The following is a 121896-nucleotide window of genomic DNA, read 5'->3' as shown; positions in this document are numbered from 1 at the left end:
GCAAATCAATCTGAACCCTATACACCCTGAGTTAAGCATCTATACTTTTTAAAAATGTTTTAAACATTAGATAACAGAGAAGTATGTACAAGGCTATAAAACTTGTCAGTTATCATACAGCAGCAAGAAAAAAAACAAAATCAGTATTTTCAGCCAATTTTCTGATTGTTATTGTAGTTATTCATTCTGGGTTGGGGGTGGGGTTTTTTTGGCTTTTGTTTCTTTTTTTTTTAAATCAAGTATTTACTTGATTTAGACATTCATGCATTAATCACTTGAATTTTTTTTTTTCTGAGTGCAACAATAAGGCAACAGTAAAAAAAAGTTATAGAAATTTTGCATATGTGTAAAGGTATTAAGTTTATAAAAGTGCTTCCTAAAAAGACAACCTAATTGCAGTATCAAAATATTACAGAGTGGTGAGAACAACTATTTATTATTTCAATAAATGTTGCTCCATAGAAAAATGTCAATCTGATTTTAGGCTTTTTCCCCTTTTTTGGTGAAGTAAAAGCCTGGAAAAAAATTGGTATGGCTGCACGGGACAAGCAAGGTAAGAAAATATACTTTAGTCTAAACTTAAATAAGAAGGTCCACACTTTTTTGTCAAAACATTAAGCCTCTGTCAAAAATGTATTTTTTTTTTCTTTTTATAGTACAGGATTAAAAGACAAGATGATGCTTACAAGATAAGGAAATAATTTACATGAAAATATCTTCTGACAAAGCTTTTCAATCAAAATATTGTTTGTAACATTCAAACATGACATACAACAACAAAAGAAACAGTGAATGCAAACGAAAAATGTTATATGGATTGCTTTCAAACACATAAATAAATGAAATATTGGTGTAGGCAGTAGGGCTCATGCTGATGGCTAGCAGGAAATAACAGTGTGCAATCTATTTGGAAAAAGCTCTAAAGTAGAAATCACAAGCCCAATTACGGACTGCAGCAAGTTCAGTTATATCACTGCCATCCTCTCCTATCTCCAAAATAAATTCTTGATTAAATCACTCATACCCTAAATTACTCATACCTTTGCTTCAGAGATATGAATAACTATATACAAAAAGTAGTTTTATTTCACCATAGGGATAACATTGTACCTCTCCGCCAATGTCACTTGAAAAACCTTCTATGTCAAAACAATTTGACAGCAGATAAACAATTTAATAAATATGCAATGATCTTATTACAGTCCTTCAGCTAAGCACGTTAACTCATGCTGCTAGTTTTGTGATCACAGTGCATAGAATCCAAATATAAAAGAATGGGGTGGCTTTTAAGGTAATGGTCAATCCCTTGCTTATAATCCAAATATATCCAAAACTTTCATAAGCTCTGTCATGCATCGATCTTTCTTGTGGCAGGAGCAAAACCTTTCCCTGGTACAATGTCCATTGCCGGCAATGGATGCACCAAAACCGCCAAGGAGCTTAGTGTTATTGCACAATATATGAAGACCTGGAATTCTTCCAAAAAGCTTAAAATAAAAATAATGGAATTATTCTGACATTTCTGGACACCTGCATTAATACTGTATGACTAATAAAAGCATGTCAGTTGCATGGACTGAACCAGCGATCAACATGCGCCCAGAATGCACACTAGTAAAAATGCAGTCAAAGGAAGTAGTCTTCATTGCCTATAGGTCACTTCCAGTCAAAGGTTAAAGTTCAAAGACTGAATGATCAAAGTGCTCATTTTCTCAGTAGGACTATCTTCTGCTACGAGGGTCACAAAATGGTGGCATCAACATGTGTCATCTTTAAAATAAAAGAAGAGTATTTATGGAAAACATATAAACATTCTAAGTCCAAACTAGCAAGGTGCTGTACACAGAAACAATTCCTAGCATAGACAGTAACATACAGTGGAAATACACCGATTGAGTAATTCTGCGGTTTTGTTCAATAATGACTCAAGAAAAAAAGAAGAGAAAATCAAACATAAAACTTCCAAAATACACATATTCCATTAAAAGGACAGTAATCACCACATTCGATATTTAGAAAGTCACTCATTAGGAAAATGAAAGACCAAATACGCTTAACATTTTGCCCCCTTAAAGTACAGCTGGTCCACATCAGCTATTAAATTGAGAAATCTTTTTACAAGGAATATATAGCAATAAGAGCCAGCAGAATGGGCTTCTGTTGATGCATTCTCAACCCTTTATACATATACATACACGTATGTATATTCGTTTATTTCTCAAGGATCAACACAAACTATAGCTGACAGAATTATACAAAAGTAATAGGTTACTACTGTAATCCTTAAAATCTTAAACATGAAAATAACTTATCACTACATTTTAGATACTGTGATTGGACAGAACATACTACAGAAAGAAGAGTATTCTATGCCAATCTGTTCTGCATTATGCTCAATATTAGATATTTGTCTGTGAAAGCTCTCCCTTTTAAACTTCCTCTTCCACACATTGACCTGCAGTATATTTGCATCTGGTAACAGTAAATATTAAGCTTTTTAACAGAAAGCAAACTTACTGTTTGGTTATTTTTAATGCACTTACTTGTAACCTTGCACACCTAGAAAACACAGCCTCATAAACAGTATTTTCACTGTTTACAGATTTAGTATGTATAAAGTAGCAGCAAATAAGTCTACATTCTCACTAGAAAACATTATGTCATCAATACTATTACATGTGAAAAAACCTCTTCATTGTGATAGGCGGTAAAGAACAAAAAACTGTACATGTAAAAAAGATTGGACAAGGATGCAAGAGAGAGAGAAAGGGTATTTAAACTGTGTACTAAAACTTTAGGCCACATACCAAAGAGAACACTTTCTAATTAAAAAACCCAAAGAACAAAAGCAGTAAGAAAGTGCTGGTTGCCCTCTTTTTTCACAAAAATCTACCTCCTGACAACACCAAAAACAGGCAACAGCTTTATGGAACAAATTTCAGCTTGGATGTCCAAGAAAGCAGTCTCTGGAAAATCCTCCTGTCTTTAACACAGCACGATCAACCCTCAGATTAAAATTCAGCATGAAATTCAATGTACAGTTGAAGCAGATGTTGGGTAGGGCAGACAATCTAGAAATATTTTTAGGTATCAAAGATCAGAAGTTTTGAACAGGGCTCGCGAGGACATCAGTTTGTAGCAAACAAGGCTCCATAACTCTGCTTATGGAATAAGTTGCTTTGTTGGGGCAGGGATGAAATGAGAGATTAAAAACTCTGTAATAAACTAAATGCACAGACACACACATGTACATGTCAGAATATATCTCAAAGCACCACTTTATCCCTCTGTGCTCATATCAGTTTGCTTTACATCAGTTCCCAATCATGCACTATTTGCTCCCAGCTAAATAAATTCCAGGCACCTACTGGAAAAAAAAAATCCTTCAAAGGCATATGTTTAAAGTGATGACAGCCTCCCTCCTTTCTCTTCAAAACACTGGGATTCAGTTTCACATTAAGGCTAAGCCAGTCCAACAGAAGGGGCAGAACCACTCCGCATCTGCCTCCACATCTTCTTGTATTAGCACTGGCATTTATTTCCCCCAGTGGTTACCCTTGGACAGCTGGTTTTCTTTCTTGATTGGGATTGTTTTTTCTTCCCTAATTTACCCAGCCCAAAGTGGTTCAACCACAAGATTAGGTATGTGACACTTTAGTTGAAGCAGGAGCAGAAAATGAAGATGACAGAATCACCTTTTCCAAGGGCTGGTAAATCTTTTCAGGTGTACACAAGGTTGAAGACAGTTCTTTTCCAGAGAGAGGTGGTTAAAATTAGCAGGCAAGCTACACTTCCTATGTTAGTGTAACCCACCATTTCTTCAAACCCATTAAGAAAACACTGAAAATTTAAAGATCATGCCTTGGCAGTCTTATGTCCACGGAAGAGAAACAAAATTACTTGTAACAGAGAAGGAGCAAGTGACATGCAAAACTTGAAGGAAAAACCCTATAGCATTAAGAAAAATGTTGTCCAATGGACATCTGGCATGTTTTATTTTTTAATGTAATAATTTAATGGTGGGTGGAAAAAGTCCAATGAAATTTTAATCATGACCTCCTTTGTAATTAGTACTTAAAAAGGAAGTTAAAAATCAAATGAAAATATAATGAAGCAAAACAGTATGAGTTATTTAAATGAATTGACTTGTTTTCTCTTGCCTCAGGTTGGTTTTTAGGTTGCTCTGAATTTGGGGAGAGGTAGGATTTTCTGACTTTCAGAAAACCGCCATTACATAGTTACTTTGAAGTAATTATATAACTTGTTCAGTGGACTATAAGCAGCTTGATGGTTTGAGCCCAACTACATAGCAACTTTCAGAGTCAGATAACCCACACTTCTTTTCATACTCATTTTAAGTTTTGCTTGTTTAACTCAAATTAAAATATTATTAATAAGAAATCAAAGTAGTATTTGCAGACTGTTCTCCTTGATAGACTTCAATACTGAATCAAAACGAGACTCTAGTACAAATTCAAAGCAGACAGAACATATTTTAATCACAATATAAAGCCAATAAATGAAGCTTTACTTCTTTCTCTTTAAAAATAACTGGCAAGTGAAAATAAAAATAGTTAATAAAAGCTCTCCAAAAATTGCTGATAAAGAGAAAGCAAAACTAGAAATGGAGAAGCACCAAACACATTACAAAAGTGAGAAAACAGAAAGAGAAGAGAAAATGACTACTGAATAATCTGGTGAAGATGAAAACCCCACCCTTGCAGGCAATAGGATTATTATTCTTGGAGTCAATTTGAAAAACAACATAATGTATAACCACACGATAAAGAGTCCTGAGTTTCTTAAATACCTCTTAATCCCATGACATACAGCACTCCTCTTACTGTAACTGAAGTCACCTTATTTTAGAGATACTATTAGAGTATTATGAGAAAAAGAGTTTCATTCTGTTACATTACCACGTATCAAAACCCCATGGGTCTCGAAGTAATAATAAAAACCTGAGAGTTTCGTAATAAGGCATCCATAGGCTTTTAAGAATCTAAGGGTGATGGCTTTGGCATTTGCCTCTCCAGTCGTTAACTCCCACCATCTCAAAATATCTGGTCTCATTTCACGTAGAAGACAGAACACATCCTGGGGTGGGGAGGCAGTGAAAAACAGAGGATGTCTTATGATGGAGACTTCAGTGAAACGTAGTGCAGGGATCAACTCCTCCTGTACCGCCCTAGCATACAGTATTACCTGCTCTAACATATCCCTTCCCAAAATACATGGGCTTCAAATAACCACCATTTGTACAGTATTTTCCTAGGGAAAATAAAGAAAGTATTGACCAGCAAGAGAGAAGAGAAGAAAAGCATAGCCTGTCTCTACCCCCTCCTTCTTTCCTTCCTCACCAACAGAGTGGATAAGACAAGCACATAAAGACAACCCTAGCCCTAGGAAGAGGATGACAAGTGTTGAGGCAGAAGAAAGAAACGACACAGTATAAAATCAGAAAAAACCACAAAAACAAAACAACACAACACTAGCATTGCAGACACTGTAGTACTATACGTAGCAATTTTAGTACGGTTTTTTGGTTTTTTAATCATGTACATGTAGAACCTTATTACTATATTATTGACTATCAGTTCTTAAGAGCCTTTAAGTCAGCCAACTGTCCCACACTGGAAATGCTGATTAACAGTGCAAATCTATTAAAACACGTAACTGTTTACAAACATATAGGCATCTTTTAATCCCCCTAAAAGCTCTTAAAGCATTACCAACAACAAAAAACCCTGGGTTTAGAGCCAAACCTAGTTTCATTACAGACCTTCCCAACCCCAAACGTAAGATTTGTCATGGACTAATACAGTTTACAAGAACTTTCCTTCAAAGTCAGTCCTACAATTTAAAACATATAGATCTCTGCTGTTTAAATTTCCATCAGGATTTATTAAAATGTGATATGAAAAAAAAAATCACAGCAGAGTATCTCAGAAACAGGATTTTAGTAACTTTCTGAAATATAAATAAAGAGCTTAAGGCTTTGAATACTTTTATCTTGCTTTCCTACATTTTAAGTGCCTTCGACCTGAAAAAACTTCAATATTCCTGGTCCTACTTAAATACTTACCATGGTACCACCATTTTGTTTTCTTTGGATTCTTGTTACATGTTCTTACATAAAATGAGTTATCCGGAGGTCGCCTCTGTAACAGAAGAAAAGACCTACAAATAATCAAACAATCCTCATATTGTAATACATGAGCTATTTAATAAGCTTATGAAAGGCCACCACATGAATGCAGTGAAAATGAGGTTAACAGGCAGGGCTAGACCTTTGTCAAGAAAAATCTCTTAAGGATCCAGGCAACAATTCTTTCTGGAGGTACTCCAAGCAAAAAATTAATGAAAAATACCAAATGGTTTGGACATAGATAGGGGGAGAATAACAAAAAGAAAGAAAACAACCCACAAGAAAGGAACAGCTGTTGTTCAAAAAAACCAAATTAAATTCCTTCGCCGTAGATCCAATTCATATCCATAAGTCTCAGCTTGGAGTGGGTAAAAAAAAATGAACTTAAACATCTATATCTGATCAATACTTCATATTCTTCAGCTTTCTTCATAAATGTCATCACTATGCAAAACCAAAGTCATAGGATACAATACAAAGCCATTTTTGGAGTGTTTTTCTACCACATACACATGACTAGGACCGACTAGGATGTGACATAAATAAGCATGTTTGGATAGCACAGATGTACAAGCTCTGACCACATCTAACTTCCACAGATATTCCACTGCGGAAGAAATGGTCAAGAGTAAAAGGGTAGTCTCTTTACAAAAAAGGTCTAAGGTATCAGTGCCAGTCATCTATGACCAAAAAAGCAGCTCAGCACCATTTACTTTCCTGAAATGAAAATTATCAAGATCACTGAAATAGTTCAGCTGCAAAGCCTTACAAACATCTGCACTAAAGACATGTCAATAGTTATTTTTCATCGCTTTTAGAGACAGAATCCATTTACAAAGAATTGTCCTAAAAGATGATTGAACTTCACAATCAGTACAACTAGAAGGGTTCCATTCACTCCTCGTTTCCAATAATGATGTATGTGCAGGTTACCATGAAAACAGTTACAAAATACTTACTGCACTATTTATTTTGTGGTTCTAGCTTAGTATTTTTTCAGTAGTAGAAATGTAGATACAGTAGTTTTGCCTATTTTTGAATTTGAGAAATTAAAATCTCACTTTGCAAAGTAGAAAATATCAACTTTTACTTATTTTACTCCAACAGTACTAAAAAAGCCCATACCTTTTCTTTGCAGCTGGAAAGCATGCTAATAATGCTAAGACAAACAGATTGCACTGAGAGAGCTGGAGACCAGTCTTCTGTTAGAATGGATAAACAGATATGACCATTGCTATAAACATGAGGATGAACAGGAATATTGTCTCCAGTAAACATGACCTAAAAAAAAGAACAACATAGTTCTAATTTATTGTCCACATTTTAAATAAGACTGTATTGCTTTTGGGAAAACAGTAATATCTTATTTAAGAAGTGGTTCTGCCATTTTCACTTACGCTAAATATTACACTTTACCATGTTAGGTTCATTCATTTTTGGAAGCTATTAATTGAAATGTAAAATAAAACAATGGAAGCCTAAATAGCTAGTGAAGATGAAGTTAAATAAATGGTTAAATGTAGGGTTTTTTCTATGAATAGTTACACAGCACAGAAAAATGCAAAGGTAACAGTGTAAAGACATTAATAAACTTTTTATATCCTGCAGCCTCAGTCTTTCATGTCCTAAGGAATACAGTTGCCTAACCAAAACACTGGATTTTAATGATTTCATAAACCACAATGTTATACACCAGGAAACACAACAAGATTTACAAGTGAGTATTTCTATAACCCTGGACACAATATAAATTAAGTTCTGGACAACTCATCCAGGTTCCAGCATAAAGAGTAAAATGCATCAATCCTATTAACTATAAAATAAAGGACTTGTACAACTGAAGTATGTTACCACATAGAAAATACTTTTAGATCATTATTTCAAATGGAGTATGTTTTTATTTGACATGGACAAATATGGAAGAACAGTATTTAGAGCCTTAGCTCCTCTCTATTGAAAGATAATACCACAGTCAAAAAACAGTTAGAAAAGCAATTTTGACAACTATTGCTCTTACCAAGTTTTTGTCAAACACATAGTTGGCTCAGAACCAATGGAAATGGAGTAAAAGTGAAACCTTTGTAGCAGCATTATCCTCCTGAGCATCTTACCCAACATAACGACTGTCATCTTTTGTGCAATGACATAATAAATCTCTACCACTCATAACCATAATACCCAGAAGTCGTTAAGTGTTTCCTAAGTTATTTGTACACATACATATATCTATATATGTATACAACACATATATATATGTACACAACACTACCTCATCACTGACTACAAGAGGCAACAACTTCATCATATAGAAAACTGAAATTAGAAAGCTTAACCTATTTGCCAAATGGCGGATAGGTTTCTAAGGCAGCAGAAAAACTGGATGCAGAATGATCTTTCATAGGTCTTTAAACAGTTATTTCTTAAGCATTGAAGAGCTTACCTTCATAATCCAGTAATGTATTTCACTTCTAACTAATGCCTTCCTTTTATAGGGAAACCAGAACCAGGCATACCAGGTAAGTAAAAGCATGCACACTGTGATAGACAACATACATTTAAAGGCAGAAAACAACCAAGTGATTAAGCAGCAGAAGTGCAAACTGTCAATTTGCAGTAAGCAGATTTGCAGGAGAGAGAGAATTATGACCCAGAGGTTTGTAATACATAATGAACTTACTGCACAGCAGCATTTTTATAACAGAAATTCTAGCCATCTACAACAATCAAGTATGCAGTACTTAAATTCTTAATTGTTTTCTGCGCTAAAAATCAGTGTACACGTACAGATCTCATTTGCTGTTTTACAATAAATTGCACAGAGACACACACACAGGTTAAGTAATGAGTACAAACAGTACCTACTTGGAACCAAAAAGTGGCTACTCTCCTGTGGGTCACCTGTAAGTAGTTCACTGCAAACCTGACTGCATAAAGAAGTATAGGTGGCCAGTTTGTTCCTTAAAACCTAAGACTGAAAAGTCAGCATTCTAGTTTTTATCATGGTACCTAAAAATATGTAATGTTTTTGGTTTAAGTGTCTCTCACAGCTCTGTGCTTCAGTTTCAACACCAATGAGAAAAGTGTCAGAGATCACTTCTGGAACTTTGAGCTGAAACAAACAGGACAAGAACTAAGGCACTCTTACTCTTCTTCCTTTTTCAGAACAGTGGGGGCGATAGCCAAACACTACTCTTACTAGCCACGTTTTTTTAACGTTCCCCTCAGGTAATGGAGGGATAGATGTAATGGAGGCATGGCTGTACAGAGCTCATTCTGCAGCCTAGTAGTACTGCTGCCCCTTCAGTTCTTTACGTTGCCACGAAAGCAACGCAGTATCTCACACCCCAATTATAACCACTAGGTTTGCAAGCCTCTCATAAAGATGCCATGTATCTACAAGAATCCCTACCACAGCACAGTATTTCCCCAGGTGTATTAATAATGGCAGCAGAGAAGATGCAAGAGACTTAAAAACAAACTAGAAAAAAAAGAAGTTGGCAGCAAAAAGAGAGGGGACAAAAAGGCGGTTTGCTATTTACTCTACTCCTACACTGCAGCGAAAGGGACCTTCCTACTTCACCCTGTGTTGCTCTTTCATATGATACGAATACCAATGTCAAAGAAGCCTCCAGCCTACACTGATCTTTTACCTCCTGTGAAACCAAGTAGACTGTCACGGCACTATACCTCACTGGAGAGTCATTTCTAAAAGAAAAGGCATCTCCACAGTGTGTTTAATACAAATTAAAGTAACTAAACCTCACATTAAGATATGTCAATGATACTAATATTTAGCATGCAGCTATAACCTAAAGGCAGCATTGCAGAAGAAGTAAGAAAGCAGTTACCTGAGGCGAATCAAAAGGATACCGACTACTGAACTTAAAAAGAAGCTGAAATTTCTCCCCTTCATATAGTGTTCCTGGAGCACCTTCCATGTCTACAATCCACCTAAGCAAGGGGGAAAAAATGGTTAGTTGTGTGGACTGACAAATGATAATTTTAGTCTTGCAGCACTGGACTAATCAAATCAATTACCAACCACAGTCAAATCTTCTGAACGCTCCATTACTAACATAACTATCACAAAAGTGAATAACATGTCAAGCCTACATTTGTAAGAAACAAGTTTACATTTGAAAGAAACACGCTTGGTATTTTACACACAAGCATTAATATAGTGCTGCAAATTGTACTTGGAATTATGACTTGAACTCAACACAGACCCATCAGTTCGCAATAAAATGACTGTTAAAGTGAGACAGCAAAGCTGAAACAAAAGACCTGTTCCAAAGTTTAGTCCTACACAAAAACAGGCTTGGAAGGAAACAAACTAGTATGCATTCTTTTTCATGTTGTTTTACTTTTCTGTCAAGGAAATCATCAATACAGTTTATTAAAATAAAATCTGTATCCAAGGGGGAAAAGCAATGCTCCTCTTGTACTCACACCTGTGAAAAACTCAGAAATTAGATGGTATATAACCTGGCAGGTAATGGACCAAAACTGGAAAAGGTAATAGTATAAAAAGGAAAAGGTCACCAAAAATTAAAAACAAAAAAGGGATGCTTTGCAACTGTAATAAAGATAAGACCTCAAATATCACAGTATTCTTTTTCCATTTTTCCTCTGCTTCTGCTCCTTCCACCATAACAACATGGACGTAACTGACAGATGGAGTTGCGGGGGGCTGGGTGTAGGTTTTTTGGTGGTGGTGGTTTTGGTTGTTTTTTTTTTTAATCCAGTCAAAAATAGATGCTTTGCATATTGTTCAACACATACAGCAACACTCTGCTATCTAACTTCTGTCATTTTGGAGTTCTGTTGTTGATCACTTAATGCCATTCTTTGCAGCATCACTTCCCCATTTTTGTCTTTCACCCTTGATTGAGTTTTACACATTTCAGCAATATGGTAAGGTAAAGATTCAACAAAAGACTACAAAAATGCTCAGATAAGATTTACATTAGACTCCAGCGAGGCAGCTGAGATTCTTCAGAACCACAACGTGCACAGAAAACTACATCTCCTCCAGCTGGCAGCCTGATGATCCTATTCCCAACCTCTTCATCCTCCTGTCATATACACTCTCCCCACGTATTTAAGCCATGCACATTTTTAATCTTCCCCTCTATTACACTTTTTTTCTTTTCATTTTGAGAAAAATTGCTTCTCTACTGAACTGCTAACTGTCACACTCTTCAGGAGGAATGCGTCTTCAACAGTAGCATGGTGATGGCTGCACTAGTGTTCCATATTTTAATTTTGTGAAGACTCCTTCAATTTAATCTATCTGCACTCCAGACCACTTACCTCTTCTTATGCCTTCTGCTTTTACATTTATACGCATGCTGCACCAATATTCTTCAGCTTTATTGGTGCTTGTGATCCAGAACTTTCACTTTCAGGTTTTTAAAATAGCTGCATTTACTAAGTAGAAGATAAGTCTGCCTGGACATTGCTCCTTTTATGGTCAAGGAATCACGAGAACCCATCTTTCCTGTGTGCTTTACGGTTTAGCCATCTCAAATTTCTAATCCTTGTGTATTTAAAATAGATGATTGCTTAACATTTCAAATGACCCAGTCACATCATGGGATCCAATTACTTTATTCAACATCTTTCAAAACCAAGCTAGTATTGCTACACAAATCTTTACTGCACCGGGTCAAACTCTAACTTGATTCATGAACTCAGAACATGCTACTTCGCATCAAAAACTCTCCAAAAGGAAAAAAACAGAAAGCTTCTTAAACAGTGACAATTCTAAAATCTAGCATGACAGCAAACAGGAAGATTTTATTTGCAAGGTATTGAAAGGTATAAAAATTGTACATAGCAGAAAAAAATAATGAGGAAGTACTCTGGCAACAGAGACATCCTAAGAAAAATGGAAATCCACAAACAGAAGAAAAAACAGGTTTGGTTTTTTTTTTTTCATTTTCCATCTCTTCCTGTGCTGTAAACTTTTACTTAATAGCTGTTTTTTTGTTTAAATGAGTGAAAAACACTTGCAATATTAGTTTGAGTCCCTTTTTTCAGAAAATCTAAGTATTTTGCTTCCCAAAGAAAACCCAAAGTAAAGCAAGAAACACAAGCTGTAATTCAGCAGTTGTACAGCAGTTTATTATTATTTGTACCAAATTCTGGAAAGTGCTATTTCAATTTGTGTTAGTCATATTCATCTGCACGAACTAGCATAAGAACTAGTTCACAAGAACTAGCGTCATTTAAAAAGCAATAGCAGTGTTTAAACTCAGTATATACAAGGCTCAGAAAAGCCTCATGTAAAGTGGCCCGAGTGCCACCACCTAAAATGCAGATGTGAAGCAACATCAGAAGTCAGCTCTATGTTATGTTTTTAAATTGATCCATCAATCAATAATACAGTCCAGAACATATAGCCTGAGATTTATACTTTTATAAATGTTTACATCTACTAAGAATTTTTTAACTTTTCTCTAAAATTAAACTAAGAAAGTTACCTAAAAGAAATGTCAACAAGTCCAAATCTTTCTAATTTCAGTCAATTAAAAAAATAGTTTAAATACCAGGAACAACACCTGTCCATTTCAATGAACAGAACACAGAATATTTAATCATGTTTCTCTTTCCATTTTGCTTATCACAGAAAAAACTACAGCAAGGAGGAAAGCACAAAGAAATGTACTTAGATAACACTGCTCTTTAAGAAGCTTCCTCCATTTGCTTTAGAGGAAGGTAATGGAAATTAAGAGCTATAAAATATACCCAACACAAATAATGCAGAAATTAATCTAAACCAGCCATTCCATTATTTCAATAAATTTAGAGGGGTTTCAGAGGTTAGTAGCTATGAGAGATTGTTAAATTATTTTATACTAAAAGATGCAGAAGCTTTTATCAATTGACATTGTTAGACAGTAAAATGCCTAATAAAAATTTAATGAATTCACTATCCAGTTCTTGAGAGTGTCCAGCATGTTACTGCAATATGCTCATTAAGTTGAACAATGTTTCACTCTCTAGACTAAAAACAAAAATTCCAAATGTTACATGGAATAAGTGGTAGAAGTGGCATGCAGACGACTTTCCATTACTTACACCTTTCAGCTTGATAGCAAAAATAAAACAGTATATATACTTACTGTGTGATTGAATTTTGTACACTTTTTTCATTTAGAGTCATTCCTGGAGGTGGATCATTTTGCAATGCCAATAGTTCTTTTTGTAATCGTTTCTATAAAGAAATTGTATAGAATATTTGAAATATTAAATAAAGTTCAACAATAAACATGCACACTAAAGTACATTTCATCAATTATTGAAAGGTAAAAGGAGTTTTATTTGAAAATTTAAATACAAAGTGAAACAGATGTGAGAAAGAGGGAAGACTCCTCTCCTAGAAATTAAACTGAAAAGTCAAAGGCAAAAAATGTCACAGGCTTTAAACCTACATTTTTGGTAAAATGCAAAGGCACTTACATTTGCAACACTGCTAAGTGAAGAACTGTTGTGTTATGAAATACATAGAGGTATCCAGGATTTTGTCATATTATAAAGATGTCAATCGGAGGTCTACACCTAACAGTGAACATTTTATATTCCACTGACAGCATCAGATTTAAAATCATGGAGAATTAATTGTAACAGCACAACTCTTCCTCCTCTGAGTAATTTAAGACACTTCTATCTGGCATCTGTGCAAGCCTTTGCCTTGTTCTAAGTCATCCCAAAGGACAGAACACAAAGCTAAAACAAGATGATGTGACTTGCAGAACGCAAACTATTTTATAGTTTTATAGTAACTGCATCTTAGAACCTACAGAGTCATAATATTTAGAAAACTGTTACACCTGTAGCTCAAATAATTCTTACCTATTTTGACAGGGATAAATCAGTATCTGTAACCAGCTGCTTCTGTAACAACTACCAGAACTGTTTCTTACAATCTAAGGAGCAAGGGAAGTAAATGCAACCTCTGTGAAGTGCTATCATTGGCACTGGTTTCAGAGTATATTTGCTCCATATAAACAGTTATGCAATATGGTTTGTCATTTCCAAGCCACCCAGATAACAGAAAGTTGAAGGCTTTCTCATTTCTTACTCTCCTTTTTCCTGCCAACAATTTTAATGTTTACTGCCTACCAGTCCACTTCCATCACCCTCCTAGTGAAAATGACCTTACGTAAGATTTAAGCCTGACCTAGCACTCAAGAGGAATAAATACACATGGTTGGGGGTTTAGTACCTAATTTTGATTCAACATACAATTTTTTTAAAATGTAGGTTTGTCACACATTTGTAGCTGTTTCTTGTTCATTTTCCAATCAACTTTTCTGATACTTAAAAAAATCCACAGGGGGAAATAAAAAGGGTTCATTTGTCAACATAGAAGTGATTCAGTAGTTTATTAATACCTTTGAAATAGGACTACAATAAATTCAGACACACAACTCCTAAAGAAAACGCCCTCATACATTTACAGTTCACATTTTGAAATAACTTTCTGTCTCTATCAAGCAGCCCTGAAAACTTGCTTCGGGCTCCTATTTTGAAAGTTCCTACCTTGAACCCAAATATACACTTTAGAGTCTTATTTGCAAGCAATTAAACAAATGTGTTTTGAAGTGAAATGTTATGTCATAAAAGAATTTAAGGCTGCTATAATTGGTGTACAGATATAAACAAACTGAAAAAACAATGCTATTATTTTTATAAGAAAGCTGTATACATTGCTAGCAGTGAAAAACAGATCAGATTCCTAGTGTTCATCTTTTGCTTTCTGCACAGTTTAAGAAAATTTCAGATTATAAACACCAGTGTTTAACACCACTATTATGAATTAAACTGAAAAAAGAACAAAGTCCCAAAACCATTTTAGAAATCCTTAATTTGAGCAGCAGAGATGTTTTGAAGTCAATTCTCTTTCTGACACTTTCCAAAACCATTATCAGATAAACCGCAATCTTAGTCAGCCTGTGTATGCTTTGACATATAGATCATCATATAGAGAAATATTTAAAAAGTTCAGAGATTAGAACCTTATACAATAAAGGAAAATTCAAACTCTTTCCATTAAAGAGGAGATTTGGAAACAGTAAAAAACGTATGTATATAAGAACAGCAAATAATTCAGTAGATCCATTTACTTATAAATGTAGACCAACTATACAACTCTGTCTTTATAAAAAGGAGCCCAAAATCCTTTTTAAAATTAAATTAAAACCAGCCACACTAAGGTAGCAGTATCTGATCAAACACAGAAATCTGAATAGAGGAAATTTTGTTTGTTTTGTATTCTACCAAAAATTCCAAATTATCAACACTTAAAATATCCTCTCATTTGAAGTTTCGACCTTTGGCTCTTTTCTCCAGCAACTGTCTTTTCAGTCTAATACGGTCTCAGTCACACTTTTATCCATCTCACCAACGCAAAAATATTCTCTCCGACGGCTTTTCAGTTCTCACATGTAGTATTTATGGTTCTTTCTAAAAAAACAGTAACCCCACGGGAAAAAAAAAAATTAAAACATGTACTCGATCAGTAGAGTACCACTGAAGTGCTCTGTTGCTCTGATCTTAAACATTTGCTGGGGCCTGTCCATTAAACACAAATAATACATACAGACAACACATTGCCTCTCATCAGTTGCAATACAAAATATATTAAGATCCAAAAATCGATCCCAGCGAAATAACAGGAGATACTATTTACACTTTGGATCAAAAGTATCATAGTAAACAAAACTGTATTTTTAAAGACAAAAAAGAAATTATCATTTCCAAGTTAGCCAGTTCAAACAAGTAACAACATAAGTTCAGTCTAATCTGTATTTGCAGCTCTCATTGAGAATATCAATAAAAAAATACATCCATGTCATTCCCATATAAAGCTGAAAAAAGCACATTCAATTCAGTAGAAAATGGGTATGTTAGCTGACTATTAATCCAAAGAAACTCAATAACATAAGTCCCCCAGAAAAGCAAGCCTATAACATTGCTAGTGTTGTAATGAAATGAAAACAAGCTTTAGCAAAGAAATTTATCACTTTGAAATAAGGGAATCCACAAAGGAAACCTGACTGTGATTACCTATTATGCACAGAAAACTCCAGTGCAATTCTGATTAACAGTAAGTTCCTAGGCACAACTCCACACTTGAAAGGTAGAGAGAGGATGCAGAGGTCAAGAAAACCACAGCTCTTCCGGACTGGTTCTTCATTCAGAGCGATGTCCCAAACAGAACCAAATATCAGCAAAAGGCGTTACTCCCTTACTGTAACCACTCTATCCCTATGCCTCTCTGAAGCTTTCTCCATTGTACTATGCCCTGACAGATTTCATGTATCTCAACATTGCTCCCCTTCAGGGTAAGGCCAGCGGGGAGGAAAAAAAAAAGAAAAAAAAAAAACAAAAACCAAACAACCAAAAACCCCCACAAATGAAGAGGATCTCACCCCACAATTGCAGGCAATCAGGACAGAAGACCAACAACTGCTATTACACATGGCACAGAATCCTTTTCATTTTTGTTCTCTCCAGCTATACTGACTATCTTGGATAACTATCTCAAAATTAAAGGACAAAAATACTACTTTATAATAAATTCCTAGATTTTTCCAGTCCCCATAATGACAGGAACTCTGTAAGTGTCAACAGCTCAAGGGGAAAAAATGCTTTTAAAGATTTCGTAAGTATTACTCTAGCCACTATAGTTTAAAGATAGAAGCAAGGCAAAGTCCTTACACAAAGAGATTAACTTTTATTGAACTAACTGATACACATTTAAGATGTGATACTTTTAGGAATACAAACCCTTATTTGGGTTTTTTTCCAACTGGAATAATAAAACATACTATCTATTTTACAACTGTCTACTATTCCATTAACCATGCCATACAAGTTAATCATACCTTATCTGACAAACATAGCTGGGCATCTTTAATAGGCTTTCACCAGACATTTTCAAAATTTGGTTTATTCTCTCAAGTATCAACTCAATTATTTCTGTACAAACTAATGAGTAGCTGCCTATAGACCTTTTCCAGAAGATGCCTAGGAGTACTCTACAGCAACTGTAACAAAATTGTAGAGGGCATCATGGCCCACTAACCAGAATTCATTCAAATACTGAGAAATTGTTTTAAGAGAGGGGCTAACTAATATTTAGAAAATTGTCTTTTAATCAACCCCTCTGGTCAATGCATTCCAGTGTTTGGCTACCCTCAAGGTATAAAATGTGTCTTTTGTATCTTATTGGAATACCTCCTGTTTCAATTTGTGTCTGTTGCCCCTTGTCTTCCCACTTTCCCCTGGGCTGGAAAATGGCTCCATTTTCCCCTATCACCCTCCCAAAAAGATTGTTGTAAACATCAGCAAGATCTTCCCTTTGCCTTCTCTTCTTAAGGCTGAAGAAATCCAGTCAGCCTCTCCTTGTACATCATGTAGTTCAGTCCCTAACCGTCTTGGTGGTCATCTGTTGGACTCACTCCAGTACATCAATGTCTGTCTTGTACTGGGGCTCCCTAACAACAGTACTCTAGATGTGGTATCAAGTGCCAGAGAGAAAGGAAGAATCACTTTCCTTGAGCTGCTGGCTACGTGCTTGCACACATAGCCCAATCTGCAGCTAAGGATATTCAGAAAATTTGGAAGATACTCCCCAAAGATATTATGAAGGACTATTTTTTTCTTCCTCTCTCCCTTACCACAATTAAAATAATTTGTCTTATGTTGTGTCTCATTAATACACAAAACTGGATTATCAGGAGCCAGATACAGTTTAAAAAAATAATCAATCTCTTAAATGAAGCCCTTGAAGGCAAAATACATGCAGTTTAATTAGGAAATTGAGCTCCTAATTACCACAGTAATTCAGAAAACATCAAAAGTTTAAATGCAACAACTTGAAATTAATTCCTCTTTGGTGTTTAACAATATTCGTACTAGCTGACCAAAGAGCTTACAAGGAACATTAATTTTCTCAGAGTAACACTAAGTCTAAAGACTACTGTAATATCATGCACAAATCCATAAACATGCACTCTTATCTTCAAGATAATTCAGTTATGTACTTTCAAAAAACCATAACTCTGATATACCAAGCCCACACATGGCACATATAAAAGGCATGCTGCAACTATAAGTTTATGAAATGAAGCATTTGAAAAGAACTGTTTCAGAGGGAGAAAAGCCTTCCTTGTATTGGACAGCCATAAATACAGAAAACTGTTTTTCTGGCACAAAATTCTTGAGAATAAGCAGCAACATGCATAGCAGGACAAAGTATAATGCATTAACACTGTTCAGATGATTTTAACTATCTCATTTGTAGAGGCTTATAAACTTAGGACTTGAAGATACCTCAGGGAAGTCACCTCTCCGACTTCCTAACGTAAGGATGGATCAAAGATTCTTAAAATATCCTTGTAGTTAAAAGCCTTTAACATTTTCCACATCACGGTATCACTTGCTTTTTAGAATTGGAAGAATTTTCTTCACAGTAAGAGATCTAGGTCTGTTGAATAAATTATGTCAAATTACATCTCTTACTCTTCACGGATACAGAAGGGAACTCTTCCTTATTTCAACTTACTTCTCTCCAAATAAAACACATAATTCTTTCAACTTCCCCCTCTCCAAGTCTCATTTTCTAAGCATTTAATTTTTGCTGGTCTCCAGCTGGCTCCTTAAATTTGTACTTTTATACACATATATATGTCTATCTTTATATATAGAAAAAGAATGTTTCATCATGACACTTATATGAATATATCCCAGAGATTTGTTTTTTCTTTGTAGCAGCACAATACTTCTGAGTTACATTCAGTCCCCACTCTTAACCCAGAGTTTCTTCCACACCAGCACTGGTGAGCCTGCTATTCATTCGTACTTGTAAACTAGGCTCTTTCCCCCTCTCCTCCCCCTATTAAATACTTCATAGCTTTCTCTACTGAATTGCATGTTTTCAATGTTAAAGCTTGTTAAAGCTTGTCATACATATTTTGTAAGAACACTTATACCCCAATCATCCAAGCCGCTTTCAGAAAGCATGAAAGCCAATGCAGACTGCCCTCAAAATACCCTTTGGTAGGTCCACTCAGCTTGACAGAACCAAATGCCCTCTCTCAATCAGACACCCAGCTGAAACAGGAGTCATTTTTGACTACAACTGTGTTGCCTTGAGAAGCAGTCTTTGCAGTTAATAAGAAAAAAAAAGAATCCACTGATTTATACCACATTTTTGTTATATGCTTATTCAAATGTCAAACTAACACAAGTCAAAAATATTTGTAGGGTCAGAATACAGCTACTGCTTCTCTTTCACAATAGTTACTGCACAGAAAGAGGAGGAAATCATGTTAGTTCAATGTGATTCTTCTTCTGAAATCCATTTTGGCTACTTTTTATCTAGGTACTCACAAGTTAATTGTCTGTTATCTCCTATGGGTATCAAAGACCATTCGGTCCAGTGATTTCCAGAAGCCACCCTTTCACATTATAGTAGAAGAATAAAAATTGTATTTATCATCTGGAAACTCACTCAAAATAACTGTCAAAGAACTCAGATTGAGTTGCTTAAAAACAAACACGAAAAAAAACACACCACAAAACAAACCAACCAATCCACACCACTGAATCCTAGTGACTGACATAATATCCAATGCCTAAAAGGTACTGAAACTGTCCTTTTTCTTTGGTGTGACTTACTGCCTCATTGTTGTTAATTTAAGTATCTGTTCCATCTATTCTTTTGCTTTCCTTTTCTATTCACAGGCTTATCCCTTTCTTCATCTTTCTAGTGATTTAGAAAAAACTTTCTTAATGCTCTTCAAATGTGCTAATTTAAAACAATGCACCATGGGTAGATTTCACCTTTATAGGCTTATCCCTTTCTTTCATATTGAGCTTTAGCACTAAATACTTATTTTCAGCTTTTCTGTTTTGTACAAAGCCTTTTCAATCCTCAAGTCACTAAATAGCTCCTCATAGAGCCATACTGACTTTTCCTATATTTCCTATGTTTTCTCCATATTGACAGAGCTTGCCATTGTAAATTAGTATTTTCTTCTAAAAACTTATAGCCCTTCAACACTCTTAATTATCACGACTCCTTCTTTATTTACACTATGTTAAGACATGCATATCTAAAGTCAATACCATTATTACTTTTGCTCTTTTTCTTACCTTGAATCAAGAACACCATTTTTTCCTCACATACTCAAGTTGCTTTCAGCCTCTCAACCAGCTCCTTTACGTCAAAATACAAGCTAGTGCAGATACTCCCTCCCACAATAACCTCCAAACAGATGTTTTCTATACATCGATATGCTCTTGGGACCTGTGCTTGCTGTATTGTTCTTCTCAAACCACAAAACCATCTTTCTAATGTTTCTGCTAATCCATTGTAAGATTTCATATAGAATTTTCCTTCCTGCTTGTCCACTTTCTATTTAAAGAGACTGCGAAAGAAAACACAGACTGCCATCATGGAGTTACTTACCTAAGGGGGGACTAAACGAAGGATGCACAGGCAATCTTAATTTGATCTTTTCCTTATTTTTGAGAGAGGATTTTATGCTTAAACATTCTTTTAATGAAACTTCCAAGTAAACCAAAACTAAAAAGTATCCAATTGGAAAAAACATTCCCTATCTAGAGGGAAACAGAACAGCAGAGTAGGATAACACCACAGTCCTTCAATTAAAAGAATAACTATCTGCAAAAGGCAAAGAGCAGTGACATCACCAGTAGTTTACACCAAGTATTTTCAAAAGGTGGAAGTCTTTGAAACCAAGATACTTAATTCACCTATCCCTACAGGAAAGCATTCAGGGATGAAATCAAAGAACACAGCTTAACACTGATCCAAACATCACTTCCAAAAGAAAGTTTATTCCAGTAGTTGAGACATGACTGACATAGCAATGGCTTGTATTCTGTTACTAATTCTGTCAAATAGGATTTGCGCGAGTTATCCTCCACAGATTTTCTGAGGTGTCACACTCATAAGACTTCTCAAAGCATATGGAGCAAAGAACACAAAATTAACTGGGTGTCAGTGGAGTAAAATTCCTGCCGGCTCCCCAGACAGCTCACAACAACCTGTATCATTTCAATCCTGATAGATGGCACTCACTGTCTGTCATGAATCAAGTTAAATATATGTCCAAAGCCAACAGCTTCTAGCACCTCTGCTAAGCAAAAATACACACTCTTCTTTCTCCAAACTGGCACACATCTTACTTGGCCACCTCTGGAACTGGTGTGGTAACATCTCAAATGCCACAGCTGAATTCTCACTGGTGTTGATTCCTGGTGAATCATGTAAAGAAGCAGAAGGCAGGGGAGAAGCATATAAAAAGATACAGTATGTGAAAAGGGGGAGAGGGTAGCAATGCAGGACAGGAGGAGATTTGGAGGTTGGCAACATATGAGTATTTCAGAATGCATCTCCTAGAATCAGATAGTTTTGTTACTGTGCACCACTGAGCTAGATGGTGCACAAATAAACATAAATGTTTATTAACAGATACAAAATTATTTCACTGGTCCCTGTGTCCCTGTCAGCTACCTCAAAGGGCAATAACCTATATTCCTAAAGCATATATGACAATATGACCATCACATTCCCCCAAACCAGGGATCTTTTTTCTGATTCTACCACAAACAGGGATCATACCCATGGACAGACTGGTAGAAAGACTTTAACCACAATCCCCCACAAAGCAAGACTTCATTCAAAGGTATTTTCCTTCCTGGCCATGAAAACTTATCTAGCTCTTGTAGGTATGTGAAAATTACCTTTCTCAATGCCTTTGAAAAGGAGTGTCACAACATCAGGTGTCTATTTCCAGTTCTAAGCCCATTTGACAGAACTTTTACAACAGCTTTGCCCCCTCCCTTGAAAAACCAGAGCCTAGACAGTTAAACAAAGCTATATGCAAACAAAAACCTGTAGAGTAAAAAAGGCACCCTTAGTTATAGGGGTCACTACCAAGTACAAATTATGTACATATAGCTGAGAGCAACTAAGCCAATAAATATGGTTTCAGTTAACGTAGTATACTTCATAATTGGAGTGGGCAAAGAATGCATACATACATTGTTACAACGGCTCTGTTACTTAGCAGTAAAATATTAATGCCAAAAACCAATCAAGTTCAATTCTGTGCCCATACGCCTGGCTTATTATCTATATTCTCAGAGTTGAAAATACAAACTTTATAAAGGTAAATGATACAAAGAAAATAAAATTGCAGAAAGATCAATGCATATATTCAACTGCCTTATCTTTGCAATTATTGAATATTGCACTTTTTGGTGTTTCAAGGAATGCTACATGAGATGTGCAATGTCTTAAATGAGTAATATCTTAAATGGGTAAACTAAACACTGAGCTATCTTAGTCAAATACTTTACCTATGAACAACCGTCAATATAGACTTGAAAGTCTATTTTAGAGACCTTTCTTTTTTTTTTTTAGAGAAAGAAAGGAAGAGAGAGAAAAGCTGAGCTGATTAAACCAAAAGGAGATTCAGTACAAGACAGGATATATTAAGGGCAGTGGTAAGAGTTTGATAGAAGACAGCTGGGAGAAAAGCACTTTTTCTTTACCAGTAGAGCAGAAACCTACCACTAGAGCAAAAAGTGGAAAATGGTGGAGCAGCTTCCTTTCATTTCTGCTGGAGGAAACATTACATCACCACACCTTCTTTTACTACCAACACAAGCTGTGATGGGCGATTGAGCTGGAATGTGGTGGCCTTTTCACCTGGAGTGGTAGAGACTCTACTAGCTATGCTCAGTTAGGCCGCATCATGAGGATATGAAGAAACTGAAAGATGGAAGAGCAACTTCACAAACTAGGAAGCATGGGTGTCCAAAACATCCGCACTTGAATTTTGTTAGAAACCTTCTATTGCTATGCACTTGAATTCCCTTTTCTTTGTTGCGATGATGTAAGAAAGGAATAGCCTTCCAAGGCCAAGCCTTCCTAGACACTGTAAACTCAAATCTTAATCTGGCTTGGAGATCAAAGAGGAAGAAAAATTAACTCGTAAATAGTCAAAAGTTAAAAATTAATCCCGCAGGGGCTCCACTCTTCTATTTTATGCTGGTAAAGCTGCTGCACCCTAGGGAGACCTAACTATTTATTCAGTAACTACTAATGATTCTCTTCCACACCCAAAGATTGAAAGGTACCCAGCAAACTCTGTTAGCACAAAAGTACTGTCAGTCCCATGATGAAGTCCTGGCAAAAAATTTACATTTCACTTATGAGCTACAGGCTGTCACCTCCTCCCCCACTCAAGTTACAAGATGTTTCACAAAAAACATCCTTTCTGTTTTGAAGAAGTTTTTGCATGCAGGAGACAGATTTTTTCAAGCACTCCCTCACTGAATGGAGGCAAACAGTAACCTTGTACCAGAACAGGAGGAGTTGTTAACAGGCTGCAACAACAGTGTTGTTACACCACCACCATGTTGTTTCATAAGCAAAGCTGTTACTAGTCTGCTAGTACAACCTACTAGCCTGAAAGAGTAAGACCAGTAACAACTCTATTTTCAATATTTTGGTTCATCCATTCACACATTTCTTACTGAAAAGTATCTCAAAGCAAAAATATGAAGTTCTAAACACTGGGTAGATAGTCCTGCTTTTCAAACAGAAATCCTCTACAGAAAAAACACCTTTAACAGTCAAGTATTGCTGGAACTGATTGCATGTTACTCGCTGATTAGAAACCTAACTTTATATACCAAAAAGCTCTCAAACAGAAGAGAAACAAGGTAAAGATTAAAAATGGTGACATTCAAGAAAAAATTACCTGCTGCAGTCCATCTTGCTACTTAAGAAATCTAAAGAAAAGATGAAAGAGACAGTTCCTACAAATTAAAAAATCCTTTGCTTCCTAATCAATCATGTCATTCAATAAAGCCCCTGCAGAGTATATACCATTATTTAGGTGAAATCATTTGGCCCAGAATCCCCAACTCACAAGCCATCCAGATACTTAACACAATCCTGGGTGAATTTTTCCTGATCAAAGTTCTTACGGTAAGATTTAATCAAGGCCCAGAGGAGGAAAAAAAGATAATTGAATGGATGTGCCCAATTAAAGCTTCAGCAGGACACATAAAAAACAGCTTCACAAAATACTCTGCCCATAAAAAAAATAATACCAGGATTTGAATTTGAAGAACTGTTTTTCAGTCTTATCTATTTTTGGCTGAATATCAGGTTTTCAATCTGCACTGAGAATGCAGAAGCAGATTAGTCTCCTCCTTCTCATTTCTAATAAAACATGGTAACATCTGGCAACCCAGTTCTAACGTAATTTTCCCAGACCAATCCATACTTTAAGTCCTGAATGTCAGGCATTTTGTACATTTCTCTCTTTTTAAAGAAACTAAAAGTCAATGCATGAATCTTTTAATGAGCTACTGACAAGTAAGTTTCCACCACTAATCTTTTGTTCTTCAGAGCATTTTAAAACTTCATTAGGTTATGGATTGGGGCGGGGGGGGGTGGGGGTGGGGGTGGGAGGATTGTTGATTTCTCAGTTCGATAACAGAGTATTATCTTCACATCTCCAAGATACTCTAAAATATTTGAGTGGAAGGTCAAAGCAACACAGTCCTCTTTCTAAAGGGAATAATATGCCTGACAAACTCACTAAGAGACAAGATCAACCTGAAGTCAGAACTACAGTATAACTAAAGATAAACCAGTAACTACACACACAAAACGCTCTGTACTCCACAGTCTGAAAAGCTTTTTCCCAGATAATAATTTTTTTTTTACAGTGAGCCTGTTATTTTAAAGTAAATTAAGTGAAATCCAGTAATGGAGAATAAAATGAAACTGACAGCTAGTCATCTGCTTCATAAATGGAGTCTTCAAATGTACCAACGCCCAGCACAAGCCTCACACAGTACTAAAAAGTCAAACACAAATTATTTTATCTTTTAAGGACAAGAGTCTGGCATTATTTGAACTGCTTCAGTTAAAGAAATTAATTTAAGATAATAGCAAGGGCTGGCACAATGAGGGCACCCATACATCTACAAGGGGATTTCTTATCCTTATAAAAACCATTCCAAAGGCTGATAACCGAGATAAAATGCTGTATTCTGACAAAAAGCCTTTCAGAAAGAAAAGGGGCAAAATGTTAGAAGCTGCAAATTCTAACAAGATTTAAATACTCATGAAATCTGTATCCCTAAATATGATGGGGAGAGAATTTCTAACTTAGGAAATCTCAATCCATTCAGTTTCCTTCTCCCTTCTCATTATTGGCCACCAATTTCTAATCAAGAAGAAATAAATAAATCTATGTGAACAAGTAGCATCAAATTCTATAAAGCATTTTTTATTCCAGCAGGCTTTTAGAGACAATATTTGCTATACTCTAGTAAACTATTATCAACATTTATTGGCATATATACAGGATTTTTCTCTTGAGGCTGATCAAGCAGTATTTTTAACTAAGTTGAATAAAAAAAGATGACAAACAACTTTGTATTTGTAATCACCCAAGGAGAAACAGTAATTTTTTAATACTGTATATGAAAGGATGACTAGTTAGTATTCCCAATCAGATCATTAATTATCAAAAATAAGGTGTCTCGCAATTGCTGCTCTACCACTATTAACTTCTGCCCTTTCTTCTCTAACACATTAATACTGTACCCAGGGAAGCAAATGATGGGATTCCCTCCCTTCTTCCCCTGCCACCCCAGATTGATACATTTTTTTCATTCCAGTGATCAAGGTCACCTCAGAGGAAAAACAAACAAAACCAAAGAAAAAAAAACCTGCAAAGGCTGGCACAAATTCCAGAACACCTTTTAAAGCCCTCAACTATCAACAGCAGGCAGAAGACAGGTTACCTGATGTTCATTCTATCACAAATTATTGCTTACTGGCTCTTCTTATTTTAAAAGATTTAACCTATTTACTTTATTTTCATTTGTTTTTAATAAATGAAGTTATAACAGGTTTAAATGAATGTGTAATATTGTCTCTTCCTCCCTTCAAAAGGCACAAATGCAACCCACAGTTGACAGTTCTGTCACAGTCCTTCGCTACTCCAAAACCATGCAAGATGCACAAAATTTTTGGCTCCAAGTACTGAGTAAAAGACCTTAATCGTCCTCTTCCCCTCTGCCCCAGTGGGAACTTTAGCCTGCAAACTGCTTGAAAGCTCATCTCTCGGTTGTAAACCAAGGCTACATAAGAGACTTGATAATTATACCAAACACATTTGCACTTACTGAACCCAGCCATAACTATGGCTAAGTTGGAAGGAAGTCGTGCCTTCTCTCTTTCATATTAATAAGGCTAATTTAAGCACATAATCTCTGGGAGTATTCACCAGTACAGCCTATACCTGTATAATATATAGTGAAGATCCTTTAGTCTGAAAGTCTTAGCTCAGTAGAATTTGAGCAAACAATTAAAGAAAGTGCTTGATCACCGAGTTTCGCACATTGTTTGAGCTAAGCTGCTTTAGCTTATTAATTACAAGCTCACAGAGCTTTCCAAGGGAGCAGCTTTACAAGACAACATTCCCTGGCTTTTGCAAATCTATTGTTTTCTTTTCCCCTTCTCAGAGCTCGAATAGCTAGGTCTAAAAGCAAGCACAAGACATTATCAATCTCAGAGCAGAAAATATTTACTATCAACTGGAATAACTATTCTTTGCAGTAAGTATCTGCCTGCTCTTATTTTCCTGATTTAAATCATACACATACTCATGAGATATCAACATTCAATGTGACAGGTTGAAAGCATTCATGATTTTCTGTATTTTAGCTATATAGTTGGTCTATTTGGAAGAAAGATCTGCTGATAACGCTCAGGGACACTGATTTCAGTAAAGTTGTCTACTACGGCTTTCTTTTTCAGAAATGAATTCTTCCATTCTACCTCAAAAACTGTGCAGTTGCTATACAGCAAAGTGTTTCCCAAAGCTCTATTTACACGAACAGATACAAAACCAAGCAAGTGAGACTCCTTAGGGCCTAAAGCTATAACTTTGATTTTATTTATCTTTACTGACTTAAAGACTATCATTTTAAACTTCACTTGATATTCAACTCACTTAAAAAGTTTATTAAAAAAGCCCCAAGATTAAACTAACTCTTGTTGGTAAAATAACTACGAATTTTGTATTTATCTTATTTTACTGTAGCATGGCTATATGCCAAAACTAATACACCACATATCAGTACAGACTGATAACTGAAGGTTACATAAAGGACTAACAGCCTCTTAGTGGACAGGAGAAATGCTTTTTACTCTCCACTCAATTGCTCTCAATTATGGTACTTGCATTTTTCAGTTTAAGAAGTGATTCGAAATTTTATCTTCAAGAGTCTTTCACTATTGGCACCACTAAATACTTCAAGTTGTTACTAACTACCAAAAATTTCATTGTGTTTATGTCCCAGAATTGGTTATATAATTACAGTAAACACATCTTCTTTTTTAGATATTTTACTTGAGATAACACAGATAGCATCCTGTACTATGACGTTTAGCAGTACAGAACACACATGCATCATCGTTGAAGTTCCAGTCGACTATAAGCTTTCCTCACTTAAGGGTGGGTTTGTTGGGGTTTTTTTGGAAGATATATTAAAAAACAGTTTAGAATTTTTCCTGGATAAAGCTGTCAAACAAGTAAAGAGAAAATTATTTCCAAATTATTAAATAAAAAATGCTGCCAATATTGAAGAAAGATTAAGCAATAAGCAATTGTTCTGAGAACAGCTGGAAACACAGAACTTCCACTGAGACTACAAAAGCAGGTAAAGAAGAGAACCAAGGAAGTTTAACCAAAAGTGGGCATATCCAGAGCATAATATTTTCTTATAGTGTAATTACAATGCAATTTTTCCTGAGATTGCAGTGGCTTGTATGCATTTTCCCATTCCCCTACCCCACCAGCTGAAAACATTGGGGTGAAACTTGTGGAAAGCTTTTGTATTGCTACTGGCTCGTGTTTTGTGATAAAAGTGCCTGGTGATCTCAAGCTAATGTGAATTCTGCATTGTCATCTAGCACAATTACTTTATTAAATGCCTGTTTAGACATACATTTTGAAAAAAAATTCTATTGCTGTAACAAGACTTTTCAAGCAGCACTTTTTATTTGGATGTATGCATGTATTTTGATGGCGGCCCACCAACAGGCAGTTTTCAAGGGCAAAAAAAAAATTCCTGATAACACAAACGCATGGTGAAGGCTAACATTCTACACTCTTTAGTAAAGCTGTTTGTGTCATTAATTGCATTAGCTCTGTATTTAATCAGATTTAAATATCTACATGTATAAATCTCATGCGTCTAACTTCAAAGGAAAGACCAGAGGTTATTTTGGTGATAAAAAGCAAACCTAAAACTGTTCTCATAGATGTGTTTGTGAAAGCTGTTTAAATATGTTCAGCCATAATTCAGGGTTTGAAATAACCTGGTATTAAAAACGAAAGGAAGGGAAAGGTAAAATGGTAGTAATTAAAATGTCAGCATTATGGATAAAGCCAATCTTTCGAGTTTAAGATGCAAAAAATTGTTATCTGTGAGTTGAGGGAAAGGCCTTAATTATCTAACACTTTGTACAGCAATGATGTATTTTCCGTACATTTTCCACAGAACTTCCCTGGTTCTATTTTTTACCTGCTTTTCTATTCTTAATGCAAGTTCTGCGTTTAAAGCTGTTCTGAGAACAACTGTTTATTGCTCATTATTTCTTCAGTATTTACCACATTTTTATGTTATCTGTAGCTTTAAGACTTCAGATTACTAAAGATGCTATACCGAATTTTCTAAAGCAAATCCATTCTGTTCACTTGTTCTACACTACTTACAACTTTTCAGAATACTTCTGGTTTTCTTCAGGAGAAGTTGCACAAGTTTGGGCTTTTTCTGGGAAAAATCTTGAAAAAAATGCTTTTCCTTCAAGGTTTGTTCAGGGGTTTTGTTTGGTTGTTTTTTTAAGAAAAAAATATCATTTGCTTAAAGCTATGCAAACCAGGTTTAAATCAATCTAGCAGTGTCAAATTAGCCACCATTTTGGACAACACAGTGGTTAGAAAACAAAACACAGGATCTTGTCAACATGGGCTTCTATTTTTCTAGAAGTATTACAGAAAACTACCATTACAGAATGTCCACACAGACAAAGATCACAATAAATTTAAATTATACACGCAAAGGCTCAAACTCCTAAGTTACTATGCATCAACTGAACCACAGTAGCTCTTCAGGCTGATGTTCATTGCCATTGGCAAAAAAAGGTGATTTGTTATAGATTCAAAACTTTCCTTGTAGGCTGACTTAGAACAGGCTGATCAGATAACTCTAGCTTTAAGCTAATCAGAGAAATTTTGGGGGATCTGTAAAAATATGATGTAATTAACCTAGGGCATCATACCTTGCTGGATAAAATTACAGCAGTTTAAGAACTGACTAAAACTTATTTAATGTACCAATATATCATGCTTATCAGAAATATAAATAATACTGCCATACTGGTACGGTGACAGACTACTTGTACAGTTACAGACTACAATGAGTTGCCCAAACATTTCAGTTATTAAACATTGGGTATTTAAAAACACTGCACATAATCAGAAAAAGAATGTTTCCTTTTTATGTTAGGCAGCTTACATATTAAATGTTAGCACTAATAATAATCCTGAACCAAAAAATACTTAAAAAATTATATGCAATAACTTCCTTTGTAAAATGTTTTTTGCGTTGAAGATTTAAATGTTAATTAGATTTCAGAGCCTTGAAATCTTGCTCACTTGAGAAGGTGGCTACTACTGAGAAATCTACTAATTTTACAGTTCACTTACTGATTTTTTGTTTATGCTTCCTGTTTATTTAAAAAAAATTCCCAGACAATTCCTTTTCCAATTTGCTAAACTACATTACTAAATTAGTAATTTACTAAACTCAGGAAAAAAGAATCAGAACATTATAAACTAGCAACATATAGACAAAAAAACTCCATAAATTTCCTTGAATGTCTCATCAAAAGACAACAGAACACCATTTAAAAAAAAATAGTGTAATCTTACAGCTCATATTTCTAAAACGAAAGCAATTACAACATTATACTTACCATAGACATATTTTCAGGAAGTGAGTACTACCTCCGCACATAACTTATCTTACTTTTAGGCAACACTTGTCATTCATGTATCCTAAACAATCTCATTTGATTTGTAATCATTATTTCTCCTTTACAGGAGAAAGCAACAGGAATGAGGGTGAGGCAAGCTGTAGAAGGTCATTTACTAAGCCAGAGACAGCAACGCAGCACAGGTTTACAAAGTCCCACAGAGTGCCTCCTTCAAGTTTCACAAGTGTCATTTCCCTATAGTTTTCACGCAGTTTTGTAACAGATAGTACTTAATAAATTATTGCCTCTATTTTGCAGTTATGCTTGTGAAAGCTTGAGGAGCATTACAAAAACGCATTTGCCAGATAGAGCTGATAAAACAAAGGCAGATCAGACTATCTGTCTAAACTACTGCTAAATGAAGAACGTTCTGTACAGTACATTCAAGTTCTTGATCCCATTTCATTTCAATGTCTCAGAAAGACACACCATTGGTTTTTTTATACTTCTAAACTTCATGAGCAGAATTTTTACCCCATAAAGTTCAATGTTTTGACGTTTTAACCCTTTTTAGCTATGCTAAATCCAGGCTATCAGGACAATCAAACTAATTTCAGTCAGTTTCTACACTCTCTCAGCTGTTCCATTACTAGTGACAAGAAAATATAAGTTACACTGGAAAAAAAGGAAAACAAGAAAGAGAAAGCAGCAGTTTGAGAAAGAAAACAGATGTGCTAGATCATCGAGATCTAAAAACAAAATGGAAAACTAAAAATTCAAGGAAAAGCAGAACAATTACAAGTGAAATAAGGAAAGACAGGGGCCACTGCCACAAAACGCAGCGATCTTTTCTCCTGCACCAGTCACAATAAATCACCACCCACTCGGAGCAGCACACAGTGAAAGCAATCCATTCTTCCAGAGCAATTTCTGCAGTTACTATTTAAGAACTCTTTCGGAGAAGGTATGAATAAATAATTCAGCTGGAAATACCTGTCAAGCAGCAGGATGTTTCATGCTACTGTACCTACAGCAACCCCATCCAACGAAGTAAAACCAGACACTATCTGTCCACAGGACTAACGCCAGACTACAGTCTCATTTTATGGAGATAAAGAGGACCCCACGGGCACTGGCAGACGGCTTGGGACAAAACTTGCCTGTCCCAGCCCCCCTGTGCCCGAGAATTACAGTGCCGTAACCCCAGAAACGCCCAGGAAGATGGAGTTGTTGGTCGCATCCTTCGACACCGCTCTCACAGTGTCACCGGGGAGGGGGTCTCCCTGAACCCCACCTCCCCCCGCTACGCTGCAGCCACACCGCCGGGGGAGGGGGACGAGCCCGCCACCTCCCACGGCGCCCAGCGAAACCGTGGCCCCCTCAAACCCTGCCGAGGGGAAGAGGGATCCCTTCGCCCTCCCCTCACCTCCCCGAGGAGAGAGAACATCACTGCCAAACCTCTCCTCGAGGCAACTCACCCCCCCTCCCCCGGCACCCGGCACCTTCCACCGCCCTCCTGCCTCCTCCCCCGCCCGCAATCCTGCCCCGCCCGCCCTCACTTGCGGCTCCCTCCCCCCCCCCGCAGCCGGGCCCGGCCTCGCCCCTCACAGCCTGCCCCCGCGGGTCTCAGCTCCATCCCGGCGCTGGGCCGGCAATACCCTGCCTCCTCCTGCCCTCCCCAGCCCCGCCGAGCGGCTGCCGGCCCCCGCGGCCGCGCCAGAGCCGCCGCGCAACCGGCCCCCTCAGCCGCTGCCCCAGCGGTCGCTCCGCCCGCACCCCTCTCCGGAGCGCACCACCACGCACACGCCCGGGGGAACGGCTCCTCCCGGCTCCAAGCCGCCGCCACCACCGCCGCTCGGCCGCCATCGCTCGGCCCCCGCTCCCGCGCTGCCCCGGCTCCGCCGCAGGCTCCTCACCTGCATAGACGCCATGATGGATCCTCCCCCTCCCCTCTGCGCCGCCGGCGCGGGCCCACAGAGACGCAGCGCCGCGCTCCCCTCCCCGCCCTCGCCGGGCGGCCGCGCATGCGCAGAGCGAGGGCGGCGCAGGCGGGCGCTGGGGCGGCTGGCGGGCGTCGGCCTTGGGCTTCCGCCGCCGTCGCCGGCCGCGAGGGCGGCGCCTCGCCGGCTCGTAGAGCGTTATCGCGGGGCTCCCCCGGTGCTGCCCTGCCTCTGCTCGCCCGGCGGCGGCGGAGGGGACCGTGCCGGACTGGGAGCCCCATTGTCTCCCGCGGTGGGTGCGGGCCTCAGGGCCGGCCATCACCGGGGGGCGGGAGGGGGCTGACCCCCCGCCTGGTCTCTGTGTTCGTAAAGGTTTTTAGATCTGCACGTCCAGAGTCTGTGAGGGATTTTGTTAATGCCGGCCGTGCCCTTTTACAGGTTTCTGCGGGTTCCCCTCGCGCCCGGTGCGTCCTGGCGGGAAGGTCGGAGTAGGGATCCGCAGCAGGCCCGGCCCGGCCCTGCTCCTTGGGCTCGGGACCGCGGGGCCGTCGGCTGGTTTGCTGTGGGAGAAGGCCTGCCTGCGACTTGGGGTGATGAACGGTTCTCCTGGTGCGGGGAGGCGTTTCTGCGTGCTTCCCGTGCCACTCTGCCACAGGTCTTCAGATAATCTGCTTTTTCTGCAATGGTGGTGTACATATCCAAATTAGCATGGGTGTATTTTAAATGGGAGCATTTTTGGATTCTACCTTTTCCTTTCCTGGACTGGAATGCCCTCTGTCCTTTGCACTGGATGATTTTGTGGTAACTGTGTAGGTGAGAGTAAACAAGCACCACTCTAGAAGCAACCTACATGCAATCAATAAATGAAGCAACTTGCAGAAACGCTTTTCATAAAGCTTTTACGCTTGCGATGGTATTTCAGACCTAACAGATCCTCAAGATAAACCTACAAAATCTTTTTCCAAAGACAAACCTATAAAACTCATCATCCTAGTGGATATGTAAAACCAAGGATTTAATAGAGATAGTGATTTTATAGCTTGTTATAATCTCCATTTCCCTGCTGATCTTGCTGTAGCTTCAAAAAATTGCAGTACCTTTCTCTGTCCCTTCACACCTATGCTTTCTGATGATGCTAAAGAATCCCCTTGGGTCACTTCTGCTCCATCAGTAGCACCTGATTTTTCCTTCAGAGATGGCCTACCTGATACACATCCAATTAAATTATTGAACAATCATTCTCAGTTTGTATTTACCTTTGAGATCTGCTTCTTTAATTTAAACCTAAAGAAGGGTTGTGCAACTGAAAGCCTGCCTACTTTCTTTAACCATATTACTTAGTGTGATGCAAGATACTATGTCTACCTGCACGCTTTATGTTCCAGTATGTTTTTATGCATCCTCAACTTTGAAAACTGCTAACTGGAGGAAAACAAAAACCCAGCACAAAATGGCATCAGCTTCCAGCTTGTATCCAGCATCAGCAGTGTTGCCAACATTGAAGTGAGCATACAGACTTCAGAGGTTTGCTTAAAGAGAAGAACAGAAGGCAGCAGGAGTTTCCTTGCCCTGTGATGTAGCTGCAGAAGGGAACAAGCCTCTTGGCTTTGTAGGAATTTGCTGATGACAGAATTGAGTATGGGTCAAGTTTTGAGTAGGAGAGGAGACTAGCCTACGAAAAGTAAGGATGGAAAAAGTATTGTGATGTAAACTGAAACCTGTATGTTTTATCCTCTAAATTCAACCTCAGTTCTCAAGTCACAAACTACGGGCTCCTGATGCCGTGCAAGCTGGCATTGCTCTACTGACTTCATTTAAATAACATTTAAGTCAGAAGAGTCTTGCTGTGTGTGTTTTCCCTGGAAGTCAGTATTTATGTAATATATGATTTTGCAACACCATTTAGGTTGTAGAGGATTTATTGGATTAAGTAGACATTTAGATCTGGTAGAGTTTTCTTTTTCCTGCAGTTCTTCAGAACTAACTTAGACTGTTAGATCATTAAGTGGAACATTGCTGTTTCTGTTTTACTAGATGTTGTTGTTTTGCATGATCCAAACATATGTTTACCCTAAAATACATTTCTTAATGCCATATGCCACAAAGATAGCAAGAACATAAAGTTTAAGCAATGGACATGTGTTCGGCTATAAACATGGACATATTGACTATCCGTGTTGATGCAATCACAGTGAGATAAAACTGATCTCAATCCATTATATTCAGTTTCTTAACCCTATTCAAGGTCAGAAGGTACAAAAAGGCATAAGCTTACAAATGCCAGCACGCTTCACAGACCGCAAGGTGGTTTTGCATGGAACAGCTTTGTAGTCTTAAGCTAACTGTAATCAGTACAAATATGACTTCTACTCTGTAATAAATTATCTCTGGACACAAAGCCACCTTAGAAAAAAATCATAGCTTTTAACTGTCCTTATGTGTGAGAAGTCTTTTTTCCTGTCACACACAGCTTTGCAATGTTAAAAATAAAGCACCTACCACATTTTGGACTAAAATATTGCTTACTGAAATAACTTCATCTATGCTGCAAATCCCATTTCTGAGGTTAGCAGGCATGAAAAGCAAAGGGCAGTTTGCCCTTCACATAAACAATAAAGCACAAACAAATTACCACCCACTCTAACTTAACTGGATACGTAAGAAACTAAAGCATTACTCTGCTGCTGAAACTTGTGGTCAGAATCCCCCCATCCCTAAATTCACTTTGAATAGAGTTTATTCTTACAGGACTGCCAAAGGTATCTTGTATTACTGTTGTCACATCCTTGTTTTTTAAAGTGTCATGCAATTGCCTAATATATATGTGCAACATTTTTAGCTCCTCATCATCGTGGGAATAGGGGCAGCTGGAGAATTATCCCTGTGTTCTATTGTTTTTTTTCCCTTTCCCCATGTCTCAGTAACCTGGCTTGCAGAGAGTGCTTTTTAATAAGTGGTGCTGTACAGTGCATAATGCTATAGGGATTCAATCCCTTAAGCACAGTAAGAAAACAAACACTATCAGCAAACTCCCAGAAAGAATTTATATGAATGTCAGTATTTTTTTCCTTAAATACATTTCCATTCTTGATTTTGTGATGGCTCATAGTATTCTTTGTTCTAAGTTATTGAGTAATCTGAGCAATGAAAGGCCCAAAATCCCAGAGTGGGTAGATTTCACAAGGAGATGGTTATATTGTAATTTGCTGTTCATTTGAGCATTGACCTTTACCTATGCAAAAATGTAGAAGAAAACACTTTTGCAGTTAACCCTTCCTAATCTGTTGCAGGTGTAGAGATAGCCAGCACAATAGTTGTTTGGTTTTTAAAAAAGAAAGCTTTAGTATTTGGCTAATGCAGCCTGATCCTGCACCAGTCAACCTAAGTTTTGCCAGAGACTTCAACAATTGGAGTCATAGGTCGCAAATATTCAAAACTTTAGAGGTAAGAAGAATTTCATCTGTTATCTTCATTATTTCAGAAGCTATCTTGCACTGATCTGATCAAACACATGATTATGACTCGCATATTGAAAACATATAAAGCAAATAATGAAAATTGTACCTCCTACTAAAATTTTCTGTAAATTTTCATGAATTTGCTCTAAAAATCCACTTTTCTTCAGTTTGTTGCATTACCTTATGTTTACAGGAAAAATGCAACTAATGTTCAAACTGCATTTATTAAATAATTTTGTGATGTATCTATCCAGTTTCACAAAGGTCAAATATGTTTCTTGATTAGGGTCCCTAAAATTTTATATTCTATTCCCTCCGTTATCCATGTTTTCAAACATTACCAAACATTTTTTTCCTCTGCCCTCCTTTTTTTCTTTCTATATCATTCTTCTACATACTGAACTATCACTGCCTGCTTCTTCACAGTTTCTGCCACTATAACACAGGAGCTTGATTTTTTTTGTCTGTGTCCCCTGTACTTTTTAGCTTTCCATCTTACCTCCTTCTCACACAGAAGTCAACTGTACATCATGTTAACCTCCCCTTGTTACACCAGTGGCATAGCAACCATGATCTGCAGTGCCAGGAGGACCGCATCTCACAAGCATGGAAGATAACATACCTCTCAGAGGAATTGTGCCAGCTTCTCCTTCCACTCCTGCCTGCTGGTTTCAGGAAGGGCACCGAGTTTAAAATGTCTGTGGAACAGAGATCTTCGGATAAACACAAGCTTGATGCACCTGCAAGAAACACTGTCTGCGTCATGCAAGTAGAAGATGTAGAATCAAACCAAGATTATATCGAGACTACAAAAGAACATGCATACATAGCTAAAAATGAAAAATACCCTAAATTTGCAAGATGTCTTTGACCTATTGAGATTTTGTTGTTGTTTTATTCCTTAGCGATAATGTAGCTTTTTCATCAACAGCTTGTTCCATTATTATCTTAGTTCTGGATAGTAACAGGCACATTACCACTTCCATCCCAGAACTTTCAAAGGGATGAATGGAGACTAAGGGAAAGGTTTCACCTTATTCCTGATCTGCTGCAAGTGCAGCATCTGCAGAAGAGGGTCATCCTGTTCACGGCTGTCATATGCTTCCGTTTCTTCTCTTGCACAGGATTTGACAATTTTACAGCCTCTGTGGTGATCTGTGGCTTTCAGCCTATCCACAGCAAGACTGAACTACCAAAATAATTTTCCATCAGATCAGAAAAAGAATTGCTCCTATTCTGCAGACACACATTTGTTACAATTACTGCAGGGTAAGAAGAAGGACACGTGGCCAGGGAAAGCAGTGGAATTGCCTGTTTTAGTAATAGGCTGTAATTACCAATTTGTACTAATTCTCAAGCCATGTTTTTCTGGCACCAGTAATCCTCTAACTCTTATAAATGCTGTAAAGATAAATACCTGTAAAAAAAAAGCTATAAAAAAAATTTTAAAATAATAAGGATTGTATAGGATGTATACTCAATGAAATAGATGAATACATTAAAAAGTGCAAGGTTATGTAATTATTAGTTCTTCCACATCAAAAGCATCCGTTTCTAGAGCCTGGTTGATCTAGGTTGATTACTGTGTCTATCAACTACAAGGGTTCACACTGTGCTCGGTGATAATAAATACCTTTAACATTGAAATGTAGTATTTTTTTTTAACCTGGACTGAAAAGTTAACTTTCCTGCCCCATTAATTTCCTTGTCCATTTTAACTGTCACATAAATGAACAGATTTAGGCAGGTGTTGGGAAACCCTTTCAATGGGAAGAGTAAAAACAAGAAAGGGTGAAAAAAACAAATAGCCACTGCTGCAACTTAACACCTGTGAAAAACAATATACAGCAATAAAACACAGACAGAAGCAACCAATTTTCCACACTTTCTACCATCAATTAAGAAATGCCTTGTAGAGATCATGTTCAATGCAGCTGATGAATATAACGGCCTGATGAATCTTGATGGTGAATCCTCCTTTCTTCAACCTCAAAACCAAAAAGGAATTTCATGTCTTGGGGAACGGAGTTCTGATCTTCCAGATGCACAGACTATTTCATGTTGGAGATCATCAGAGACTTCTTCAGCAGCTTATACATACTCAAATGATGAAAACCCGTAACCCAGCAGGACTTTTCTCACTGCTTACAGGTAGTAAAGAATCCGGAAGTTTTTATGGCTAGATCAGTGGTTTACTTTAAAATTTGAACCATCAAATACAGGACTAGCTTACTAACTAAAAAGGAGTATTATGGGACACCTGAAGTCTTTAAAATATCCTCTTCAAGGCTGCTCAGGAATACCATCCTTTTCTAGTACTTTGTTGTTTCTGAGAGTTGCAGATACTTGTATTCAGAGGAGCACAAAGATATCTAAACACTTCAAATCTATGAAACTCTTCAGAACTATAAAAAAGCCCTTCAATTTTATACATGCAGTTTCACAACCTATTACCCAAATACTAATTATATTAGCAATTTGCTCACCACATAGACATGAAAATTATGATTCTACATATGAATACTTGCTCTGAGAAGTCATAAATCAACAAACACAGGTTTAAAAATTTTCAATTTTGAAATTTATTTAGAACTCAGGGGTTAAACGTGGTACGTTTCCAATTGTGTGATAATAGCATACCCATGTCACTATCACGGAAATTGCACTAATTCCCTCTGCCCCCCTCCCCCTTAGAAATCTGCAGGTTAGTTTTAACAGCCGGTGGTTTTGCAAATAGTGCGCTCTAGGACACTACTGCATTTCCTGAGTGTTCAAAGCTACTGTATGATACATTAAGCTGAAGGAAAAACAACAGAATTATTATTCAGAACTAAACCAGCTATTTTACCTTACTGCTGAAGTACGGAATCATAAAATGCAATGTATTTTAACAGGAGATTGTTTTGGAATGCTTAAAAAGGGGGGAAAAAAAAACGGAAAAAGCACCTTTTTAAAAAAAGACACCCTTTTCTACTTCAATTTCAAATTAAGTAAATTTTAGCTTCAAGTCATTAACCTCAAGACTATTAAAAATGGCCAAAGAACTTAAAACTCGCTCAGACTGAAATGTCGTTGGGACTAAAATATCCATGTCGGTATTCCTTGACCTTTTAGGGTATTCCTAGTGGCTCTAACAAAAGCAGCATAACAGGGTATCTCTGGTTTGTGTCTATCTTTTTAGTGCTCTTGAAAATCAGTTACTAACAGCACTGGCCAGAGTGCTTAAACATAGGATTTCAGAAAATCACCTTGCAATGCACTTCAGCTTTATCGTGCAAAACCCATCTAGTCATAAACATCCCCACATTAAACACAATAAATTGTGCCAAAGTATGTGATGTGAATAAATGTCAGCTAATCTATCAACACATTGACAAATGCCAGCTTGTCTGTCAAGCGTTGTTCAAGCCGAGTAAAATTTCATTTGTCAGAACTGAACTCCTCCATGGGCAGACTGCATAGTCTATGTACATTACTAGTTTTTATCCAGAAAAATCTCTTCAAGGTTTTATTTACGTTGGCAAAAAAAGGTCTGGAGGAGAGTTTCAGCCCTCTAAATTCACCATGAGTTAACACATCAATAAAGAGGTCCCACCATCTGTCGTGGGATTTTTCCATGAAAGACCACAACCACTTCTTGATCAAAACAAAGCTGAAGCAGTGGCAGCTGATGGAAATGCTAACTACATTGTTCTTGCATCATTTTTTATGATGCATTAGATTTATTCTCATTTACAAATGATTTTGGCAGAAGGGTTCTTCAGGCTGCAGCTGAACAAAAAGCAACTTCTTATCGCAAGTTTAATTCTTTTTTTCTTTATGGAAATTTGTTTTGAACAAAGAACTGATAGTATAGGCAACTACCAGCAGGAACTACCAAGAGATGATGTTTTCCACTCTAGTATTATGTCAGTGGCTTGCCAATCCTTTCCCCTAAAATATTTGTAAAAACATTGGAAATACCTATGAAATTTATAAAACAGCTTCTTAAACATCTGCTTAATGCCCTTTCCTTCAAATATGAAAGACCTCCACATTTCAGGGTCTTTTTCTGTGGATACAAGGGAGAGGTCAAGAAGAGGTAAAAGATAGGATAACTGCTATCTTTTCAGTTGCTATGTTACAAAATTTAAATGACTACCCGTCTAAAGATTAAATACAGACTTTACATAACCAATCACAACAATGGAAATAAACCATAACTGAAACAATTTAAAATCCATATCAGGTCAAGTGACAGTACATTAAGAATAACCTTATATGTTATACAGAAGATAATATACACAGATTGTAAGTTATTTTTCCCCTTAAAAGCCACTGTCAGTAGGATCACAGTCTTACTGTACAGACAAGTGACTTGAATATTTGTAATTACTAACGGGGAAAATTTAGGTTATAAAAGAAAAATGTATCAATTACACCTTTACACATGTCTATACTATGATTTAAATTAAAAGCCTTAAGCATTCTCCTACATACTCCACTTTCAACCTAAATGGAATATCGCTGTCAGTATACAAACCTTAGGGAGGGCACTTCTAATCTAGTAAGTATAACTACACTAAAGGACAGCTATCTTACAAAGGAGATTAAGTTCAGATGTTTAGAAACTTTAACAATAAGAGAAAGTTAGAAACCCTAAACAGCTACTTGTATTTAACTATAATTACCTTTTAGAGAGCATTAGACTAAACTCCAGTATTTTCTATGGTCATTGTATTAAAAGAAAGTTCTACCACACCTAAAGGATAAGGCATAGCCATCTACTAATTGGCATATTTGTTTATTTGACTCAGTTTGTGAAAAGGTCCTTATTTGTGTAAGCAGCAAAACAAACTTCAACTGAATGATTGCTATATGCAAGAGGACTGAAGGCAATTGCCTCTGCAGTGAACTTTACAGTTCTCAACAGCACACACGCAACATGCTATCTGAAAAAAGTTACTAACTGAACTACATGTATTAAATACTGAAAAAAGTTTTACATTTTTTTATTATAATTTATTTTATTTAACAATCTAAGAAGTTTGCAGCCATCAGAAGTTCCAGTGCAATTTCAGGTGCAATTGGGAATTCAGGAATCTCCGTAGAGCTGTTAGTATAGCGGACCTTGTAGGTGAAATACATGCATACTTTTGATAGGACATGGGATGGGATCTCTCTAAAATTCACCTCATTTGTTTCATTTTCTGCAAACTGTCCTGTAGGAAAAAAAAAAAAAAAACAAAACACCAAACCAAACGTCAGAATCTCAATTCACTGCAAAATGAAACGTTTTATTACAGTAATACAACACGTTCTTAATAGACTTGCGTAAGTCCCATATTTCTGGGTATTAGATTCTTCAGTGTAAAGCAGGATGTGCCACATTCACAACCCTCAAGAATATTAAGATCCTCTGCATTACAAAATGTTTATTTTGGCTGCAGCCTATTAACAATATTCTGAACAACTACACCAGAAATTTAGGTTTAATTCTGATGCTTGCTTGATAGGTGCTCTAAAACTGTAGTGTATTCAGCTCTAAAGGTCACAGTAACAATGTGTTGTTGTTTTTTTGTTTTTTTTTTTTGGGGGGGGGAGGATCAATCCAAATTTCTAGCTGTCTTATCCAAGAAAAAAGGCGTTTATAGATGTTCTGTATCTGCATATGCATACTTATCAGTAGTCCCTTCTGTGATCCCACTAACTTTGAATTTCTCAGTCAGTTTCAGGCAGATTTCGTAGAAGGTTGAAACCTCAAAGATGCATTAACTTGATAAGCTGTGAAAACAGGCAGGCAGGAGGGATGGGGAAACCCTAATTGTACTGGAGGAAAGGTTACTTACAGTATGAGTTTATCCCTATTAGATATTGAAGAATTTATCCAAAGCTCAAATCTCAAAACACCGGTACATTTGAAATTAGCTCTCTCTAGTGCCTATAAGCATGAATCTTGGATGATATGGAGTCCCACAGCCTTTTTACTGTTATCTTTGTCCCTGTTTTCCTCATCTCTCTGGACTTTCAACTCATTAAGCTGAAAGACAATACAAAAAACACTAACATGTACTCCATATTTATGGGAGACGTAGCAATGTTTGGTTCCCACTGTTTCTATAGGAATTCCCTTCTAACTACAAAGCAGAGCTATTTACTAATGTCTACACACATTCGTGTAGAAATATCTGCATGCACTGAAGCCAATCTGGCTTGAATTGTAGTACACCAAGAGTAGGAAGCAACAGGAGACATGTTAGCATAAAGAACACACTTACACATCAGTGAAATTATCACCTACTGAACTAGACAGCAAGACTACTTTTCCTTGTGAACTCATTTATCTTGCTAGTTTTTATACAAAATATTCTTGAATGCTGACTCCTTTCCAAAGTCAGTTTTCTAGCCCTCTAAGCAGGCTACTTCACCTTTTATTCCTTCACTAGAAAAAATTCAGAGCAGGTCTTCCTGTGACTTCCCTTCCTCTTACATGTCTGGGAGGCTGGCATGGAGTGGATCAGACACAGCAGACCTGCTACATATTTTCTAATGCAACCATTACAATGACATTTAGCAGAACATTAAGCTGAGAATTTTAATTGCTCAGTTTGCCCAACTATTACTAAGTAATTTAAAAATATATTAAGCAAATAGATCTCTCCAGTAATCCCCCTTGCCAGAATTGAAAAGAGAATGTAAGAATGACCATATTCAGACCAGAGCTCCACGTAGCCTACTGCCCACCACTCAAGTGGCCAAAGGCAAACGTAAGGGATGAGGGTACAGAAGAGGGAAAGCACACGTTAACTTCTCCCTGTTTTCTCCTCCCCCCTTTTGGTGTTCAAGAATTAGTTCAGACACTTCTTAAACCAGAGGTAGTCTCATATATTCAGTAGAACATGATGTCCTTCCCTTCTGTAAATTTATCTACCCTCCTCTCAAACTTAAGCTAACTTTTGTCATTAAGCTCAGGAACTCCTTGCCATCTTGGATCTTGTGAACATGTTGTGGCCTAAACCCCAGTAGGCGGCTAAGCAACACACAGCAGCCACTTGCTCACTTCCCCCTGCAGTGGACAAGGGAAGAGGAAAGGAAAAGTAAAAGCAAGAAAACTCGTGGGTTGAGATAAAAAATTCTTTAATAAGCGAAAGACAAGTGGAAGAAGAGAAAGGAAACAAAACAACTGATGCAAAGGTAATCACTCACCACCTCCCATGGGTAGACTGATGCCCAGCCAGTTCCCAAGCAAAAGATGGTTAACCACCCTAACGCCCTCCTCTCCCTTTTTACTTCTGAGCATGACACTATACAGCATGCAGTATCTCTTTGGTTAGTTTGGGTCATATGCCTGGTTGTGTTTCCTCCCAACCTCTTGCACAACTCACTGTCTATTCACTGGGTGGGGGGAAGAGTGAGAAATAGAGAAGGCCTGGACACTGTGCAAACACTGTTCAACAATAGCTAAAACACTGGTGGGTTAGCCACATTGTTTTGGTCACAAACCTAAAACACAGAACCACATGACCTGCTATGAAGAAAATTAACTCCATACCAGCCAGACACAGTACAGAATACTGAAAGTTCCACCATGGAACTGGCAATGAAGAACTACCAACTCTTGTTTGTTTTGAACTTCACAGCTACACATTTCATGTAATACCCTCAAGTTCTTACACCGTGGGAAACTGTAGAAATGACACCATAAGATCGCTAACTGTCCAAAAGCAGGCAGAGTCTAATTATATGTCCGGTAGCACAATACCCCACAGAGGTGGACTGTTCCACTGGAAACAGGAACTAGGCAGGATCTGGAAAAGTTATTATTTATTCCAACTTTCACTCATTGCATGATATAAATTCAAACAGTCCAAAAGTGAAAACAAAGGACGTGAAGATAGTAAGTCTTTTGTACCTACCTGGTCCACTCAACATAGCTTTTATTGTTCCTGATGTTAATGCATGCTCTCTTTTTACAATGAACTCATGGCCATCGGAGGATATTAACTTCACATACATAGCATCTGGGCCCTCACACCCACCGTATGTTTTCTCTTCTCCATCTATAATGGAAAACAGATTAACAGTTTCAGAACACAATGACTGATTCACATCACCAAGAATGCAAGCTGCAGTCTTTTCTATGACTATGTTTGCAGACCGAAGAACCCAAGACAACCAGAAATAAGACAGAAGCATTTTGCATATTTGAAGATGACTTCTCCGAAGCGCTCATCAATTTGTTTTAAAGTAAGAATTTTTGCAAAAGTAGGATTTTTTTTATTAACATCTCTCCTCTCTCATTTCTCCATCACCAAATTCTGACACGATTTCTAAAATCTGCGTAGGGATGAAATTTTCCTTTAGACGTTCTCAAGTGAATTGAAGATGCTACTGCTTCCTTCCATAAGGCTATTGCCATGTTTATCATACTAGTACTTACTAGAAGTTACTTACTAAACACATATCTAATAGTTAAAAATACAGACTGCAAGGAAAAAAGCACTTTTTGAAGCACAGGTAAGAATAAAAGCAGTCAGTATTCCTGTAATGAAGAAATAATATGAAGTAAGATTCATCCTGCCCCACTGCCCAGCCAGACCCAGAACCATACAGCATTAGTGCACACCTGTGTTGTGACATTTGTTGGAAAACAGGGAAAGCGCAAAAGCATTAAACCCAAGGAAATTTGGAAATTCTCCCCACAGCAGTTTTGACTGTGCTTTTTCCGTTTCCCTCCTCCTTTCTGTCTCACTATATGCCTGCTCTCTACTTTGTTCCTCTAGAAGCCCTTATCCCCCTTCCCTTTTTGTTTGTTCATTTATTCTTTCCTAACAGTGCTATCTTTAAAAGTTGAAAAAAACATTACTGTTGCCACCACTGCACTGTTCACTCTGTGCAGTCTTAACAGCTTCCCCATCGTGCACCTGTCTTGTTTAGGCAGCACGCTCTCTGGGGTAGGAACCACTGACTATTTTGTGCCTGTATAGTGCTCAGCACTATAGGATTCCATCGCACTAAGGACGCTGTCTCTGTAGTTGGTCTTTATATGTACCTGTAAACTCTTTAAGTAATAAAGACTGCAAAAATATTAAAATATTTTTTAAAAAATGAGCATTAAAAAACCCCACCCCACTAAATACACAATTCCTATCAAATTAAAACTGGAAAGTTAATGCCTTCTTTCAAATACTGTATTTTCTCAGGGACTAATATAGTAAGCATTGCTAGAATTCCATTAAAAAATACTTGAATTTGACACTGCACATAAAATTTGTTTTTCAGAACAGTATTAATCTTGGCAGAAAGTTAAAAGTCCTGGAAGTTCTTCCAGCTTGGAAAACAGAAGAGATCTGTATGCTTCTAGAAAAGTAATATACTGCCAGTATTTCATGATCGTATGCAGAAATACAGAAGATAAAACAGATACAGACTACAAACTTGACATTTGATTGTTAGTGTTGCTTCTTCTGACAAAACAAAGAATAGAAATTATATTAATTCTATTAGAATAAGTACCTCGCATTGTATCTAGTGTTACAGCAAGTATGACATTCCCCCAATCAATCAAGTTGCTTTTGAAGCAACTGAATTTGAAGTTAAAAGTGAATTACCATGTAGTTATTGCCAATTTTAATAAATACTGCCGGTGCCAAATGTGCTAAAATACATTCAGAAAAAGTATAGGTAAAACCAGAATCTGTCCAATCACGTTTCATTAACCAGTCATTTGTAGAGGCAGATAGGACAGTTTCAGATATTTAGTCAGATCTCACACACACACAATGTAATTTATCAGAAATCAGTCCTTATTATGTTCTCTTAGCCAGAATTCAACAGGCTGACCTTAGTTAACAAACAAACAAAAAATACTTAAAACAGGACATAGTGAAATTTTCTTGTCCACTATCTAAAAGTCGAATGCTATAAAAGCCTAAAGGCATCCTATTTTAGCATGCACGTTTTCAGCACTATGCATATTAAGCAAGTGAGATTTATTGTTAGGTAGATGCACTCTGAACAAGTCTTTTGACAAATGAACAGTCACTTGAGAAAATCCTCCCAAAAAAACATTTGTAGGAAGTTCCATTAACTTTTGAGGCTACAAGAAAAACAGTGACAAGATCAGCATTTAAAGTCTTACAATCCACCTCCTCTACCGATGTAAGAGATAAAATGCTTCACGTTATAGGAAACAAAAAAAACCCCCTCTAAGATTATGAACTTACCCATTCTCTTCTTATAAAAAAAAATTGTTTCTTTTCAACAGCAGCTTTTGCAATAGGAGCGTCTGAAAAAACACAAGTGGCAATGTTTTCAGTCAGAAGTACAATTTCTTAAGTCAGCTTTAGTTATTAGCCGTTATGTTATCATAAACACTCTTCAGAAAAGAATATGATGATACACAGCATGCAATGTTGATGATCATTATGTTTTGAAACTTTGCTGTCCAGAGATCCCTACCATGTTGAAGAATCTCTAAATTTTAGCTTACTTTGTAAAGAAGTTGTTCCCTTAAGCTTTTTAAAGAGCCTAGACTATAAAGCCAGAGTTATTTCAAGAACCTTATGACTTTTATCACTATGGACACAATCCATGCAGTAGTATTGGGGAGGTAAAAAAAGCAAGTTTTGCCACACTACAAAAGGCACTTATTAGACTGAACAGCTTGTCTACAGAAAAAAAAAAAAAAGTCAGAGAACAGTTCACTATGCCGTGAATACAGGAGTGGTTGTCCTGCCATTTAGGGGGACCTAGACAACAGGAGAAAGGGGCCAACAGAAAACCCAAGAAGTTCATCAAAGGGAAATGCAAACCCCTGCACCTAGGGAAGAATTACCCCAGGCACCAGTACAGGCTGGAGGCCAACCAGCTGGAAAGCAGTTTTGTGGAAAGAGACCTGGGGATGCTGGTGGACACCAAGTTGAACATGAGCCAGCAACATGCATTGCAGCAAAGGCAGACAAAAGCACCCTGGGCTGTATTAGGAGGAGTGTTGCCAGCAGGTTGAGGCAGGTGACCCTGCCCCTCCACTCAGCACTAGTGGGACACATCTGGAGTGCTGGGTCCAGTCCTGGGCTCGCCCATACTTGCCAGACTGTATTGAGTCCTGCAAAGGGCCACAAAGATGACCGAGGGCTTGGAGCACCTGTCACATGAGGAGAGGCTGAGAGAACCGGGGTTGTTTAGGTTGGAGAAGAGAAGGCTCAGGGATCAATCTGATCAGTGTGCACTAAATACCCAGCCTCCAACCTGTCCTTCCCAGAAGACTGACAGTTCCTGATGCAGGCACCAATGTCACCTAGATAGTCTACTTCAGACATTGAATGTAGGTATTCACATGGTAAGTTAACCAGGAGCTTCCGTAGCTTATAAATTGACATCCAGCTTGCTGCATACGTATTTCGCCATGTAAATGAATCCAAAGCATTAGAGAAATGGAAACACTTATTTGCAAAACAAATCTGGTATGTTCAGATACAACATATATTTCTTTATGCCAAACTGCATCTCTGCTGTGGAAAAGAAAACTTTGGAAGAGAAATTCCACCCACCCACCTGCTGTCCTAAAACTCCTTTCACATCAACAGCTACTCTCCAAACATTAACCCAGTACAAATCAATGAACTACTGTTTGTGTGCCCACAGGTTGAGGAAAACGGCACCAGTGATTCTGGGTGGTTTCCCAGCCAATATCCAGGGTCGGGGGCAGCAAAGAGACTGTTAAGAATTCTGACAATCCATGTAGTTGTTTCGAAAAGCAACAAGCAACAGCAGAGGCACAAACTGCCATTACTCACTAGAGAAGGACTCCAGAGCAGGAGGTGTGAAAAAACAGAACAGAGACCACTCCCCCCATTCCCTCCCTCCTATGTTGCTGGTAAAAGCTTAGCAAAAAACGTAAGCAAGTTGAGGAAGGAGCTGCAAGATTTGGAGGAAGTTTTACAGAGATCTCTGCATCTCTTCAGAAGATGCAGCTTTTTGCTATTGCCGATAACTTCACTTCTCAACAGCACTTCGGTGCTGATTTGTTCCTTTTTTCGTAACTACAAATAGGAAATAGCCTGAATGTTTCCTCAAGCTTTCACAAGAAGGCACTCTGTTACGTACACCTAATCAGACTACACATGCATAACCAAGTTTTTAGTTGTCTGTGGAGAACTGAGCAAAAAGCATTCTCCACTTGCATTGTTCTTGTCTCTGAAAATTATCCTGACTTTACAGAAATATCTTATAAAATATTTTCCTTCCCCACTGCTATAAGGAACAGCTTCACCTGTACTCTTGCAGATGAAAAGCTCCTGAATATAAGGCACATTCACAAATGCCCTTTGAGAGTTAATTTGTGTACCCTTTAATAGAGATACCTTAATATCGAGTGTTAAATGCCTTCGCCGTTTTCAATAATTCCAGGAACTCATCCAAGGAAATTACATTTGGGTGCTTGAACAGTTGCAGCACAAAACTGATGGGACCTTTTGCCCTATTTCAACAGTTTTTGTAAATGGAAACCAAGCATCTTATTGGAGAGCATCTGTTGCTCAGGAACTGAACAGATACCTTATATTATTACTTCTACTTCACAGAAGACGATCACTTGTGCTACCTCTTTCTCTAGCCACAAAACCGTTCCCTACATTCCAGAAGAGTAGTGAAACCTCTTATGATTTATAAATAATAATAATTAAAAAAACCCACAGAAGAAGTGATCCCATTTTGTGGAGGTACTGGTGACGATAAAATGTGCCTTGGTTTCCAATACAAATAATGTCACTAAATACAGGAATAAAAACAGGCTAGTTAGTGGGAATGCAAATATATTAACACCTCACAAGTTAAAAGCATAACTTGAGGAGGCTAATACACTGAAGCTGGGGAACTGAAAAAATGTCTACACCAAAACATTAGAGCAGTCCCAAAAAACTGCAGTGAGCATTTTCATAAAGTCAAATGAAATATGCTATCATATGATTAGAGAGGAAAAAAATACAATAGTTAACACTTAAAGAAGAAAAAAAAATCTCAGCCTCAGTGGTCTGAATTCAGTTGTATTAAAAAGGAAAACAGGATAAAAATACAGTAAGCATTAGCAGATATAGGACATGCCGGACTAATCCAATACCTAAAAAATGAATCAGTCATTTCCTTGAAAAAAGGAAACTCAAACATGATGAAACCTGGACTCAGTAAATCATCTGAGGTTGAATAAATGTGATAAGAGGGTAATCTTAAAATGAGAAAGAAACTTTCTACAATAATACAATATGACGTTGCAAACATGGAACACTTGGACTAGAAAAGAACTACTAGTTCCTCGCGATGCTGCCAAAAAAGAATAAGTAGATTTAGATGAGACAGAAGTGGAAAGCACTGCAACAAAAGGGGAACAGAGTATCACACACACAAGTGACCAGTCTTGAAAAATGGCATACTAGAAGCCACATGAAATGAAATCATACGAAATGCAAGATTCCTGCACGTAGGGACCGATAAAAGCTTCTTTCATGTACATAGTCAGGGCTTGTTATTTGGGAGTATAGTTTGGCTATACTATTATTTTAATCCTGGCTAACCGGGGAGGTCTTTGTTGACTGGAGTTTAGCAAACGTGATGCCCATCTTCAAGGGCCGGAAGGAGGATTTGAGGAACTACAGGCCTGTCAGTCTGACCTCGGTGCCGGGGAAGATTATAGAGAGGTTCATCTTGAGTGCCATCACATGGCATGTACAGAACAACCAGGCAATCAGGCCCAGTCAGCATGGGCTTATGAAAGGCAGGTCCTGCCTGACTAACCTGATCTCCTTCTAGGACAAAGTGACACGCTTAGTGGATGAGGGAAAGGTTGCGGATATAGTATACCTAGACTTTAGTAAAGCCCTTGACACAGTTTCCCACAGCATTCTCCTGGAGAAACTGACTGCTCATGGCTTGGATGGGCACACTCTTCAATGGGTAAAAAACTGGCTGGATGGCCAGGCCTAAAGTGTTGTGGTGAATGGAGTTAAATCCAGCTGGTGGCCGCTCACAAGTGGTGTTCCTCAGGGCTCAGTATTGGGGCAGCCTTGTTTAATATCTTTATCAATGATCTGGACGAGAGGATTGGGTGCTCCCTCAGCAAGTTTGCAGACGACACCAAGTTGGACGGGAGTGTTGATCTGCTCGAGGGTAGGAAGGCTCTGCAGAGGGATCTGGACAGTCTGGAACGATGGGCCGAGTCTGACTGTGTGAGGTTCGACAAGGCCAAGTGCCGGGTCCTACACTTGGGTCACAACAACCCAATGCAATGCTACAGGCTTGGGGACGAGTTGCTGGAAAGCTGCCTGGCAGAAAAGGACCTGGGGGTGCTGGTTGACAGCCGGCTGAATATGAGCCAGCAGTGTGCCCAGGTGGCCAAGGCGGCCAACAGCATCCTGGCCTGTATCAGAAACAGTGGGGCCAGCAGGAGCAGGGAGGTGATCGTGCCCCTGTACTCGGCGCTGGTGAGGCCGCACCTCGAATCCTGTGTTCAGTTTTGGGCCCCTCACTACAAGAAGGACATTGAGATGCTGGAGCGTGTCCAGAGAAGGGCAACGAAGCTGGTGAGGGGTCTGGAGCACAAGTCTTATGAGGAGCGGTTGAGGGAATTGGGGTTGTTTAGTCTGGAGAAGAGGAGGCTGAGGGGAGACCTTATCGCTCTCTACAACTACCGGAAAGGAGGCTGTAGCGAGGTGGGTGCTGGTCTCTTCTCCCAAGTGACAAATGATGGGACAAGAGGAGATGGCCTCAAGTTGCGCCAGGGGAGGTTTAGATTGGATATCAGGAAAAATTTCTTCACTGAAAGGGTTGTCAAGCACTGGAACAGGCTGCCCAGGGAGGTGGTTGAGTCACCATCCCTGGAGGTATTTAAAAGATGTGTAGATAAGGCGCTTAGGGACATAGTTTCGTGGTGGACTTAGCAGTGTTAGGTTAATGGTTGGACTTGATGATCTTAAAGGTCTTTTCCAAGCTAAATGATTCTAAGGTTCTACAGTCATTTTGTGGTAGAGTATAAACTGATGGAGCTCTGGAGGGGCAAAAAAAAAAAAAAAAAAGAAGGGGGAGCGGGGAAAAGGCAAATGGACATCAAGTATTTCTTTGCAATAGAGATAGGGAAATATGAACATTGTTGCATATAAGCAACAACTTGTCTGGAATACCACACGCAATTCTGAATTCCTGTTTTCAGGAAAAAGAAGTTCTAATTACAAGAACTACAGAAAGGAGCTCCTGATATCACCAAAGAGCCTGTTGTATAAAAGAAAAAGTAGTCTTGCTTACTCAGCTTAGCAACATAGAACTGGAATGAAGATAAATATAACAATTCATTAAAAGGATAAACATCAAAGAGGGAGAAGTATGCCAACATTATTCCTCAGTTTAAGTCTAACAAATGAACATAAACTAAAAAAAGAATAAAAATTACACTGCTATTCCAGTGTCCAAATCTGGTTCCGAATATAGAACAAAACCAACATTCTATTGCCAAAAGTAAAAAATGCAGAAAGCCTACCTGATTTTAAGAAAAAGACATCATACATTCCATTATATGATGCATTTGACATGTAAGCAATGGATACAGTTTGGTTTCACTCAGTTTCTATCCTGATGTAACAATGTGCAATTTCTGAAAAAAACAAAATCTAAAAATATAGTCGTGACTACCATTAGAAGTATAGATTTACTCCTGCCAAAATATGGACAGCAGAGAGAACAGAAAAATCATAGAGTCAATGCAACAAAAGAGGAGAAAAGGAAAGAAAAACAAGAAACGAGGGAAACCTGAAAAACATAAAAAAGCAATAATAACCTGTTAGCATCTATTAGTTCCTCTTATGGATCAAGAAGTGTTCAGTGTGTATGACACTTTATGAATATTAGAGCATACTGCAGTTCAAAACTATTATTTTGTGAAAAGCATCTTCTTCCCAACAACTACACTCAAGTTATCTGAGACAGTATTAACATGATCTTCCGCAAGCCACAGCCTGTTTTTTCAGTCAACTATCTTATTGGTTCATAAGTTTACAGAAAAATAAGTGGGAACAGCAGAAGAAATACACCGAAAAATTGGCACAGAAAACATGCAATATTTGATTTATTTATTTTTGATACAATTTTGATTTAACATCCCCCAAAACCAGAAAAAAATGTACACAGAAAAGAAATTAGACAGATGAAGGACGTAGAAATCGCTGCCACACACAAGTTACTGCTTGTGCTTATAGTAAAAGGAGTGTGGAGGGTAATTTTCAGCACCAAAATATTTTTTTTTTAATTGACAATTGCATGCCCTTAAGTATTAAATAATAGGTTAGGAAGAGGAAAATCAAGTGACCTGGTATTTCTCTTACCAGAAGTTCTTTTCTTACAGCGTATTTTCTAATGCACTATTTATTGCAAAACATGTCACTATGTTTTCCTTCTGTATAATGAAAACAATATAAGTGACAAGATTTGCCAAGACAACATGAAGAAAGAGACTTGGTAAGATTTCTGAAGATGCCTGGCAACTACCTATATTTAATTACTTTTCCACATTTTATAGCTGCCCCTGTTTGACTTCACCAAGACTACACCAATGCAGCAGTAGGGAAGAGAACAATCCAAGTTTTCTGAACGCTCAAACATTTCTCTTTTTTATTATATGTTTCTGATCTGACTATTTCGGACCGCTGCAAAGAGCCACTAATTTTGTACATTCATGATTCCATTTCCCCTTCAAGAAGCTTATGTGGCATTACCAATTAGGTAGCACAGCTCCCTGCCTTTAATATGAAAAAAGCACATATATTAGGTATTACTGTTCTCCTGCCTTGCCTCCTTAAAAAAAAAAAAAGATAAGCAAAAACTGCGTTTGTTAAGAGAAAGATTATGTAAAAAGGATATGCCACTTTTTAATCAATGCAGGAGAATACAACTAAAACCAGCGTTATTTGGCACAGAAACTTTGCAACCAGTTTAAAAAGGAAGCTCTTGCTACAGAAAACATAACATTCTCGTTAGAGAACTGAAAATTTTCACAAGCTGCTAGAATATTTACTCCTATAGTAGGTAGAATATAGCAAAGTATCATAAAACATGGTAATTAACCCACACAAGGCAAGTGTTCTTGATAGCATACTTAAACATCTTATTCTTCTCCTTACAACTCTGAGAAGAAATACTATGATATACTGAGTTTACTTTGATCTCTTTCCTGCTTCTCTTGAGCATCACGTGCAAGAAAAAAACCAAAGCATGTCCATTACCCTCCCACCTCACTCCCAAAGCTGTGTGGTCATCTCCCGAGCTTCCCAGAATTTCCAGAATATAATTTTCTTGTATATCTTGTATGTTGATGAGACCAGAATAGACTTGAAGGACATATGCAAATCTAGCTGAACACATGCAACCCCTCTACGGATTCCAGAACCCCACTGCTTTATTCTGGTTAGCACAAGAAAATTAAATCTACACCAACGTTTCAAGCACTCAGAGTCTTTGATCCCACAGAAAACTCTTTCAAAACTCAGATTCTGGTCTACAGAAACTCAAATGGCTTCCAACTCATTAGCTGCGCAATGCACACATGGCTTTTGTGTGCTTCAGCTGGTGACATTTCTGTATTCTACACTATCAGTTTTTTTAAAAATGTGGGGCAAATAACACAAATGCCTTCAAAATTCCTAGGTTTAGAAGCCAGATGTGACATTTTCTGGGTGTCATCTGTATATTAGTAGGAGTTCATCAGCAAACAAAGGTTGTTGTGTGTTAAAACAGTAGCCTCCTACTGTTTAATCCTAAATTCTAGTCCTATTCTTGATCCTATACAATAACTTGTTTAAAAATACTGCTCCTGAGTTTAGTATTCATTGTTCAGTATGCATCAAAAAACAATTAATGTAAATAAGGATTGAAACATATTTAGAAAAAACATGAGGGGAAACTGGTACAATGTGATTTCCAAATCAGCTGATTCACACTATTCCATACTCACGGGCACTAAAATTCAAACAATCGGGAGCATGCTGAAGTGTGACAGGAAGGTATACTACAGGTGAATGCTAGTTAAGATAAACAGGAGATGAGGTAGGATACCATGCATGGAGTATCCAAGATCTCACATAAGGTGTTCTTATTTTATCTAAGGAAACTTTCCTTTTCAGTAATTCCCAAGAAAGTTTTAAGAAAAAAAAAATAGGGCAGGGGGGTATTACTGTTTTTTTTCCTAACATACAAGAAAAGCCCTGAACTGTACACCTCTTGCCATTAGGAGAAAAAAAGCTGCTAACATATTGCAAAATTTTATAATAGGGCATGGATTTCTGCCCTCTTGTTATAAGCATTCATCAAAAACTACTGTTATGCAAACTACCCCATAATGAAGATAATTAAATTCTGAACCTTTCTAGGTGCAAGAGAACTTGTCAAAATACATCAAAATTCCTTTATTTTAATCTGACAAAACCCATTCTTTTATGACAAAACTTAAGGGTTTCTTGCAATACACACTGAGAATTGCAAAAAAGCAATAAAGTATCTGAAGCTAAGTATACTTTCAAAAGATATTAATTTATCCCCACACAAAGCATAAGGGACAGAAACACGAACACAAATGTATCAGGAAAAGAAATATGAGGTTAGGAGATAGAAGAAGGTACCTCAGAGGATCAACTGGATCTCCTCACTGTACCAATATTAAGTCTTCACATTAAGACTACACAAAACTACCTAAATCTGTTCATCACCCATTCTACCATTCTAGTATAAAAAAAGAAATCTCAAATTACTTTTCTCTGATACAACAAGAAAAAAAAAATGCTGAAGTGCTGAAAGTTTCTAAAGATTATCTTAAAGCTCCTAACATTAATGGGAAATGTTAGCAAAAATTTTATTGACATAACCTGAAGCACATTAAAAGGCTGATCTCAAGGTATAAGGTGTGTGCTACTTGTGCAAAGATGGTAGCCAGTGTATTACAGAAAAACTAATTAACACTTATTCCCCTTCTAAGTAACTCTTTGGTTAATAAATGTTATTTCTCTCCCAAGAATATATTTTGTCCTTAGTACAGCAAAAGGAGGAAATTGAAGCACAGAAGGGATTATTCAGAAATAAGTGCACAAACTTGTTCTTGTCCTAAAGGTCTCTCACTTACCTATTTATCTATGTTTTCCTGGCTTGCTTCCAAACTGAACTGTTGCAAGCGATCTTCAGCAAACCCAAATAAACAAATGGCCTATGACTATCTAAGTCTCCCTACAGTGTAAGGTTTAATTCACAATCTACAGTATTAAACATCTTTTAAAAAGTTCCTGCACATAGTATTAACATGGTGTAAGAGTAAACTGGCCGTCAAAGTTAACTGCTAGCATCACCATCACCTTTTCAGACATGTATCTGAAACCATCAATAACTTACCAATGCTCAGGCTCCCTTACATTAAAGAAGAATCTCCCTCTGAGGAACACACGGTACTCAAAACCTTATTTTTCTTACTACGTGTACACGTATCACCCTTTTCTGTCAACCTTGCTTTGCTTATATTCGTCGACCACTACAGCTAAAGCACTTTAACCAGCACTTCTCACCTTGGTATAACAACCCCTGGGGGGTGCATCCTAAATTCTTTCGGCCTTAGTTTTTCCTCTCTCTCTAGGGCCTGGCGTGGAAAGAGGGTGGACGTCATTTGTGGCAGAAGCAGTTTAAGAACGATATTTAATTAAAACACCGTTCCAGAAAGCCCCTTTCCCGGCGGCGCCTGGGTTTCAAGGAGACCGCTTCACTCCCGCAAGCAGAGAAGAGAAACGCGCCCTTCACCACCGTCCCGGCGGGGGAACCCCGACCTAGCATCGCACCCCTCCACACACCCCCCCGGCGGCTCCCCGCGCTCCCACGGCTCCTCCAAGCCTTTCCGCCCCGCGGCCCGGCTTCCGTCCAGCCCCCTCCCCCGCCTCTGGGAGTGGGGCGAGCGCGGCACGGAGGGCGAGGCCCGCTCCCCTCCGAGGGGCAGGCCCAGGGCTCCCCCTTCCCCATTTTCCGCCAGACTCGCCCCCCCGGACAGCGGCGGCGGGGCCTCCCCGCCCCCAGCGGAGCCAGCCCCCGCCGCCCTCGCGGCCACTCACTCGTCAGCGCCGCTCCCTCCGCCCCGCTCGCAGGGCCCCCGCGGTGTCGGGCCAGCTGCCTCCCAAGAACTTCCGGCAAGGTCACAGGTCACTTCCGGCCCGGAGCGAGCGCCCCCCGCGCCCTGCCCTTGGAAGGCGTGCGGCGCCCGGCTCCCTGCATGCTGTGCGGGGGGAGCGGTGCATGCTGGGGCGCGTAGTTCCGAGGGGGGGTAGGTGCCGATCCGCCATGTTAGGAGCGGCGCAGGGGGGAAGTTGAGACGGGGTTGCCCGAGCGGCGGTTCCTGTCTCGGGGCTCGAGGAGCCGAGGTGTCCGAGGGCCTGCCTTCCCTGGCGGCGTCCGGGGCAGCCAAAGTCCCAAACCCGGTGGACGCGCGCCCTAATTGTGCGGGCGTACGCTCTCGATCTCGCCCCACCCCGGCTGTCCCCACGAATGCAATGCCGGTGGCATCCTTGGGGGTCCGTCTAGGGGACTCACATCACCCGCCGGGCCCGGGTGCTGCATCGCCGGGCGCAGGCCGCCCGCCACAGCCTGGCGGGGGCGCAGTGGAGTCCGCCGGGCCCTTCCTGCCGGCGGAACCAAAGTGCGGAGCTGCGGGGCAGCGGGGGCTGCCGCCCGGTGCACTGCCCTGCCCGGTGCACCGCCCCGCCCTCTCCCCTCGCCGGCTGCTGCGGGACGCGGCCCGACATGCTGCTGCTGCTGCGGGCTGCCGGCTGCCGGCGCGCCGCCGCTCCGGCCTCCGCCGCCGCCGCCGCCTGGCTGCGGGGCGCCGCCCACCGCGGGTTCCCGGCTGCCTGCCGCCGCCGGGCCGCCCTGCCCGCCGCCGCGGGGGGCCAGCAGGTTGGGTGTGGGGTGGCGGTGGGCGGACGCGGCCCCGCTCCCCGGGAAGAGCTGACCGGGGGAGGGCGGCAGTCCTCGGATTCGTGGCTTTTTCCTTGCGAAAAATGCGAATCTAAGGAGGGAACTGAGGTTCCCCTCAGGGCATACCTGGGATCAAACGGAGACCTGGCAAGCGTGGGGGCTGTGAATGTCTCCCTGCAAAGCCGTATGTAAAATGATTGCAAGCTTAGTATTCTTCAGTGGGGTTGCAAATATTTAATGCTAATGTGGGATATCTAAATGGAAGGTTATTAAAACAGTCAAGCACTATATTAGTTGGAGTTTGTGGCATGCTTTGTAGTATAACCTAACTTCAATCCCTAATCTAAGATGCTGGGAATAGGTTCAGGGCAAGGAGAAACTCTGTGTGTGTGTATATACATATACGTGTGTATATATATATGTGTGTGTGTATATAAAAAGTGTAGGTTGGTACTGATGTTACTTGGCCATGTACTGCTTTCATCTTTCAGGTTACATCTTTTCAAGGAGTACCTGTTCGCAGCCTCTGCACATCCTCCCCTCATGAACACCCAGAACATGGAAGATTAGTTTATAAAGGAAATTTGGCAAAGGCAGTGTTAGGTATGTGAGCTCAGGTGATTTGTATTGCTTTTTCTATTTAACAGTGTTTAATAACTTTCAAATGCAACATTATAAAAGAGAATGTTCTCATTTCCAACTCTGCTAAAACCTGGATCCTCTGTACAGCAAAAAAATGTGGTGGTGGTGCTTGGTTTCTGCTTCTACGCTTAGGTCTGCAGGAAGTTCTGTAGGTACTGCGCATCTCTGTAACCCTTCAGCTTGCTTCTGTTTCTGTTGCAGCCTTTGGAGTGCATTACCCAACCCAGTAGCAAACAGACTAGCTGTAACTGCTATTTACATTCTGTATGCTCTCAAATGTTACTGAAACGTTTCTGAAGTAGACAGATGCTATGATGAAATGCGCTGTCTGTAATGAGACCTTGTTGATCTTTCTTTGACCAGTTAAATGTTACAAAGACCTAGCGAAAAGTAATCCATTGGATGTTCTCTGATACGCAGTTTTGAAATGTGTCTTAAAGAAGGAAGAAGTATGCCATAACGTACTTAATAATCACAGCATCTTAGACTGCTGGTTGTCATGTTGGTTTAAGGACTGTGGGTGACCCACAACACTAGCTACTGTCTTTCAAGCTGCACACAAGATGGCTGTGGAGTACTTGTTAATATTGAACAACCTAGGTTTTTCAAGTTACGTATGATGGGGGACCAAGCAAGCTTCTTTGTAATGCACGCTGAACGTCACATTAGTTGTTGATGAGGAGAGAAATTCCCAGTCGTATCTGTGGTGATTACCATTATGCATGTCCATGACTGCGGTCAAGTTTTTTTAAAATCAGTTTCCTATCTGTGAAATGAGAACTTCATAGGTGTGTATACTAGCTTGTAGCTGACTTCATCATAGAAATAGAGCCAGCTGCCGGAACAGTGGCAAGAAGGCAGGGTTGAACTTTCAATGGTTTCTTTATTAAGCTCGCAAAGGAAGTGGATTTTCAGCAACTTCAGCTGTTCAAGTAATGCTATCAATATATATAGTAACAGAACATATGTAAGTATAGAGATAATTTTACTGAAAAGTATTAACCTTTGTTTTCATTTTGTTTTGTGTAGGTGTGAGGTTTTTCTCTTACTCCACCAGCATATTCAACCTGTTCATGATGCCCTACATCATGCTCAAAACTGGCATTGGATTTGAAAGCCTGTTTATACAAGCTGCCTTCTATGGGTTAATTGGGTTTTTTACATTTGTAACACCAGTTACTTTGCATGTCCTTACAAAAGGCTATGTGGTTCGACTCTATTATAAAGATGAAATGGACACGTATACAGCCATTACATACAATGCGATTTTGGCAGAAAAAGCGACTGTTTTCCATCAGAAAGATGTAAAGATTCCAGACATCACCAAGATGTTTACAACATTTTACGCTAAAACAAAATCAATGCTTGTTAATCCAACGCTTTTCCCGAATCCTCAGGATTATAACCATCTCATGGGCTATGACAAATCCTTTTATTTTAACTTAGAGGAAGAGAAGGAAACTGATGAAAGGAAATAATTTGAAGATAATGAATGTCACTGTTGTTGTTCGTGGTGCAGTGCTATATGTGTGAAAGAATGTAAAATGCTATTACACGTTCTTAAGTATCAGATAGCTGGAGTTCCCCAAATGCATTTTGGAATGTATAAAGAAACCCCCATTTTTTAAACTTGTGAACATTGTGAGGGTTTCTTCAGAGTTAATGAGACAAAACAGTAAAAAACCCCAAAACGCTTAGATCTGTCTTATGCTTGTTTGTTCTTGGCTTGATTTTTACTGTTAACTACCCGGGAGAGCTGTAAAATGCATGGGCTGTGCGGCAATCTCACCATCTCCATTTCAAAAGGAGCCATTCATAGAAAAAAATCATCAATACTCACTACCTGTCAAGTACATAGTTACACTTTTAAGCCTTAAAGATTAATTGTACTTAATCCAAAAAGATTGGGGTTTTTTGTCAATGCTGCTGGTGGTATAAAGGGAGTGGAGATGGTTTTGACTTCTCTGTGAGAGCATCAGTAGCCAGGAGTCTACAGAAAGCAGACAGGTATTGTTGCTGGTTGGTGTTAACAGCCTCCTTCTAGAGACCTGCAGGCCTCTGGAGAAGGTAGGGAGAATGGCTGCGTAGCAATAATCTCTAGCTACTCACAGCTGCTAAATGGTTTCTTACACTAGAGTCCCACTCTGAGCAACCCTGCCCCCAGAGATGGAGAACAAGAAGCCTCTCTTTCATTGGGCGGAGGGAAGCACCTTAGCATAAGATTTGCTCTGTGAATATCCTGTTGAAAATGTGCTGTATTTAAACCGACTTAAAGAAAATACTAGCAGCAAGTGGTTAAAATGGACTGTCAGCATTTACATAAGGTGGGGAAGCAAAAGGGAATCTGCTGTAGAGTACTGTTTAGATCTTGTGCCTTTAAAAAACATACCTCTTGATTTTTAGCACTGCAAAGAAAGCCACCTTTAGCTCAAGTAAAAAGAGGATTAGATCTTTTTGTATGACTAGACTGGTTAGTTCTCCGCTCTTGAGTATGGGGAAATTGGATTTAAAAGTTTTTAGCCCAAGGAGAGGTTTGTCACATAAACTGACAGATACTTGTTTTCAAATCATGAAGGGCCTAAATATTTTGAGGCTTAAAAATTACTGAATTAAAAAAGAAAAGCAAAATTCAAATTAATCCTTTTGTATTAGCAGTGCCCTTTGTAATAAGTAAATCTGATGCTTGCTGCTAATTAAGTCATCCTGATACTGCAAATAAAGAAAAAATAATGATAGCTACCTTTACAGATGTTTCCTAAGTTCTAGCTGAAAGAATGTATTTAAAAGTCTAAATGTCTTCCAAGACTACTATTTCAGTTTCCTGTCATAGGATGACGCTATAGGTCATATTAAAACATCAGTGGTTTTAAATGTTGTTTTTCTGACTGCCGAAACTGCTCTCGATGTACTTGCTGAGTAATTAAAAAGCAAATCATCCCATCCAGTTACTTTTGAGGCAATTCTTTTTTGTTGGCACAGCTCTAATTTTAAAAGCCTGATCTAGCCTGATTAAGCCAGTGTAACTTAATAGGTAACAATAATATAAAAAAAAATAAATCCAGAAATGATACTGAGGATATGAGGCCAGTAACAAGCAATTCTGCTCACCTGGTTGTATTACTTGTTTGTATTGAGATGATGTTTTACACCTAATTAAAAATAATTTTTCCATTCTTTTCACGTCTGATGCATTCACTTTCTTGTGCTTGCGGATAAACTTAACTTTATCTCTAAATGCCAAATACAGGGAGAACAGGAAATAGAGTTTGCAAGAGAAGGTAAAGGAAAGGCCCCAAAATGATATTTAGGTACCCTTTGAGCAGTATCAAAATCCTCAGCCTTTTCTTCTGACTGCAGAAAATGTTCACTGTTAAGTTTGAGATTTTGCCAATTCAGATTTTAGCAGCAATAGTAAGAGATTTCGATTCCAGTGGTTTTGATTTCCAGTCTTTGATTACGTGCTATTTTCTTGCCGGTGTCTCTCCTGTTTCTCAAGTTTTTGGCTTTGTCCACAATATTATTCATTAGTCCTTGTCTGTTCTTTATTTTAAAGTACGATGCTTCTTGTCATCCTTTAATACTATTTTAAAAATTAAATTAGCCCACAACCCTCAGCCTTTGCTTGCAAATGCAAAAAAACCTGATGAGAAAATGATCCTCTTTTGATACTTTAAAGAGAAATCTTTAAAGCTTTGAGGTACTTCACACTCTTAACCACCCTCTCTAGAATCAAAAGGTAACTAATTTCACTGGAGCTTGCTTTATTACAAACGAAAGTCACCACATACTGGCAAAGATGAATAAAATCCGAGTAGATTTTTGCATGGTACTGTGAGAATCTTAATTTAGGTGATGGAAACTTCATGAAATTTTGTTTGTGCTGTAAAAATTCAGAGCACACGTGAATTATTACAATTGCTCAGTACAACTTAATAGGTGGAAACTTGGTAAGCTGCTGCAATTCGGTTGCCCTGGAGTTTTGTGGTCATACCACGAATTTCCTCTTGCCCCCATGTACGACAGAGCCTGCTGCAGCCCCCCTGAGAAATGGGACAAGTGTGCTAGCTGGGAGTTGGATCCTCTATAACAAGATTATCCCACAGCTACACAGACCTCAGTGAGCAGCTATTTTAAGCAGGGAGGAACAGAGAACAAGAGCAAATGGCTGCAAAACATGTCCAGCTGTCTCCATTTCTGGAATACCAGGGTGGACAGTGTTGCTGTGATGTGCTTTCTGTCAGCCTCAGGTAGGACACAGCCCTTTCTTCTTCCTTCAGCCTTTGCTTTCTCCTTGACAAATTTAATGGTTTAATGTATACTTTAGAGTATAACTATAAGCTTTAATCTTAAACTTGGCTTGGAAAGAATAAACCATAAGCCTACTGGCAACAGACAGAGAGTTATTTCCAACATAATTGTTTCCACAGGATACCACCTGGTGTGTATTTGCTTCACTTTAATAGCCTCCAATGTGTTATATTCAAATCAAACCACTAAGCCAAAGTGCATACAGCATTTAAAAAAATATATTCAGAATAATGCTCATCACTTTTTCTTTCTTTCCACGATTATTTGCTTTCTTACTCAAATGCTACCAACTCACCACTAGGTATGTGCTGGTGCACTGCTCTTGGCTTGGACTCCCTTGGCACCCTCAAGTACTTCAACAGCTGCATGTAGAGGAGCTGAATCCTCTACCTCTTCCTAGTATCCCTGGGCTTAACTTTCTAATTCCACTATAAACGTTGTCAAAGATAGGATGAGAGGATTTGAGAAGAGAGATTTACTCATGAATTGCTGCAATTTTCTTTTTTTATGTTGATTGCCAAGTGTGTTTTTGTTTTGTGAATACATGCCTTATGTCTTATATATTGGAGCGTCTTCAGCACCAACCCTAAACCCAGGATCAGAAGTAATAAACGTGTCTGCTTCCAGCTGCAAAAAGATCTACTTCAAAAACTGTCACAAATGGTTCTGCAAGGAAAACTAAATTATTATTGCCACTTTCTTTATTGAATAAATGTGTTTAACAAGAGTTTTCCATTAATGTGAGGTTTTGGTACATACCAAGAACTAGGACATAATTTTTAATTCTGACTGTCTAACACTTTGAAATGGAGTAATTTCCTATGCTGTACTGGTATACTGTTATTTATTTTTTCTGTGATGGGATATTATGATAATGTATATTATAAATCTTTCCTGAGGGAGATTTCAGTGACTTACAAGTGCTTATCTGGTCAAAGTACTCATCTGCAGCCAACAATCCAAATATAAAGTGATTACTTTGAAAAGCAATCAAAAGCAAGTTAAGCACTTTTTGGATGTATTGAGAAAGAAGATAAAAAGATCATAAATTAGTTTAAGGATTTTAACTGCAAATCGGTGAGGAGGCTTGGAGTTAAACTTCTACTCTCAGCATCTCAGATGTAAACAAAATGAAGACATAGGGATGAAGTGCTAAATTCTCTAGACTTGGATTTATTTTATATACTATTGACTGAATATGGAGTTGGTCCCTACTAAATGTAGTTGCAAAGGATTTCAAAATAAATGAAGTGAATTGTTGCAAAACTACGGTGAAGTAACACAACTGTGTAGCTCTTTCCACTTCTCTTTCTCGCCTTTTCACCTTCCTTCTGGATCAGAGTACATAAGAGAAAGATCATAGTAAAGAAAGAATATTTAGTAAAAGTAAAATATATAGAGATGTTTATATTCTTCCTCTCCAGTGCCCTTCATACTGATGAGAAAGGGACGGAGCAGACTCCTCACACCCATAGTGCACTGGTCTGGGGCTTCAGTGAGCACCGCAAGAGGTCAGTTCTATGAATGGCATCAATGCGGGCATCAAAAGCCACAAACATCTAAAACTGAATTTGCTGAAAAGATGTAAAAATGATTGAGGTTATTTTGATTTAAGGACAATTTGACCAGACACAACGGTCAAGGTTGTAGACTTTATAATAGTCGTCATAAATGATACTTTAGCCCTGCTACCAGTAGAACTTACTGTTCCCATTTTCCCATTAGCCAGCCAGATCCTTTTTAAAATGGAGCCTAGTTCTGCTGGTTTTTTGAAGTATTGGAATAGTCTTGACTTGTGCAGTAAAAGTGCAATAAGGAACAGGAGAGGATGCGGTGGTTTCCCCATGTGTCTGTCTGTCTAAGCCACCAGGGGGGACTCATTCCTCATCTATGTCATTTGCTGCAGCAAGTATCTGAAAAAAACACCTCTTTCTTGAACCAGGTCTAGAAAGTAACGGAGTTCAGCAGAGAGCTTGTCTTCATTTATGTTAAAAGAGCTTTTCTATAAAATCTTGTAAATCTGCAGCGCTATTTCCAGTCTGCCCATGAGCACATCAGCCACCCGACGCACTGTGCAGCGAAGTACAAGTCTGGCGACAGAAGGACAGACACGCTGTCAGCTGGGTAATTGCGTATGTCAATAGGGTACAGTCAGTGCCATCTCCCGCCTACTTCAAACTGACCTGTGACTTTTGCTAAATCTATTGGACTGACAGAAGACTCAGTGGAGAGCCTGGCTTGGCTTCTCGCTGATTAGACTTACTCCACATCGGTGGCCATGGCTTTGTGGTTGACAGGAACCTTTTTTTGACTGTACATGCACAACGTAGCTCTTCTTTAGTGGCTGCTTCATCACTCCTTGGTGGCTGTCTCATTACTCCATTTCTTTTTTCCAGCTATTACAGCCTTCCCGATTTCACTACATATTTTACTATTTTTAAGCAAAATATGGCCATTTTGAAACAGAACTGTATTATTGTGATGATCACAAAGGGTTTGTATGTTTTATAGCATTCTATTACACCACAGCAAAAAATTGTGTGCAATGTACGTACTCTGGAGATCTGTCAGGAAAGTTGTATAATTTTGAATTCCCACTTAAAAGCCAAATGTTAGACGTTTCTTTCAGTCTGGAACTCTGTCAGGCCAGTGGGACTCTTCTTGTGGTCTGTAGAAAGATTTGGAAATACTGAAGAGAATTTTCTAGCCATATAAAATTTTCAAATTTTTACCTTATTTTGTGAATTATTACATGTATTAGCTCATTAGTTGGTACTTTTAGGTACTTTTAATTGAATTCTCACCTTCCTTAACTAGTCTGTGAACTCCCCCCATCTTCTGGGCACAATCAGTCATGTTTTTGTGCATGTTGCTATTCCTAAATTATCTTTTGTGTTACGTGTTCAGACTTCTGAAAATCGATTTCTTAATCTTTTGCTACTTTACCTTTATAATATGTAAAATACTACCCCGGTGTGCACAGAATTTGTGAGAATAAAAGCTTTTAGACACTGTGATGGGGAGTGGGGAGAGTCAGAACAATTGATGAGGTTATATTTGTTGTAAGTAATTTTTATTGAGTTTCCTGCTTAGCACAAACCCAAATACCTGTCTGTTGTATATACTGCTTCTTTCTCATAAGAAATACAATTTCTGATCTAAGAGGAGCCTGCAGACATACATACAAATCAAGAAGGTAACTCATGAGAAAATAATTTGATCAAATTCTGTCAGTAATTCTTCCATAAATTCAGTAAGTACATTATATTCAGAAAAAAAAAGTAATTGTGTTTCCTGTCAGTTAGATGGTGATTGTGCTCTCTTGAATGAGGTATTAGACTTTTTTTGATCAGTTTCTGTAGTTGGGACTAGCAATATTGCCGGGTTTGTGCAGTAAAAGCTGACCCCGGTCAGTGCACAGAATTGATACAGCAGATACAGGCAAAGTATGTAATTCTTTGTCTATTCATAGAATCATAGAACCATTTAGGTTGGAAAAGACCTTTAAGATCATCAAGTCCAATGGTAAACCTAACACTGCCAAGTCCACCACTAAACCATGTCCCTAAGCGCCACATCTACACATCTTTTAAAAACCTCCAGGGATGGTGACTCAACCACCTTCCTGGGCAGCCTGTTCCAGTGTCTGACAAACCTTTCGGTGAAGAGATTTTTCCTAATATCCAGTCTAAACTTCTCCTGATGCAACTTGTGGCCATTTCCTTTTGTCCTATTGGACTACCAGACAGAAATAAGGGGATGTATCTAATACCAAAAGTGCTTTAAGAGTTTCTTGTTTAGTGTTTCAAACTTGAGTACCGAAATCTGCAATTTGGACTGTTTTCAACATCCCAGGTTAAAATTGGGCTCCTAACTTATCTTCAGTTGTGACAGGTAGATTCTGTGTTCTTACAGGAACATCTCAGTCAAAATTTGACAGCTTTTGTTATTAATTGTCTCATGTTTGGTGTCCACCTGGACTCATGCCTGTGCACTGCACCAGCACAACAGTCCGGGGTTGGGCTCCGTGCTCTTGGGCAAATTGTGCAACGCAGCTTCTCCGACAGAGACTGCGGGGAAGAGCACGGGAGAAGGTCACAGAGGGAGACCGGGAGGGGGATGTGGGACTCATCAGTTGTAATTTTATGGATCTTTAAGGTCGCTTTCACTAAGAAGTATAACTGTGATAGATACAGCTTTGAAGATGGTAGCTGACATCGTGCAGGACATCAGTGGTTCTACTCCATACCATGTCGGACAGTTGCATTCAGCTCCTATGCTTACCTCCATTTGGAAATACATCATCTAATTACACTCCTCCAGAGTGCCAGCGTGTTCTTAAAGCATGGTGAGCTTTATAACAAATTAATTCTGAAAACTTACGAGAGTTATTGACTACCATATCAATAAAAGAATGGACTTGGTTTTCATCATTTGTGGATTTTTCTCTTCTTTAGTATGTATAGGAAACTCTGTGAGTGTTTGAAATCATGCCTTAACAAATGTTATGTCCAATGAGTCAACTAAACTTGCCCTTTACGTGCTTCTGGTAACCATAATTTTACTTCACTTCCCTGTTTCAGACAGTTTTCTCTTTCATTTTTCACTCGTGGCTTGAGCTGCATTGTCTGGGTACAATGTAACAACAAAGGCAGAAATTCTTTTTCTTCACAAAATTTATTGTGATGTTAACTGATAGGGCTGCTGTAGGATTAATTAAGATTGCAGAGAATTTGACAAAATAACCGAATATTCCCTGAAGACATGTGACTGAGGATGACTGTGCTGAATTTTTGTTCCTCTTTCCCCAAAATGAAGTTTCATTCCATCAAATACTGAGCAAAATAAGTAACTATGTTTGGACTTCTTTTTTTCATTTTATTCACCCCTGGAGTCAGTGAATTTCTTTGTATGTCGTCAGATCTAGAAATGTCATATACTTTTTGTGGTAAGTAAAAAAATGGCTTGCTCTTTTCTTACTGGTGTTTGCACAATAATTGCTGTAGTCGGAGGAAATGTGAACTTTCTTTCAAATGTGTTTCTTTCATGAATACAGAAAAATACAAAGAAGTTCAGCTGGAGTATATTTCTGTTATTAATTACCCCGTTACAAGGATTATACTGCGTAGGCATAAATATTACCACAATGGTGGTTGCAGCAGCGAAGAGAGAAGTTTATCCCAAGTAAAGCAGACATGTTTTGATTCAGGAGACAATAGAAGATAAGGCATTTAAACTTGTTTTGTAAATACTGTATTGCATAAATTATTCATATTGATTTAAGCAATATATTACAATGAAAAGCTTTAAGTGTATGCAAAAAAAGGGGGAATGTGATATTCTGCCAGGCTGGAGGATCAGTCAGGCTCTGGGACAATATAGCGTGTCCCTTCTTGCCGTGTCTGTGTCGGAGGCCACTGGATCTGTGTAGTTCACTGAGGTTTTTGGTCGATACTGCAACAGCTTGGCACCTCCCGGATGTCCATGTTGAATAGGCTGTCACCCCTGTGGACTCAGTGGCAAGAAGGCGGGCTTTTGAGGAGATATTTTGCAAGGAAAAGACCATTTTTTTTGAAGATCTGTGTGCATTAGTAGTGTATATCATCTGTAAAATAGTTCTATAAACAGAGGCACAGGAGGGAATGTTCATTTTGTGTACTTTGTTTTACATTCATAGTCACGTTAAAAATTTAACAAGGGTAAAAGTGGTGGTACTTAAGCTTGCAAACCAAACCTTTGAGACCACGGTGAGTTTTGTTTGCCCTTTTTCCTGTCGTCATTTCCCGTGTGTGGCTGTATCCGAGATGAGAAGCTGACTGCTGGTTACCAACAGCCGGACGGTTTCCCTTTGCACGCCCCTTGCTTTAATCCCCGAAACGCAAGACCGAACCCCTCACTGTAAATCATCCGGCCGTCCCCTTTGCTCCCGCTGCGGGCTCTGGGCTGGGGTAGCATGGGGAGCACCCCTTCCCCACCCTGCCTCCAGCCCCGCGGCAGGCAGGGCGCCTCTTCGGCGTCAGCACGCTAGGGAGGGCAGGAGCAAGCTGACTTGAGTAGACTTATTTCTTAAAATGAGAATAAAGATCCTGACTGGAAAGCCTTCCAAAGAATGTCACTGAATGATTTTTTAAAAATTAAAATATCAGATAACGCGGTCTAAATTTTATTAGATACAGGTTGTATGATGCTTTATCACACTGCATTTGACACTGTGCATTGTACAACGTTAGGTGAGTACAAAGCAAATCTACTCAAAGGCTCATTTACATTATCCTGGAAAATATGCTGGCTCATTAAAAACATATTTAGCTGTTGTCAGCAAGTTTATATAGATTCCGTGGTTAGCACGAGTAGGGATATTTTCAGCAGACGACCATGCTGGCTTAACGCTAATAAAAAGTTTGTGTAACTTCAAAAGACAAATAAAGGTACTTTTGCCTCTGAGTTTTGTGTGCAAAATATCATCAACCCAACAATTCTAAGCATATAAGTAATCATAAATGTTTAAGATTCGTATTTAGTGTTTACTATGGATATTTACGTTATACAATTTTATAGTGTATACCTTATATTAAGTACATTTTTAAATGTGTATGTATTTATTGTGTGTATATATGTATATTTTTATTATGTTACTGGAGAAGCCTATTCATGCTAACAATATGAAATACTTTTTTATCCTGTAGATTCTACAGCTCATGCTTTCAGGTTTAATCTGACACCTTGCAGCATCATGAACAACTCCGTCTGGAAGGCTACTCTTACCTGGATTCCAAGTGAGTCCCTCTTGACTAGAGACTTACATTCTACAAAGGCAAAAAAAATGAATACAAGCAAAAAGCTGACACTTTATCCTAAATGTCAAATTATTTAGGAGATCAGTTTCTGTGATTAAAAATGTAATAGATAAACAGTAATAACAGACAGAAATGATGATTTGTGAAAATAAGTGTGCTTGAGTTTTACTTGTTGGAGCAGTTACCAGAGCTCTGCACACTAACTGGCACTGTACGTGCAAAACTGAGATGGTTTAGGTGCACGTGCATTTGTCTGGAGGAAGCAGACAAGCTTTTGCAGCACACAAGCTCTTCTGGCCTGAAGAGCCAAGTTTTTCTAAGGACAGAGAATATCATTAGGCTATCCAAGTATGGCATGGCTTCCACTAAGAATATGCATGTTCCAGAAGCTGGAAATGATACTGGACTGTGTATGCAAACCCAGCTTTAAACGCATCTTTAAGCCTAGCTCTAAGTCGGCAAGCTAAGTTACTTATGAAATGGCTGTATCCTAAATTTCACCTTCTGAGTAAAAACTCCAGAGCTGGAGTAAGTTTGCTTCCCTAGAAAGATATCTTTATGATGGCTACCAGCATTCAGGACAGTTTGTTCGCAACACCTGCTTAAAACTAGAGAGTCCTCATCTGAGTATTTGTTTGGGTTACCTGTGAAGGCGAATGAACTTTGTTATCTTCGCTGAAGAAATTAAAACAGATTTTTAAATTGTTCACTCAAATATTTTTTAAGACTGATGTTTTTTGTTGAAAATCAAGGAAGTAACAGTTTTCAAGATATGTATTTTTGTTCATTTTGGAGGGAGTCTTTAAAAAATGTTGTATTTCAGAGAAAACTGGTTTTTATCTGAATAGCATGCCTGCATATGTGGTTTTCCTCCCCACCAGTTACCTTTTTCTTACCTGCAATGTCTTAACTAGGAAGTGACACCACCTTTTTGAAAATTGTCTTCAAAGTCTGGTACGACGGTGCCAAAGCATTACACTGGAAAGAAGTCCTCTGCAGCGGAGCCGACGACGAATATGCAGTGTGCGGAATGCTGAAAGGAGGTCAGTGTGGAAAATAGACGATGCCTTTCCCCTGCCTGGCACAAGGGCCATACCCTGTCAGCCCCTTTTCACCACTAAGCAGATTTCTTAAAAGACTACTTGATCATCTTGTGCAGACAGATTTTTCTCTCCACAATCTAGACCAATTCACCTTGCCTGGCAGGCAGCAGACTTCAGAACAGGCAGTTCTCCAGTGCCAGAACCCCACTAAAATAGAGACTTTCCATATTCTGTGCTTTAACATCCTAGTACTGCAGTTTCCATCTCTATAAATTAGGATTACTGACATCCTTCATCTCATTATGACACTTTTATTGTTAACATCTCTAAAATGACATGGAAATATTACATTTGTCTGGACCGTACAGAAAACTTGCGAGGAAGTAGGGGCACTACTACTATCCAGAACACAGTTTATTTAGATAAGCATCTGGATAGGTTTTTAAAGAGATTCTCTACACTCATGTATAATGCTTTTTTTATTAGAGAAGGGTCAATCCTGTTGTTGGGGTACCCAATATTAACATGACACAGGCTCAGATCCAGAGAATTCAGGCAGGATGTCAGACTAAAGTCCAAAAAGACCTGTAAAGAGGTCAAAATACTCAATCCTTGTTTTTCTTTCTTTAAAAATGAGTATCAGCTCTCTGGTTATCATTCAGCTGAACTACTATTACAAGTTAAATTATTGGAGTTATCACAGTAGGATGGGTCTGTAGGAGAAGGAGCAGGAGCAGTGTGGTTAATTCCTATTTTCTAACTTGGTTTAGACAAATAGGCAGAACTCTGGGAGAGAAACAGGTGAGTGCTTTATCACTGGAAGAGTAAAGGGCATTGGCACTGCTGCTGAGAGATATGCTGTATTGCTTTGAAGTTATTTAGGAAGTTTGATTGATGGCTTTATGATTAAGTAACCTTTTATATTATAATTATCTCTGTTTTACAGAAACAATTGCAACAACATTTGACATTAAAGGTGCAAGAACAAAGTTTCCAAAGGTACTTTTCAGCATTTTATATAAAGAAATAACAATAGTAAAATCACATACTTACATGTATATATTTTCTGAAAAGAGATGTTCACCCAAACTGTAGAAAACAGCAAAAGGAAATGTCAGAAAACTTTCTCATGCTTGAAATGATGACTCCAGAACGGTAGCATCTCTGAAATGCTAGATGTCCTCAGGTTATTATTCCTGTATCATCCCTCCTTTATTTCATAAAGGAAAAGACCAAAGATATCAGTTAATATCACCTTAATCATTCCATGATTATCATTCCAATTTGGTAAATTATTGTGTTTCCTTTTACCTGTTTGAGTAAATCCATCCATATTCTTTCTGCCCATTTCATTCTTTATTTTATGTTGTCCTCACATGCTGGTCTGTTCCTCCCTGAAACCCTTTTCAAAGATTTGAGGAGGGATAACAGTATCCAAAAGTAAAAACAATGCTCCAGCATTAAACCAGGAGCAGCACCAGTCCTCGGGTTAGCCCACTCTCATCCATCACCAGCCTCATCAGCTGCCAGAGCCTTCCCAAGACTCTTACCGTCCCTATTAGTCCCCTCAAATGTCACTAAGGAGCTCCTACTGTACAAAATCTCCAGCCTCCCCTTAACTCAAAGCTCATAGGCGTCTAACAGTGTTGAACTCCATCCAGCCCAGCATCTCTTCTAGTCCCAGAGCTGGTAGTAGGCAAGAAGGTCCTCTGCCATAAGCAGTTCTCCTATAGATGTGTTGCTTATGGCAGACCTGACACTTCCCGACGGGACTCTGACAGACCAAGAACTAACCCTAATCATAGCCTTTGCTGTAAACTAGAAGCTCTTGCAAGTCTTTAGATGAGTCCTAAGACCCCTTCAGCTCCTAAGTGTTCATCCCCAGTTTGCCATACCAGAAGAGGAAGGTGACAGGAGTCGAAGAGGGTAGGGTAAGACCTGGGTTCAGTAGTGGCCACCAAGCTATCTATCTTCTGTCCTGGTGCCTACAAAAGTCTGCCGGTGCGAGGGTGTGAAGATGGGTAGCTAGACAACAGCTAAACCTGGGGTGATGCTGCTTTAGGGATCAGACTGTTGGATGTAGATGAGCAAAGTGGTGGGTCTGGAAGGAATGGAGAGCTGACATGAGGACTGGTATTGCTTACAGCAGTGTGCACTGCGAGAAAGCGTGGCTGACTTAGAGCTGGGCTTAAGGCCAAGGTTCAGGCAAGCAGTACCCTGCTAGTCAGGGAGCAGATGCTCCATGCAGGGAGGTGAGCTGGGCCCTGACAGTGGTGATGTAAGCAGGCAGCTTGAGACCTCACACTAGGAGAAGTGCTGGCTGTACTTTGATCAGGGACTGAAGAATGACTAGGGCGCTCTTCTCACATGGGTCCTTCCTCCCATCCTCCTCTTTCTAGTGTACTTCATCCTAATCTTGACATCATATCCAAACACAGGACAAACTTTTTGTCACCAGTAATAGTATGAGGTTGTTTTAGCTGTCGTCAAGCAGACATTTGATGTATTCACACCATAAGTTCACTATAAGTTGATGATTTTGGTAAACACCACTGAGGCTGTATAGCAGTTAAATATCCAGTACGCAATTATAGCTGAAAACAAAAAGGTGGACTGTCCAGTACAACAAACTCTGTTACAAGACTGGTCAGAGCTGTGTGTATGTAGCCTGGAGGATTTTCCTAGGACTGCCTGTAAAATACAGAGGCTGTTACTGCAACTACCTATGGTCTGCATATGGGTATTGGGGCAAGAAGGTGGCAGAAAGTCAGCAGAAAACAGAAGTGTTGATAGGACTGAAACTGAATCCTTGCTGGATGTAAGCTAGAAGGGCTAATAAGGTCACTGCCTCACAGCGGGGACAAAGAAGCCCATTGCTGCAGAACACAGCCTGGTGTATCAACTCAGTTAATTCCCATTTGTGGAGTCAGAATCGTTACTCAAGAGAACAGCTCTGGAAGGGAGCAGGTGCTCTCGGGAGCACAGGATTCTGGTTTGAGAGAGGACACTGACAAGTGCAAGCCGGACCACAGCCTACTGCTGTTCCTTAGTACCCTTGTCATGAGAAGAAAGTTGAGGACTATTTTTTAATGTACACATGTATCTAAATATACCCATGATAGCAGTCCCTGATGAGAATCTTTCTTTTTCAGTCCTAACAGAAATCACCAGCACCATACCAAGCAGCTACTTGGACAAGAGCAGGCAGTGTTATGTACTAATTGTCTTTTTTTTTTTTTCCTTGCTTTTTTTAGGGCAATTATAACATTATTTTACAAGCATTCTCTGATGATTCTGAGAATAATATGGTCATATGCTTGAATTTCACCATGATAGTAAAACAAGACACTTTCTGAATGCAACAAACGTTTCAAATAATTCCAGAATACGGAGGTCGTTTCTGCAAGCAACTGGAAGCTGAGCTGCGAAATAATAAGCACGCTATTTTTTTTCCATCTACTGCCTGGAAAGCTGCATGATGAATATATAAATATCCATTTATAGCACTGCTGTAATCAGATGCTCAGCCAATGTGCACAAAAATTCTGGGAATCAGGCATCCTGATTAATCCACAGAATAACCCGGTCTGGATGTCTGGCTGAGGACTGCATTTCGATGCTGTGCTTTGAGTTATGAAAAAGTTGAGTCCTTCAGACTGTGCTGAACTAATACAAGAAGTTTTGAAGTGCAATAATCAGAAGTTTGTGGGTACTCAAAATATAACAGCATTTGGATCTTGGAACCCTGTTGTTTTGTTTTGGTTTTTTTTTTCCTTTTAACAATAAAACCTGTGTGTACAATCAATTTGAGAAATGTTTTTTATTCTCCTGTTTTTTTCTGATTATCTTTAGAGGTTTCCTAATGTTCTGCTCTGTTTGCACCAAGCTGAACCAGAGGAGTAACAATTTGTTATGTGGTACTAGCTGATGTGAATAACATCCAAAATGGAATATGTTTCCAGTTACACTGATCTGGTACGGCTGAATTTAGCCCTCCAGAGCTGTAACCACAACCCCGTAGCATGTTTTTAGCTCTTGCTCAGTGTCCGAGGGGCAGAGACTACACAAGCTGTCTCCTTCAGAAGGAGGAGGACAGTCATTGCCCAACAGGCTGATCTTTTTCTCAGTTACCAAAAGCATGTCTAAAGCTCCTGCTGTGGCTTCTGCCTCTTGGGCAGCCTGATGTTCAGTACTCACCCTCTCTGCTGCGCCTCCACATCCAAGACCTTCGCTAAGATTTTGATGGAGTATAAGATTTGTTCCTAGGAAGAGAGCTGGCATCCTTTCAGGCTTCATGGTGCTTTGGTGCCACTGTATGGTGAAAGACAGCTGACAGTCTACAAATGTTTCCTGCCTTCAGACAGGTACCCTCCTTGACATTAGGATGTCATGTCCTCTTTTCATTCTCAGCCCCCAGCCAGCGGTTGCTTAGTGAGTTCAAAGACTTTTCTCTAATGAAGGGGCCGGTGTTGAAGGTGCGCTTGTGCTGTCTGTGAGGTCATGCTCTGTCTAGCAGATTGCTTCCAAATGCCTGAAAAAAAATGAAGAACTGGAACAAATCAAGCCTCTTCCAGGCTGCTAAATACCAAGCGTGAAAATAAGCAGAAGTGAAGCTTTTAATTTCACTTTACATGCAAAGACATTTTTCATACTGGGTATCAGAAAAAAAACACCTCATCAAAAAACCCACACCCAAGTATGTAGATGCTCCATTTAAAAATTAGTTTCAATATAGCTAGTTTGGCAATCTAAAGCAAATAAAAATATAAGAAGTAGAACTACATTATGGTGGAGACATGAAGCCACAATTACATCCAAGTGGCAACGGCAAAGCACCTATGCTTGCTTTCAGTCCACAGACCGTTCCAGGATCAGTCCATGACGGAGTATCACAGCAGCTCCTGCTTATGTTTGAATCAAGTTACTAGAGTTGCAATCAGTTTCCTCTTAATCTAAAATATCGATCAGAAAGCAGCCAGAGAGCCTGATAACCAATTCCTACTTTTCTTCTTCTATTTTGCTCGGTTCAAATAAACTGGTCTAGGGAACAGTCTTACTGTATGATGTCCACGTGTACCCATTTCACAGTGTCCAGCAACCACCAGGTGAAGCCTCAAAACAGTTTTTAGTGACAAAGCGTTCTGAGATTTTTGCTGCCCTGAATTATTTGGGGTGTTAGAAGAAATGCTTTGTTTATTAAGCAGCAAGTACCACAGGTAGGAGACACTAACAGCTCCTGGAAGTCAAGGACATTCACGTGCTCTATTTTTCATAAGCACACGTTTTAAACCCTTATAGCTGTTACAGAAAATGTATTGTATATGTAAAGGTAGAAATAGAATTTCTGTATCTAAATAGAGACCTTTGCAGATAAACATATGTATTCAATAGCTTGCATTGCAGACTTTTATAGTGTAGATCTTCAGCTGAAGGGTTATGATTCCGCATGCCAGCAGATAGGGTTGCGAGGCAGAACACAGGAGCCACAACTTTATAAAGCAAAGAACTTTCAAAGGCCTTAAGCTCTCTCCTGCGCATGACTGAAGGTTTCCACTTACTGCAACGCTGGTGGCTGCCACGCCACTTTCCCCCATGGACAAGAGGAGACGGGTTGCTGTAAGGTGTAAGATCATGCGAACAGCTTACCCCAAAATAGCCCCGATACTGTAGGGTGAAGGGCACAGCTGAAGGCAGAGCTTTGCTCTGTGTGTCTTGTTCCCGGCACAGAGCTGTTACAAGGCTTTCCTTTCTTCTGCTGTTGTCCAGAGTTGACAACAGTTATCACTTAACTTTTTTCCTTTCCAAACTTTCCTGAGCCCATACTCAGAGCTCTACAGCAAAGAGGAGTCTGTTCAGGGTGAGGTGAATTACTTGGACTCAGTAAAGACTGATCTGAATGTTTCCCTTTTCTTCAATTTATTGGGTCAGTAAACTTTGATCCAGTTTTTATTTCTTCATTTCCCGGCTCTGTCCAGAGTTTGAATGGTGTGAATGCTGTGAAGTAAACCATTCATTAAGTATTCCTTGCTTAAAATATTCAGTGAGACCTACACATCCTAAGATGATACCTGTATTTTGCCCAGAGTTCCAGTGAGCTGTGCAAAGCCCCCTCCCCTGCAAACTGAAATAAATCAAGGAAGGCCTTGCGTGTGGCATACTTACCTGAAACTAATATCTAAAGCCTTCACAAATATCTCTTTTTCTCTCCCTCCTTACTGGTGTTTTTAAGCGGCTGTCAGGATTTGCTGCAGATGGGAAAATAGCTTTTCTTCACCCCCTCACCCTCTGTCGCCAAATATGTAATTATCAGAAGAAGCAGTTCCTGTAAAATGTGTTTTCCAGTAAGAGCGGACACTTTTAGAGCTGTGTTATTACAGTTTCATTTGATAAAAACAGGAAAGCATGCATAATTTCAAATGAGAGAAGTCCTGCTGACCGCAATAACATATACATTTGCTGCCTGAAATTGTAACATCATTTGAGACAGACACACAAAGAAGATTCCACGTAATTCAGGTATTATGATAGCATATCTTCTTTCCAGGGATGTACTGGAAGGCATAAGTAATCCCTCAGTCACCAGTTAGCTGAGCTGGTACAAAGCATGCATCCTCATACTGAACAAATAAACTACATGGTGCCTGCAGCAAGAAGGAGGTGGGCTTGATGATGCAGGAGATGCGTCCTGATCTCTGTTACAGGCATTAAAAGACATAGCAGCATTAAGACCATAAGCATAGCACCCTTTTGCACAGTATTTTTCTCTACAGAAAATGTTAGTAATTGCTTTTGAAGTGTCAGGGCAGCACATTATGCTGAATGACTTCAGCTGCTTCGTTCTGCTCATGCGTTCCTGCCAGCACAGGGAGTTCAGGGGCAGCAGATGGGGATAGTGACATTTCCAATGGGAGGAGATGGGGAGGGAGGGAAGGGCAGGAAATGGGGAGGGAGGGAAGGGCAGGAGATGGGGAGGGAGGGAAGGGCAGGCAGCTCATGCCTGTGGAGCTCGGGGAAGAGAGGGCAGGAGAAAGGAAATTTGTCAACTCCCCTTGCTGGCGTTAGAAATGACTGGACTTTGGAAAACCTGGAAAATTGTCACCGTGCACGTGTACTTGTCTTGTGAATCCCAGGCACAGGGGCCTTGCTGCATGGCTGTTGTAGATGGGTATGTCCATAACCTCTTTTCTTCAAGACACATTTTGCTACTGGCAAAGAGAGACCTTATATATACGTATATAAAAATATATATTTAACATATATACATATATACACATTTATGTATTTGACCAGATGATTTATAACAGCTTCCCAAAGCTTCTGTCTGAAAAAAACCCCTTTTTTTTTCTTGGTCCTTAGTCTAAACAGCTGCCTTAGCTACAGGTGTTGTGGTTTTAAATTTAAATTTCTTACTAACATAATTTCTTACTGACGTAAGTAAGAAAGCAAAACTTCTAATAGTAAATCTGGCTCTTTGCTCACAGGAGGGAACGGTCACTCATTCTGAGTATTAAGGTCCCCATCTGCCCATTTTCCTGCCCTGCACAAAACATTCAAGTACTACAGAGTAGGTCATAATTTTTTCTTAAATTGTAACTTCTGCTAACTGGGCACATGCACTGTGTTTTTTGTTCTCCAAGAGGTTTGGCATCTCTCCTGAAGAAGTACGTCCATACTGATTATGAAGTTGGATTAATTCTTACATACATTCTGTTCAGCCAGATTCGATTTAGACTTTTCACTGTACTACCCATATTTTTTTGTATTTTTAATACCGTAGTGTAGTTTAACAATTTCAGTAATGCAAATTAAAAAAACAACCCCACAACCCTACAATAAGTAAAGATGAATATAGAAAACCAAAATTTTAGCACTAGTCCTCTGAAAGCAATAGAATTGAAAAATCTGCCCTTCACTTATGAGATGCATAAAGGAGGAAATAATCAAACAAAACATAATGCGTACGAGAGTGAGCTGTTGTTCACTTTGACCCTAAATTAATTTGACTCTGTTTTAGAATGACTTGACTTTATTTCACATCTGAATATCAGTTGAACAGACTGATAGTTATCTTTTGTAATCATATATTGCACTGAAGCAATCATCTGCCCTATGTCAGTGGACATTGCAGGTAGTGGAACTTTCCTTATATCTTTATAGCAGTAAAGATAGTTTAATAGCATAGATATAACATAGATAGAACTATGAACATCATTAATGAAAGCTGCACATATGACTGTCAGAAAAACAGACTGTCAGCAGCAATATGCCTTTCTGATTCCCCAAGCTACCTTCCTGTGACTTTGATTGCTCGATATACAGTTTCTCTAACCTGTAAATGTTTGGGTGATTTTAATATTCTAATTATGGATGAAAGGCATTCCTAAAAAAAAATAAAGTAATTGCTTATCTAGGACAATGCAAAATATTGAAATAAAGAAAAAGCATTCTCAGATGAATGATAAGGAAAAAAAAAAGTGGTTGTGTGAAATAAATAATTTTTATGACCTCAGAATGTTGTGTATTTATTTTGACCAAATAACTTAAAAATAGTAGGCTTCAACTCACTTAAATTTCAGATGCTTCAGCAAATAAGAAATATCTTTTTACTTTTTGTTTTTAACAAATTGGTGTTGTTCAAGGAAAGACCATTGTGCCACAAAATCATTGTGATTCTGCCGATAAACCGGGAGTCAAGCTGTGATAGTCGTACTTGTATTAGTATCTACTTGACAATCTGAGTTGTCCCATAGGGTACAAATGCACAGCCCAGTTCTAAATGACTTTATATGCCGCCTTCTGGAATTGATATGCCAAGGGCAACATTAAGACTTTACAAACAGTACAACAGGAAGCAAGGTGTTGTAGGGAGCAGATCATACCATATATTTTAACTTTGTAAATTATAATTTTCTTTTAGTACTTTTGATTTAATAGAAGCAAATGCTCTGACAAATAGAACAAATAAACAGACCAATATGCCTCCTCTTTTTGCACCTTTAGGAGTATATGTCTAGAGTAATAAAAATTTAGAATAGAATAGAATAGAATAGAATAGAATAGAATAGAATAGAATAGAATAGAATAGAATAGAATAGAATAGAATATTTCAGTTGGAAGGGACCTACAACAATCATCTAGTCCAACTGCCTGACCACTTCAGGGCTGACCAAAAGTTAAAGCATATTTTAGTGACATCTTGGACCGGATTGGCCAACTTCTGATAAAACATACTAGAGGTGTTGAGTGTCTCCAAACCCTACTGAAGCTGAGAGCTGGACATACTCAGCATTATATATTTTCATATATTCCAGTCTTAGCACAGTCATAATGCAAATGATTTTATTTAAGTGTAGATGAGAAGTCTGTGATCAAATAAAGAAATGATATTTCCTTCCAGGCTAGTATTGGTTCTACTGCAAATGTTTTACACAAAAGTTACTTGGTTCAAGATGCCGAGCCTGGATGTCTGTGAGTGGGACAGGGGAGCAACACAGGAGGGAATGCCACTTTCTGGCCACGCTGGTGGGGCAGCACTCTCCGAAGTCCACAGTCTCTGTCACTGCCATGATGGGAGTGGAAACACAGCTGCTCCCTGTTTTGCTGCTGCTCCATCGATAGGTACAGCCAGTCCTTGCAATAGTCCACTTCTTCACCCAAAAATCACAGTGTTCTGGGGAGAAAATATGGAATAAAATGGTAAATATAATTTCAGTTTTGAAAATGTAGAAGAAAATAGGGACGAAAATATAGGTTGGGTAAACAGTTACATAAAATATACAATGAAACGCAGGATGTTTGAAATATTTACAGACAAAACATTGCAATATCAGAGAGTTAGGCACTAATATTAGGTTTATTTGAAAGAGGAGACTTTCTCCAAACATTCTGTCAATACAACAAGCATGACTAAGACACTGTAATTCTGTGAGAAGAGCTAAAATTCACCATAAGCTCAAGGTATTCAGCAATTACAATTATAATGACCTGGTTTTTTAATACTTGGATTGCAGTGGTGCCTTCTGTAAGTAGCTTGTAATCAGGACTGTTGCTTCCCTGCTGCATACTGTATAAATATTTATGAAATTAGTAAAATAATATTTTAAGGGTTCTTTGAACTGTGAATCATGGCCAGATCCAAAGCACCTACTAAGCATCTAACCCCAAGAGAGTGACCTATAATCCCTTAATTCTGCATTGAGATTTTCTGACATCTCCAAAGAGCAACCCATAAATCCTACACAATGAGGGGACTGGTTTAGTGCAGTGCAAGATAACTTTCTGCTGAGGATGGCAGACAAACTGAATTAATTCTTATTTTCCGATGCAATTTCCACTGTAATTTATATTTCAAAGCATTAGCAGCCTGAAAAGCATATAGCATGACACAGTAAAGTATATACCAGAATCTAAGCACAAGGATTTTGTTGGAATACCAAGCTGAAATAGAGCTAGATGCCTAACTGTGATGGGTCTTGACCATATGCATTGTTTGGATGTTTAAATTGATGTTACATGTATTTGACATCAAATTCAGCCTTTTTTTGCAATGGTCTCACGTGTTTTCAACGGACATCACATTGACCACAGTTCTGTGAAATATAAGATGGTAGGCAAACTAAACTGCCTTATTTTCCACCACAATAAAGTATGTGGCTGTGTTATCAAAAAGGTCTTAACACAAGAAGAACATTGGTGCAATCTCTAGACCAAATCACTGACCCTTTCACTGATTGTTTTCTCTATTTTTAAGTTTTATCTGGAGGTTGAGAAACTAAGAAAAAAGCAATATATTTTCAGGCACATTGCCCTAATGTTCACTGTGGTCAGGTGGAAACCTTTTGGTCTGCTGTCTCTTGTTGGGACTGGATGGTTTTCCAGTTTCCCAGAGGTCATTCACAGGAACCACTGTAGACTTGTGGACCTGAGGAACAGCATTGTCGCTCCTCAGTGGACTGAGGTGGCTACTGCCAGCCAACACCCAGCACCCTCTTCTCTGCAGGGTTGTGAGCCTTCACCATGGTATGGGTCTGAAGTAGTCTGGTCTTACAAATTAATCTGATTTCCCTAAACTCACCATGGAAAGTGTCTCATCATGTGCACAGTAACATAGAGAGAATCTAGCAGTTGCATGGGCTCCTCAGCTTTCTACACATGGTAAGTTTTTCTACCAAGAAGAAATAAATATCAAAGGGTTAAAAACCCAAGCTGATTCTCCTCTTGCTAGGCTACCACATTTTCCAAGTTCTTGATCTTAAATCCCCTACCTGAAGTTCTGAGTATTCCCATTTCTCTCCTTCCCTTAAAACTGTGAAGCAATTTGCACACTTGGAGTTGAAGTCAAGGCCTCCCCATTGGGTGAGGGTTTTGCCCTGTTACTGGGGGTGCGTTTTAGTTACTGCAGAACAGCAGGGGTTTTCACACTAATAATGCTAAATAATGAAACTTCTCATATCTTACAGGGTACATTTTTTGAGCTTTCAAGAGAGCATTATTCCCTTCAGGAGATCTTGATGCACATAAAAGCAAACTGTACAATGTTGCCTGCATGCTTTATACTGTTTTTACTCTATACCTTTCTGTTGGGGGGAAAAAAAAAAAGTAGTATTTGACTATTTAAACAGGTAAGATAAATACTAAAATGTTCAAGAAAGAAATGGGATATGTTCTGCTTAGTCTTTAAATTCTTAATAACTCTTCCAAAGTTGGTATCAAGCCCAGAATGAAAGGAGGAGGTTGGCTGCAAGTTAGTGCCTCACTTTGTAAAATCAACAACTGCTCTCTGAATTACAGTGCTAGGAGAGCTTATCCTCACTGATGATTGACAGGCTATTATCTTGCTGAATAAAAAATGAGCAATCAAACGTGAAAGGAAGCTCTGTACCTGGAACCAAATTCTACACCTCTTTAAGCATGACACAAACTTACTTAAGTCAATGAAGCCATTTTTTAGAAGGATTTTTACAGCTTGGCCCTTGATAAGATAAGTGCCTACACATAATATGCACTTGTCACTATGCTCCTGAATGACTCGAAAGACTAGTAATGTGGCAGAAAGCCTTTCACCTGTAGACTGTCAGTCTGAATCTGTCAAGCAACTAGAAGTCCCTGCTGCAAGAAATTTTATGCAAAAATTCCAAGCAGTGCTAGAAGAATATTAAGGCTGCATGTATAGTTATATACTCAAATCGGGAAGGGTTGTCACTCATTTTTAATGTGCCCCTTTCTGCTACAGCCTTACAATTCAGTCTTTAATAACCCAAGCACATACCACCTTTCGAGCAGTGCAGTACAGGCATTTTCCTCAAATCTGGAGAGATCTTTGCTTTGATGAACAGAAATCTTTATTCATTTTCTGAGCAACCTGTAAGCTTATTGTGGTCTAAGTGAAGGAACACAAAAATAGCACACGTTTGAGCAGCACTGTACATCACAGTCACTGTCATGATCAAAGTATAGTTGTACTGAAAATGTCTTTCCTGAAAATTGATTGAGTTGAAATACCAAAGCTGAAAGGAGGAATACCCATTTAAACCATGTGGAAATCAGTCCCTTATATAATCAGGAATATTAGTGATTGCTAGTTATAGATTAAATAGGTTTTGCCTCCTGGGATATCATTTGCTGTCATCAAATGAAATGCAAGAGACCTAAATGCTCCCTTAGCCTTTTCACAGGAAAATCTGAACAAGAATCTCTCCTAATGACAAGTTCTGTTGCCTTAATTTTTTCCAAGAAACTCCCCCTCTGAAGGTCTCCTGTTTCCTGAAGATCTCACCACATATTAGCAAATTTTCCCACCTCCCCATGCTGCAAGACCCACCACGTAAAAATCTCCTACAACACAGAGGGGTTTTTTGTCAGTCAAGTGACTCAGGGTCACTCAACTCCATGCACAGGCTAAAGTTTTGATGAAGGTTTTGTTGCAGGATTACCCATGGGCTGAATCAGCACCTTTTTGTGCTCCTCGTGAAAAGAAACCTAAATGAAGATGGTAATTCACGTAGTAGTCACGTTTTTTCTTCTGCTGCAGCAGGCAGAGTTTTTCTCTGCATGGTTGTATAGTACAACTGTCTGCAATGCCACATGCACGCTTTGAGGAAAAAATGCATTGAGAGCTCTAAAAATCCTGGGATGCTAGGAACGGACAGAGCTGGAAAGTCTTTGTAATATTATAATTTGTTGGGATTCTGATTCCTGGTCAGCACTTAGAACAGATTCACTATCAGGTCAAGTTTTTCAGGAGTTGCTGTTGGGCTGGAGGCAAGGTTCAGATTTAGTCATACAGGACTGAAATAAAGAGAACTATTTTCTTGCTTAAAATGAGGTATTAATTATCCTACTAACTGAAACCAGAATAATTAACTTGGAGAGTGATTGGCATCATGCAAGCAGAATGGTAAGAAAAAGCAGTAGCAGTGATGCTGAGCCACTGAGGAAGCATGCAGCAGAGTGCGGTCAAGGATCCCCTGTCCACAGAAGGGTACTTGGTTTGTATGCTAATTGTGGCAAAAACTGCTCGTGATGGCTCAAGCACCTCCACGGCTTGATGCCAAGCCCTTTGGGGAGCTGACTAACTTGGCTGCAATGGTGACTGTGTTGCATGGCCCATCAGCATGCTGGAGGTGCACCTGAGCTGCTTCTGCAGCCACCAGCTTGGGTCTGGGCTCATTAACGCCTCCCTCCTTCTCCCCTACTCCCTATTTGCGCTGAAGGAGGAAGAGGAGGCTGTCACATCTGTTGGTATGGAAATGGAGAGTCATCTGGATCTAACAAGAGCTGTGAGCTCCTCTGCCCATAATTCAGCGTCAGCCTGAAAGTTAAGACTGGGAAATATTATTATTCAGTGGAACAGAAGTGAACAGCTTCTGTTGCCTTGGAGCTATTGTTTCTCTCTCTAGCAGGGCTGCTTTGAATATTAAAGAAACTAATAGCGATCCAATTTAAAAACTGTGATTAACATTTTGTACCAGCCTAGTGTGCTTATGCTGTGAGAAAGGAAGAGATAATAGAAAACTATCCAATGTCTTTCTTGCAAAAGTGAACAAGTTCATTAAGTTGTACAGTGGCTGCTGCAATAAAGCTATTTTGTAGTGCAAAGTGACTCCTGTGTTGGCATTTGGCATTAAAGCTACCATTCTGGTGAAAGCAGAAAACATACCTTCTTTAATTCTTTATTAATAATTTAATTTAACAGGAAGGACATTTTCTTTAATTTTTGTGCGCTTACACATTCTTTCAATTTTTCTTTTCAAGTCAAGCCCCAGTTATTCTATTTAAATGTCGTCTTCTTTATTTTTTTTATAATTTAAAACTGCTAAACTAAATTGGTGTGCATACAGCTTTTGCATATGACACGTATGACTAAAAATCATTGTTCTTTTAATCAGCACATGCTAGAAACATTTATTTATAAAGAAAAACAGAAATAAGAAAATCACTGATTAAAGAAATCATGTGTGTGTTTATGAGTATGTATATATAAAAGCTTTAGCAGCAGACATAGCAAAGGGGCTGGGGGACTTTTTAGCACTAGCTGATGCAATTCAAGCTCCTACACAGCCTGATGTAGTCACCTTGCTGCAAGTGTCCCTTCACTCCCCCTATTTGGGTCAGGGCTGTAACTGCTCTTACAGCATGAATGTGTTGAGTTTATTAGGGCAGAAGACATTTCTTCACAAAAGACCCTCATTAGATCTTTAAATTTCCCTTATGTACAGATGTGGATCTCATCCATAAAGATAAAAGGTTGCCTGAACCTTTTCTAAATTTTATAAAATGCAGACACACAAAAAACCCCAAACACCTCGAACCTGGGGAAAATTGGCACAAGTTACTTCTCCTTCCAGGCTGTACCTTGTGTTAAGAAGTGTTAAGCAGCCACAGCTTAGAGTATTACAACATTCAGAGTGCTGAAAAATTCAGTGATAATATCAAGCCAGTGCATTTGAACATGCACGTTAGAGGTTCTCAGAATTGGCTCCCTCATTTGGTGTTATTGGTCTTGTTTTGTTCAAAACTGAAGAAAGGACACTTTTTTCTATTGTTTTACAACTACTGGACAAATTCCACGTGGTGAAAGTTGATACAAACCCATTAACTTCATTTAGAGCCAGAAAGTCTTTGCAACCATTCCGGCAAGGCCATTTGACACAATGCAGTTTGGACAAGTTTTTTAAGTATTAAAAATTGATCTAAACTTATGCTTCTGCAGAAAGTATTCCAACAGCAGTCCTACAGCCATAGGACTTTTCATTTCCTAGCTTTGAAATATGACACTCACCTGCTTGCTAATAGGCTGTCTAATTGCTAATGAGCAGGTGTGGGACCTCAAGGATACTCCTATTAGAGCTGTACAGTGTCTGTATGTCCCAAGCAATGAGAAGGAAACGTTCCCATATTTTCACTGAAGTGCTGAGAAGAGCTAAATGTTTATTCAAAGAATCTGGAAAAAGAAGATCCATAAATCTCAAACAGCGATTTTCCAAAGGCCATGTCTTTAGTCCTGGGATGATAATTTTCTGCTGCCACTGCTGTCAGTTGTGACTGAGAGTGGTCTTTCAGATTTGCTGATAAAGGCACCCTGTGCTACTGCGGGAATTTGGCTGCCAAGCATAAGCCTGCTTCAGGATGTGGCAAGAGAACGGAGGGGCAACATTCCTGCTGGAGCGGAAGTGTCCACAAATGAGAAACTCTTCTGCTAGGTCTCCAGTCATGTTGTCCTGAAAGGGGTTTCACTGGAAACCTACATATGACAGCCATGCAGAGATCTGTGGAGCGTGGAGATCCCAATTTCATTTCCTGGGTGTCTGAACTGTGGACTAGGCACAGAAACTAAACTCTGCCCATGACTAGCTGGACAAGAGGATGTGTGGTTGAGTCTCCTCATAACAACAGGCTAACAGGTAGCCCAACAGCTACAGGTAGCCAGGCATGGGCTCATGAAAGGCAGGACCTGCTTGACCAACCTGATCTCCTTCTATGACCAGGTAACCTGCCTAGTGGACAAGGGAAAGGCTGTCCATGTTGTCTACCTGGACTTTGGTAAAGCCTTTGACACTGTCTCAAACAGTATTCTCCTGGAGAAGATGGCGAATCGTGGCTTAGACAGGTGCACTCTTTGCTGGGTAAAAAACTGGCTGGATGGCCGAGCCCAGAGAGTCGTGGTGAATGGAGTGAAATCCGGTTGGCGGCCCGTCACAAGTGGAGTCCCCCAGGGCTCAGTTTTGGGACCGGTCTTGTTTAATATATTTACGGATGATCTGGATGAGGGGATTGAGTGCTCCCTCAGCAAGTTCGCAGATGACACCAAGTTGGGTGGGAGTGTTGATCTGCTCGAGGGTAGGAAGGCTCTACAGAGGGATCTGGACAGGCTGGATCGATGGGCCCAGGCCAATTGTATGAGGTTCAACAAGGCCAAGTGCCGGGTCCTGCACTTTGGCCACAACAACCCCAGGCAACGCTACAGGCTTGGGGACGAGTGGCTGGAAAGCTGCCCTGCAGAAAAGGACCTGGGGGTGCTGGTTGACAGCCGGCTGAAGATGAGCCAGCAGTGTGCCCAGGTGGCCAAGAAGGCCAACGGCATCCTGGCCTGTATCAGAAATCGTTTGGCCAGCGGCAGTAGGGAGGTGATCGTGCCCCTGTACTCGGCGCTGGTGAGGCCGCACCTCGAATACTGTGTTCAGTTTTGGACCCCTCACTACAAGAAGGACATTGAGGTGCTGGAGCGTGTCCAGAGAAGGGCGACGAAGCTGGTGAGGGGTCTGGAGCACAAGTCTTCTGAGGAGCGGCTGAGGGAACTGGGGTTGTTCCGTCTGGAGAAGAGGAGGCTGAGGGGAGACCTCATCGCTCTCTACAATTACCTGAAAGGGGGTTGCAGAGAGGTGGGTGTTGGTCTCTTCTCCCAAGTGACAAATGATGGGACAAGAGGAAATGGCCTCAAGTTGCACCAGGGGAGGTTCAGGCTGGATATTAGGAAAAAGTTCTTTACTGAGAGAGTGGTGCAACACTGGAACAGGCTGCCCAGGGAAGTGGTGGAGTCACGATCCCTGGAGGTGTTCAAGGAACCTGTGGACGAGGCACTGTCGGATGTGGTTTAATGGGCATGGTGGTGTTGGTTGATGGTTGGACTTGATGATCTTAAAGGTCTTTTCCAACCGTAGTGATTCTGTGATTCTCTGACTGGGTATTTATTTAAATGTAGAGACTTCAGTGCCTTGTAGTCCTCCTGGGCTTTTGTATGTATTCCTTCTCTAAAGGAATACCCGAACAGCTTCCTTTTTAACTGAGGTTTTACATCTCCATGGGTCAGTGTTAAAAGTGAATGCAATATTTATTCTCACTTGTGTGCCAAGAAGTGAAGAATTACAGGCCTGTGCGTTGTATGTGGCTTCAAATTTGGAGACTGTTCAGCAAATCGGAAATCCTTACTCTACAAAATGTAAAGCAGTCTTTTCTCTGGGTTCAGAAAATACGGTACAGCAGTGTTAGTGACAAAAAGTTAAGTGTTTAAGGATGAAGGTGTTGATGTTAGCAAAATATAACAAAGATGGTGGTTTATTAGACTTACCAGGTTAGCACTTCATTTACAGAACATTGCCCTGTCTACTTAATAGCCAACAGTTATGAGACTCTTGATTTTGTATCTTACTAATGTATTTTGCCTTTTTCTGGCTACTCCATGGAATGTGAATTTAAGTCTGACCTGAAGAAAGAGGTTCTACACAATAGTATTATGCCATCACTTATAGATAAAAATATCCCCTTAGGTTTATACACATGTGAAAGAAAGAAAGTGCTTTGACTTGAGTGGAATATTTGATGTCTCATGAAAGCTTAAGGAAAAAGGAGAATGTAGTGAAATTTCCCTGGATTTCCCTGCCCAGACATTGCCTGCTAGAGTAGCTTTGCAGTTCACTCTGGAGACACTAAGCTACTTCTGTAGGAAGGGTCATCGGTACTCCTAAGGACTTTACTTGCCATGAAGCAGTTCAGCTAGTGATCACCTGTGGATTTGGTAATGAAATAAAGGATTATGTTGTTCAAAGTCAACACCAAGCAAACCTTAGGGAAGGAAAAGTCCTTTGAGGTACTTGGCAAGTAGGCAATATCAGACCCATGACATGTACCTCTGAAGGGTGGAAATTCGTTATGATTGGTGTTGAAATAGTGAGCAGTTTGGGTGATGTTTATGCTACACACACCACATCCAGATTTGATTTAATCCTGTGGCAGGATTAAACCCAGTAATTTGCTATGCAGTCAATGCCGCAAGAGATACAGTCAGATAAAGGGTGACATTTTAAAAACAAAGTAGTACAGGAATGGTGTCTCAAGCATGGAGTTAAGTGGACTTTCCACTTACTCTATTGACCTCAGAGTAATGGTATAGTAGAAAAATGGAAAGGGTTACTTAAATAGCAATTGAAATGGAGAAACAGTGATGAGGACTGTGGAAGAAACTTATGGCAGGATGTGCAAGCACTGAAATCCCAGCAGGCTCCTACTGGTAGTCCACTATAAGAAGGTTTTGAAGAATCCCCTGTGCTGAACCAACAGCAGCAGAATGCTTTGAACATCTCGGTGTGGTATCCAGGAGATCAGGTGAGAAGTCAACACTCGTTACTTGGAAGACACTGGGTTACTTTACAGCACTTTTGAGGGAAAAGAATATGGCATACTATAGATACTGTGGAAGTGAAATTAATCATTGCTTTGGCTTGGATGTGATCCAAGACCCAAATCTTCTTTCTGTCTCCCTGGGAACTGCTGACCTCCTGATGAATAAGCAAAAGCCATCATTCAACTTGCATACTACAGAAAGTGTCCATCTAGAGCGTACATGCAGCCTGCTCTGAACTTTGTTATGGAATGACTGGAATAAAGCCATCGCACCTGCCCGAGAGTGCTGGTGCAATGTAATGTCACTAGAGACCTGTGAAAAACTTTATAGAGACCATAAAGCTAACCTCATGTCGGTGCTGGTGGAATACTGGCCTACAACCTAGACACAACTAGTCCCTTAGGACCAATATGGGACATAGTGTATTTTCAAATTGAGGAACAGGAAAATTCAGTCACCAAATATGAAAAGGCTATTATTTGTCAAAAACAGGTGACCATTGCTATCAAACGTGATACTGGCCAGACTGTCAGATTTGTGACAGAAATAGAAGAAACTGCTGGACATCATTGGTATGACATTTTTATGAGATATGTGCCATCCACAAATGGCATATCACATCTTATGTTACGTCCTATGATCATTGTATTATCGTGCTGTATTTTATTAGTTTTTCTATTAATATGTTTTTGTATCCATGTTTATCACGTATCTCACCGTGTTGAAAGCATGCATCACCAGTTGTTACCTGATTTGGACTTAAGTGAGTGCCCAAATCTTCCCCCTTCCCTCACTGCTGGCGAGGCAAGAGGAGTAACAGTACCTCCACTCGTTGCAGTAGTGGATTTGCTGGGTGTTTGGTCTATACCGGGGGTTGAGTGTGACTGTTTACTCAGCTCTGGTTTTGGCCCAACACAGAGCTCATGCCACGGCTTGACGTGGGGGCACAGTGAGAGCAACAGGCGGGCAGGACACAGTGGGAAGAAGAGATAAGGGCCACTCTGCAGCCATTGTCACCTGCAGCCTGTTGTTCCCTGCAGCTCCCATCTGTCGGTTTCTTCAGAATCCACTAATAACCTATGGAAATGTATAAACCAGCCTCCCAAGCTGGAAGGTAGAAATATGCCAGCTCATCCAAAAAGCCTCTGGGGTGGCTCCGTCAGCAGCTTGGACCTCTGAGGCTCCTGTGCTCCCCGGTGTGGCACAGGGGTGCCCGCACCACGAGGGAGGAAGGAGGGCGAGCACGCTCATCATGAGCTGATAGCTGCTTTGCCCGTAGGTGTGCAAGGTAGACAGTTTGTGAGCTAGAGAATTTGTGAAATAATGAAGTGATGAATTAGAGAATTCACATGTTGCACTAGTCTGCATAAAAGGCATTAAGCCCACATTAGATTATTTTTTTTAACTTACTGAACTCCTGAAATAAAGTTTAATTTTCTGAGTATGTTGTCCTGTAAATTTCGGAGATCCAAATGGACAGTGACATTTTGAAGTGTGGTGGAGGTAAAAACTGGCAGAAAAAGTGAAAACTGGCAAATTCCTTCCTTCAATTGAAGTGTCTCTCTGATTACTAAAGTTTATTCAGTTTAGACGTGATATGGAAACACCATGCATAGTGTAAGATACCTGTAAATCATTGGGGATTTAGACATTCCTTAAGTAATAATGCTATTTATTTTTTTAAAAAGAGAGAGTGCTCTGGCCTTTCAGAATAAGAAAAATCTTTGCCAAATCATCTAAGCCTTTCAGATAAGAGTTAAAGTTTCTCCCTTTTCTTTGTCACTATTTCTGTAGGTGCTAGAAGATCTGCCTTGAGACATGCCTTGATCCAGAAAGACCGGGGTGAAGTAAGGTTGTTTGCATTTGTGCTTGTGAGGGTTTACTTTAGGCACAATTATCCAAGTTCAGATGCTTAAACGTTCACTCTTTCTCTTCTTTTAGCTTAAGACAATTATTCTTACCCATAAAAGAGAAGATCCTAATGCAAACCTCTTTTAGCTTTCCCTGAGGACCTCTGCTGCTGTAAGATTTTTCAGCCGGTTCCTCCTTCCCTTCCCTACCGCTGTCCTTATCTAGGGAATTCTCCTCTGCCGAAGGAGACTACAAAACTTACAGCATGCCACGCATATCTTACATACTGTCCTGGGAGTCAGCTGCAGAGTCACCATTTCTGTCTGTTGTCCAGTCAATGAAAATAGATTCTCAGTCCTACAGTTACGAATCACAGCACAGCTCCTGGCTGCCTCGCCTGATGTTGCTTGCTTTATATGAACAAAAGGGAAAATGGAAGGGGCGAGGTTTTCCAAGAAAAAGGCTATGCCACTAGCTAGTTACTGAATCAAATAAGCCAATTGCAAATCTGCTCAGTAGATTTCAGCAGAAAACTTCCTTTCCCTTCTAAAAAGAAGCTCTACAATCCTTTGGTGTTTGGCAAGAAAGCAGGCTGGCTGAAAACGTTCTGGAAAAGCTCCTTCCCAGCTCTCTTACAGTGAGTGTTTGCTCATTAGTAGGAGTCATTTGCTAGAACTGACTCCAGTGCAGCCTCTCAAGTACTGTCAGTCAGCGGCTTTGATTGCTGGGGATTTCTTGAAGCAAGTGACAAATGTTTCCCTTCACCTGATGTGGCTGAGAAAACTGGCAGTTACCAAAACTTTACATCTTGCTGTTTAAGCCTCTTGGCTTCTGTATGTGAGGCCAGTTGCCACTCTCTGACATAAAGAGTGGTTCACTTCGATATATCGGGATGTACAGACATTCATGGTCCACTGTCGCTACTGTATTTGTATCAGGACTACACCAGCAATGGCTTAAAGAGTGGGTGTGGGGGAAGACTGAGGGAACTTAAATTGCAAAAGGGATTAGTAGCCTTGTTACACAAGCCTGGAGGTTTAATTCAAAGGCATGTTCAGCCCAGCACTTCTTTTATGTCTGACACTGGTATATTGCTCATAATAACACCATTGTTGAGGGTAAGTGAATGTGGAATTCACCTGCATTTCCCTCTTACATTTTATTATGTGTTCCTTTAGAATTTCAGTAATTATTTGGCAGAAAGCTTGGTAGCAAGAACAGAAAATGTATACTGAAAGGTTGGTCACTATATTCAGTTTCTTTGCGCATGAGGAAAGAAGCAGCAATCTGTAGTCCAGTAAAAAACCAGCAATTTTAATAGCAAACAAGTAGACAATGAAGTAAAAGCAATTCTGCAGGGAGGTGGCAAAGGAATAGCAACAAAACTTGCTGTGGGGAGGTCTTTAAGGTCTGTCCATTCAAGGTCTGACAGCCCTTTCAGCCCTGCAACGCTGCATTGGCACCGACTGCAGAAACTGAGGCTGGGGCACATCTCTTTTGCTGACTCTGCCATGAGATGGTTATCTCTGACAGAGCAAGCAGCTGAGGTCAGAAATCCTGAAATGGCTCAGCAATACTTGCGAGGCTTCATCTGTCAACACCCTTGCTTTTCTATTGCATGGATCCACCATGTGGATCCTTGGGAAGTGGCTAATGAAGGTCTTTAAGTTGTAGTTAGCAGCCTGGCAAGGGAAAAGTGATGTGTGGATACAACAGTTCTCAGCTACTTGCAAAAAAGAAACCGGGAAGTACTCTTTGTGGTCCCAGTGAGGAGCAGTAAAAAGTGGGGAGGATCTGCTCGGACATCTGGTTCGTGTTGCTGTAAGCGGTCCCTGCATATCCTTTCCCTGCAGGCTGAGGTGACCTGAGGGTATTTGGAGCCATGGCTGTGGTTTGTCACAGCTTTAAGTGACAGTTCTTTCAGGTTTTGGTTTTTGTCCTGTTGCTAGTGTCACAAATAGTTTACATAATGGTTGTCAGTGAGCACCTGGGAAGTACAAAAGTGCAATTCCTTATCCTCAGGAAGGATAGGCTGATGTTTGAGGCACCTTCCTAGGGCTCAGGAGGAGCAGATTGAATGCCTTTGCTCTGCCCAGAGCTCCTGCAAGAGTAACTCCACCTGGGCTGCTTTACACACAGAAATCCTAGATACCCACCTCGTGTCTATAGCACTACAGATGTGTCTGACTGATTGTGCAGCTGCGGGACAGCAGGTCCTGTTCATCCCACACTTGATGGACTCACTGTGCACGTGCTTGCTACATAGCGGCCATATGTCTGGTGCTTCTGGGCGTCACACACCCTGGACAAAAGCAGACTTCTGGACACACAGGTAGATGTGATGATCTCAGTAAGGAGAGAAAGAATTTGGGACGGAGTGTGAAGTGGCTTTAAACACTCTCTCATTTGGTTTCTTCTGTGTTCATGAAAAAGGACTTCGTAGTGTTTTGGCGAAGAAGCAGACTGCACCAACAAAACAGCAGACACCATCCTCAGTCTGAACAAAACAAGCTGCAAAATTCTGATTTTTTGACTGGTCAATTAAGTTAAAATGTAGCAAAAAGCAAGAATTAATCAAGTGCAAGTAGTGATGATATAAAAGTTAGAGCTTTAATAGCTCCTCTGTATAGCACTCACTAAGGCTAGTTAGCCGACCAAAGACTGCATAGGATTGAGTCGGACCGGAGTCCCTGAACATGTATCAACCACATCCTAAATGAGTATGCAGTGTTGATTTTTCAGCAAGTATCTGAGGAGAGCATTTAAGTGCCAGTAAAACTCTTGTGATGACTGTCACACAGAGTAACTAAGCTGAATAAGTAACTCATGGTGCTTGAGATTTGTTGTGAATTTAGCTGTTTCTTCAGCTCATGAGCTTTTTATAAGTGGCATGCAACTTTCTGTACATTATTTGTTATTAAATCTGAATCAAGTAGGACCTTAACTTAGAAACAAACTAGGGGCATGATGATGACTTTCTGTGGCAGAATCTGACCCTGCATTACTCTCTATGTTGTTTTCTCTCTGCAAGACATGGAATTATAAATAGTCCAAGAGAAGCATTGACTACTGAGTGTATGACTACTCCATGTGTGTTGTGTTTTAGTACATGGTGTAGCTGATAGATGCTTTGAGCTCTGGTAGTCAGAGAGAGGCTCAAATCTTCACTCATTTTCTCAAGAGGCAGGGAGCATGTTAGGGTGAGAAGGCAGATGGTAAAATTTATGGTGGTTCAGGAAATGTTAAACATGTTTTTTTCAGGCAAAGGACATCTTGCCCAAGTGTTATTCTTGAGTAAAATTCTAATAAGAGGTGTTAACTGGCTTCAGTTTCTGTCAAGTCAATATAGATTCAGCTGTGAAATATTTCACAATGTTGTTGTCTGACAAATGACATTTCTTCTGTGCTGGGATGCTGTTGATACCTTTTGGGAGTTCTGCCTCTCCACTTTGTGGAAAAAAAATACTTCAGTTGCTTAGGAGCACAAGTTTCATTGATTTTCCAAGAACATTAATGGAAGATACGTATCACAAGCTCAGGGCTTTTACATTGCTTCCTACCTAAGCACCTGTTTGTTTTGGTTTTTTTTTTTTTTTGGGGGGGGTGTTTTTTTTTTTTCAAATAGGCAAATTTGAATGGTGCTGTAGGGATATGACAGGCTGGCGTTGGAAAAATACAAAAGTGCTGATGCAGAACTGTGCAGAGCTGTTACATGAAAAGGATATCTGCTTCTGGACTCTCGCAGGCCAGCAAGTATTTGCTTTGCTTCTCTATTGCTTCTTCCAGGCCTAGAGAGGCCCCGGAGAAAGTGGAGAGGGTTTGCGTGTCTTCAGCCTCTTAATATAGACATACCCTAAGTGATTTGCCTAAAATCCATGGTACTGCAGTGGAGTGAACCCAAATTGCCTTGCTTGCACCCTCAACATTTTCTGCCTAGGCAAGAAGAGAGAAAGCCATCCGCGGTGACAGTGCGTTCAGTTTCAAGTCTTGCCTTGGTGCCCCTCAGTCAGAAATGGGATATGTGCTCCGCTTGTGAAAAGACAACACCTAGTAGAAAGCTGAGATCTTTTTTTTATTCAGTCTTCCCAGGTAGGAATGTGGGCTTGGATTGTGTGCTCAATCCCTTCTTCTCCATCCAGGCAGCTTCGCAGTGGTATTTGTCACGCCTCAGGGTAACAGAGCGACTTGTTTATCTGCTGCAATGAACCCTGCTGAGTCTTCAGAGGAGTGGAATTACATTCTGGATGGCAACTTGGGCTGCAGCCATGTTACTGAACATTGGCTAAAACTTCCCCTGGTTGTTGCCCGCACTTCAGCCCCCATCAGCGGTAACAATGTTGAGAGTAGTAACACAGAAAAATCTGCGGAAGCTGTTGGCATTTTATCCACTGTGTCATCTTGCTGTCTTCAGCTGGATGACATGGTGCTGCAAATATTGTAAATATTAGCCCGTGCTTGTGTTGTTCTCCCTGTTGGTTCTCCTGGCAAAGCTTGGGTTCGTTTTTATTGAAAGCATGGATAGGATAACAAACCCTTCTACTCCCATCCAGCAGCAGATGACTGCCATTTATTCAAAATTTACCTTAAAAAAGAGATCAAACACAGTGTCTGGATTCCTCAGGGTTTTCAGTGTTTGGCTTTGGGAGCCGGTGAGGAAGACGGCCATATTACCATTTTAATAGTAGCTGCAACTTTTGCCGGCGCAGCTCTAGGCAGGACAGCTCAGACTGGGGGACACACAGAGTGAGGAACAGCTCCAGAGAACAGAGAGGGGCTGCCTACCTGCAGCCAAGGATTTGGTTGATTTTAAGTCTTGTTTTCATAATGCAAGTATGAAATCTTTTGTTCAGCCAGGTTTAGGGAGAGGGAGTTGGGTGCACTGTCTGTAAGTGTAATAATAACCTCGCATGTCTGCTCTGTGCTGTTCCCATGGTCTCCAGGAGATTACACAGTCTGATGTCCTGCCATTCATGCCATGTGTAATTTGTGTCATCGTTTGGACAGAGGAAGAGATTTTAATTAGGACGATAGAATTCCTTCAGGATAAAAATGTCTATATATTATTGTCACACTGTCCCTTCCCAGCACTGCAAAGGAGAAGATGTGGATTAAATATTTGATGTGAAGTAAGAGAGATTATTCAGCTAAACAAAACCAGATGTATTTCTGTAGGTACATCGAAGTCAATCCCTTACTGGGAATTTGCAAACTCGCACCTCTCGCAGTCACACATGCACAAAACCCACCCCCCTGCCTCCAGTGAGTCCTCACAAGTCCTGGGACTTGCAAGAAGGGACCCTGGCAGTGGGCATGCTGGGTCACGACAGTTCCTTTCAGTCACTAGCCTACTGTATAACAACTGCTGTGGACACTTACTAAACCTTGTCCATCGCACCGTGGCCCTGGATTTTTTAAAGCAGGTGCTAAAAAAAGACATGAGGGTGGAATATGGAACATGATCCTGTATGCCATCCATTCCCTTGGAGATGGCAAGAAGGACTCGGGGGAACTAAAGCATAAATAGAGCTTCTTCACAGTGGTTACAGTTAATGCGTCTGTAAGAAAAAAGGGGGGTGAAAAAGGGGAAGGAGGTATGCAAAGCTGATACTGATGGAAACCCTATTACTTAGGCGGTGTTATTCAAGAACAATTTATCTGTGAGAAAATATGACACTTGTAATGTAGCCAAGTCCTTTGCAAGCTGTACAGCCAGCTGCAAAAGCTTGCCTGAGGCACTGAGTATGCCATCTGAGCAAGTTACAAGGAAATCTCTATTTAAATAAAAGGGAAAAAAAAGTAGTTCATGAATATTAGGCACTCTGTGTCCTGCCAGAATGTTCTCTTTTTATATCAAGGGTCTGATTCTTCAGAAGAAGTACTTTTTTGTCCTCTTTCAGACTGCTGACAAATTCAGTGGAGAGATAGTGTAAGAAGCAAAAATCATACTTATCCGTGAAGTATCTCTGAAATAGAGCTTTCTGGATTGTCCTGTATTTCAAAGACTCATTCATGGGTACATGGTGTGTGATTCAGTCACAAGCAGAATGAGATTCCTCTTGTCAAACTGTGGACATCTGTAATGTCTCCATCTGAGTGACCTGTCAACCCATCCTACAATAATCAATGGAGAGAAATAAGTAGCTACATGGTTCTGCTACTTCTAAAGTGTTTTGGATGTCAATGTAATATAAGGTGATTTGTGCCTGAGGAGTGCCTACTTCTTTCTCCTGACGGTAGAGACATCTTTAGATGTCCACTGTAGAGTTAAGGGAAATGAATCCCGCATGAAAGTATGCATCATTTTAAAAAGGTTAGCTCAGGTTGTCTGGATGGCCACAAGGCATCCAAATCTTGCCTTTTTTTACACTGTCTGTGAGAGATTCTCAGTTTTCCACTCAAATCCCTCCTTTCTATCAAAGCACCATCATCTTTTCTCAAACTTTTCTCTCATACTACCTGCAGGCTGCCGAGAGCACAATGCCCCTTGATAGTACCCAGCAGTACAGCAGCCTCCTAAACTACAGGTGTCCTATGCACCACGAGGCGAGCTCTGCTGTGAAGTCTCAGCGTGTTGGGCGTTGATGAATTGGGATGACAGTGCATCTGGTTGGGATTTTTTGACGAATATTTGTTGTTAGAAAATGACAGTTCACAGAAGCAAAAAGGCTTGGTAGGAGCATCCTGGTTCCAAACAAATTTTCCCAGTGGCACTTTTTGCTTTGTGATACTGTGAGAGAGAGAGCAGGCTTGATCAGCTACTAGGAATAACCTGGGTTCATGCCCTGGGAGTACTCTAGTTATATTTGGAGGTTGAACTCTCTCCCACATATGAAGTATCCACTATCAGCTACTCTAGTGAGTGTGGAAAAGGGAAGAGAAATGTCTTGCATTTTGCGGAAAACTTTGGGAGGTATCAGCATCATTTGGATCTGAAATGAGAACAAATGTTTCCTCTACAAATGTGAAAGAGAAAACTATTCCTGCCCAGGAGTGCTCAGGAAAGAGACTAACAAACTTAAAGGCACTTCACGCTTGTTAATACAAGAGAGATGAGCAGTGGAGTTTTAACTTTGACTTATATGAACTAATCACTTTTATAAAGTCCAGGTTTTTCAATAAAAAATTATTATGGGGTCCAGACAGATTCAGTTCTAGGTGAAATAGTTTATGCTGTTACTTTCCTTGCTGCAGCAAACCCAGGTTGCTCAATTATTTCTCTGAAAGCCTTCATGAATGCAACAGAAGTGATGCTGGAAAAGTAAAGGAGAGACCCTGAAATAATTTCAAAGCTTTTTTATTTTTCAAAGTGGGGATGCATACTGTGTCTAACACACACTAAGCCTTGCAGCGAGTCCCTGCTTAGCTGGAGGTGCACACAAATGCTGGTGATGCTTACTGTTGCTAGAAATGTGCTCAACTTTAGATGACAGGGACAACTGAGTTTGTATTTAAAACACTGCCTCGCCCCAAACAATCCAAGTGCTGTGCATTGCCTTTGGAATAGATGAGGTGAAATACTGTAACAGTGCAAGATTTAGAGTTGTTTGGGATTTTTTTGTAAATATGCTGGTGACCTTACTGTGAGTGGTAGGTAGCCAATAGCCACTTCAGTTAGCATTCAGTGTTATAATTAGCTATAAAGAGTTTTGACAGGATCAATAATTCAGCCATTGATCTTTTACATTCATTATTTTGCATCTGAAGAGTGCCTAAGAGTTAACTGGCAAATTATTTAGCTAGATGGTGTCCTGTGAGACCACTGGCTGCTTCCTGAAAGGCGAGGGAAGGGGATGTTGCACGGATTTTAGGTGAGTTACCTGTCACCCCTTGTCTGTGGTTGGCAGGGCCCAGCGGCAGGGAAATGCGTGCTACGCTCATCACCATTGATTGCAGCCAGCGCTTTGCTCTCTTTAGGCACCCGCTGATCTGTATACATCTCCAGGGCTGACCTACGCCATTCTCTGCTTAAAGGCTTTTGGCAAGATCATGGATGTCTTTCTGAGAGCTTTGTTTGTGGGACGGTGTGGGAGAGCTGGGGGTGCAGGGTAACAGCGTCTGCCGCCTCGAGTGCGTAAATAGACCAGATGAAGGACAAAAGGCAGGTGGCAAATTAGGACATGAACTTTTGTCTGTGGGACCGGCAGCCACTTCCCTGTGTGGCCAAGCGACACAGCTAATCATCGGGAATTTGTACCCTCCCCATCCTCTCTCCTTGGCTGGCACCCACCCACAGTCTGCCTGCAGTTTTGCAAGGCATTCACACCATTTCTCATGGTCTGATCTCTAACACAGTCAGTACCATTAAGTATAGCAATGTCTGAACGTGTGGACAAAAGGCCTGCGAAGAAGAGGGATAAAGAGCAAAGCAGCTAGGGATGCAGCAGGGGCTGCAGCCTCCTGCCACTGGCAATACGCAGGCTGATCCCAGCCCAGGGACAGCGGCTGCCGCTGGTAACCCCAGAGCCGTCCTGTCTGAAGGCACCCCACCCCAATCTAAATTTTATCTACATTGCTACATGCTTAATTAAGGAAAACAGCTTCCATGCTAGTATCTCCATGCCAGTTGTCACTGTACAGTGATTTTCACCAGCTAAGGGACATGGTTGTGTTCTTCTGCACCAACTTTTAGTCATTAGGAAAACCCTTGTTTCCCCATGCCCCTTCCTTCTCCAAGCTCAAATAAGTAGGAAGATAGTTATTAAGAAAAAATAAATATGAAGTTAGGAAATACGTTACGCAAAAGGAAAAATGGCTGAACAGCAGCTAAACTCCAACTGTAGCAAGTCTGTATTTCTTGTCCTGCCTTCCTTCCAAACACCTTTGGAAACATGCCCGCTTCATGCATGCTGGATTTGTATTTCAGGGAATGCATGTGCACTACTACTGTGCTATAAATAAACGTCTGCTGAAACAGGTCCACAGGCTGAGTTCATCCAACCTCTCTGAACCCTCCTACTTATACTTTTTGCCTTTGGATTTGCACTGCCCAACCGGAGCAAAGAGCCCAACCAGAGCAAAGCTTACCTGTCCTGTCTCAGACACAGCAAAATTGAGGTCTTGCAATATTTTTGTTGTTTAAATAATGCTGTAATCTGGTGCCAGTTCAAATGGGAAGACTTTTTTGTGGGTTGTAAGACTGATTTATATCACTTCAGGTTGTGTCAGTAATTAATTTGAAACATGCTTGCACACGTGCAAGTTGCTGACTTAAATATATCAGTTTCAGTAAAGCTGATGTGACTTCTGCATGTAGACATGGCCTAAAGCTCTGAGGGAACATAAGAGGGAAGAGATTGAAGAGCCAAGAGCTGACAATACTGTGTCACGGCCCCTCTCTCTTCCTCCTCCTCTTTTTCATTTCACACTGCAGATTAACAGCATAAACATCTGATGTGTGGCATCCTGCACCTATGCCTAGCAAAGCTACTGTGATTATACTACCCCAGCTTTTCACAGGAATCAAATGTCTGTTCTGAGGTTGATGGTGAAAATCTGTTTTTAAGGTAGATCACAGTCTACCTTGGAAAAAACTTCCTGAGGTTGTCAGGAGGATGAAGTCAGTTTTATTACTGCAACAATATTATTGTGAGCTTTTTGACTGAAATTTAAATGAAGTTTAAAGGGAGTGGCACAAATAATCTTCATGAAGATTTGTTGGAAATTTTTAAAGCTTTTCTATTGTCTATGTGCTCCTTCATCTTGAATATTGTTGTAACATTCAAGTACATCCTTTATATTTGAAAGGAGAAATATTCACTTAGGCAGGCGTTCTTGAATTGTTAGGAAGAAGTTCAAACTCATTTTGTTGACTACCCTACAATGGAGATTGGATTTGATAATCACATCAACTTGCACCAGAAACTTGATTCTTGAGCTGTGCAAAGCATGCTGCTCCAGGTATATTTCCAAAGCTACAGCTTTGGGAAGAAGCTGTAATAAAACTTGGCTGAAGGTGACGACAGGTTCAGGGAAAAATGTAGACCATTACAGGTTGTACAGCCTGAATATATGGCATGGCAAAAAGAAGATATACGTTAAACTATGTATCTCTTGATCCAATACTCCTGTACTTTTTGACTTCCTTGGCAACATTATACAGCAATTATTTCTGTAATTCTACAGAGAGGGAGAAGTTCAGATTCATAAATTTAATCTTCTCCAAACTGTGAGAGACTTGGATTTTGAATCTGAATCATATGCTTTGGACCCATTTCTGTTCTACGTAGTTAATACCGTGATTAATTCCCAGGGAGCACAATGCCAGTGTAACAGGCTCTTGTATTACCATTTCCATAATCTCAGTGCAGGGGTTGTATGAAGTGGTCACTGAAAGACAACTATTCTGAGTGCTCTTCCCTGGTAGTCAGGCTTTTGGTAACGTGACTTGTTGAGATATCCTGAATCAGCTCCGCTGCAGCTGTAGACTTTTCCTGAGCAAAGACTACAGGAGCTCCAACTACTTCCTTGTCTTTATGTCTTCTAACTTTATTCAGGGGAAATAACATGAGATATTTAGCTGAGGCAAAAACTCCCATATGGTTCTTCTATTGCACTAGAAAAAATAGTTTGAGTGGGTTTTTTGGACACCGGAGTTATTTCCTCCTTTTCCCAATCTCCACAGAACAATCTACCAGCTCTGCTCTTGCAGTGGACAAGGAATCACAGAATCACAGAATGACTAAGGTTGGAAAAGACCTGTAAGATCATCAAGTCCAACCTTAAAAAACAAAAACAAAAACAAACAAACAAAAAAAACCAAAAAAAAACCAACCCACAAAAAACACCAACCCACCCAACACCACACAGCACCATGCCCATCAAGTCACATCCCACAATGCCACATCCACACGCTCCTTGAATACCTCCAGAGAAGGTGACTCTACCACCTCCCTGGGCAGCCTATTCCAATGTTTCAATACTCTCTCAGTAAAGAAATTTTTCCTAATATCCAGCCTGAACCTCCCCTGGCACAATTTGAGGCCATTTCCTCTTGTCCTGTCACTCATCACTTGGGAGAAGAGACCAACACCCACCTCTCTGCAACCTCCTTTCAGGTAGTTGTAGAGAGCGATGAAGTCTCCCCTCAGCCTCCTCTTCTCCAGACGGAACAACCCCAGTTCCCTCAGCCGCTCCTCAGAAGACTTGTGCTCCAGACCCCTCACCAGCTTTGTCGCCCTTCTCTGGACACGCTCCAGCACCTCAATGTCCTTCTTGTAGTGAGGGGCCCAAAACTGAACACAGCATTCGAGGTGCGGCCTCACCAGAGCCGAGTACAGAGGCAGAGTTGTGTGTCAGACTTCTCCTTTCCTCTCTGTCCTGATGTCCGTTCGCATCCTGGGGTGAATATTTGCTGCACCAACATTATTTTATTTCCAAATCCCAGGGTAGACACTAATGCTGCTGCAGAAGCAGTAAGGCTTCTTAGGTCTTTTCTGAGCTATTCTGTCAGTGTTAAATAGTACCTAGTTCTTTTTTTTTCTTTTTAAGAGCAGAAATTCTGGATTGTTACAGCTAAATTTTTGAATCCTGAGCTATTTCAAGAAGTCAATAGTTTGTGTCCAGAGATATTTCATCTCCATGTTATGTTTTGGATCATGAATAAGATGGCTTGCAATTTGATGGGAGTGCTTGCTCTTCAAAGATGGTTTTGGGGATGTTAATGGAGTGGCAGAAAAATCAAATGTATCACTGAAGTCAACTTGTGATTACACTGAACTTTGGAAAACAATGGGGCTTATTTTCTGACTCTTGTGTTCAGTGTGCAGCAGCAGCACAGCAAAAAATGCACGGGTTAACAGCTTGTGCTGCTCTCGGTGCATTAGGTCTTCCAGTTTTGAGAAGAAAATCAAATCTAGCTGTTCTCCAGACAAATAACCTTTCACAGTACTTATTTTTATAATTGGCAGTTGTGTGTAGGGTGGAATATGACTAAAAAAATAAGAGTTAATTTAGTCACATGCTTGTATTTTGTGCAGAGGCAGAATTATGTCCATGCATTTTAGATCTGTTAAATATCTAAGGGAAGTTGCATCATGTCAGTTTTGAGCCAAAGTTTAGATATTTAGCCTGTAAAATCCTCAAGGTAAGGGGTTTTCAAGATTTTCTTTCAAATTCTGTTTAAATAGTTTATTTCAAAATGTTCCCTCTAAGTATTTACAACACAAGAACTGCAACATAAATTTGCTGCCTGACAACAGAACTGACTGAAGTACAAATGAAACTGTCACCATTCAAGTTGAGCGAAACATAAAAAGGTAGCAAATGACACAAATGATGAACACTAGCTTAGCTTTTAAAGAGGTTCCATTATCGTTAATCTAAGATGCTGTTAATGCAGGCAGTTTACAGCACCTTTCATTCTCCATCTTTCTGTAGATAGTTGATGTTTCTTATATTCAAAATCCTTGTTTCAAGGATCATCTTTTTGCATTTATGTAGCAGCCTGTGCATCTGGGTCCTGATCCAGGTCTGATGCTATTGAAAATTGTAGTGATGTGTCTAAGAATAATAATTACTCATGCAAGATATGGTGGGAAACGTGTTCTCATGTACCTTTTCTAAAAAAACCCCTTTTATCCTCAATTAGTTTATGATAGTACTTGTGAAAACCATTCACAGAGAAGATAGCAATGAGGTAATTTCACTGATGAATCCCTTCAAAGACAAGTGGGGTTTTAAGGTAGGAAATAAAAAGAGAAACATGGCAGATACGAACCCATTACTAAAAAGGGTATAAAACCAGAATGAAAAAGGAAAAAGTCATTGCTAACTAGCAACCAAAGGCACATTGAAGAAAGCTGTCTCAGTGATAGGGGTTACAAGAGGAAAACTGGGCATGCAGGCAAGCGGGAGCAACACTGTGCAGATTGTTTGCACTTAAACTTTGGTTTACTGCTGTTGGAAGTAGTAACATTGACAACAGCAACAACTCTGAAGTTTTACATTGTGGTATACCAGAGGAGGCATTCAGCTCTTCAGGCAGTGGTTGCAGCTTGATGTACTCTGGCAACCATCACACGTGCATGAACCACAGTTTGGTAAACCTTGGTGCTTTAGTTTTGGGAATAACATACCAATCTAAGTGAGGGGGATGAAGGACTAGAGGAGGGATATGAGAAGTAGTTGTTAGAGACCTGGGAGCAGCTGAGGCACACAGAAGAAGTGATCTAGGTAACTACAGAGGTGCTACTCTTACCTTACAGTATACAAGCAGCTGTGTAATATGATAGCAGATACAGTCTTCTGGGAATTATGGTTAAAAGCTTCAAATTCTGAGCTATGAACTGGAGAACACATTACTAGCAACGACACAGCTTAGTTATTACTGAATAACAGAGTTATTCATCAATATGACTTTGATCCAACAAAAGGGAATGCCATTTTTGTGTTTGCTTTTGGTGAGCAGTGAGGACACGACAGAGAAGCTCTTTTTGCTGAACCAACAAGCCTTGATGTCAGCTGGGGAAAGGAACTCAAAGACTTCATCATGGAGGAGACTTGCAATTTCAGTGCATCAACAACTGTCTTGAGAAAAAGCTTTGGGAGGATCTGTGTCATGCCAGCCCTTCCAAAGGGTAGGGAGAAAGGGCACAAGGAATCCTGATGATCTCCCTGCCCTCAGTGCAGGCAGAAGTGACTTTTCCAGTCACAGTGTGGTAGAGATGGTAGTTGCAGCCATGAGGCTGGTTTGATGAATCTGTCCAGGCAGTTTTTCTACCAAGTCACTGGAAAACAGCTGAAGCAGTTCCTCTTAGGAGAGACTGGAGGTCTCTTTGAAGTGAGGCTGCAACAGGGCTGCAGCCCCACTCCAGTGGGAGCTCTACTCTTTTTCTTTCCTAAAACTCACCCTTACCCTCACCTAGATTACTATGAGTATGCTACTCTGACTTCAGGGTATGCAAGGATTTAAAAGACATTTTGAAGGAAGAATTTAAGTAAAGGAATGAAAGCAAATTCTAAAGGGATGAAATTCAGTGCCTGAGACATGGACAAACTTAGCTAGATATCTGCCTTTGGTAACCTTTGCTAGGTAGGGCAGTACCTACCCCCTATTGCCTGCACTGATGCCTTTGATACAGGACCACAGGAGAAGTTATTTCAGTTGGAGAAAAGGGCTGAAGGACCAGCTACAGGGACACAGCTGTGGACTGTGTTGGAAGGGTCCCTGTCAGACTGGGAAGAGGTCATGATTGTAGCTCTGGCTTCAGTCCTGTTTTATGTGTTCGTTAATGACCTTGTCACAGAGAGTACTTGTTTGCTAATGCAATCTGCTGATGACACGGTTTTAGGACAGAGAGGATTCCTACAAGAAAAAAGGGAATGACTGTGATAAATAATGGGGTAATAGAAATAGGATTAGATTTAACATTACAAAGTGCAAGCTCATGTGTTTACGGAAGAATAACAGCATTTTTTTGCAATATAACAGGAGTTCATCTGTTGAAAATTACAGAGAAAAAGAAGTCAGAAGCATCTATCGTAGTAATGGGGAAAAAAATCCCTTAGGATACTGAAGTATGTCAAATGTTTCACTTCCAACAGAGATTTCCATAGGGAGTAGCTCCACAGGGATAAATTCCACTATATACACCCCTCTGCAAGGCACTGGTGAGACCTCTCCTGCAGACTGGGTGTTGTCCTGGTCATGCATAATCAAGTATTGTGAACTCACATTATAATACTTGCAGAAAACAGTATTACCATGACATCAATGATCTTCTAGAATATACTAAAAACATGTTACTTTGCCCAGCAAAATGAATTGCTTTCTAGGAATGCCTCAAGGCTACAAAGGCCAGGGAGGGAAGCAACTACTTAAACTAAAGAGAAATGCTGATATTGCAATAAATGCATATAGAGAACAGAAAGAAGTTCCTAACAGAGAAATGAGGATTCGAATGTTTACGTTGGAGTAGTAAGGCCAAAAATCCTATCCCTTCCTCCACAGTAGCAGTGTTTGACAGAGATGGGCAAAGAGCTGCAATGATTGAAAAGCAGACTAAGCTGTACGTAATAAAGATTGAGTCACAAAATATCAAATGTGATTTCATTACAGTTCTATTGCAATAGCTGCCTTGCCAGTTCATGGCTGGTTTTGCCACTGAAATACCACCCGGATGGGATGTTTCAGAGACATCTAAGAAGGGTGCTGTTCCCAACACTATGATCCACTGGAATTTCATGGCGAGAATGGGGACAGGAGTGACGTTCACGTGTCAAAAACTCAAATGCAGTGTCCAATTACATCAACAAGTGATGTAACTGGACACATCTCCATTGAGTTCATGGAGCTACACCCATTTAAACCAGCTGGGATTTTCTGTTAGCTGTTAGCAGCGTAAGGCCCAGCACACAGACCATACTGGCTGTGATTCCGTCCAGTAAATGGCAATGGTGGAGATACACAGCACACCTAGCCTCACAGAACTGTTACCAGTAGTATCTTACTGTAAACAGAGGCATGAGTTACTAGCCATCTTGGAGGTTTCAAAAGGATATAGTTTTTTAATCTAGCCAACTTGTCTCCTCTTCACTAAGAAAACAGGCAGAAAGGATCTCTTTGTCATGTCCAGGGCTGGACCCCTCCAGATATCCTGCCTTTCTTAAAATAACTCTTGTTGTATTTTGATTAAGGAAGTTTACCTTCTCCAAATCCTGTTACACATGGTGCTGGTGTAACCCAAAGCATAAGCGTGTATTATCCTTTATTTTTGGTATGCACCTGAGTGTGTGTGTGTATGCATATCAGCCTTTTTAACAATTTTGTTCAATTTACACAGTATTTACTAGCAATTAATTATATAAATGATATAACAGTAGCTGAAATCAGCCAAATAAACAGGTTTGCGACAACGATGGAAAGGTAAAAAGGCCATACACTCAGATATTTTTTGGCTCAATGGATTCACTGAATTCCCCATTTCTGGCCAACAAGTATTCTAATCTACCTACTAATCGACATTGCCTTCACTTCCAACCAGGGTCTATTAGGGAAGAGCAGAAACAAATACCTGTTTCAACATTGATCAGTTTTCCTGGGGTCAGACATAGGATTATCAATGTGACTGAAGGAGTACATGCATGCTATGTGGTTGTGTGTTGGAAGGAAAAGGGAAGTTATTGTGGTGCAGAAATGGCTCTATTTTGGAGTGTTTTGAGGTTTGGCTGTCATGAGTTATGAACTGAGGTACTTCTTACAAGTGGTCTCCTCAACATATTTTTCTCACATTTCTATTTTGATAGAAAAAGTTTAAGCAACTTTATTGTCATGAAGAATGCCACCTGGGAAAAGTGATGGAAATACTTTTAATTTTGGATATTATTATGAAGTTACATGAATTTACAGGTACATGGATAATTTAACAGTTTAGGATGAATAATTATTATTTTGATTAATTTAGATATTAAAATGAACTTGTAGAAGATAAATGGCATTATTAATTACTAGATCAAAGGCTTTGGGGAAGATTCATTTATGTAGTTCATTGGCACAGATTTACTGAATGATTCTTGAAGTCTTTTAAGAACTCTGTGTTAGCGTTTCAGCTTATATAACTGTTATATTTAGAGAGATATGTCTTATGGAAATTCCACAAGACAATGTTTACAAAGTATTGTGTGCTTTGGTTTTTTTTTTACAGAGAAGTTGATCTGGAAGTGAAAAGCAAAATAATAAATCCAATTATAAGCTCTTTGAAATGAAAGGATTTCTTTTAAAGCTTGTTCACTGCTTTTTTGTTTTCTTTTCTTTTCCTTGTCTCTTCTTTTATATTTTATAGTAAAAAAAGAAGTTTAAAAACTTGAATAGAGTGAAAGAGAATATATATAGCAATTTCATTTCAATGATTACACTTTTTTCCAGGACCAAAGGGTAAAAATTTGTACTGGGAAATGTAATATTTACTAAAATTATTAGTGCTAAAGTATTTATTTGCCTCAGTTATTAACTCATGATTGCTGGAGGGGTGACTTTGTAAATACAGTTTACTCCATCTACCACCCTGTAATAACACTCAATCTCTTTCACAGTTCCTAGCTAAGAAGTCACTAATAAAAACACGCAGCTGTCTCAAATTTTACTATTTTCAAATAGCAAATTTAGCCCTCAGAGTTTTTCCAAGTAAACAGAGGCGTATCTATTCTAAGGGAATCAGCAGCCTAATACTAACACATTTGAAAATGCTTTAGATGTGAATGGCTGTGTTTGCCATTTGCAGTGACTCAGGGGGAATAAAACTTTCACAAAGCTGCGATGCTGCATGCTGGTCACTCGTGATACGTTACCACTCGCAGCTGTGCTGCCTGAGAACAGGATAATTCTCCTCGTTTTAAATCCTATGCATCACTTGCTTATTTAGCCTAAAGTACCCTTCCTTCCCATCTGGGAGGCTGCATATGCCTGAGGTCAGTTAGGGGAATTCTGTTCCTTATTAATGAAAGCTGTTTTAAAATAAACCTACCATGTGTAAGAAAAAGAGAGTTTAGCAAGGCTATAAAATCTCAAAATGGATATTCATCCTTTTTTTCTACCCTAGAGGGAAAAAACCATTTTGTAGAGAAGGTTTGTCCTTCCTGGGACTTTGCTGCTCACATCATAAAGCCCGAATTAAGATTGCACTTTGCTGCATAGGTGAAAAGCTGTATCTTCAAATGACGTAGACTATGGAGCAACTCAGCACTCTCCAGATTTAATTCTAACAGGCAGGAGCAGGTGGATGCCATGCAGCGTAACCTTGGAAAGATGACCCCGCATGACTATTGATTTACATTTGATAGTTGTAAGATAAAGTAAGGGTTAATTAAGGAACTTCTAGAAGGGGCACAGGATGTTCAGGTGAAAGGTAGAGCAAGGAATGTGCGGACCCAGAAATAGGCCAGCTGGTTTATGTTATTATTTTATTCTTTCCTAAGACCTTCAAGTGATTGTAAAGCTCTGGAGTAAAATGTGCTCTGTGATAACCTGAGTACAATGTGTCTTTCAAACCCCTGAGTGGCTGAGGCACTGGTTTACCATAGCATGCTGTGAGAGTATGGGAGGCTACCACGGTGCCATGTAGACAGAGTGCGTTTTTTTGTTTCATGAAACGTTGAAAAAAATGTTTTTCACTGCAGGCAAACTTGAAAAATGGGCAGGACAAAAAGGCCTTTAATAACACTTTTTTTCCATTCCTTTTCCACCATTTTTTTTTCTGCCAGGGATCATCTGTGTTTCTCAGTACCAGGGTAAAGAAGGATGAACATTCTTGCTCTTAGTAAGAATCCTGCAGTTGCAGCTTGTCTCTTGTACATCCTATCTGCTTATCTATTTTGCTGTTAGCAGTAATAACACACGCAGATGAGCTATTACATCATCAGCCAAAAAGCCTATACTCGGAAATGAAGATTGAGTTTTCTTTGCTTTGACCCCATCTACTTTTTTTGGCTAATGAATTATTGATTTAGTAAGAATATAAAAAAGCAGTAAGCCCTGTTGCAGAAGAGACATTGCTGTTTGCAGTATTTTGTGGCTGTGTGGTTTTATTTTGTTCTGTTAAGAATCCAAAATAACTGCACCTTTCCAGGATGTGGGGAAGACCGTTCTCATTAGCCAGTGAGTTGTACGGCTCTTTTATTGAGAACAAGCCTTGGATCTGCTTGGATCTGCTAGGCTGTGGTTTCCTCCTTTCCGATAAATATCTCCTTCCCTTTCTCATTTGTTCTCAGGCATTGCAGCCCTCCACATTGCACCATCTGGCCTGCACACACTGATTCACGCCATTGGAAGTGAGAGACTCTTGCTTTTACAGGGAGAACTACATTTTATAGCCCTTTTGGTCATCTCTGAGGGCATCTCTCAGGTGACATCCCTGCTCCCCTGTTCCACCTCTCTGGTGGATGTTCATAACCTGTCCAGTAAGACTGACTCACTGGTTGGCTCTGTCGTGATTTTCTAGTCATGGTATTGTAACAGGCACAGCGTGGCTTTGCACTTGAAAATCTTCTTTCCCTGGGGATTTTTGAAGGAGCTGGGAGTGGCTCAAACCCACCCAAATCACAGTCAAAGGGATGCTTATAGTTGGAATTCCTCTCATTTAAACCTTCATCTTTCCACAGGCTTCGTTAAGAAAGCCAGACCTGTTACCCCTGCCTCTGGGCCAGAAGCAGCACGCTGCTCTGCCGTGTTTCTTCCTTCCCCTTTCTCCTCCCGAGGGACCGCTGATTGCTGCTGTGTTTACTCCCAGCCTGGCCACAGTTCACGTACCTCAGTCACTCACATGTCTCTTCAAAGCTCTTTGCAATAATTAATGAAACATGGTAATGCTTATGAGGCAGGGAATGTATTTTATCCTTTCCTATCCCCTTGCTCTCTCCTTGGCAGACTGTTGATTTTGCGTGGTTAAAGTTTGGTGCCAAAACTGAATTCAGGTATTTATGTGTAAGTTTTCAGTATCTCAATGTCACTCATATTCAGGCAGTTGGGCAGTTGGACAAAGACTCTGAGTTGGTGTCTCCCAGGCACCCAGACCTGACACTCTCTTGCCCTGTGCCTCCAGGGCATTTGAGGGAATGGGAATATCAGCACTTCCTCAGTTCCCAGCTTATCCAAATTTTCTTCTTCTCCAGGACACGGGGTACAATGACATTCACCTCACTTATGCTGAGTACTGAAGGAAAAACATTGCATTGGCATCAGACTGACCAACATACCTCTATGTTATTGTCCTCCACAGCAAACAGTACTTAGTGCTGAAGCATTATGGATCTCCAACAACTCATGTATGAAACATTTGATGTATATTGGACTTTTTCTGTCCTTTGGTATCTCCACATTTGCTGTTATAAAGTAACTAACTGTGAAACTTCACAGCCATGAAAATTTGTCATATAAGTGACTGAACTTCCCTACTTGCCAATAATGCAGCATTATATAGGACCAAATTTTGCTAGCATTCTTTTGTCATCCTTAACTCATGAGTGACAAACACCTTCGTTACGAAGTAACACAGTTCAGTATAGTTCCTTAATGCAGGTCTGTCTTCCTACCCACAAACAGTTCCCCAGAGTATCAGACTTAAATATTCAGACCTGTTTATTAATTCAGGGCCTGGATCTAGTCGGTGCCTTTGCATCAGCTACCAGTACAAGGTTATGCTCTTATTTTGTGTTCGGTTGTTTTGGAATTATTCAAAGATTTAAAGATAGCTTCCTTAATTTTTTTATAAATAATAAATAAAAAGAATATCTGTGTGCCAAAGTGGTAGGCTTGAAACTAGATGACTCCTCTATGTTAGAGAAGTGGAGTTCTGGAAGAGACTTCCAAACAGAGTCTGAGGACAGAAATATGAATTCCCTTAGCGGAGTTCCCTCAGCTGATGAAAGGGTTTATGTGCTGTGGTTGCCTGTGGTATCCTGGGGCTGAAGAGATCTCTTCTAGTCTTATGCTTAGCAAACAGGAAAAGGAAAAATGCCTTAGCTGCAGTTAACCATCGTATCTAGATACCTTTGTCAGGAGTTTATTTTATGCAGGAAGATGTGGTGATAGATTTTGAAATGTCAATCCATAAAATCCTAGTTTCATATAACACAACCCAAGACACAGGAGCTTGGTCAGCTCAGGGGAGAATTGCCCCTGTAGAAGTGAACGAAACATGAGGGCACTTGGTTGGCTTGAGGAACCCCTCAGCATCCAGGTGAGCAAAGCTCAGAGGGTCTCTGTGCCTGGGTTTGCAGGCAAAACTAAGAATTCTGCAGTCACAGATCTTCCCCCTGTGACCCAGCCAAAGCCTTTTCCTGGGGGCAGAGCGGGTGGGTAACATGTCCTGCCACATGAGCATGTAAAATGCTCAGGCTTCAGCCCTCACCTCCCCAGCAGACCCGCGAAAGGTTGACCGAAAGCAGGACAGGAGAGCACAGGGGCCTCCGTGCTCGCCGCCCTTTGCCAAGCTAGGGGGAACTTTCCTGATATGGGTTTTTTGGGGCAGTAATTGGCCTGCAGATAACTTACTTAAAACAATACTGTCTGGGTATATGAAGTTCATCTTGCAGTGGACGAACTGCAGTAAATCCAACAGAAAAGATAGAAGCAATATTAATATTTTGCCAGCAATATGTTGTTTATAAATGAACTCTACCTGTTTGTATAAAAGCAATATATTTGCAGGAACAAGAAAAGATACCACCATTATATCTTTTAACTTTAAAAAGAGTATTTTTAATTAACAGCTGTTAAATTTGAAATATATTTGAATTTGAATATATTGGAAGTAATTTAAGTTAGCAGTTAAATTGTCAATGCTTTTCACTATTTCAGAGTTAGTCTTATAATTCCTAAAATTCCAGTAACTGCTAAGAATCAGCTGCTTTGAAATATCTCAAAATTCCTGGAAACATGTGGAATAATACAATAATTTAAGAAGAGATTGTTCGTACTCTTCATAATCCAGACAAGGCATAGAATGGTCCTCCTTTCTGATCTCAAGTTAAAGAATTCAAGCATATATGAAAAGGATTAAGCTGAGTATCAAATGAACACACGACTATGAACATAAATATATTTGTATAAATACAAAATTATAAATATATGAATATAGACTTTATACACTGGAAAAAAATCTAAAAGTGAAAAAGTAATTTCAAAAAATATAAAAACTATATTAATCTGAACTTGCAGGCAAGCTTCCAAAGAAACAAATACTTAATTTAATAGAGGCTAAAAATAGCCTCATAAATTATTGTTGTGATCCTGGGGAAAATAAAAGTGTTTAAAAATTGTATTTATCAAACTGTTGCATCATAGAATCAAAGTACTTAGTGCTAGATTTTTGCTTGAAAAAGATCTCCAAAGTGTATGGAAAAGCAAAGGCTTAAATTCAGTGACAAATAAATTAGGAAAGCCTCGGCATGCTATTTGCTTGAAGAATATCAATACTATAAGCTAGAAGCAGGCAAACAGTGCAATAAGAAAAAGTGACTCAAGGGAGATGGGATGTTTGTCTTTGATGGGGAAAGAAAAAGGAAAAAGAGATTTTGATGCATAACAGAGACAGGAGAGCTTTTAAAAGCCTGTCTGGAAAGCAAACTCACTCTTCCATTTTCTCTGTAACTTCATCAGATGTGTGAAAGGCTTAATACCTTGAGAGATTGAAAGCCCTGCTCCCTCTGGTGCTGCCCAGGGAATTTGGTGACCCCCTGTGCATCCCTTGATACCAGGTCACAGATGAAGGTAATTAAAGTAAAACAGATTTATGTGGTGGGAGAAAGTAATGGAGGCAGCAATATGTGCTACTGCATCAGGCATGGATTCCTGCAAAGCATCTTCGGAGAAGCCAGAGTGAGCTGGTGCCAGTGGTTATTGATTGAGGGATAGGATATCTCAAGGACAGGGTTTGTCATGTGGGAACAGCAATGGGATAGCAAAATGCACTGTCCAGCCCTGACAACATGGTCAGCATACTTAAACAAGACTGAATAGTTTTTTACTGCTTGATATTACTCTCTGTGGTGCTGTCCCTTGTAGTCCTTTAGTTGTCTGTAACACTCATTTTCCTTTCTAAAATAAATGATGGTCTTACTGAGATGCCTTCTCCAGCTGAGCAAGGCCACCCATTGCCCGAGAAACAGTATCTCTGCCTGTCCACACCTTCCACATGGACACATCCACAGACTCACCTGGCTCACAGGGAGACGCACAAGATTTATGTGAGAAGCTACACAGAGTGGTCATTGTGTAAGACACCTGGATTACTTAGGTCTCCTTCTCTTTAAGGTAGATTTAATATGGCCAGTCCAAGGCAGAATCAGTGGAAAACAGCCTTTGCAATCTTTCATTGTTTTGCAGGTACATTTTTTTGAAATCCAGTTATTACCATGACTATTACCACCCAGCTAGGACAAGCCAAACTGCAATGAGTGGTGCTTTGTGAATTAAACAGAAGCCCAGCACAGGAGTGACTGCTAGCAGACTGCCAGAGCCCCTTTCCAAGGATGCGCAGAGGAGCCGAAATACAGGATGCCCAATACCCCGGCGGCTCCCTGGGTTTCATGGTGACCTGCAGGCTGGCTTCACCACAGAGAGGTGGGTGCGTGGTGCGCGGGCTCTGTTGCAGGGGGTCTCAGAGTCAGGCACCCCCACTGAAGGGAATGTTGATAAGAGTGCTCAAGAGACTTTCCTCCAAATTCCTCTTTGTTGCAGTTCATCCTGCCACTCAGTCCAGCTTAGCTGGGTGAAAATTTGCCACTCTTGGTAAATCACAGAACCACAGAATCACTAAGGTTGGAAAAGACCTGTAAGATCATCAAGTCCAACCATCAACCAACCAACACCACCATGCCCAAAATAAATAAGCTGTTCAGGTACCTGTCATCTTAATGTGTCCTTTTTCAGGACTTAAAAATGGACCTGATAACCACCTGAAAGACCTTAGCTAGAGAAATGGCTTTGCAGGGAAGGCAGGCCATAGTTTTTATACTTACTTATAAGACCAGCAGCAGATCATTTGCAGCATTGCTACTGAGCTACAGATGAAAGTTTCATGCAGAAGACCTGAGCAATATGATTTAGTGAGGTCTTAGGTTTCCACATTCATAGATTTGAGCAAGGCATGGAAAGAAAGCCTGTTTTTGGTTGCTTGTCCATCTTTCTTGGAACGGAGCTGCTTGTAATGACTCTGCGGCTGGAGATGGTGGAAGTGAGCGTTCATGAGGAGTGCTGCAAATTCATCCCCCTTAGCTTTACAGAGGGGATAAAGTATCGGTAAGATGAGCTTTCAAGTTGCAAGCTCACAGTTTTTCACGCTGTCAGTATTATGATACTACAACTCCCCAAAGCACGTGGAGGTTTGGGTGAGGAGTTTCAAAAGCTAGGCTGGGTATCGCCAAGTGTCCTGAGAGTGCCAGGACTCCTGTGCGCAAGAGAGAGGTGCTGGATGAGCATGTCAAACCTTTCTGTCTCTCCCGCTGCAGGCAGCTACTTTATTTGCTCACAGATATTCAAAAGAAGTTATTTTTATACAAAGTAAATAGGACCATATTTCTTGATGTGCTGTGAGGGCAAGTGTATTGTTTCTGTTATCAACCAGGAGCTGCAGCTCCGGGGCAGGACTGGGCTGTGCTGGGCATTGTACACTGGACGAGGGGAGTTTCCACCGTGTCCGGATGATGAGGGAATGGGCAGACAGGTGGAGGAGGATGAGGAAGCTTAGAGTTAGTGGTGGGCAGCTTCACACGCCGTGGTCTGAGCTTATCAGTGATTTTCCCTGCAGTATATTCTCACTCTCCCCACCCAGTGAATGAAAAATGGAGAGTTTGGATGACATTCAAACCAGCATCTTAACCATCCACTCAAATAAAACAACCATGGGAGGTGTCAGTATGCTGCTCTGATTAATTTAGTTTATCATCATTAAAACGTAAATAAAGGTAATAAAGCAAGCATAACATAACATGACAGAAGTAGGAAATAAGGCAAAATAGAGCATACTAATCTCAGCCCATGTGATCCTTCTGTGTCATGTGTCAGATGAATAGTAATGGTTCATTAATTGTGTGAAGGGCACGTTCTTGTCCTAGCAGTCCCTTTGTTTGGACATGGAGTTTTGGTAATATATATGATTACTGGGTAAAATCATGGTTGTCTAGAAATATTAGTGCTATAGGAATTGCCTTCTTCTTCCACTAAAATCAATGCAGGAAATATGCCTAAGCATTTGCATGGTAGTGATGAGTTATTTAGCATCATTATGTGCGAATGAATGTGGTTTTGCTACTACTTAATGGATGTCTCAGCTGCTTATCCTACCCTTCCCTGTGTCTGGAGACCGACCCTATGGCAGGCAGCCTCAGCCTGTGGTCCATGGCTGGTCTTCCTCCAAGAGGTCAGCCAAAGGCAACTGTCAGAAGTGAGGCTATTGTGGGTAGGTTTAAATTCGTGAGACTGGAAACCATAACCAAAGCATTGGGCACATATTAGCATCTCGCAAATCAAAACAGCTTGAGCATTGCTGCTGTGAGCCTAAATAACCACTCAGATAGGTACAAGAATGAGCCTTATGCACAGATGCCAGTTGTGTTATGATGCAGCTAAGGCTCTTCTTCTCAGATTTTGCCCTTCTGTGCTATCTGTACATCGTCCTCACTTGCTTGAAATGGAGCCTAGACCTGCACACTTTTTTTTACTGTGCTTCCTCCTCCCTTTTCTTTGCAATTTGCTCAGTGTCTTTTCCTGACTTGGCTAGCTATGTGAAGGTAATTACTTTATAAATATATATGTTATAAGGTATATATAAAAATACATACTTTATATATGTGTGTGTGTATATATATATGTACTTTATAAATATATGTTCTGGGGAGACCTTATAGCAGCCTTCCAGTACTTAAAGGGGGCCTACAGGAAAGACGGGGAGGGACTCTTTATCAGGGAGTGTAGTGATAGGAGGAGGGGTAAGGGTTTTAAACTGAAAGAGAGTAGATTTAGACTAGATATTAGGAAGAAATTCTTTGCTGTGAGGGTGGTGAGGCACTGGAACAGGTTGCCCAGAGAAGGTGTGGATGTCCCAAACCTGGAAGTGTTCAAGGCCAGATTGGATGGGGCTTTGAGCTACCTGGTCTAGTGGAAGGTGTCCCTGCCCATGGCAGCGGGGTTGGAACTAGATGATCTTTAAGGTCCCTTCCAACCCATTCTATGATTCTATGATGCTATGCAACAGAAATTACTATAAACTTGGGGATTTTTACCCCTCCTTTTTTCCCTCCTACTTGCCCAGTGCTGTTTGTGGGCTCCCTGCTGCTGTTGCCTGCATTTTTCTGGCTGTTGTTAACTTAGTTGTCCACACTTCTTGCAAATCCGTGGCAGGATATAAACCTGACAAAATTTAAGTGCTTTGAATTAATCTCAGAATACCCTGTATGTGGATTTTAAAGTATTTCCTTTGACACATACAGACAAATATATACAGTTTGGCATTGATAAGGTTATACTCTCACAGAATAGACAGAAACAGCGCTACTGGCTTGGAAGAGGAGACATCATCTTCCTAGATCTCATTACTTGGTTAAAAACCAAAAAAACTCCTACCAGAAACAAACCTCATGTTTTGTCTTTGTTGTCACTCTGCTTATTCTGAAACCACTGCTAGTAATCTGTTTTAATTTTACTGTTTAGGATTAGTGCTATAATGAAACTTGATTTATAATATAGCACAATTTTCTTTATCTTAAATTTAAATACAATTAAGAACAAATGTTAGTGTCTGGTCTAAGTTAGAAGTTACAGTAATGGGTGTTAATTAATGCCTGCTAAAGCATGACCAGCCTTCTCAGCGTAACTACACCCAACCCAGTGAAAAGGTTCTGCTGTAGGAAATAACAGGCTCTGAAATGAAAACTAAATGAGAAGCACGGGCCTGAGCAAGGTGGAGAAAGCAACTAGCTCTGGAACTGGGTTTAGAAGCTCAGTGCTGTGGCAAGCTCTCAAAATGATCCAGCTGAGCACTTTTAAAGACAAAAGCTGCAAAATTTACTTTTGGAAAAGGCACCTCTTAGAAAACTTGCATGGATCTTGTCCTCACTGCTCTCTCCCTTTCTTTTTTTTTGGCAAAAAAAGAAAAGAAAGAAAAACCACAATTTTTAAAAAGGTCCATTTTAAAGTATCAGGCATGAAGTTTGAAGCTGTATTCCCTATAGTCTTCTAAGAAATATCTTTCAAGGTCATGAAATTAGTAAAAAAAAATCTCCACTTCCCATAATCAAGCTTTTATGCTTGTCTTTCAGATTTAGAAACTGGCCCTCCATGTGTCTGGGATTTACAGGCTAAAGCTTGATGGCTGCAGTTCCAGAGGACAAATGAAGTCTCTTGTACAAAAAAAAAACCCTACCGAGTGTGGTCCTGCCTGTCAGTCACCTATAATTTCTTTTGTTGGCAACCCAAAGAGATAAGAGCGAATCAGCCTCAGCCCAGCAACTGTTCCCAAGCAAAGGACCCTGCAAAAGCTGGGCGATGGGAGGAGGTTTGTTGTGATAAATGCAAACTGATAGTCCTTGCAAGGGGATGGCAGCGCCTGGGGGCCGTTCGCCTCCTGTTGTTTCAAGGGAGCCTGTGGAAAGCAGCCTGGGTCAGGAGGAGCTGTTAATATCCCCTTTCTGGAACAGAAAATGTGTGCTGGCATTAATGAACATGGAAAAATTCTGTAATAGTGTCCCTGTGTATTTCAAAGGTGTAGATCACGGTTGAATGTAACCTTTGCTTTTTTTCTCTTTTCTTTTGGAGTTTAAGGCAGCTAAATAATAAACAAATATACAGACATACCAGACATAAGAGATTTTGTATTAGGATGTACAGGGGGCTTTCAGTTACACTGCTTGCTAGAAGGAGCTAAAATAGGGGCAACTTCCCTTTTGGTGCATGTGTCGTATTTTTTAAGATGGTTATTTTTTTATCAACCCTTATTTCTCTATCTTTTCCGGTGACTGGCTCTTGATCTCCCTTCTAATGCATTTTTTTCCTTTCTTTATATTGTTTCTTAATAATAAGTTATGAAGCCACTAATAAACCATTACCAAACGTATTACCTTCTTCTGAATTAACAATCCCTTCATCAGATGCTGCCCACAGTTTTTGGGCCCTTTGTCCTGCTTTGTTTTGAACCCCATCCTGAGATTCCCAGCTGGGAAGAGAGGACGGAGCTTTTCGTTTCTTCTCCCCAGCCCTCTCCTCCTTCTCCGTCTGTCAAATGTCAGATGTGATTATGCTGTCCTAAGGAGAGAGCTCCTTGCTCTGGCACCACGAGAAACCCTGGGGCCCATGTTAAAGATGTGACAAGAAAACTTCCTAGCCTGGTGTGGCCCTCAGATTATTATCCACTATTGATTATTCAGGTAGGCAGAAATGAAGTTGCAACAAGAAGCCCGAGGGCGATCAAGAGAGACTTCAGGGCCTTGGGACAACTCGTCAGGGGATCGGGAGCACAAGTAGTGTTCTCCTCCATCCTTCCACCGGCAGGGAATGATAAGGGAAGAAACAGGAAGAGCCAGCTGATCAATACCTGGCTCCGAGACTGGTGTCACTGCCAGAATTTTGGGTTCTTTGATCATGGGTCGCTCTATGCAGCACCAGGCCTGCTGGTGACAGGTGGGGAACGCCTGGCTCTGAGGGGGAAAAGGATCCTGGTGCAGGAGTTAGCCGGGCTCGTTGAAAGAGCTTTAAACTAGATTTGAAGGGGGAAAGGGATAAAACCAGGCTCGCTGAAGATAAGCCTGGGGGTGGTGCACCAGCGTTTGAGGTGGGGTGTGCTGGCGAGGACCTTTGGACTGCCGTCTCAGCGGAGGTAGGGGATGGCGACCCATGCAGCAGCAAAGACGTAGGGGTTGTTGACGTGCTAGAAACAAGGGAAGCGCCTGAGATCAGTCACATAGGAAGTAGGGCTTCTGCCCCCATAAAGGTGGCGGAATCAATAGCCCAACTAAAATGCATCTACACCAATGCACACAGCGTGGGCAACAAACAGGAGGAGCTGGAAGCCATTGTCCGGCAGGCAAACTATGATATAGTGGCCATCACGGAAACATGGTGGGACGACTCGCACAACTGGAGTGCTCCACTGGATGGCTACAAACTCTTCAGAAGGGACAGGCAAGGAAGGAGAGGCGGTGGGGTAGCCCTGTATGCCAAGGAGTGTTTCAATTGTCTAGAGGTTAGTGATGGTGCCATTAGGGTTGAGTGTCTGTGGGTAAGATTCAGGGGGAAAGCCAACAAGGCAGATATCATGGTGGGAGTCTGTTATAGACTACCCAACCAGGACGAGGAGACAGACAAAATATTCTCTAAGCAGCTGGGAGAAGTTTCATGGTCCCTAGCCCTTGTTCTCGTTGGGGGCTTCAACTTACCAGATGTCTGCTGGAAATAGAATACAACAGAGAGGAAACAGTCTCGGAGGTACCTAGAGCGTGTGGAAGATGATAACATCCTGACACAGCTGGTGAGTGAGCCAACTAGGGGAGGTGCCCCGCTGGACCTCTTGTCTGTGAACAGAGAAGGACTTCTGGGGGACGTGACAGTTGGAGGCCATCTTGGGCATAGCGCCCATGAAATGATAGAGTTTTTGTTTGTCAAAGAAGTAAGGAGGGGGGTCAGCAGAACTGCTACCTTGGACTTCTGGAGGGCTGACTTTGGCCTGTTTAGGAGCCTGGTGGACAGAGTCCCTTGGGAGGCAGTCCTGAAAGGCAAAGGAGTCCAGGAAGGCTGGACCCTCTTCAAGAGGGAAGTCTTAAAGGCACAGGAGCAGGCCATCCCCATGTGCTGGAAGACAAGCCGACAGGGAAGAAGACCAGCCCTGCTGAAGGTATGGATGAGCTTTGGATGGAACTCATGAAAAAAAAGAAAGTTTATGACCTTTGGAAGAAAGGGCAGGCCACTCAGGAAGACTACAAGGGTGTTGTGACGTTTTGCAGGGAGAAAATTAGAAGTGCCAAAGTCCAGGTAGAACTTAACCTAACGACTGCCATAAAAGGGAATAAAAAATATTTCTATAAATACATTAGCATCAAAAGGAGGGCTAAGGAGAATCTTCATCCTTTACTGGATGTGGGGGCAAACATAGTGACTAAGGATAAGGAAAAGGTTGAGGTATTTAATGCTTTCTTTGCCTCAGTCTTCAATAGTAAGACCAGTTGTTCTTTGGGTACCCAGCCCCCTAAGCTGGAAGATAAGGTCAGGGAGCAGAATGAAGCCCCCACAATCCAAGGGGAAATGGTTAGCAACCTGCTACACCACTTAGACACCCACAAGTCTATGGGACCAGATGGGATCCACCCAAGGGTACTGAGGGAGCTGGCAGAAGTGCTCACCAGCCACTTCCCATCATCTACCAGCAGTCCTGGCTAATGGGGGAGGTCCCAGCAGACTGGAGGTTACAAAATGTGACACCCATCTTCAAGAAGGGCTGGAAGGAGGATCCGGGGAACTACAGGCCTGTCAGCCTGACCTCGGTGCTGGGGAAGATAACGGAGCAGATCATCCTGAGTGCCATCACATGGCATGTACAGGACAACCAGGCAATCAGGCCCAGTCAGCATGTGTTTATGAAAGGCAGGTCCTGCCTGACTAACCTGATGTCCTTCTGTGACAAAGTGATCCACTTAGTGGACGAGGAAAAGGCTGTGAATGTTGTCTACCTGGACTTTAGTAAAGACTTTGACACTGTTTCCAACAGCATTCTCCTGGAGAAACTGACTGCTCAGGGCTTAGACATGTGCACTCTTCACTGGGTAAAAAACTGGCTGGATGGCCGAGCCCAGAGAGTCGTGGTGAATGGGGTGAAATCCAGTTGGCGGCCGGTCACAAGCGGAGTCCCCCAGGGCTCAGTTTTGGGGCTGGTCTTGTTTAATATATTTATCGACGATCTGGATGAGGGGATAGAGTGCACCCTCAGCAAGTTTGCAGACGACACCAAGTTGGGCGGGAGTGTTGATCTGCTCGAGGGTAGGAAGGCTCTGCAGAGGGATCTGGACAGGCTGGATCGATGGGCCCAGGCCAGTTGTATGAGGTTCAACAAGGCCAAGTGCCGGGTCCTGCACTTGAGTCACAACAACCCCATGCAACGCTACAGGCTTGGGGACGAGTGGCTGGAAACCTCCCCCTCAGAAAAGGACCTGGGGGTGTTGGTCGACAGCCGGCTGAATATGAGCCAGCAGTGTGCCCAGGTGGCCAAGAAGGCCAACGGCATCCTGGCCTGTATCAGAAATAGTGTGGCCAGCAGGAGCAGGGAGGTGATCGTGTCCCTGTACTCGGCGCTGGTGAGGCCGCACCTCGAATGCTGTGTTCCGGTTTGGGCCCCTCACTACAAGAAGGACATTGAGGTGCTGGAGCATGTCCAGAGAAGGGCGACGAAGCTGGTGAGGGGTCTGGAGCACAAGTCTTCTGAGGAGCGGCTGAGGGAACTGGGGTTGTTCAGCCTGGAGAAGAGGAGGCTGAGGGGAGACCTTATCACTCTCTACAACTACCGGAAAGGAGGCTGTAGCGAGGTGGGTGTTGGTTTCTTCTCCTAAGTGAAAAGTGATAGCACAAGAGGAAATGGCCTCAAGTTGCGCCAGGGGAGGTTTAGATTGGATATCAGGAAAAATTTTTTCACTGAAAGGGTTGTCAAGCACTGGAACAGACTGCCCAGGGAGGTGGTTGAGTCACCATCCCTGGAAGTATTTAAAAGACATATGGATGAGTCATTTAGGGACATGGTTTAGTGGTGGACTTAGCAGTGTTAGGTTAATGGTTGGACTTGATGAACGTAAAGGTTTTTTGCGACCTAAACCATTCTATGATTTTATGAATTGGTGGTCGTGTGGGGGTGGTGGAAGCAGGATCAGCAGGGCTTGGTCACGGGCGACAATCTAGCCTCATTTTACATGCCTAGAGCCCTGGCCAGGCTCGCAGTTTAAACTGCAAATAATGAGAGTAAGAGGATAATAATAATAATAATAATAATACTTCGCCATGGGTGATACCATTCCTGCTACTAGGAAATCAGCGGCTGTCCTCAAGGGCCCGGGTGACTTCAGGCGCCCTTCTGCAGCAAGATTCTTTAAATGGCAATGCAAAGCTGACTCTTCATTAGCCTGCTAGCACAATTTAGAGAAAAGGCAGGTTGACGAGGAGGAGAGGAAGCTGCAGAGAATGTTTTAGTCTCCTTTTAACGAGGCTTTGCATAAATAATTACGAATAAGAAATGTTGATAAAAACATGACACTCAGCATGGGTTGTCAGCAGAGTGGGGAAGCTATAGGGTATTGAAATATTTCTGCTGTGTCTCTATAACAAATTGGTAATAAACATACAGTTACAGAGAGAAAACCTTTATGGAACCATAATAGGAAACTCACCTCCAGTTAAAACCTCAGCGTGATGGACAGCAAGGCCTTGTGGAAAAATGGGAATCATGGGCTTCAAACGCTCTTCCCATCATACAGCAAAGCAGCTGGATGAGGAAAGGTAAGTGGGTACAGCAGGTTATTGCCACGTCAGACCCGGTGGACAGAGAGAAAA

General features: G+C 40.2%; 4 protein-coding genes across 6 annotated transcripts; 2 read left to right on the top strand and 2 right to left on the bottom strand.

Annotated features, from left to right (window-relative positions):
* Nucleotides 1-698: 698 nt before the first annotated feature.
* On the bottom strand, nucleotides 699-32206 carry UBE2W (ubiquitin conjugating enzyme E2 W). The gene is made up of 6 exons (XM_059815222.1): nucleotides 32186-32206; nucleotides 13276-13367; nucleotides 9997-10099; nucleotides 7274-7429; nucleotides 6086-6161; nucleotides 699-1770 (listed from the first exon to the last, which is right to left on the bottom strand). Exons 1-6 carry the CDS (start codon nucleotides 32198-32200, stop codon nucleotides 1757-1759), a joined length of 456 nt encoding a protein of 151 aa, XP_059671205.1. The 5' UTR covers nucleotides 32201-32206; the 3' UTR covers nucleotides 699-1756.
* A 6093-nt stretch (nucleotides 32207-38299) lies between these two features.
* On the bottom strand, nucleotides 38300-55830 carry ELOC (elongin C). 3 transcript variants are annotated; one of them, XM_059836366.1, is made up of 5 exons: nucleotides 55767-55781; nucleotides 55233-55303; nucleotides 45873-45934; nucleotides 43563-43706; nucleotides 38300-40868 (listed from the first exon to the last, which is right to left on the bottom strand). In XM_059836366.1, the coding sequence occupies exons 3-5, from the start codon at nucleotides 45874-45876 to the stop codon at nucleotides 40678-40680; spliced, it is 339 nt and encodes a 112-aa protein (XP_059692349.1). In that variant the 5' UTR covers nucleotides 45877-45934; nucleotides 55233-55303; nucleotides 55767-55781; the 3' UTR covers nucleotides 38300-40677. The 3 variants fall into 3 exon arrangements, with proteins under 3 accessions (XP_059692349.1, XP_059692348.1, XP_059692350.1); XM_059836365.1 differs by lacking the exon at nucleotides 55233-55303 and having other exon boundaries at nucleotides 55767-55807; XM_059836367.1 differs by lacking the exons at nucleotides 45873-45934; nucleotides 55233-55303 and having other exon boundaries at nucleotides 55767-55830.
* A 621-nt stretch (nucleotides 55831-56451) lies between these two features.
* On the top strand, nucleotides 56452-60444 carry TMEM70 (transmembrane protein 70). The gene is made up of 3 exons (XM_059836380.1): nucleotides 56452-56604; nucleotides 57117-57228; nucleotides 58297-60444. Exons 1-3 carry the CDS (start codon nucleotides 56452-56454, stop codon nucleotides 58743-58745), a joined length of 714 nt encoding a protein of 237 aa, XP_059692363.1. The 3' UTR covers nucleotides 58746-60444.
* A 5985-nt stretch (nucleotides 60445-66429) lies between these two features.
* On the top strand, nucleotides 66430-72799 carry LY96 (lymphocyte antigen 96). The gene is made up of 5 exons (XM_009819447.2): nucleotides 66430-66523; nucleotides 68262-68351; nucleotides 69287-69415; nucleotides 70362-70414; nucleotides 72670-72799. The coding sequence occupies exons 1-5, from the start codon at nucleotides 66430-66432 to the stop codon at nucleotides 72769-72771; spliced, it is 468 nt and encodes a 155-aa protein (XP_009817749.1). The 3' UTR covers nucleotides 72772-72799.
* The last annotated feature ends 49097 nt before the right edge of the window (nucleotides 72800-121896 follow it).

Source organism: Gavia stellata, chromosome 3, assembly GCF_030936135.1.
Source record: "Gavia stellata isolate bGavSte3 chromosome 3, bGavSte3.hap2, whole genome shotgun sequence".
NCBI lineage: Eukaryota > Metazoa > Chordata > Aves > Gaviiformes > Gaviidae > Gavia > Gavia stellata.
This window is presented reverse-complemented; position numbering and strand designations above follow the sequence as displayed.

Bases quoted from the DNA above. Each gene is read 5' to 3' on its own strand.
- ELOC (XM_059836365.1), bottom strand. The intron at 40,869-43,562 runs GTAGGTACAAAA...TTTTTCCTACAG, and splicing joins AGCTATGTTGAGTGGACCAG to GACAGTTTGCAGAAAATGAA.
- UBE2W (XM_059815222.1), bottom strand. The intron at 10,100-13,275 runs GTAAGTATATAT...CCCCTTGCTTAG, and splicing joins GTACAAAATTCAATCACACA to GTGGATTGTAGACATGGAAG. The intron at 6,162-7,273 runs GTATGGGCTTTT...CTTCTGTTACAG, and splicing joins TTTCCAGCTGCAAAGAAAAG to AGGCGACCTCCGGATAACTC.
- LY96 (XM_009819447.2), top strand. From the start codon at position 66,430: ATGTTTGGACTTCTTTTTTTCATTTTATTCACCCCTGGAGTCAGTGAA. The intron at 68,352-69,286 runs GTGAGTCCCTCT...TGTCTTAACTAG, and splicing joins TACTCTTACCTGGATTCCAA to GAAGTGACACCACCTTTTTG. The intron at 69,416-70,361 runs GTCAGTGTGGAA...TCTGTTTTACAG, and splicing joins GTGCGGAATGCTGAAAGGAG to AAACAATTGCAACAACATTT.
- TMEM70 (XM_059836380.1), top strand. From the start codon at position 56,452: ATGCTGCTGCTGCTGCGGGCTGCCGGCTGCCGGCGCGCCGCCGCTCCG. The intron at 56,605-57,116 runs GTTGGGTGTGGG...TTCATCTTTCAG, and splicing joins CCGCCGCGGGGGGCCAGCAG to GTTACATCTTTTCAAGGAGT. The intron at 57,229-58,296 runs GTATGTGAGCTC...TGTTTTGTGTAG, and splicing joins TTTGGCAAAGGCAGTGTTAG to GTGTGAGGTTTTTCTCTTAC.